The sequence below is a fragment of the Oryzias latipes genome, chromosome 6, assembly GCF_002234675.1.
Source record: "Oryzias latipes chromosome 6, ASM223467v1".
Taxonomy (NCBI): Eukaryota; Metazoa; Chordata; class Actinopteri; order Beloniformes; family Adrianichthyidae; genus Oryzias; species Oryzias latipes.
Window position 1 is genome coordinate 3,368,291 of NC_019864.2, and position 123,303 is coordinate 3,491,593.

A 123,303-nucleotide genomic window follows, 5' to 3' on the forward strand; every position below is an offset into this window, starting at 1 on the left:
CGCACACACACAACTTGTGAGTGTCTGAGAGCCAGGAAATTTGTATGGAACACATACTATACTATTAACTATACTTTATTATTAAATGTTTTCCGTACAAAATATACTTATAAACTCTCATTCAAATAAAATACGTAAATAAAAAAATAAGTAAATAAATCAGTAATACATTTCTGTTTAATTAGTCTTCTATATCTGCTGTTTTCTGATTTAAACGTCCTTATTAACACAGTTTAGTTAACACTGTTGAATTATAAGTATAAAACCCAAAAGAAGACTCCAATTCTACAGTTCTGTAACCTCCATCAATGGGTTCTTCTAACAACACGGCTTCTCTTGTCTTCTTCTTACTGATGGACACTTGGCAGCACTTCCTCCCAAACAGCTGAGACCCTCAGTGTGGATGAAGATGATTGTCAGTAAATCTGGGCTGTACTTGGACTTATTGACATTTAAGGTGGAGAAGTCAGAGAGGATGTGTTCCCAATTTTGAGTCTGTGTTGAAACACAAATCAGTAAAGGAGAAACAAAATTCAGTAACCATTTTTGGATTTTCTTTCTTATGACTTTTTGCACATTTAAACCCTGGTCACAAGTTACTGTAGAGCAGCCGGTCAGCTACTCCTATATTTTTATACTGAATTCAAACAGCTGTTCCTAAAAGAACGGGCGATGTTCACTGGAGATCAGAAAAATCGTTACAGATACCCGAGATAAGAGAAAGGCTCCAACACGGATGGAAATTCATGTTGGTGACACCAAATATGTGCAGCCAAGATGCACAATAAGCGTGTTAGAGATCACCCAAGTGGACGCAACACTGCACAGATCACCTGGTGTGTGATGTATGTTTTTTCTCCAACATCACCTGTCAATCACAAAAATATCACCAGAAAGGGGTGGGAGCAAGGCCCCAACCTGAGTGGAAATTTAGTACTGCACTGACTGCAAGCCGCCCACTTACTACGAAACAATGCGTTATGGGAAACGTTTCCGTTGGTTTTTGTAGTTGATTAATCAATTAAAATAATTTAAAATACCTATTGATTAAAACAAAGGCTATATACATTACAAAACATTAAAATAAATAAATCGATTATACTAAGGGGGAGAGGCACATTAAAACTAAATTGAATGTTAAGGTCAACTCCAACTTCCTGTTCTCCTTCAGTCTCGCTGCAGATTCGCCTTCATCTCAGCCCCCCCCCCCCCTGCATATTTTTAGTGTTTCTAAGACTACATGTTGTTTCTCGCACGTGTTTAATGTTAAAGCCCCGTTAGCTGTCACGCATTTAGGTGTGGGACATTTATTCTCCTCAGCTGGCCCACCTCCTGGGGGAGCGGTGGGCTACAGTAACAGCTGCACACGAGAACCGTTTGATTGGGGTTGATACGCCACCACGCGTAACCGTAAACATAACCATAATCTCAACCTTCCTCCGGGTCTGTGCGACCCAGAAACAAGTTCAGCATGGACTGCATGTCTTTAGAAAACTAAGTTCTAAAAAGGAAAGTAAGAAAGTAATAAGTGTGGTCCGGTAAGGGGGCTGTCAGGTGTCCCTAAATGTTCTCCTGCTTTCAAGCCCGGTCAATGTCACGCCCCCAAAAGTCATGTAGTCCACTGTGATTGGTTGGTTTGTCAGCTCTGTGCACGACAATGAAGAAGTGTCATTTACACAAACTGGCGGGACGCATTAACATTAAACTTTCATAATAACGCGGGGGCTGCAAAATATCATCTTGGGGGCCGCAAATTGCCCACAGGCTGCGAGTTGGAGACCCATGCACTAGATAGTGTGTTCCCTTCGTGGCGCTGTACTCAAACAGGAGCGGCCCTACGGTCAATAGTACCGGGTCACACATAGCAGTCATACTTGTAAGTCTGAATATGGAATGCCTCCGAAACACACTTCATCTGATTAAACACACATAATACTGATCTTAACATTCACTTTCTCTTCAAACTCTTCATGATCTCCTTTTTGGTTTTGGGGGGTAGTTTAATTCCCAAAGTTTTCTATGGAGATCTTTGTTGTATGTATCTGAACGGAGCTTTACGCCATGCTAAAAGAAATATGGAATAAATCTTCTTTACTGCAAGAGTTGTCTGACTGAAATAGTATTTGTGACAGAATAAAAAGCTTTACATGTTTTGGTTTGTGTGCATAAGTGTGTGCATGTGAACTTTAGTTGTTTTGTGTACACGTTGACATGTTTTTGTATGAAAACCTTTGGAGCCAACAGGTATGTTGGTAACATTTGAGAGTGTGTGCGGACAGGCCCCGCCCCTTTTAAACCAAGATTTAAACCCGACAGTAATGATGATAAACTTGCAACTTATTGCTTTGTGATTCTACTCCTCCGACTTCTGTGATCATCCTACAACTTCTGTGAACCCCCTTTTTTAGTATCTTTACCCCCATCTCTAACATCCCTTTTTCCTTTTCTTTCTTTTCTTCCATTCAGTTCAATAAAAAACAAGTATCCAGACATAATTAATGTAAATAAAATTTAGCCTAAATTACAAAAGGGGTTTATTCAAGTACAGTGATCCCTCGCTATAACGCGGTTTACTTTTCACGGTTTCGCTACTTCACGGATTTGCATCGTGCATTGTCTTCTGCATTCTGATTGGCTAAAAAAATACCCCGCTTCTTCTCTACCTGTGCGTCAATAACGTTGCAGTTTAAAATGTACAGGTACGTAAAACAGCTTGCCAAATTTACATTACGCATGTGCAAATTCTCTTGCAATTTCGAGTTTCTCTAAAACCCATAGAAAAAAGAGCGACAACAACTGCCTATCACCATGTTCTTCTCCTGAACAAACACAGCTGCACCGCGGCTTCAAAAGAAGAAAACACTGCAGAGCGGAGTCAGGATGCAGAGGCTCAGTCTGAAGAGCAGTGAAATACACCTGAGTCACTATTTGTCCAACTGTACTTTGTATTTTTTGATAATCATTTAAAATTTTCTCCCGTTTAATCCTATTACTCGGGTCGCGGTGGGCGGGGCTAATCTCTGCAATTTGAAGCCTTCTGTTCACATCGATGATTAAAATTATTATTTGACAGAACAGTACAGAAGTTATTTGTTGAAAAAAACGTTTCTAAAGTACCTTTATTTGTGAAACAAATGCTTGAGCCTGTAAAATGGTCTGTTCTTTCTTTTCAATGTATAATAGAGTATTTAATTGTATAATAATTGTAAAAAAAATAAAGGTTTCTACTTCACGGATTTTGCCTATCACAGGTTCTTTTTGGAACGTAACCCCCGCGAAAAACAAGGGTTTACTGTATACAGATTGTGTGTCAGAAGATTTATAACCCCTATTGTAACAGTAAAATCTGTCCAACACAAGAGGCCTTCCACTCTCATCTGTCTGCTCGGCTGTTTGACAGGACAAGTTAAAAAAAGAAAAAAAGAACCCCAACATCTACTGGCTGAGTAAGAAAAGCCTTTTTTAGAATGGTGACTTTACATTTAGAAACAAAAACCTGTGTGGTGCTGTTGACTAATCAGATGTAATTTGTTTGCTGATCATTGTGGGTCTTTTTTTATTATCATTTTCATTTAACCCTTGTGCTATCTTAGATGACCCCCCCCTTACATTGTCGTGTTCTCCCTACCATGACAAAGGTGGATAAAGGTGGAAAGATTTCATGTAATCCATGGACACCAGTGAAGATCACAAATCATTGAAGAAAAAAGGTTCAGAGCACTGTCTAGTGGGTCTAGATGACCCAACTCCCAATGGTAAAGTGCCTAGGATAGCACAAGGGTTGCAGGAAACTCCTTTGGGTTCTGTCATGTCCCATTTTTCTTGTTTCGCTGAAACTCAAATAGCTTGTTATGTTTATGGTTTCAGTAAAAACCCTAACTGATGAGAACTGTAACATTTAGGAGTATTCACTCACATTAAGTCTTTAACCTAATCATAACAAAAATACACTTTCTTACATGTTTGTTCATTTTTTCAGTCAACCGAACTTTTAGAAAAAAAAACTAATTTGGGGAATTTGAGTGTGGTACAGATGTCTTTTTTTGTTAGACAAACACTCCTTTTGTTACTTTTATTTTTCTAGAAACCCGCACTAATCCACATTTAGCACCACTAAGGATAGAGCTATAGAACAATGGATTGAAAATCTTCTCACTGCTTAAGAAGCTGAAAACAACCCAAAGAAAAGTTACACAAACACATAAAAAAGGAAGTAGAATTTATTCATTTTGATGAAAGAAAACCCTCAGCCACAGATCTCAGTCTAACGCGACGCAGTGGAGCCCCCTGCTGGCTTTACGGTTAAATACACTCTTTTTTATGTGTATTAACTACAACAAATTAAGAAACAAAATAACTAATTTAAAAACAAGAAAAAAAACACAAAAGGCCCATCTATGTTTCCTTCTAATGTTTACAAATCAAAAGCAGAGGTTGATTTGATTAAACCTCTCCTGTAAGGGCCTTTTCATTGTGTATGAAGTGTGATCTAAACTAAAAACATGAATTTTAGGCATCGACTGTAGGAGAACTGGACCGAGTGAGTGGGACATCACCAAGAACATATTTGTTCTGATTCTAAAGTCAATTCAGTCACCATTGGTCCGAGTGGGTCTGAGTCATCGCCTCTGTTGCAACCCTTCTAACCAATCAGGAGTGAGCTAGTTGGAAGGCCACACCCCCTACCGCTTGAAACGCTGGAAAAAGATTTGACATGAAAGCACGTACTTTTATTGAGGCAGCTGATTGGTCAGTTTATAACTTGAATAAATGGAACTACAGAAAAAATATAAATAAAAAATGAGGATTAACAAGAATATTTTATGAAAAATAGTATCAGATCAAGAATGTTTATTCTGACCAATAGAATGACTGAGTAACAACTGTTTATTTCTCAATAAAGGTCTATGGGATTTTGACTTCTTGGAACCAGCAGGTCCTTCCTGTTTGGACACCAGGGGGGAGGGCCACTCAGTCCAGTTTTCAAGATACAGTCAATGGTTTTAGGCAGAAAGACAGAAAGAAACCATGAAGGACTAAAATGGGGGGACTGTAGGAAGCGTGAGTTGGGGGGGGGGGGGCAGAGGGGCATTTCAGTGTTTTCTTATGGCTTCCAGCTGTCAGATGATACCCGGTGTGATTACACTTCTACTGATTATTGCCACATCCCGTTCACTTTGAAACAAGTGGAGGGTTATAAGCAGACGCCTTTTACAAACACTATATACAAGCTTTGTCTTTTTTTCTTTCTTTTTTTTGGAACTTTTGCTTCCAGGTTTCATTACTGTACAAGTGTCACGCCACATACAACAATCTATAGTGTTTAGCGACTCTTATTTACAATTAGATTTGGTAGAACCCTGATTTGTTTCATCAATATCTGAACCCACCTTGTAACAATTTGCTAAAAAACACTTGAATATTTTAAAATACTTAACAGCAAATAACAAAATAAAACAACCAGTTTTTATCGCGTTTGATCTAAAAACAATATTTAGCGACCCCTATACTCATAGGACAAGAACACGATTTCACTTTAACTGAACAAAATACTGTGCTAGGAGTGTTTTCAAGCAGTTTCCACCAACGTTAAAACTTTAGAAGCCATCTCTAACTCCAGAGAGTTCTAGGACGATACCAGAATACTGTCTAATAGAAATACAGGTTGAAAAACTGCAGTTAAGGCAACAGTAAAAATCAAAAGAAAGAAAAAGCTGCTGCTTTGTCTCTGTTGCCCTTGCCCCGCCCACATTACAGTGTTTTCACCTCAGAATAAATCACATTATTCAAATACTGTAATAGAAGTAAACTATGGTCCCCAAGTACACAACTGCAGTACAGTTTAGCAAGTACAGGTAACAAAGTACAAATACTAAGAGTCAAAGGTCATCAGGTACCTAGTCTTTACATCATGAATGGTGGCTCACACAGGGATCGTGTGATCAAGGAGAATGGGTGGGTGGGGGTCACTGGTTGTTGCTGTGGGGTGGGTCTCTGTGGAGGATCCAGATGTCTTGGTGAGCCTGCTCGTGGTTCAAATTGCTGCTGTAATAGTTGTTGTTGTCGGGTTGACCGTGCTCTGCTCTGCTGCTGCCGTGGCTGCTGCGGCGCCCGGGGGGCCTCCGGGTTTGGTCGCCGGCGCTGCTGCTGCTGGAAGCAGCGAAGGCTCGCGCCTGCTGCCCCCTGCTGCTCGGGACAGGAAGTTGCGACCGGACACGACGCCCGGTTTGCTGGATGGAGCCGGGCTGGACGGCGGTTGTCTGGAGATGAGGTGGACAAACGGATTCAAACAAAACTCATTTATTTCTATGGGACTAAAAGAGAGATTTGAATCATGTTGTGACATATTCCTGGATCCTTCATAACTTATGAAGGATCCAGACAGAAGTGGAGAATAAACCTGTTGTACTGACAGCACAGCAGCAACAGAAGGTTTAATAAAAAGTTTATTCCCCCCCCCTGAGGTCACTGCATTTTTACTGTCAGAGACATTATAGTAAGAATCCATAGAAAAATGAATCATCTGGAGGTAGAATGAGGAAAAAATGACAATAAAAACGTGTTCATAATTACTTTTAAGTAACTTTATTTGCCTTAACAAACGTCATTCTCCTCAGCTGGATTAGACTACACAGTTTTCCTGGTGGGGGCACACAGAGGGGCTTTTTCAGCAGTGTTGTGCTGAAGAAAACAGAAACAACTCATTTGTGATTGAAAATAAAAATATCTGCCTAGCTGGTTGATTTTTTCCCCATAGTGGCCAGTAATTCAAAAGTGACATTTCGGTCAGTGTCTACAGTTAATGGTGCTTTCTTCTTTGTAGTCGGTATTGATGTGATGATCGCAGAAATCTTAGTGAGGTTTTTGCAGCTTTTTGTTGTATTTCTGTATAAATAACAACACTTTATTGAACCATAAAACTGTAAATTGCTGAATAATGTGCATTCAGTTAGAAAAAATTAAGATTTTTGATCTCTTCTGATAAACTAAAGAGCAGGGTTGTAACTTATTGGTTATATAGTGTGGTGTTGAAGAAACAGACATGTGGTACGTCACCTTTGAGAGGTTTATTACAACTCGGAAAGTTTAGAACTCGATGGGGAGAGAGCTTGTGTTTGTAAAGTACTACATAAATCTACTTCAGTGTTACGTAAGGGTTAATGGCCGACGAAGTGTGCATTATTACTTTTTAATGCACGCTGTGGAAGTGCGTTAAAAAGTATGAACGCACACTTCGTCGGCCATTAACCCGCTTATACCATGTTCACTTACAAAAGCAATACATATTAAAGCTACAAGTAGCATTTAGCGGGCCTGAGCACGTGCGACCGCCCCCCAAGCAATGCCCTGCTTGAGCCGTTTGGCAGAGTTATTTCTTCTCCATTCTGGAGCTGCAATTTACTGTAAACATGACAGCAGCATGGCACTGGGGGGTGGGGGTCTCAATCTGTTGGCTTTAAGGACAGAGACTTAACCAGTTTTTAGTCCTTAATTCTTGTTTTTTTTCAGATTTGGATCGCTTTTCTCACAAAAAGCGGACTACTTCTTACGTGCGTCGCGCCGCACCACCGCTGCAGTCAAGATTCGCCGATATATATAAGCTGATCTTTCTGATGGGTTGACTAAAGCATCAGTTCAGAGAGAAAGTTCACCTCTTACCGCTTGTTTTTGTCAAAATGATGAAGCAAAAGGTTGTTTTAAAGAAACCGGCGCAGTGGTACAAAACATTTAAGCTAGCTGACCGGAACTTCTTTTTTCACTGTGCGGTTATCAGGTTTTAATGCACACCCAGCAGCCAATCAAAATCGAGTATTCACCTGGACCATGGTATAAAAGTACTGTTACTTTCCAAACAATAGTCCTTCAGGGCCTCAAAAGTTTTGGAAGTTGAGTTGTAGATCAGCAGTCACAGGAAAAATCACAATTGTCAATAGTGATAGAGTAGATGTTCAGTACTGAATCCCCTTTTCTACTGCTTTCAATTTAGCTGAAATAATAATGCCTGGGAAAAACACGTGGGCTTACGAGAAGCTCTGTGCTCTAGAATCCTGGAGGATGTGCCGTGACACGGAATCCCAAATAAACTCGTGGACAACAATGTTCCTGATAGACCTTGACAAATCTCATGAATTCAGGAGCATCAGTCTGGGATCAGTTGCTGTTTGAGGCAAAGTGATCTTCATAGCAGATCAACAGAAAGAACAAAACTTTTGGAGGCAAAGCCAGACTGGACTTTCCCATTAACCCAAAAATAGAAGAAGCCCCTCCCTGTTTGTTCAGTGTGAACGCTAAAAGCACATTCCTGAACGTGTGTCACATGTCTGGTGTGTGTGGGTGTGTGTGCACGCCATGCAGCTTGAGACAGTTGCTGCAGAGGGGGGGGCACCTGCACCTGTAGACAGGTGCAGGTGCCCCCCTTGTGGTGATCTGACCGCTGAGATGACCTCATACGGTTCAGCAATAAAGGGACTTGATCAAACCTATTGTCTGTGGAGAGGCGGCACTTCCGTTTGTCTTCCTAACAGGAAGGTTTTGTCCATTTACCATTAATTCAACAATCACTGGGAAGTTTTCTTTCAATTACAGAAAAGTTCAAACATTTTTTCTGCCTGTGTGAGCCAACATTCTCCAGAAAGGTCCCCTGCTGAGACTGCAGCCTTTGGCGGCTTTTGTCTCACCGTCTGCTCTTGCTGCCGCACGGCCAGCGGGTTCAGATCCGCCGGCTGAGGATGCTGCTGCTCGTCTTTGGCCCGACAGATCTGTGGAGCAGGAATGAGAGCAACGGTGGAGTCGAACCTTTTTCCGCTCACCTTTCATTGAAAAACAAAGTCTACTAAACTTCCCGCTGATTGCATTCTTTCAGATATGTTATCAGGACTCTAACAGTCTGCCTGAAGCTGTTGAGCAATGCTTTTCAATTCCTCTGCATGAACTGGGATGAATGGCTCTGTGTTTCTACGTCTGGACTCTCCGAGGTTCAATGAGTTTGTTTAGTCCTGCAGCTGCAATGTGAGAAGCAATCAGAGGAAAACATTCAGTAGCATCAAAGTGTTGGTGCTGGTGGGAGTTTTTCCAAAAGCTGTCGTCATGTCAGAGGGGAAGGTAACACACTTTTAACCTGAAGAGTTTCTCGTTCAGGTGAAGATGAGGATGAAGAGCTAAACCCGCCTGTGTACCTTGCTGATGTCCGGCTCCGACCTGCTGGAGCACATGGTCTGCAGCTCTCTGATCAGATCTGTCTCGATGTCACAGAAAGCTGGCAGAGCCGCTGGTTCTCTGCAAAGACGGCAGGAGGGAAGGTTTCAGAAATGTCAGTCTGACTCGGCCCAGTCAGATGGTTTCAATGCCAAGTCTCACCAACCTGAGGCCATTCGGGTGGAAGAGGACTGACGGCGAACCTGCAAGAAGAGCCTTTATCAATAATGGAGGTGAAATTGAAAATAGTCCATATCTAATGAACAGATCTTTACACCGAATCTTTATTGATCTTCTGTGCTTTCTTTCCAGCACAGCAGCAGCTACCTCTTCACACGTCTATGAAGGGGTGACGTACTTTGACCAATCCGCTCTTTTACAGAGTAAACAGTGTCACCTTGTGGACAAAAGATGAACTGTATAGCTGCAGATCCACGTCTATTAGGGCTAGGGCCAGGGGTGGGGGTTAGGTTTAGGATAAGTGACAGTTGGGCGTCTAATTAAGGTTAGGGCAGGGGGGGGGGGGGGGGGGAGTTAGGTTTAGGAGGTGACTGCTTTTCTGCTATTTCAGAGTTCCTGGATCAGATGTAATCAGATCTGATAGCGTCTTACAGACGGATCACAGGATCTATCATCACCATTTATGGGAATCACAAAAGTTTCACCTGATCAGGTGTTGTTTAGATCAGTGTTTTTTTTTACTTTTTTTGAGCCACGGCACACTTTAAGCTTGACCAAAATCCAGCAGCACACCAGCATCCAAAAATGTATATAAGAAAAAGAAAAGCTCCTAGTCTGTATTGATCTACGGCCCCTCCACAATCTCACATGCATTTTTGTGATAATTGTGGCAGAAAAAGCTGGAAGTTGGAGCTGTTTTTTTCTAAAAGATGTAATAAAAGTTAAGTTAGAATATTTAAAAACTGTTTGATGTGTGTTTGTTGTGGTTTCAAGACATTTAGCAACGAAGACTCATTGTGCGCTGAGATGCCCTCACTTTAACCCAATGCATCATGGGAGATGTAGTGCTAACTTCCACAGATGGCAGACAGACTCTCTTCTCTGAGCTTCATTGTTTTGTTCACTTGTTCCACGGTCTGACACCGGATTCTGTGGAAAGCTCCACCGCTAAAGACGAGCTTTAGCTGGTATTTATGTTAGAACTGAGAGACTTTATCAGCAGAATCGGAACAAGGAAGTGAATACTTTAACCACTTCTGATTGGTCAGACTGATGACATGTGATTAAGCCTCCGAGAATGATTGGTGGAGACAGTTAAAGGGGCGGGACTTTTCCAGAAACAGAGCTGAAGCTACGGTTAAAACGCTGTACCGTCATTCTTATCAAAATGTCTTTAATAGAATCAAATAAACACAAATAAAAAAGTATTTTATGATCTTTCATATTCCAATATGAAAGATCATATATCAATTTCCCACGGCACACTGAAAAACACTCATCTAGACAGACCAGGCTGTAAAAACCTGTGGCAGAGTTTCAATGAAACATGAACGTATAGAAGACATAGAAACCTCTTTCCTAACAGTTCAGAGGAGTTTCTTCTATGGGTTCTGGGTGGTTTTACATGGTGAGTTAATTATCAGAGTAAAAAGGACTTCTGGACCCAAAACAGACTCACTTAGCCTCCACTGCTATGTCTCGTTACTCTTTCACAGGCTCGCTGTTTAGTCGATTTTTTTACTGCCATTTTGCACGTTTGTTTGTTTGTTTCTTTCTTTGTATTTTACAGCGCACTGTACTCTGCATCCTGATTGGTTGTAGATCATTGTGTCAATCAATCTGCTCCATGCTGTGTCTCACGTAAAGAATCCCTTCAGCTTGTCAAATCAGTCACGATGAGGTCTTTCCCTTCATTCTGGCTTTATTTCTGGTTTGAACTTTAAGATGGGCTGCACTGTGGTGCAGTGGTTAGCGCTCTTGCCCCACAGCAAGAAGGCCTCTGGTTCAAGTCCCGTCTGGGGGACCTGAACCAGAACACCAATGGGGGAGCTTTCTGTGTGGAGTTTGCATGTTCTCCCCGTGTTTGCATGGGTTTTCTCCTCCCACTGTCCAAAAACATGCTTAATAGGTTAATTGGTAACTCCAAATTGCTCTTAGGTGTGAATGTTAGAGTACATGGGTGTGTGATTGTGGCCCTGCGACAGACTTGCGACCTGTCCAGGATGCCCCCTTCCTTGGCCCACAAGTGGCTGGGATAGGCTCCAGCAGCCCCGTGACCCCAAAAGGAACAAAACGGATTAGAAAATGAATGAACTTTAAGAGTTTAAACAATAGAGAAAAGTGTCAGAATGTTCATGTTTGACTGAGAAAAGTGGAAAAGCAAAACATCTACTACTATATGGATTTCACCCAATGAGGTAGATCGCTAGAGGAGACAATTCAGGGCAGGCTCTCCAACCCTGTTGCTAACGCTAACGCCCACGAGGAACAGGGTTGGAGAGCCCTGATTTAGAACTTCCAGTTAAAACGGTAAAGATGTTTTCCCAGAGAAAACTTAGAAAGGCACGGGGTGAACACAGAAAGAACCCAGTTGGGATCTGAACCAGGGCTTTCTCACTGTGAGGTAACAGTGCTAACCTCCACGCTGCTGTCCAACGGAAAGTTTTGTTGTTTAATTACAATAAAACAAAACAAATGCTAGGAAGGGACTTCTGATAATGCAGCTGGAGGGGGACGACACACAAAGGAAGAAAATGAAGCAGACCACCAAGTGTGCTATCAGGACTTTCATGTGGACTGACCGACACCCTGAGAGGAGATGTGATAACTTTAGGTAAACTGCAGAGAGCATTTAAATGTCAAACTTCTGTCTGGGTGACATTATTCCAGGAGGCCGTAAATGTTCAACACTTAAGGACGGTCCTACTCTCTCTGAAGGATCCACCGCCGCTCCACTTTAGGGAGGGGCCCTGCTTCTTCCTGGGGCTGGTATTGGACCTCCTCAGCTTTCCGGTGTCTCGCCCTCGTCTTTTTCCTCCTCCACCTTCCTCATATGAGCCCAGAGCGGACAGAGGAAAGGCGCTGCCCTGGAACTCCAGCATGTACCTGCTGATCTCTGTGGACCAAGATGATTCATTACAATGGTTTGTCATCAACCCCCCCTGTGATTCATCCTCTGAGATGCCTACACACCATGTGGAGGGAGGGAGCAGCCCGGCATCACAGCCTTGTTGACCAGGATGCTGAGGGTGGCTTTCACCACGGCCTGCTGTCCAGCACTCAGCTCCTGCTTGCCAGGAGAAAGGCGCTGCGCTGAAGGAGGGCAAGGAAAGGAGGAGGAGGAGGAGCGCCTGCCAGTTAACTGGGAGATGACCGCCTCCTCTAAGCGGGGGACGACCAAGGCGTTCCAGAGACGAGCCAGCCACCTGTGAACGCAGCGTCGCACCGGTGATCCTACCTGTCACGTTTCAGCTGGAAGCATCCATCAACTGTAAAAATACCAGCTAGCTGAACGTGAAACGAGAAAGTCTCACAATCAGATCTGCTATAAAGCTAAACCAGCAACTCAAACAGTCTGAAGCAAACTAAAACCATTTTAAAGATAAAAATAACAGGCTGCAGATGGAGGTTTTCTTGTTGAAAACAGTTCTGTCGTCTTCCTCCAACCCTAAAACTGACCATCTATGAGGAATTAGAGAAGCAGCGAGGCTAGAATGTAGAGAAGGTGGCTGTTCCATCTTTACACAGTGAGGGATTTTTGGAAATAGGTGCAACAATGATTCATTCCCAAGGGTTTCCCTTAGAAAAAGGCTCATTTCTGATTAAACGTTTATCAATTACTACTTTACTCTAGTGACCATTTGCAGTGAAAGGTCTATGTAATCACGTAAACGTGCATTTCAGACATCCGTGGTTAAAACTCTCGCGTTCATGCATCGCTACGCAATTCTTTTAGTCTGTTTTCAGGCTCTTGGTACAAAAAACGCGGCAACTGTGTGCATTTCAAAAGTTAAACCAGTTGACCTTTGACCAATCAGGGACTCGGATTTGGAAGTGACGTATGGGTAGTGTCCGTGTCAAAACACACAAGTAGCAACTGTTAGAAAATTGATAATGAAGGAGAAATGAATCACTGTGTTCGGCTGGAATTCTATGACACCAAGTCTTTCATAGAATCATAATAGAGCTGTGAAAGAAAAAGCCTGGAGCAAGATCAACCAGATCTGCACCGCTTCAGGATTTTACACCAGGACTCTTCCAACAGCAGGTACAGGTGCTGGTATCCGGTAGCAACCGTCCAGTGTGAACACCGTCTGCCTAAAGTGCGTTTAAGAACCTGTTCTTGAACGGTAGACACATGCCTGATATGAACAGAGCTTCATATTTACATTAAGTTTTCACCCATTACTATTGATCCATAATCTTAATTAAAAGACCACTTCTAAAATAAATCAAAAGATGATCAAAGTGGGACTTTGATGCTAGAAGACTTGTAAACTTAATTCTGCTACATCCCTTTTTAAGAAGTAGATAGACACGCATGTTTTCCTGACGTGGACACACCTGACGACGGTCTCTGAGCTGCTGTGGACCACAGGGCAGGACAGGAAAAGTTGTGGACCCAGCAAAGCCTCATGGGTCCCCAAACGGGACAGACAGGCATTAAGACGCTGCCAAACCTGGCTGACCCACATCACTGTCTGCTCCATGGTGCCGTCCGGTGTCCAACCGTCTGTCCCTGTCTGAGGGAAAGAAGGAGAAACAGGTCAGTTCACTTCAATGTCTCCCATTTTTGTCGTTTCCTGGACAATAAAAGCCGTTTCTACACCTGTGCCTGACAGCAGCACGGCGGGTTTGTGACTCAAACAAAGCAACTTTCCCGGGTTTGGATTCAAGGATCCCAGCGCGTCCGGTTCTAACGTACCTCATGAAGGAGCTTCCTGCGGAGATGCCTTCCCAGCAGGCCGTGCAGCGGCTCCTGATCCCAGCGGAGGCTGACCCAGCGGAAGTGCTGCTGGAGGCGGAGCTCTGAACCCTGCAGACACGCCTTTGACAGGGTCGCAATCAAGAAGCTGTTGGCACTGAAGTGATGGGGACCTACAGATAATAGTCACAACAGAATATTTACCGGAAGATATTTTCAGGTTATTCCATATGTGCTCTACAATACATCCACTTGGATAACTATGCATTCAAAACACTGCAGAGCCAATCGTTTTGGATTTTCAAAATCAAACCTGTATGTGAGGCAAATGTTTTGTACCTGAGCTTAGGACCAGAGGTGAGGTGGATCCTCTGTTCTCCAGGTTGTGGCAAAGGTCTCCCAGCAAGCCTGTCATGGATGGCGTTTTCTCCAGACCCTCCAGGAGGACCACCACACTGCGAGATGTCACTCTGAGCCCCGACTCCACGGCTGGAACCAGGAAGCCTGACAACGATGCAAAGTCATGTCATCCCAAGAGAAGTCTGTCTGCTGCACGGGAAAACACGCCTCCCTGTTCGTCTGTTGTGGGGAGCATGATCACATCTGCAGCATCCTGGGGGGCAGCAGCATCACACATTGCAAAGGAAAAGACTTGTGTTTCAAGAAAAAATGTATTTTAACCTTATCAATATAGTTTTTCGATATCAAAATCATCTTAGTTTGAGAAAACATGTCTTAGAAGAACTTATTTCTTAAAACAAGACCCATTTTTCTGTCGTCAGTGGCCGGTTTTTGGCTCACTTAGAAAATCTGCCTACGGGGAAGAATGTTTTTTTATCGGCATTTCAAAAGGTCGTTTTTTCCTCAGTAAAGGCTGAGTGAAGAAGGCGGTTCTGCTCTGGGAACTGAAAAGAATTTGACACCACATTGTCTCTCAGAGAACTGCTAGCAGAAGCTAAGAGCTTCTACTTTCCAAATATTTCTGATAATCCTGTCCACCAGGTAGGATTATTTCAGGGATTTATTTTGAAACAACCAGCAGAATTTGTGGAATTGCCAGATTTTTTCCTCTTAGCTTAACACAATTGGGCTGCATGGTGGTGTAGTGGTTAGCGCTCTTGCCTCAGAGGGAGAAGGCCCTGGTTCAATGGTCCAAATCCCAGAAGGGTGGAGTTAGCATGTTCCCCTTGTGCATGTGTGGGCTTTTTCCGAACCCTCCAGGTTCCTCCCACAGTCCAAAAACATGCTTCATAGGTTAATTAATGATCCTAAAAATGTCCCCAGGTGTGAGTGCGAGTGTGTGAGAAAAAACCCGATATATATCCGGAACAAAGCGCTGGATTTTATTACTCAATTGATCAATTTAAGTCAAATCTCTGGCTGACCAAACTTGATTTCTAGTGACAGCTGCCTGTAGGTGTTTAGAATATGCAAACTGTCATTTCTGGTGTTTGTAAGATTCTATAGTTCATGCATTATGAAGGTGTTCGCTGAAAAAGACATGCTAGGAGTTTTCCAGGCAGTGGACCGGTCTGCTGCCTGGAAAACTCCTAACATACACTAACTTACATTATTTCCGTTTTGTTCACTGTCTGATTCTACAGAAGTTTTATTTTTGAAAAACTACCAGATTGTCAACATCACATTCGTTTGTGATTCACTCTTGACGCATCTCAAGACCTTCTTCTCGAAAGCCCCACGCTAACAAAGTTAACAAAAATAAATCAAACGTATTTGAAAAGAGACAGCGGGGAGACCAAAGATGAGCCTTCTAGTACAAAGAGGCCCTTTAAATACGGATTATTTGTGACATTTATTCCCACACACCAAACCTGCTCTGCGCCACATGCATCAGTCGACTCTCTAATAAAGTTGCATTTGTTGTGGATTCTATTGTCTTTGAAGACTCCCATTCATGCAGGTTGATTCCATCATAGTAGTAGAGCCCAGGAGGTGCCCACAAGCTCTGACAGAAAGAAGAAAGAAGAGCAACATATCCGTCAAGCCCTCCGAACCTGTGGATATCCCAACTGGGCTTTCACCAGATCACAACATATAAGAAAACCAGACAAGAAGGAACAAGAGCCTAAAGGGAACAGTATTTCAATTCCCGATATCTCAGGCCTGTCTAAAAAACTAAAAAGGATTTTCAGACAACATAACATCCCAGTTCATCTCAAACCAGTTAATACTCTCAGATAAAAACTGGTTCATCCAAAGGACAAAATTACCAGCTACAAACAGAGTAATGTTATGTACTTTATCCACTGCAAAGAGAACTGCAATGAACAGTATATAGCAGAAACTAAACAACCTCTACACAAGCGGCTTTACCAACATCGCAAAGCCAACCCAAGTGGACCTGAGTCTGCAGTGCATCTCCACCTGAAGGCCACAAACCACTTGTTCGAAGACAGTGAAGTCAGAATTCTAGCCAGAGAGAAAGGATGGTTTGAGCGAAGAGTGAAATAAGCCATCTTTGTCAAGAAGGATGAACCTTCTCTTAATAAAAATGGTGGTCTCAGGTTTATTCTTCCATCCATCTGCGGCAGTGTTCTGAAACCTAAACAAACCAAACCAGTTCCACCTGAGTCGTTAACAGCTGAAAGAGATGACCAGGATGGGAAGGGAGTCACTGGCTCCCCAACCCCCAGCTGAGGACAAAGGACTCTTAAAGACCCGAAACCATGTAGGCTAAATTGACAAAACCATTCAGTTTCAGGTCTGACTCCTCCCCCATGAGCGCATATATGCCAGCTCTTCAACCAGCTAATTCAGAATTGACAAAGCCTCTTGGATAAGAGGTGAAACGTCTTCTAAATTTAGAACCAAGTACAGATGACAACCCTAAACCTACTAGTATGTGGATTCTATTAAATAAAAGTTTGTGCTCTGTGGAAACTAATACAATGCTGCAGTATATGTGTGTGTGTGTGTGTATGGGTGTGTGTGTGTGTGTTTTTAGGTCGAAACCCAGCAAGAATCCTGTTTGCATGCTGCTTACCACAGCTGATGAAGGTCTGTAACAACTGCTCTTTGGTCAAGTCCTCCTTCACCTCCACCTTCACCACATCACAGCTGACTCCCGCAGCTTCCTGTTTGGACTGGAACCAGAGAAACAGACAGAGAAAGAAAGGAGGGGGGGTTGTTAAAAGATGCAGTACGCAGTAAGATGAGAGTGTGTTGTCATGGAAACTAAGAAGATGTACTACAACTGTGTGCTGAGAGGGGCGGAGCGGGAGGACGATTTCAGTGAACACAAAGGGCTCGCTGCACTGTCATTGTTGTCTGACAGCTGCTCTGTGGGACATCTCACTAATGCCTTTAAGCATGCAGGTGTAACACAACGCAACACGCACAACTAATATGCGTAACAGCTATAGTGGAGGAAACCATCTGACTGGGTTTACTGCTATTTCCCTTTCTTGCATCATCAAGTGAAACAATGAGGACACTGTTTCCCCCAAAAAGGTCTTAATATTCAAATGTGGTAGACGATTATTTTCAGTTTAGCCTGGATAAGATGTCACTTTAATGGCTTATTTTGTTCAATTAAACACCCACTCTGATGAAAATGGTCTTTCTGGTGTTTTCAACATGTTCTTGTAGAAATGTTTTGATAATGGAGGATATGTATGAAGAAGATGATGATCCAAACGGCATGTCTCAGTATTTCTGCAAATCGTTGTGAATCAGAAGCAGACAAAGGCATTTATGTTCGTATTTGTGACAATAGGCTGGGTGGGCCTCAAGCTCTCTGCTCCACGTCATTCTGATTCATCCTCTGTCAGACCAATAGATCCATGAACATCTCTGTTTTCCTCGTCTGAGCTGGAATCTGGATCTAAACTGTACGGCTGGACAGATCTGATATTGCTCACCAGTTTTCTTTAACCAGTAATATTAGGTTGAGGTTGTGAGGGGCAGTAAGCTAGCGGGAGAGATTGTAAACAGGTGGATGACAGAAAGTTGGGGCAGGCTTACTCCATGCAAATGCTCCTGCCCACAATTCAGAGGTCAAGTTCTAATGAACACCTGCCACTCTCCAGATTTTTTGATCAGCACCATCAGAATTAAAAGGCTACTTTCAAATTAGATCAAAAGATGATCAGAGTGGATCTTTAACTTTGACAAGATTCCTTCAGATTAGGCCTTAAGGACCATTCTGTTTCAGATTAACCCTTGTGCTAACCTAGGCACTTTAACATTGGGAGTTGGGTCATCTAGACCCACTAGACAGTGCTCTGAACCTTTTTTCTTCAAGGATTTGTGATCTTCACTGGTGTCCATGGATTACATGAAATCTTTCCACCTTTATCCACCTTTGTCATGGTAGGGAGAACACCTCAATGTAAGGGTGGGGGGGGGAGTCATCTAAGATAGCACAAGGGTTAAAGTATTTTCAGAGCCTGAATGCTCACATATGTACCTTCATGCAGCAAGCAACCAGACTGGCAAAGTAGTCCTGACAGCTGCCCTCCAGCCCATGAAAAATTAAGTTACCGTACTGCTCCACCTGGAAAGAAACACGAGACGAGGACAGAGCAGATGACACAAACCGCTGGGCTGCACTTCATACCAGACATTTCAAATATTCTTCACCATCACAAAGAAAACTGCAATCAAGTTCAACAACCAGTTATAAATCTCTTGACTGATGATGACAGACTCCTAATAGACAAGAACAGCTTAAGCTGCAGAGAACAGTGCGGCCTTCAGAAACAGTATTTTGACTTCCTTCATCTCAGTCTCCTTTCATCTCCATCATGTTGCTTTTGCTTACCAGGCGGACAAAGTTTTGCAGCAGAGGCAGGGAGAGGAGAGATTCCAGAGCCAACTCATCAAAAGATGACTCAGAGAGACCTGCCAAAGCAAACCATGATGACAGATTACTTTATGCTCCGTGTCAAACCTCACATTTGTCTGCAATCACTGCTCTTTAAGCTTTTTCAAATGTTTAATGTAAGATCATTTCCTAACTTTTGAGGGTAAAGTTGATCTTCATCCTCTGTAAAATATCTGCAGCTGCTTTAAACTTTATTTGTTCACTAGATTTAATGAAGGAAGCTTTGAAATGGGATCTAGATTTTCTCTAAACCTACAACTGTCAAAGTGGAAGACGAAAACTTCCGCCACGTTTGGCTTTTAAGGTGCAACAGAATAAAAATGTTCAGAAAAAATGAGGAAAGACTGAATGAATGAATAACTATGCAGCATCCTCAGAACATTAGACAGCCAGTTATGGAATATTCTGAATTATTATTTTTGTGTGTGGTAACAGTTGACACAATAAATCCATTTTTAGAGTTAAAACTCCTGGTTTTCATCTTTTAGATCCAGATTTCTTTTACTTTGAAGTCAAAGACTTTTCTGTTTCGTCTCTGGATCTTTTCTGTAAAAAGACATTTTCCAAATATGTTTGTTTCTGTTAACTTTGCCAGCTTTTTTGTAGCGGTCGCTATAAAAAAGTCATGGATTGGTTTTCGGCATGTTACCAGGCGATGCTGTGGAGGATCCAGAACATTTCCAAAATAGAACTCCTCTCTGAATTATAAATTAAACTGGCAGTCATGTTTTCTTCTCTGCGGCCCGGTACCAACCGTCCCACGGACCGATACCGGTACTGACCCTTAAAGAGGACAGAAAAACGGCAAACCGTGCATGCTACATTTTAGCACTTCAGGAGTAAAAGTAACACAAAATCCAACAATGCTGTCGTTTGTGAAATAACCAGGAGCAGCTGAGCCGCCTGAAGGAGGAGGACGGCAGGTTGAAAATAACTGGTGTTTTTCCTAATCCTAGCTAAATGTCTTCTACACCTTTTCTTGACCAAACCTGCATATTAGGTTTAGAACCATTTCAATTTAATCAGTGTTAAGTTTTATTTAGTGCTGTTCTTTGAGTAGAATTTCCCATCATGACATTTTTGCCTTTAAAGGAAATGTTTTTGACTCGACAAGCGTTTGATCTGACTCCCAACTTAAAACTCACGACTGTGTGTTGATCTAAACATTTTACTATGATGGACCTCATAAATCGGTCCCTTTACTGCTCCTATACCCAAAACAGGTTCCACTCAATGTAGATTAAAGTTCTCCAGTTAGCTGAGCTTGGCCATGTTTGTACCTTTGAGGCAGATGCTGATGCGCTGGCTGAGAGGCTTTCTGACCAGGTCCCATGGAGATAAAGGAGGTTCTTGACTGGGCAGCCATTCAGTGTCACCTAGAAGATAGCAGAGGAAGGAAAAGAAGAGGAAAAGACAGTCGTCACAAAGAACCAAGGATCAACAAACACAAAACTCTGGTTCCACAAAAAACCAAAGATGAAGAGCTGCAGATATCTGTCTTTTTGCTGTTTTCCTACCAACTCCAGCAGACTTCTGTCCACCAATTCAGAACTCCAAAGGTTTTATAAAAGTAAAAGCATAAAACAGCAATGCTGTTCCATCATGCTGCCAGGTTTGGATGACACACAGCTTTAATAAAAACATGTTATGTAACGAACAGTATTATTTTTTTTATTCACCCAACAAATATGTATGAATAAAGGGAGGGGTTTGAAAACCACAGTCAAATCCATCTACACACACAAAAAGGCTCAATTACTCCATCAAATCAAAGGATTTTAAATCTGTTTTGTCCTTTCTACAACTTTTAATGTAATTCTTGCATTAAAAGTGTTTAATTCAAGCCACTAGTATGTAAATAAAATGTCATTCTAGACTCTAGACTAAATGTTTCACTTTTGACAGGAAATTTGACCAAAGGAACTAACATGTTTTGGCATTGTAATAAAACAAAAAGCACATGGTTGAACTTGTGAATCTAATTCAAACTGATTGAGTAGTTTGACAGACATTCATGTATGTAGAAGGAAGTTAGAAGTGCTCAGAATAGCTTCTGGTAGAAGCGGCAGCAAAAAGTAGAAATGGAAGATGGAAGAACCATCGTGGAAGGATGGAGGACATCCAGACATGTCAGCTCTGACGGTCTGAACATGACTTCCAAATACTTGTGGGATCATAAAATGTAGGAGATTATGTTCAAGAATCAAACCTGTCTATGGTTGAACAGAGTATTGGCTGTTTTTACTGTCAGCCTTTTAAATAAAATCTATATATTTATAAATGTACATTTCTTTTTCTCTTCAAAGGTCGCCACATCTTTATGTTTGCAGCCTGACATGTGGCAAAAAGTTAAACAAGTTCAAGGGGGCTGAATACTTTCGCGAGGCACTGTATGTGTTGAGTGCTACACACGATAAGACTGATTCATATCAAAGTAAGAAAGTGAAGTTTTATTTTGAAATGGTGTTCACAGGAAGTGCAGATGGATTACAAATCTACTCCTGTAAACCTGGAATCAGAGAAGAGGGTCAGAATTCTGCCAAGATGGTTATTGTGCATACGTACATGCCACAATGGACCACAAAGCAGATATTGTCATGATAAACAATGACATTTTAAGAAAAAGGAAGTGAAATCAGGAAAGCAGGAGGAATAAAAGACACAGGTCATCATGAAAAAAAAGATATTCTGGGAAGGGAAATGGGTGCATTGAAGGGGAATTTTGGCTTTTTCTCACCAATAAGGACGGAAGCAAAACTGTGGAAACCAAGTCCCAACGGGGCATGCTGCTCCAACTCTCCTGCAGTCAGAGATTCTCCACAGATGATCTGGAGGTAGGAGGAGAAGATCCGGCTCAGAGCGGCTCTCAGGTCGTCCCATTGCATCCCCCGGTGGACAGTCATTCTTCCTAGAACAACATGGCCGCTGGATTCCTCCAGGACTTCAGAAGGACATAGGGAGCCACTGCCTCCTCTGGGACTCTGAAGAAGCACCAGGACTCGATATGAATCTGCATGAGGGAAAAGGAAGAGACAAAGTGTTGGTACAACACTTGCTGTGTTTTTTCCCCCCCTTGTGCTATCTTAGATGACCCCCCCCTTGCATTGACGTGTTCTCCCTTCCATGACAAAGGTGGACAAAGGTGGAAAGATTTCATGTAATCCATGGACACCAGTGAAGATCACAAATCATTGAAGAAAAAAGGTTCAGAGCACTGTCTAGTGGGTCTAGATGACCCAACCCCCAATGTTAAAGTGCCTAGGTTACGCCTTGTGCTATCCTAGGCACTTTAACATTGGGAGGTCATCTAGTCCAGTGTTTTTCAACCTTTTTTTTAGCCACGGCACACTAACCTTGACCAAAATCCCGCGGCACACCAGCATCAAAAATGTAAAAAAAGGAGAAGCTCATAGTCTGTATTGATCTACAGCCCCTCCACAATCTCACATGCATTTTTGTGATAATTGTGGCAGAAAAAGCTGGAAGTTGGAGCTGTTTTTTCTAAAAGATGTAATAAAAGTTAAGTTAGAAGATTTAGGATTCTGTGGAAAGCTACACCGCTAAAGACGAGCTTTAGCTGGTATTTTTGTTGGAACTGAGAGACTTTATGAGCTAAATCAGAACAAGGAAGTGAAGACTTTATCCACTTCTGATTGGTCAGACTGATAACGTGTGATTAAGCCTCCAAGAATGATTGGTGGAGACAGTTAAAGGGGCGGGACTTTTCAGAAAACACAGCTGAAGCTACGGCTAAATCGCGGTACCGTCATTCTAATCAAAATGTCTTTAATAGAATCAAATAAACACAAATAAAAAAGTGTTTTATGATCTTTCATATTCCTAACTACTCAGTGTTTTATCAGGACCTGTTTGGATGAACAAAGAGCTGATATCCTGGAGATGGAAAATGTTTTTTGATCAGTTAATGAGGGTCATTTCCCACGGCACACTGGTTGAAAAACACTAGACAGTGCTCTGAACCTTTTTTCTTCAATGATTTGTGATCTTCACTGGTGTCCATGGATTACATGAAATCTTTCCACCTTTATCCACCTTTGTCATGGTAGGGAGAACACGTCAATGCAAGGGGGGGTCATCTAAGATAGCACAAGGGTTAACAAATAAACCAAAAGAGTTATTCTGGTTTCCATATTAAAAAGCAGTTTGAAAGTTAGACCTGAGTGTGTTTCGAAAGCTTTGATTCAGAAAAGCAACACAGCAACCGACTCCTAACCTGCTTTACCTGCGTTCCTCACAGGCATCATGATTGCATGCAAGTTTCCTGCACAGGGAGAGATTTCAGACATCACTGCTTGCTTTAAAAAGGTTTTAGTCATCGTGAAACACTTAGTGATGTCGTATTCAGTTTTATGATGGTCTGTCAGCGTTTTCATCTTTGTGCGACAAAATTCACAATTCAGGAAAAAACGAAATAACACACAACGTGTCTGTCATCCGTGTGAATGTGACTTACGCAGATTTTCAAGCAGATCTTTGCAGTCGTCAGTTGCCACATCATGAATTGTGCGGTTGCACATATCCTTTCTCTCAATGTCTTGATCACTGTGGCTACACAGCACCTCCAGACAGTCCTGGACACATTACCACACAAGGTCAGAACAACTCAAGGAGAAAAATACAGCAGGTAAAAGACGAGAAACAGTGTGAAGAATAACCATCGACTGTAGATGGATATGGACTGAGTGACCCCTACCCCTGGGTTTCCAAACAGGAAGTACCTGCTGGCTTCAGGAAGCTAAAATCCCATAGACTTCTACAGAGAAATAAACAGCTGTTCCTAATTGTGTTGGTCAGACAAAACATTCTTGATCTGATACCTTTCTTAACATGTTCTTGGAAATCCTCTTTTTTTTCATGATTTTTATCTTTCATTGTAGGTTATTAAAGTTATAAAGTGACCAATCAGATGCCTAAGATGTCTCATTTAAAGTAATGTTTATGCCGTCACAATGAGAACAAAAGTCACACTTTTTAAATCAAATTTCCTAAATTTTAAACAAAATGTTCAGCTTTAAAATCAAAATTTTGTAAGAAAATTGAAATATTAAAAGTTGACTTTCAAAATAGTTCTATTTGTTTTGAAAATGCATTTGTGACACAGCTGTTGTCAGACGCCTTATGTCGAATCTCGCTCTCTCTCCATCTTTACTTTGCTTTCTCAACTCTGCATCATAAGTGTGATGTTTGTGCCACCAAACAGACAATCACAGACAAGAGGGTTCATGCTGATCGGTTTAGATTCAATCCATTCAAGTGTCTTTGCCTCGCATTAACGGTGCTTGGAGGCAGACACGGACTTTGCATCGGTTCTGTTAGCGCAGCATCTGCAGTCCTCAACCGTTCTGGCCTGTTTTTCTCTGAGTAGAACCCAGAAGGAGCAGCAAAGCCAAAGAAGTAAAAGCAAACATCCAAAACATTGCAAATCATAATAGTAAGATAACGTAATGTCCGGTCAGAAGCGACAAGAGTCAGCGACGGCCTTTCCTGGCTCGGAACTTCTGATGAAGATTTGAACGGTTGCTGTAGCCCTCAACCATGTCAGATACCACAGGGACAACTTCTCAACACACTGGTCGCTACACTAACATAAATACAGAGCAGTGCTGGATTTTTTTGGCTTTGCTGCTCCTTTTGGGTACGACTAAGACAGAAACGGGCCAGAACAGCTGAAGACCACAGAATCCTGGTGGAGAAGAACTGATACAAAGTTCTCTTTGTGCTGGAACAAATATTACTTCATGATCTCACGTCGGTGGTTCGAAAAGGAGAGATTTTGTGTAGCTTGCTTCCAGTGGTAGGACTGTGAACTTCCAACAAGCTTACTCCTGATTGGTGAGAGCGGTTGCCATAGAAGCATTGACTTCGTATCGGGTAAAAATGGCAACTGAATGGAGCATTTTCTATGGGGGACTCAGTCCAGCTCTCTTATGCAGTCAATGACAATAACAGTTACTTGTGCATCATTATAAACTTATTTTGATTGGATTTCAAATGGTTAATTTCAAGCAATCAAAGCAAGAATAATGCACAAAACAATACAATCAGCAGTTATACATTCATACAAAGACGTATCAAACGTAGGATAATTAGACATTACATCAAAGATTGCTTGAAAGGGAGTGGAAGAAAGCAAATTTATATAATCCCAACCCGTTCTACTGTAACCATTTTCATTACACGATTTATTATGATCTGGTTCATAACATTTTATCAGACATCTATGCCTTACCAATACAGTTTTAGGTCATCACGAATACTTCAGTTTCAATAAATCACATGACAAAGAGGAAGTACCATATAATTCTGTAAAATAGACAAAACTCCATTTTGGAAATCAACATAGAACATGCAGATCAGATATCTCAAATATATTCAGATTATTTTCATTAGAAAAGTCATAAATATGATTAAAAATGACATTATATCAGATAAAAATAACACTGTTTCAGAAATCTTTATAGCAAATGCAGATCAAGTATCAAAAGTTTAAAATATTTGCAGATTATCTTTTTATCAGAAAAATCATGAATCACTGTTTGGGGGAACATAGATGTACACATGTGTTTAGGTATGTTTATGCATGCAAGGCCTTCAGTTGCTTTCTTGTCATATTTTCTGAAATGTGACAAATCTTGCATTTTACCAGAAAAAAACATCTGTGAGAAGTCAGAATTCTTCAAGTGTAATATAAATAAGAGGAACCAGAATTATCTCCACAAAGGGCTTAGAAACTCTGCATCAGCGAGGGAACAGCATGCTAAATGTTTTTCTATTTTTACCTTCAGGCCCAGCACAGCAGCCATGTGTGCAGCGGTCCAGCCGTCCCTGTTGGCCTGGTTCAGCAGCGAAGCAGGAAGAGCCAGGAAATGGGGCGAGGCAGAAGGGTCGCTTGGATCTCTGTGGCAGAGGAGGAGACGCAGCACTTCTACGTGTCCGGAGCGCACGGCAGCGTGCAGGGGCGTGCAGCCATCCTTCAAACGCAAGCGACGTCAGGATTACAAGTCACTTCTTTTGAATCCAATTTAAACTAATATGTCTTCATGTTTAAACTTCTGCCTATGAGAAGCAAGAAAAAACATGTTTTTAGTTTACAATAAAGAATTATAGTGTGAAGGCTCTAAAGCCCTCACACAACTGACATCCCGTTCTTACTCCCCTACACTTGTTTGGCAGATTAACTTCTTCATTCTTTGATCTATTTAAGCCAGATTTGTACTGAAACATTCAAGCACATTCTGGAGATTTTGGAGAGTTTACACTAAGTGGATGCTCAAACTAGTTTTACACATAAAACATAGAATGCACTACCAACAAATTGTATCGAAAAGAATAAACTTTTGGAAATATTTGCCTCTGATTACTACATGTTGGCGAAATAAAAGTGTTACGATTTTTAATAAAATGTAAAAATATGCCAAAAAAAAATCTCAAACCGTTTAAAGACTTTTTCATTGATTGATTGATTGAATGAATGAGAAGTTTTAGATACTGTTAAAAAAAAACAAAGAGGAGAAAAGCTGATGACCACAGGAAGTGACATGTTTTTGATTGTCTGGATAAATAACATTTAGCAGTTGTGCTCTTAACACTGCAGTAACGTCAGAGTCAGCCTTACCGTGGTAGTCAATGAGCGGTCAGCTCCGGCGTCCAGCAAGGCTCGGGCGCAATCAAGCCATCCTGCCTCACAGGCCACAAAGAGGGAGGTCTGTCCGTCAGCAGCAACGGAGTCCACGGCAGCTCCTGCAGCCAGCAGCTCCTCCACACAGCTGGAGGGAGGGAGGGAGGAACGCCACAGGGAGGACAGCTCACTAAACCTCTCCTTTCTGGGTTTTGTGTATCTGACTGGGCTACTGTACTGCCCACATGTAACACAGAGAGAAGCAGCATGTATGCTTTGCATTTTGTGGTTGACTGCATCACGCCAGAGTGGGAAAGGACTAGCATGAACGTAAATCAAAGGTTGTATTTACTTGTTTTTGGTAAAAGGAGTCAGTTTCTTGATTGCAGTATTGGGTAAATTACTTTAAAAAAAAGTAATTGATTACTTTACTTTGGTTACTGGATGAAATTAAAATGACTTTACTCATTACTTATTTGAAAAGTAATTCACTACTCTTATTTCCACTCATATTCAAATTCTCAAGGGAAAAACAGCACAAACAAGATCTTCTCGTCTTTCATTTAACTTTATTTTTAAAGCAATGACGTCATACAAAGTATGAAAAATGTCACAAAAATAAATGACATCACTTGTGGTCTATGCCACCGCTTAAAGTGAGATGTTACGCCGAATATCTATGACGTTAGATTCCTTCTATCAGATCTGAAACTAAGTCAGGCAAACGCCTCCAGCAGTTTCCTTCTCCTCAAATGTAAAAAGTCATTCAGACTGGAGGGGGCACGGTGCTAGAAGCAGATGAAATGTTAACAGGAAAGGCTCAAATCTGAAAAACAACTACTTACAAATCAACTTAGCTTTTTCCCTTTAAACAAATTTAAAATGTAGCAACACAAAACACAACACAAAATAGAAATTAAAATGTACAAAACAAAAAGAAAAAGCTAACAAAAGGTTTCAATGAATTATAGTAAAGGTTTAAAAGGGTTTCTGCTTTCAGTCCGTAATGATCCTGTTTTGGAGAAGGTTCTCTCAGTCCCAGGTTGGTTCTGGAGCTAATTCTAGATACAATAATCTCTGTTTTCTCTAGAAAAGTAAAAACGCTTCTTTTCCTGCTGTCACTCATTTCTTTCACCTTTCTGTGTGGATGTTGATGTTGCATCTGTCCCTGTCCTTCCTGTGCTGGTGCAAGCGTTGCAAACTATGCCCCCCAATCATTATGTTACTCTGGTACTGTCAAAAGTAATTAGATTACAGTAATTCATTACTTTATAATCCATTACCCCAACACTGCTTGATTGTACTTATTTGATTATTAATGCTAAGCATCTCAGTCTATCTTGATTAAATATTAAAAACTATCAACCACACACACAGACCTTTAACATGAACACATAGAACTGAATCACAACAAGAACAAAAAGAAGACATCTTTATAGTAAGGTCCAAGCTACATGGCTGCTCAGGCATAGACATTTGATCTGACTGAACCATAAAACTTCCCAGTTATATCAGCCTCTGTTGGTGTTATAAGGCGGATTACCAGGAGGCAGCGTCATGAGCCTTGTCCACTCAGAAAACAACCACACAGGGACCAACTGCTATCACACAGTGAGCTGCATGTGGGATTGTTTGGGCATAGCTCCTGGTGATGTTAGTGGGGGTTATTTCCAGGGGTCTTGTGGATTTCCCGTCCTAAATATAACCCAGATGTTACGAAACCGCACATTCACCAGCAGCAACTGGCTGTCAGTCCTTCTGGTGAGTGTGCTAACAACTGAGGCTGACCTGCTGTGGACTTCTGCAGAACGATCAATATGGGAGGTCAGCTGTGTCACAGGCTGCAGTCCAGCTGCAAATGTTTTACACTGCAGTCCAGCTGCAAATGTTTTACACTTACTAAATGATTCTATGAAAGTCTTAACAAGTTAGAAAAGTTTGGTTTACTCAGCTTTATCAACTTATGAAACAAAGGTGGCAGACTGTCAACTTCATGTGCTTCCTATAGCACTTTAAGACCATAGACCTATATAAGATAGACAGGTTACTATTTCAATTTCACATAGTGAGTATGAAGCCATCATTGGGACTGGCATGGAGACTACTGTAGAGTTTACTAAAGACAACTCAATCGCTTCCCAGAAATGACAACTGGGTGGCAGACAGCAAAGTCTAAATCTTTGTTGGTCCACTCATATAAGCCATTTTCTTTTGCTCATTCGGGACCGGGTCACGGGGGCAGCAGTCTAAGCTAAGATGCCCAGACTTCCCTCGCCCCGGCCACTTCCTCCAGCTCCTCTGGGGGGATCCCGAGGCGTTCCCAGGCCAGCCATGCCTGGACCACCTCCCCATGGAGGCGTCCAGGAGGCATCCGGACCAGATGCCTGAGCCACCTCAACTGGCTCCTTTCAATGTGGAGAAGTGGTTCTACTCCCATCTCTGTCCGGGTGACCAAGGTCCTCACCCTATCTCTAATGGATAAGAGGTCCCCTTATATACCAATCAAAAACCCACAATGCTACATAAGAGCAGATTTGAGATATAACCCCCCCCCCCCCCAAGCTTTCCTAAACTACAAAAAAATCAAAAGCTTTAGAAAACAGAATGTTTTTTTTAAGGGTTAGACATTTGAATTTGGGAGTTTATGGAGCATTGGTCTCTTCTGACTCCTATTACCTTTGTAGGAACTGCGACATTAGATTCTCCGCAGTTTGCAGCATAATCAGGAACGGAACGAAAGAACGTGTTGAAGACACAACAGCAGTATTTAACAACAGAGTGGTCGCCTCAACAGAACTTTCCTTAATGAGTTCCTTCAACTAAATCTGCTAAAGGAATTTCATCTGCAATGATCTGGAACAAAGACTGGTGGTATCGGCACCACAGAGCCAAAGGTCACATGCTTAAGCCTTGGTTATATGTACCCCCCACGGGTGCTGCAGGTTTTTGGGTCATCCAGGCCTGTAGAGGGTAGTAGAGAGGATTGGTTGTTTCATAAGCTGAGCGCAAGTGTGTCTTGCAGTTACGTTACCTCAGGGGACGCCATGAGCATGAAACGTACCATTGTTATGTGTGTGGTAAATGTATCGTGAAGTACTTGCAAGGAAAATGTGAGCAGGGCTTGGATATCTGGAAATCGTGCAGGCACTCCAGCCCTCGAGGCCTGGAGTTGCAAATCCCTGCTATAGCTCTGAGCTCTGGCCCCATGCCGACTGTACATGCTGTACCAACAGGGTGTAGAGGTGATAGGCCTGCACAATATACCGCAAATTTATCGTTATCGCAATATCCAGCTCTGCAATATGCATATCGCGAAAGACGGCGAATATCGCAATAAATCGCAAACCCAAAATGTGTTAAAACAATCTTCTAGCAGCTTGAAGCATTTAAAGAATCAAATAAATCCCTTTATGCTTTGACCAATCAGATGGACGCCTTCCCATTGTTGACCAATCAGATGGAGGCCTGTTATGTTAACCCTGGTCCTGAAGAGCCTCAACCCTGCCTGTTTTCCAGCTCTCCTTAACCAGCTTGCTGTTGATTGGCTGACTCAAGTGATTTCACATCCTGATTGACTGAACACACCTGATTTTGGTTATCATTATCGAGCAGTCTAGGGAGAATTGGAAAACAGACAGGGTTGAGGCTCTTGAGGACCAGGGTTAGCCACCCTGACGTTTGTCCCCCATGTCGATGAGGGTCATTTGGAGTATAATTTTTAAACTGTTGCAATGAAATGGGAATGATGTTTTTGTTTATTTTTCTATTTGTTTATTAACCGCAAATTTATCGTTATCGCAATATGGATCACTAATATCGCATATCGCAAGTTTTCCTCATATCGTGCAGCCCTAAGAGGTGATATGTAAGTGTTCACAGGACATCAGCAGGATGTCCACACAACATACACTCTGATTGTCTAATTTCCTAATTTCTAACAGTCAAGCTACACTTGAACGGCATAAACAGGCGCCTTGCACAGCGCAGGGTTCATCTGCATGACGTGTCCACATCTCACCTGCTTCCCCCTTACTATAGTGTCCTCAACGACCGGTCGCCCACATAATGCCCATAGAAAAATGCGTACGAACATTTTCACTCTACGGGTTCACCAAGCGCTCTACGACCTTGATGTTTTGTGCGGGCCACCTGCGTGCCCCGTACAGGTTTGCCTATTTTTCACCTGCAAGGACAGTTTTACCATAGGCATTTGACTATTGACTTTGCTTGTTCTGTACCTCATCTCTAAGTTTCTGCTGGATGTGTTCATGCTAACAACACCTGCAATCATTAAATTCCATTAAAAACGGTTCTATCATTTTAAGAGAACATTTTAGTTGGCAAAAAACAAACAAAGCCAACTGAAAAATGTCTTTTAAAAATAAACTTAAAACTTAGAATGAAATCGTCAGTGAGCTCACCATGCGTGTCCGTTGGCAGCAGCAAAGTGTAAAGGTGTAAATCCATTTTCATGTGAAATATCAGGAGAAAATCCTGACGACAGCAGCAGCTTCACACACTCTGAAGGAGAAACAAACAGAGACAGATGAAGGAGAGCGAGTCTACTGCAGCCGTTCTGCTCAGTCCCTGGACTCTACATGCAGAGAGGATGAGAATCAGGTAAGTAATGCAGCTCAAACCATCTCATAAACAAACCACTGCAAATCCTGCTGAGAATTTACACAACTGCTTAAAAACATGAAGATATTTGCAGAATGCAACATTTATAAAATGGTGTCTGATTTGGATTGGAACATAGACCCATAATATTTAATTGAACCAGCAGCAGCAACAATGGAAGGAACAGTGGTACAAACACTTTCCTAAAATTCCTTCATCTCTTTCCGTCTCCATTTTCACTCTTGCACTCTCTTGCTGCAGATTAAAAGTGAGTCATCGGGTTATAGGAAATGTCAGAAAATGAACAGCCATCTAAAACCAGCTCTGAGACAACTATGGACCAAAAGTCAACCCTGTTAAAGAGGAACAACTTCTGCAGAAAAAGAGAAATGGATATAAGAGGCATAAATGTGAAGCCATACATAGATGATAGCCGTCTTTCATGATGTGAAAGTGTCTTTCAGATGTGATCACATAAATCACATCCTCTTCAGTTCCAATAGTTTATTAAGCAAACTAAGAGACCATCATTGGTTAGCTTTGTTTTTCATTTGTATTGATATTCATTTAGATATTTGTTCACTCTATGCCTCAGCTTCAAAAACATACACGACCAAAAGCATTCAAAGATAAGAAGCAGTTTTTAGGCTTTCATGAATAAAACATCAGTCAGGGTAAAAACAGCTCACTGGGTTCCTCCAACTGTGAATCGCTCTCACACCAAATGTGACACAATCTTAAAGACCCACCCCCATAAACAGTGTTTTTAACATGTTCTTGTGGCTTTTTTCTGGTGATGGAGGATGCATTTGAACAATATTAAGCTAAAAATTGCATTTCTGAGTATTTTAGGAGCAGAGGTAAAAATAAGAGAGCATATTTTTAACAGAAAATATGCTGAGCTGGCCACAAGTTCCCTCCTTCAAGATCTCAGCAATGAAGAGGGGAAGAGGGGGCGGGGCCTAAACCAGCCCACACGATCCTGCCCACAACGCAGAGGCTATTTTCTAATGAACTACTGCCGATCTGCAGAAACTATGTTCTAGAAAACAATTCCAGCGGTGTGATTTAGTCAAAAACAGCAGAATCCTAAATAAAAGAAAAGATGTACGGAGTGGGGCAGCTTAAAAAAATTGACTTTAAAAATGTCTTTAAAATAAATGACATGGAATAAAACTTACCCTTCTGTCCATTACAGGCAGCAACACACAAAGCAGAGTTTTGGTTCATGTTGAAGTGGTCTTCAAGGGTAAGATGATCTGGCTTGTTGTCCATACCAGCGCTAGAGGTGATGATGGTGGATGAGGTGGTGGTGGTGGTGGTCGAGTCTGGTTGGTTAAGCAGCATTGACAATAAAGTGACATTTCCCTGGGAAGCAGCTTGGAGAAGCAGAGAAAGCCCGCTGTCCAGGGCAGCAGGCCCACTGCCACTAAGAGGGGGGACTACGGAGGGCCACCAGCCTGCAGGGGGAAGGAGGAGCAGCAGCAGCAAAGGTTACACTCTGAGGTGGAAGACTAGCAGTGAGAGGATGCATGGAAAGCAAGTTTTTCTAGATGGAGAAAGAGACACAGAACGAATCTTTATTCCACACGTGCAGTTGGGACAGTTTTGGTCTTACACACAAGCAGAGCATAGTTAGCTGGAAAGCTGACCGTAGTATTTGTCAAAAAGACAAAGTACATAAACTCCAGCAAACTGTGTGGAAAGACAAAACTATCCAGTCAAACTTTATTTCATGCATCGCAAATTGGCCAATTACTTTGAACACAAACTCTACAAAAAGCCTTTAATTTAGAACAACTATAAGAATGGAGCTTAAAGACAGGAATGGAAAAAAGTATCTCAGTATCTCTATTGTGTTTGAGTGAGAAGAAATTAAGGTGGAGAGAAAACTCCAGAGTAAGATACAGATTCAGATTAGCTGCTGTTACCAATTATTAGGGATGCTCCAAATATTAGGCCGAATATTGCAAACGTCACATTTGGTCTTCAGGGGGAGCGAGTTTAAGTAAGGCCAAATAATGACATATGACCCAATGATGCAAGTTTGGTTAATCATCATGCATCGATGATCTAGCACCTTCTTCAAAATGTCAGCAGGTATTGTGGATTCATCCTTCATCCTACTTTAATGAGGATTGCATAATCCTCTCCTCTGGATCCAACTTTCCTTTCCTTCTGTCACCATCTTCAGTAGCAAGATGGAGTGAGCAGTTCCTGCTTCACTAGTATACTTACCTTACAAAGTTACTCTACTGTCAGCCTTAGATTCCCTGTATCACGTCCACATGAAGCTTTGGTGCAATTTCAATATGGAAGATCTACCTGACTTCCAGGTGAGCTGGGTTTCTTATTAATAGCCAAATTCCCTTTTCTTCAAAGTCAATCACACTCCTATTCCTGCTTTTAGTTTCATGAACGTTCATCTCTTACATTCCACTCCATCTTCCACCTGGACCAATGCTTAGACTAGCCTTCAACCATCGTCAGCGTCTAGGTTCTGTGGTTTATCCATCTATGGTCCCACCAGCATGCAGGACGTCATCCGCCCAGAGCCTATCCACCAAAGACTATGGACTTATTTCAGGCAAATTTTTGTATCACAAATATATCTTTATTTTTCACATTCCTTAGATCTCTTCTAATTTAAATGTTTTATTGAGAATCACCAAGAACTGATTCATCTTTTTTGGTCCACCTATGGAAATACTTTGTTGTTTCCTGTTCCTCTGAAGGAGCGAGAAGTTGTCTAATCCCTGGTACAGTCCTACTTACCGCCATCATCATTACAAGAAAATACCTACTTCTTGCTCACCTGTATCAGAATTGTTCCTGGTTTGTCTGTTCATCACTACTGTTCTGTAGCTACAGTTTCTACAGCTTTCCTTGTGTTATTAATGTAAGATATTAAGTCATGAGCTCAGACAGTTTAGTCAAGCACACCAACTATGGTTAATGGAGCCATGGAATTGTGTTGAATGAACCGAACATCGGCCCACCCACCACAGTTGGAGTGGTCCCCCCAAAAAACCTTTCAGAGGCAAACATCTTTATTCTTAGTTGCTGCAACTCGGCTTATTAAATCTCGAGCTGGTAGGAAATTGACACAACGGTCCTGCCCATTTTCAAAATAAAATACCTGGCTCTCACTCAAATCAATGAAATGATCACAACTTCATCCAAAAGAGAAGGTTACAGGAAAAGCAGTTAGTGGTTTCAAATTAGTTTAACAATAAAAAACAAGAGTTGTACTTGATTCTTTGAAAAACTGGTCCGAACAGGTCAGGAAAACCATTTTGGTCATGGTTTTCATTTATCTTACAAATCACTGCATTTGTCTTTGTGTCGATGTTTCTTTCCTTAAATCGTTTGGTTCTGTAGGCAGAACTGAGAGTGTGTCTGAGCAAAGCTGTGGTTTCCAGAAGGTTGTGGTGCAACCACTGACCATGGTTTTGTGGTAGAGTGTCTGCCCCGAGACTAGAGTTCAAGTCCACAGTTGAATAATACCAAAGACTTTAAAAATAGGACCCAATGCCGCCCTGCTTGACACTCAGTATTAAGAAGTTGGATTGGAGGATTAAACCACAGTGCAGCTTTGTCTGCAGCACACCACTACACCAGGTTTTTAGTTAAAGTTAGTTATCACACACCTGGTTGTGTGATAACTAACTTTAACTACAACTTTAATGGAACCTGGCTATCACACTAACAAGTTGGTTTCAATTGAAATATAATTCAGTTTGTTAAAGGAAAAAAAATGTAATTATGTTTCATTTTTTTCAGGGTTTTACCTCCACAAATGAGTTGTATTGTATTTGTATACATAACATTCTGAATATTACTGCATTTCTAACTTGGCAAAAAAGTTCATTGTTTAAAATCTCTGCTGGATGATATTAGAATGAACTGGAATCATCATTAGAGAGTAAAAGTTCATTTGAGCAAGTAAACACAAAAACTATGATATTTCCACATCAACAAAACAATTGTAATGAATTTAAAGTGCTGCCAAGAACAAATGGTTAATAGTACAAGGTAATGAAAGGTGATGCGGGAAGGAGTGCAGGAAAAGGAAGGGAATTTATGACATGCTGCATGGTATGGAAGAGGGAGGAAAGTGAGGAAGCAACCTCTGGCATCAGCTTCAGAAAGGACAGCAGATCCTGGCAGTAGGACCGTAGAAGCACTGCAGCTCTTTTCTCTGTCTCAGTTTAACAGGACCATTAGCTGACCCCAATTTTCTCCTTGATGTTTGCGACATGTCAGTAAAAAAAAAAGGTCTGACTTGACAACATGGAACATGAGGCCCAAAAGATGGGCTTATTAGGAGGAAAAAAAGAAAAAGAAGTTGAGACAGAATGCAGGGAGCAACATCACATCTCATTTGGAGCAATTTGGAGTGGAAGAATAGAATCAGTGATGGAGAATTATTTGACCTTGTGCTTTCTGCTTTGTAGTCATTTGGTAAAACCCTGTTTTGCTGCCAACTTAAATTTGCTTTTGTAAGCTAGGCTTAGCTCAAAAAGAAAAGGCAAAGAAAAGTGGGAAAGTCAAGAATCAGACGTAGAGAGCAAGAGGAAGCCCAATTACCTGATGCTGTTGCCAGGAGGCTGCCTGCTGAGGAACAAGGACTATGGGTGGATGGAGCACTAATGGAGGAGAAGGTGGGGGGAGGGTTTATGGACAAGGGGCAACTAACTACGGTGGTAGGACTGATGACTGGCGGACACTGTGCACATGCTGCTGATGGCTGCGGCGGGCCGCAATCGGGCCCAAGAGAATGGGAAGCAGGGCAGGCACCCACCTGAGAAGCTGTCAGGGCTGGTACCAGGTCCAGGGCAGGTTTGGGTGGTAGCTGGGGTGTGGCTGGTTTTAGCACAGCCCCAGGGGAACGGCTGCTGTCCCCCACCACCTTGATGGGTGGATGAGGAGGTGAGGGGGTCTGGCTAAGCCCTGGCTTTTTGGGAGGTATAGGGGGAGGGTTTCCTCTGTCGATCCTGGTAACTGTGGGCGACTTCAGGCCAATTGGATGGTTCAAGCGCCCAGGAAAAGATCCTCCCTCTGAGGCAGAGTGGGGCAGCCCTGGACGCAGTGGGACAGGCCCTGCTGCAGGGGGGCTTGTGAAGCGTGACAGGACCTGTGTGACAGTGTGGCGGGCTTGCTGCCTAGCGGCAAAGTTGTCGCGGTTAGTGGGAGAGAGGTCACGAGCTGGAGGACTCTGGGATGAGGTACCATTCTGATCCTGATCCTGAAACTTGTATCGGGCGGCCTGAACACGGGGGCTGACCCCAGAGGGTAAACCATGGGAGGCTTGTCCCTCAGTGCCGTTTTCTGTCTGTGCTTGTCCTGCCGCGCTACTATGGACGATTCCCCGGCCAGTCGTCTTTGGCAAGCTCAGCCCCACGTAGTTGGCGGGTGTTGGCTTGACAGGTATGGCCAGTGGGGTCTTTTTAGGACCCTCAATCTCAATAGGGGGCTGATCTGTTTGGCAAGACGCTGTCTGAGAGCTAATAGGCTCCGTGGCAACAGAGACAGATGTCAGAACTTTAGGTTTCGGTGGACTACTGGTGGCAGCAGTTTCCACTTCAGTTGGAGCTGGACTGGCATCCTTTCCATTGCCCCATTCAGTTCTGAGCTGCTCCACCTGCTGCCGGAGGCTCTGGCTCTCAACCTCCTCTCGACTCAGCCTTGCACGCAACTGCTCACGCTCTGTGTCAAACTCGGACAACTGCTTTTCCATTTTAGCCTCCATCTGTTGGCTCTTCTGGCGCTCATTGTTCAGCTCCTCCTGCAGTTTGCCCGAGGCGCGACTCTCCTCATCCAGGCGAGCCTGGAGCTCATCGAAGCGCTGTGACTCCTCTACCACTCGTGTGGCAAGCTGCTTGCACTCACGCACCAACATCATGACTATGTTCTTGTTTTTCTCACGCTCATCCTTCAGCTGTGCTGTCAGCTTGCGGTGCTCCTGTTCTAGACTCTGAAGCTGCAGCTTCTCCATCTCCAGCTAGAAACACAGACAAAGGCATTGTTGGTAAATGTAGTACTGGATAAATACACAAAAGCCAGATCTTAAGCTGAAACGTAGACATTATTGGTGAAATATAGTGCAACCCAGTATGTGCAAACATCGTATTACAGATTTTTGAGATTCCTTGACACTACAAATTGACAAAAATGTATTTTCTGTAAAAGCTTTTGGTCGCGTGTTTTGGGCAGCTGTAGCACAAGAGGTTGAGTTTGCCAATCCATTAGCTGGTGGTTCAATCTCAGACCGGGACAGTTGATGGGTCCTTGGGCAAGACACAGCTTCATTAGTATGTATGCAAATGGCAAACTGTGAAAGTTTAAGACAAACATCTGATGAATAACAAAGCATCAATGATATAATGGACTGATGCACCAAAGTTATTAGGCTTCTGTGATCAGTGTGACAAAGAGGCTCAGGTTGCACTCATTCATCTCCAGTCCAATAAAAATCAGTTTATGGTTGTTTGATATATTTCACTGTTTTTCTTGAACTATAAATAGCACTGGACTTTAAGTCGCAGCATCCAAAAAATTCATAATAAAGACAAAATCATATAGAAAGAAGCGCTTCTGGGAGACATTTATTTAACAAAATACAGGACCAGGAACAGAGTTAATCCTCTTGAAAGGGAAAATCATAATAACGGAGTAGATAACAAAAATAGACTGAATATATGCACGCCTCACCACTGTAACACAGCTGTGTTATTTTCATGAAACATGGGAGGAATCTAGTAAATCAGTACAACATATTCAGATTACCATAGCATAAAGAAGCTGCCAGCAAGTCAACTAAAGTCTTTATATCACTTTTTATCATGAAATCCATTGAATTCTTCATCCTCTGTGTCGCTTTGAAACAATTCGGCCACGCTCTGTGTAAGACTGAGCAGCGCTGATTCTACTGCGTTGCTGTCAGTAACGAATACTGCTACACACACCTACAGTGCGCTCTAGCATTTGTTTTTAGGGGGGGTTCTAAATCACATATAAGTCGCACCCACGGCCAAACTGCGAAAAAATGCTACTTATTCTCAGATAAATGTGGTATTCAAGTAAATGTATACGTCTGTTTTTGTATACATAATAATATCAATTATTATAATTGAAATCCAAAGTCTTACATCCCAGATGCCATAAATACCTGGAAAGACAAAAGGTCATTTAAAAGGTATAATTGTTTTTTTAATTATTTTATTATAGTGCCATGAATGGTTTTCGAATGTCACTTCTAAAGCACAAAATCCTACACCTGTTTTAATAACAGGCAAATACGCAAGTAATTTGAGAAAGCCTTTTATTTATTTTTACACAGTGACATGTGTTGATAATACACATGGCTTTGTAAAATAGTGGCTTAGGGGAAGAGTCCAGCTCATGAGCTCAGTGAGACGGTCTCTGCATACGATAAAATTTCCATGACTCGTCACAGCTCTGACTCCTATATTTGGGGCATCAAGTATTTTTAGCTGGGAGCTGGTTAAACAGAGGGTAACAGGGCTTAACTGTGGCTCTTCACCCAATTGAGAAGACTCTGCTGCTCTGACAAGCACCAGAAAAAAGAGAGAGGACATCCTGCTGTCCCATCTCAAAGTGCAACAACCTGTGATGTTTCATTCCACTCCCCTACTCGCACTCTTCCAAACTAAAAGGGAGCACACATCATCACCAGCTGATTGTGACGAGGAGTGTGAGGATTTAATCAAAGGCAGCACACCAAGGGAACAGCAGTTGTTACTTTAAAGAAGCTGCTACTACTCGCTCCTAATTGGGTGAGGATTTCTGTTCCCCTTGGTGCAAATTTAGAGAGACTGTGAAAGTGTTGACACAGTGAGCCACGGCTCACTGTGTCAACACTTTCCCATGGTGCATTGAGAAACCAGGCAAGATTGGCACAAATTTAAAACAAGGTTACCTGGGCCTCCTTTCTTATGTAAACCACTGTCATGATGTCATCTGTCACTGGCGGTGTGTTCAGCAGAGTGTGCTCATAAAAAGCTGTCCTGCAGCACCAAGGTGTCCCAAAGCTACATGTGAATTCTTTTGTTAAAAGGCCCACTCACATAGAAATGGTGTTTTGGATGTTTTTAACATGTGGCATTTTCTCATTATGGAGACATGTAGGAAGAAAATTTAGCTCAAATATGAAAGAACAAACAGCAAAACAATTAAATTATATATATAATTTCCATGTAACTGCAAAAGTTTAATTGAAATAAGAGTCAACATAATTTAAATTATTCTCCAAATGACCCTCATCTACGTAGGAGAAGAGCATCGATAATAAAGGGGCTCCATCCGATTGGTCAGCAACATGAAGGGGTGTATCCGATTGGTCAGACCCATAAAGGGATTTATTTGATTCATTAAATACTTCAAGCTGCCATTAGATTGTTTTGTCACATTTAAGGTCACCATTTATCGCACTTTTCACAACATGCGAATAGCACTGCTAGATATCGCAATAACGACAACTTTGCAATTTATTGTGCAGCCCTACTTTCTAAGTATTTCTTTATTAAAATCACTGTGAATCAGAAGGAAATGTAAAAATGATGTTAGAAAAAAAATCTTATTTGTGACATAAAAAACTTCACTGGGAGGGCTACAGTCTCCCTGCTCTGCTCCATTCCGATGCATCCACTGCCAGACCAATAGATCCATGAACGTCTTTGTTCTCCTGGTCTGAGCTGGAATCTGGATCTAAACTGGACGGTGCATAGATCTGATATCGCTCATTGTGTCCTTGATTCACAATCCTGAAGCAGATTTACAAAAAGGACTGTGGCAAACCTTCTGAGGCACTGAAGACCTTTATGAGTTGACATTAGCAGAGAGGACGACGGTGTGTTACGCCAGCACTCACATTCAAAATGTGCTGCTGCACACTTGACCTCATGGAAAATTCAATAGCTTACATAAAAGACAGTGGTGGAGGTAAAGAAAGCTCAGACGGTCTGGTTAAAATAATCTTTATCCAGAAATGAGGATCCCAACAGAGCAAGATTTAGTTCTTTTAAGTGGGTTTTTCTTTCATTCATAATCCCAAAACTTAAAAGAGCATTTATCCTTTGCTAGTAAAAATGTGTTGAATCATGCTGTGGACTAAACCAACACATTTCTTTCTGTATTTAATTGTTATTTAATTAAAATTAGGTTTTTACATAAAAAAAAGTTATCTTATCTTATCTTTCTGTTTATTTAAACTTTTCTTTTCTTTCTTTTTTTACCAGAGATTTGGGCCTCATATGGGCTCATTTCCTAAATTCCTGGTTTGGTTATTACACCATCATATTTTATGTGTTAAATGATGACAATCATGAAATGAAATGTCTAAGATGAGCATAAATGGGACTACTTTGAGAGCCACATCTCCCTAAAGATACAAATGTAATTTTTGAGCATTTAGGTTGATGTGGAAAACCGCTTTTCTTTGCATTAGAATCAGCTGATTTACATTGATTGCATTTTAACTTTACTAGGCCTGCAAAATATATCGTTATCGCAATATCAAGCTGTGCAATATGCATTTAGCAAAAAACTGCGAAAATCGCGATATAGGGTTACCTTAAATGAGCTAAAACAGTGTTATGGCATCTTGAAGTATTTAATGAAATCAAATAAATCCGTTTATGCATTTGACCAATCGGATAAACTCTTATGGTAGATGTTCCAACTCGTCATAGTTGAGGGAGGGACATTTGGAGTATAATTTAAGTTATGTTTTGACTATTATTTAAATTAAATTGCTGCAGTGAAATGGACATTATGTATTTAGTTGTTTTGCTATTTTTTTATTTATCGCAAGATGTATTGTCATCGCAATATTGATCACTAATATCGCAAATCGCAAGTTTTCCTCATTTTGCGCAGCTTAAACTTTACTAATGTATATTGTTGCATATCAGTGCAAAAGCTGCATTTGTGTAACCACTTCTGTGGTGGTAACCTTCCACCAGAGGTAAGGTGGGGTTCAGTGTCTTGCCCAAGAGCACTTTGACAAGATCTTCCGATCAGGGGTCAACCGCCCTACCACTGCACCACTGCACCCCCATACATAAAAAACCTTTTACAGGACAGTGCAACTTTAGGAGTCAATGATTACATGACTGGTTTGTTTTCAACAAAGGCTTAAGGGGAATTTGGAATGTTTGTAAGGCGGGACGTTCTGAGTGGAAGCTCTGATCCAAGGACTGCTGTCAGCTCTTAAGAAAGTCAGACATAGGGGGGGGGCAAGTCCATGTAGCATCTTGTTCATCATACGTCCATATTTAAAAAGTTTAAAATTCTCAAAACTCAACAAATTTTTCTATGAAGATCACAGAGTTATTTGTTGTTTTTTTTAACTACACAAATAGTGTTGTTTATTTTATTAAAGGATTATGAATGAATGAATGAAACTTTATTCATTTAGCACTTTACGACTACTTCAGGGGAAGCAAAGTGCTTTACAATAAAAGAAAGTGATGCAAAATGCTTTTGAGAGAATATATATATATATATATATATGTATAAATATACATACACAACTTATCCAACTTAAATGAATTAATTTAACTCAATTGGTAGCAAGCAGTTGAGTTAAATTTATTCAACCTAATTTCTTATGTCTATCAAACTCAATAATTGTTTATAGAACTCAAATGTACATATTTATCTAACTAAATGTAATATTTCTCAAATTCAATTAAATGTTTTTCCATCTTAATCTATTGTACTTCTTGAACTCTCATCTCTAAGTTAAGGCCCTCTGATATTTTCATTAAAATGACATGAATGATACAGTGAGGATTTGCATTAAATGCAGCCTGCATTTAGTTATCATGACTCTGACTTTAATTGCTGTTCTTGCTTCATTATTTGCACTAGTGACGCTAAATAAACTCATCATCCTCCTCTTCCTTCCTCTCCTTCATGATACAGAAAGAAGTAAACATAACTGGACAAATAACTACACAAAACACAGTAAAACAGCTAAACAACTAAACACATTTGGTCAAAAAGCCACACTTAAACCCAAATCCGTCCAGACAGGCAAAGAGAATGGTATCCCACAATTCCTTGCGGTGCTGATCTAACAGCAGCACCAAAGTTACACCTACTTAATTGAATTGAATGAAAGTAAAATAAATGTCTGAAAACTACGTGTTGTTTTTAAACTGACTTAACTAAAAAGAAAGATTTGTCTTAACTGAAGCAAATAATTAAGTTAGATCAATGTAAAAAGTTTATCTTTCCAACATCCATATGTGATCTTATCACCCTCTCATGGTGGAAAAAGTATTATCTGAGCTTCTTCATCCACTAAATCATCTTCAAATGGACACACCATGCTGCTTCACCTCTCTGAAAACAAACTAACCTTCAACTAAACCTGCTCCAGACCAGGTTATGTTCAGAGCATGAGTTACTATGGCAACTTGACATACCATTAAACATACCTACATTTCTGGAACCTAAAGCGGTGGTTGTACACTTCTTTAGTCTCAAACTTACCGTGGTAACTAGCATAACCTGCTTTTTGGAATACCCCCCTGGCCTTGTTTCAAACATGCATCCAAACCCTTCCATTCCAGAGGAGGAAGAGGAACAGCTTGAGAGGAAAATAGGACAGAGTCTCAGCCAACATCTGGCTACCCAGATTATCAGGGCCACCATAATCCTAAAGAGATCTGTGACAAATCCACACCAGAAAATATCCAACACAAACAAAGCTGACATACAACTTCATACAACACAGCACCTGTGGTGTGACCAAACAACCAGACTTACTCAGTCATTCTATTGGTCAGAATAACCATTCTTGATCTGATACCTTTTTAATATGTTCTTGATAATCCTATATTTTTAATGTTTTATTCTGTAGCGCAAGTTATTTAAGTTATAAACAGATCAATCAGATGCCTCAATAAAAGTATGTGGCCCCATGTCAAACATTCGATAGACACATTCCTCGGTAGGGTGTGGACCTCCAACAAGCTCACTCCTGATTGTGAGAATGGTTGACATAGAAATGTTGGTTCAACCGTCTCGGACCAATCACTCCTTACGGACATCGTCTGGTTCCAACATGGCGACATTCTTATTGTTAAAAAAAGGGCAACTGATTTGACTTCATTTGGTTGGAGCCTGAAGTAAACCCTTTTCTTTGGTTGACGTTAGGGGTGTGACGATAACCGCATTAGCCGCGGTTATGAGTCATCACCGCACGGTTTTTTTGTTTTTGTTTGTTTTTAATGTTACAGGACTGCATATGGTGTGTGTGATTTGAACTATCAACACATTCATCTTTGCTAATAATTGTGTATTCTCGTGCAGTGACTGGACAAATGTTGGACACCCTGGGCACTATGTCAATTAGGTTTCGTTTAGGTTCTATGTGTTGGGCGGGCGCGGCTTCGCTCCCACTCGATTCCTCTGCGGAAGCGACATGCGTCGTCCCCACCGCCGTGGAGCCCTGTGGGCGCGGGCAGCACAGACACAAGGGTCCACCGGCAGCCGCGCCCGGACCCCCCCCAGTCCGGACGTCGGTAGGTGCGAACCGCTCCTGCCCGGCACCCCTCTCGCGAGGGGCGTTGGAGGAGGGAAGGTAGAGGTGAGGACCCTGCGGGGCGAGGGCGGAGTGCAGAGGCGTCCCGATGTCTGCACTTCTGTCAAAAGTGACAAGAAAATATTTGTCTGTATGCACTACAAGCACTCCATGGGAGCGTGCATCAGTGCGGCTGGAAACATTGTCACGCGTTAAGATCCTCGCTGAAACCTAACATGTTTGTTTTCCTGTCATGCAAAATGAAGACGGACAAATAAGAGCAGCAGCACGATTCACTTAAGCGGCCCGACAGACAAACACTTGGTCACTTTTTGTTGTTTTTGTTTTGTTGCACTTAAAAAGACAGTCGTTCATGGTTAGCCTTTGTTGAACCTTTCCTGCGATGACTTTTTTTTGTCTTTCTGACCGTGGTCGGAAAACGCAGGAGAGATCCTCTCCAGGGCAGTTAGCGGATCTTCCTTCAGTTGTTCATTTCCCCGTTCAGACCGTCAGAGCCTCCAGACTGAGCAGGTTGATGAAGAATCAATCACCGTTCTTCTGGGGGAAACCTTCTTTTATTACTGTTCTCCTTCACTCCGTAACATATAACATGAACACGCACCCCAACACACTTGCACTGCATGTGCTCCCTCCTCCTTCCTATACTCGCACATGCTTACACACTGGTTTCAGCACATACACATAGTCATTCTACAACAACTATTTAGTTAGTTAATAAGTTAGTTAGTAATTTGTTTATGTGTTAATAAAGAATAATACGTTCTAATTATTAATTTCCATTGTATTCATTTCCATTGCAAGCTGCATGCTTCTTGAGTGTGCGACTACGCCGCCTGGGGATTTTGTGTTTGGCGGGGGGGTTGTTTGACCACAACTCCTGCCGCTTCATCTCTGCGGTGATCAAAAATCACACACTAACTAACACTAACTCAGTCCACTTCTCAGATACAGTAAATGGTTACTTGTTGGTAAGTGGTTAAGGCAAACGTAAGGCTCCTTTCAACTGAGCGGTACCGTCCAGACCGGTACGGTTTAGAATTCAGGTAATCCTTTTCACTCAAAGGTAGACCATCACGGCACATGCAGGGTGAGGCTAGCAACCGCAACAATGGAGGTCATCCAGCAGCTCATTTTATGGCTTTAGGTCCTTTGAATATAAAAGTCATTTAATGTTGTTTGAGAGAAGATTTCAGTTCATTCAAACGTTCTATTTCGCTCACAAATTTTTAACGTCTGTACCAATGTCAGGCTTAACACTTTTTGCTTGCTTTTTTGGTCCGAGGGAGTCATGTTGCAGGGGGTGTACTGGCAAGAACACAGCTAAGAAGGTACACTGATGAGTGTTTAAGACACGTAGATGCCCGGATAACAGTGAGAAGCCATTTCTATCAGTTGTTTGGATGAGTCTGAATTCATCCAACCACAATACAATGAGTTGCTGTCTCGTTGTGGTGTTAAGGCATTGTTTTGAGAGAATTCTGTTGAGGGACAGAATGGAAGCTTTTACGATAATGTCATAACGACACACACAACAGCATGTGAGAAGTGCTTTCACCTTCTTGAATTGAATTGAATTTTTTCTGTTTGATAACATCATATTTGTTGCTTTATGTTGGTCCGCAGTTCATCCGTTTATTCAATCCTATTCTGATTACATCAGCTACGGTGGCTGTTTTGGTCCAGCTGTTACGCTCCAAGGACAGATTATATTCAGATTGAGGAATCTCAGAGCGAACCGAAGCTCAGTCTGATTGGAAACGAACCGAGACCACCTCCAAAGATGGGTCAGAGAGGGTTTTCCTGGTCCCAGACCAGGGTCCGCTTGAGTGTACTCAGACTGAAAATCAGTTCCGGATTATCAAGGGAGATGAACTCTGGTTCACTTTAAGGGGACCAAATGTGTGGGGTGTGAATACAGCCTTAAAGTCAACACAATGGCTTGTTCTCTTACCTTCTTCTGGCGGCTCTCAGCAGCAGCGAGTTGGGCTGACATGCGCTCCTGCATTTTCCTGCAGTGACCCATGACAGCTTCCAATACTGAAATGGGACTGGACCCCAAGGACCTTCGCTCATTTTCTCCTCCAGGGACCCTACACTCAAAGTCCCTCTGAAGTGCAAGGAAGGGGTCGGTTATGCTGTAGTGTCCATAGCGTTCTTGGAGAAACACCTCCTTTCTTTGGGCCTGTTGAAACAAAAGACAACAAGAGCTTATTTTTGCTTTTACATAAGTTCTGTTGAAATAACTTGACTTTATTATTAACGCCAGGTGTCCATAGTGTAATCAGTGTGAAGTTTTCAATACATTTATTTGAACAAACAACAGCAGATATCTGTTGGTGTGGAAAAGAGATGAACTGAAAAAAGATGTTTTCACAACAAAGCATGAAGGTCCAGTCCTGTCCAATGTGGTTCAAATCCAAGCTGGTTACTTCCTGTGTTCCTGCTATGCATGTGTGGGTTTTCTCTGGCTTCCTTCCACAGTCCCTTTACAGGTATGTTGATAGTCTCTTTAAAGGTAAAAGTGTGTGCAGTTTGTTAGTGCGTCCCTGGGAGTGTGACCCATCTTTAAACTGCTGGGATTGAGCAACCCCCCACAACTGCTAAGGATTAAGTAAGAACAGATAATGGATGAATGGAAGAATCCTCAAATCCATTCTCCCTTCTTCTGTCATGACTGTAATGTACAGGTTTCATCTTACAAAAGTACAAAAGATGCACCATTCAAAGCAGTGCTTCTCAATTATTTTTTGCAAGCCCCCCCCCCAGGAAAAAGAAAAAAACACCATTTTTTCCCCAAGTAATGCTGCTTGAGGAGTTAGGAGGCGAAAGATCGAAATCCCTAAGAGGAGTTTGAAATTGTAGAAAGTACTAAAGGTGATTTTTTTGGTGTTGTTGAAAATTCATGATGGAGACTTCTTCTCGAGGTCAACAAAGTTTCGAATGTGGTTGAAGACCTAACCTGGTTGCATTTGTGTAAATGTGTAAATGTTTACGGAGACCATTTGCTCAAACAGAAGCGTTCTTCTGTAAGAGCATTTCAAACTTTTTTTGACCCCAAAAAGACATTTTGCTCCCATTCTTTTTTCAATAGTTTCTTACACTGTGATGTTTTTCACCGGGAGCTCGGTATATGTAACTTCTGTTGAGTCCTTTATTCCGTCCTGCAGCAGTATTTCACTAAAGTAAGTTTCTTTTTCTACTATTGGTCTGCTTTTACTGTGAACCTGTCCTTTAAGGTTCTACTTTAAATCTCCTTACACTAATTTGAAATGCTGTGAAAAGCTCAGCTCTCAGAAAGGGAAAAGTGAAAACGGAATCAAATTGAAGTGCAAATCCGTGGAAGGGCTGGTTTCAGATCCAGGAAGAAAACACTCCAAAGCAGCTTCCGGGGGTTCATACCTAACGGAGCTCCTCAGCAGTCTAAGTTAAACTAAGTTACAATAAAATAGTGATCTACTGATGCAGAGAGAAGTGGAGGCGATTACACATTTGTAACTTTAGAGCACTTTCCAAGAGCAACAGAAGACTGAGAGTGAGCCGTCAGTATTATTAGTATCGACCGTTCAGGCATGCAGGGTGAAGGGGTTCATGACACTCTACGAGAGGAAGAGAAATGATGTTTCAGTGAGGGGAAAATGGAGAAAGTAGAAGCAAATGACTGACAGAAAGCTGAGCCAGAGAAACAGGAGGATGCAGCCCAGCTGGAAAAAGACCATTTCTCAGCTCCTGAGTGTAGAATAAACCAGTGAACCCACATGCCTAACATGGGAGCCGCAGAGGCAGGAATGTGCTTAAAGGTCATTTTCAAGTCTGACAGCAGGGATGCTTCTCAGCTAAGTAACACGGCAGCAGACTATCTGAAAAGAACTGGACAATGTGGTAACCTCACAGGAGGGAACGAAGGCAGAAAGAATAAAACTCCACAGATTCAGCTGCTCCCCGAGGAACATTTCAGCCACAATGATGGGAGGTTTTACCCCAACGTGCAGCACATTTCACTCTTAGTGTAATTCAAACGTGAAAGAAAGTGAGCCTGTTTGCCTTTGGTCCATACAGTGCAGCGGATTATTACTGCTGGTGTCTGCATGACTCCCTGTAGGAGAAGGAGAGAGGTCAAATCCAAGCGTGGGGAGGGGAATCAATGACTACATTCTGATCCACAAATGATTCTCATGGTTTTGTGAATTTGAAATAAGCGAGAATCCAAAAATATGTGGGATTTAATGTAAAACCTGAATGAGCAGTGTGTGTTTACATCAAACATTTTTGAAGAGCACACAAACATGGCTGACACTTCTGACTGTGTGAACCGAGACCGCTTAAAGTCCCACTCCCATCATCTTCTGATCTATGCTAAAAGTGTTATTGATTATGCCATTTTTTTTAGCAAGATTAAAAAAAAAAGAATTATAAAAACTGTGTTTTCTAGGACATAGTTTCTGCAGAGCAGAAGTTCATCAGAAATTAATCTCCAGAGTTGGGGGCAGGATAGTAGGTGCAGAAGTAAGCCAGTGCTCATTTCCCATCATCCCTTTGTTTACACTCTCACGCTAACTTGCCCTAGGGCTTGTTGAATATTCGATTTAATCGATTAGTTTGAATTTGTTGTTTTAGACGATTTATTTTGGGAAAAATCAGGATTTTATTTTCCCAGCTCTCTGTTCGCTTGTTCAGAGTAAAGTCCGTCCGCCGGTCTCTCACAAAGCGCAGATGTGAAAACAGCAGCAAGCAAAGAGGAGCTACATCCATGAGGCTGAGAGAATAAAAGCCCCACTAGAAAACCCGCCGCTTTTTGTTTAAGCTGATGAAGCAGCGGAAAATGTGAGGATTTTTAACAGATCCAGTAAGAACTGGAGGATAAACCTGTTGGACTTACAGCACCAACACCAAGTTACATAAAAAGTGTTGACTTGGAGACAGTGGTGTCGTTACACACTGATGCTAACATGCTATGATGCTAACGAGCTGTTCCATGTGTCGCCTACATGTGATCACGGACCTGTTTAAAGTCAGACTATATTTCCCTTTATCCCTTTGTTTACGCTCCCTCCCACTAGCTTACAGCCCCTAACACCTCCAACCTAACATTAGCGGTGCCACAAAAATGGAGTTATCCAGCCGTTTAGATCCACATTCCAGCTCAGACGAGGAAAACAGATGTTTGTGGATCTATTTGTCTGACAGTGGATGATCAGAATGGAGATGGTAGCCCACACACTGTAGTTTGGATGTAACATTAACAAGATCTTCCAGCAGCAATTCTCTGTCTGCTCATGAGTCAGCCTGATTTGAATAAAGAAATACTCAGAAACACAGTCATAATCTTATTTTATTTTATATTTGTCCTCCATCATTAGAAAATGCCACAAGAACATGTTAAAAAAAAAAAAACATTTGCACCAAGAAAAATCCAAAATGGCGGCCATTTGTAAATATTCAGTCTAGTTCAGTGTTTTTCAACCTTTTTTGAGCCAAGGCACTTTATCCTTGACAAAAATCCCACGGCACACCAGCATCTAATAATTAAAAAAGGAGAAACTCTATAGTCTGTATTGATGTACAGTCCCTCTGCAACGTTTTTTTTTAAAAGTTGTAATAAAAGTTAGGTTAGTTTTAAGTGATAATTTTCAACTAAATTATTTGACATTTTACCCTGGTCGTTGTTTTTTCCTTCAGTTTATTAACATGCAATTTTATGTAACCTCACAAAGAAATATGTTCTACCTGAATAGTGATTAATTTTTTTAAATATATTTTTAAATGTTGGTGTAAAGGCAGCCGTCATTTTTTAACAATTATATGATCACAATATGTTTGATAAATTTTACACAAAAAGCTAACATTATATATATGTTTTCTGTAGCTACACAAAAAGTGAACATGAAGCTGAAAGCTGTTGAAAACTTTAACAAAAAATGTTTTATTTCTTTTTAGTTAATTAAATTGTTTCAATTTAGTTTAAATGTGTCTGTTGGCCACTTCACCTTAATCCTGTTTCTTAAAATGTTGTTATTACTTCTTCTAAAGTTTAACATATAAAATAATCCAGACGTTATTAGAAAAGTGTTTCAGTTGTAAAGATGACTTGGACCAAACTCTGGGATGTTAATAAACACAAACCTTGAAGGAGAACTAAACTGTTGACCTCTGATTTCATCAAGAAGATTTAAAACTTGTCACTTTAACCCTATGCATCATGGGAGATCCAGTGCAAAAACTGCAGCCATTGGCAGACAGACTCTCTTCTCTGAGCTTCATTGTTTTGTTCACTTGTTCCACGGTCTCACACCGGATTCTGTGGAAAGCTACACCGCTAAAGACGAGCTTTAGCTGGTATTTATGTTAGAACTGAGAGACTTTAGGAGCTAAATCGGAACAAGGAAGTGAAGATTTTATCCACTTCTGATTGGTCAGACTGATGACATGTGAATGATTGGTGGAGACAGTTAAGGGGCGGGACTTTTCTGAAAACAGAGCTGAAGCTGCAGCTAAATCGCGGAACCGTCATTTTTATCAAAGTGTCTTTAATAGAATCAAATAAACACAAAGTATTTTATGATCTTTCATATTCCTAACTTCTCAGTGTTTTATCAGGGCCTGTTTGGATGAACACAGAGCTGATATCCTGGAGATGGGAAATGTTTTTAGATCAGTGAATGGATCATTTCCCACGGCACAGTATAGCTGATTTTATAAACCGGCTATACTAAAAATCTTTTCCCCACAACAAAAATAAAATTGGCTTGTGCAAAATAAGATTTTACTCATTAAACTGAGAAGAAAACAATAGAAGTGATTAAAGTGTAAGGAAAGCTTTAGTACACTTGATCATAGTGGGGGGAGCATTGAAAGTTGTCTAAGCTGTCATGTTCAGCAGTCTGGATGCTTTGAAGGGGCCAGAAAGATTTGACTCAACAGAGCAAAACACATAAACGCTTAATGCACATCAAGCTCTTCGGACAGGAGAGGTCAAGTCAGGCGAGCCAAAGGCAGAGCCGACTACATTTGATTAAAAGGAAGAATGAGCATTTAGAGCAAGAAAGATGAGTAAACCGGTCTTCTTGTTTGGCACTGTCAGGAAAAGGAACAGAGATGGAGGAATTCAAAGAGAAGGACGAAAGGGCAAGATAAGAGCGAGCGGTGTGAAAAGTGCAACAAATAAAACTTCAAAAGTCAAGAATGTAAGAAAAAAATCAGCTATTTTGAAGTATATTTAAGAGTTTATTAGTATAGCATCATTCCTTACCTGTAAGGGGAGAGAAACACTGTGTTCCTGCCTAAAACTTTGTCGTTATTGATGGTACACTGGCAGCATGACAGTTGGGCCATGCCAAAGTGCTACAGAGGTTTCACTGCTCGCCATAGCATCACTCATAAGGTTGGGGGCGCCATTTGCGCCTACTGTTTGCTGCAAGATGCATCCCAATTTTTGTATGTCACCAAAAAACGACAGTACTGTATATGTTGACAGTAAACCCATGGCAGTTTTACTTAGTTTGCTTCCACTTCCATCGGTACCATGGGACCTTCCGATTCTTTGCTTCTCCTTTCTTTGGTATGGTTTTAACCAGGGGTGGGGGCAATTCCAGGCCTCGAGGGCCGGTGTGTCTGCATGATTTCCAGATATTCCTTCCCTACCCCTGACTGATTACCTGGTTCAGGTGTGTCCAGCCAATTAGAACATGCCAGAGCAGGGTATGTTGGAAAACATGCAGGAATGCGGCCCTCAGTGCCCACCTCTGGTTTAAACGGACAGTACATCCCATCTACATATAGGCATAACTTAACCACTATGCAGTGAAGTTGATCTGTCACACTGTCACAGTGTTCTCGTCCATCGTGCTTGTGCTCACCGCTACTCTATCCGTTTTCAAACTCCAGGGGGCGGAGCCGTGGCACATCACTGAGAGGTGGGTCAGGGACCAAGCATGGGGGTCGCAACAGAGCAATCACAGCTAGCAAAAGAGGCTAACATGTCTACAGACTGGACCCTAAGAGACTGCGACTCAGGCTGTGCTAAGGTTAACACTATATAACAATTTTTCCCCATAATGGTGATGAAAGTATAGAAACATTCTGAAACCACAGTCAGGCAGACCCATTGACTGTTTGAGAACTCAACTGAGTGATCCCCTCCCCCTGGAGTTCCAAACAGGAAGTACCTGCTGGCTCCAAGAAGCCAAAATCCCATAGACTTCTATAATGAAATAAAGAGCTGTCACTCAGTCGTTCAATTGGTCAGAATAAACATTCTTAATCTGATACCTTTTTTCAAAGATGTTCTTGATAATCCTCCTTTTTTTCATGATATTTTTTTCTTTATTGTGAGTTATTTAAATTATAAACTGCCGATCAAATGCCTCAATTAAATGATGTGGTCTAACGTTCAATGTTTGAAACATTTGATTGACAGGTTCTCCGGAGCCAGCATTCAATTAGTAGGGGTGTGGACTTCCAGGAACACTAATAATTGGTGAGAGTGCTTGTTTTAGAAACGTTGACTCAAACCCACTCGGACCAATCACTTACTGACATCATGTACTGTAGCTCCAACATGACACCGTCCAAATCGCAAAACAACGGCGACTGAATTGACTTCATTTTGTTGGAGCCAGAAGTGTGATGTCGCTGTTTTCTATGGTGACATCACACTCACTCAGTCCAGTTCTAACATTCAGTCAATAGGCAGATCGTTCGATTTTGCCTTTGGAATCAAATCTGTGCATTTCTTAACTAAACTGCAATCAAAAAGAATAATTCCAAAATCAATCACTAATTGGCTGTTTCTCCTGTGGTGAAGGTTGGGGTCAGCTAGCTATGCCCCGTCCCTGGAGGCATTGTTGCAGTCAGCAGAGGCAGTTTGTTTTCTTCACTGACAGCAGTGAGGAACTAGGCCGTTCTTATATAAGCAGCCCTGCAGGGGAGAAAGGGCACCAAAAACAAAGCTGGGATGACTGATTCCTGCTTCCCCCGCGTTTGTGGAGGTCATCTGCACATGTGACGAACAAGGTTATGTTCTGGAATAGTCAGATGAAGCAGGATAACAGCAGCATTGTTTTGAAAGAAAAACATCTTGAAAATGTCAGTTCTTTTTTAATAGTGTGAAAGGGAAAATACAATCTACCATATATTTGTTTACCAGTACAAATACACAGATGGTAGTCATCTCTGTCTTTCAGACAGGAGGCTTGAGGAGTTTTCCCACTTAGTGACAGCTTTCCTCACTCATGTTTAATGAGTTCAGCTCAATCCCACAATTAAACTTTAATGAAGCCCCAGATACCCTAAGCATACCCCCACACAGACACAAACACACATTGTACATCTTACTAACACAATGGACAATGTAGTGTGCTTACTATAAACCTATGACATCTAGCTTGCATCCAAGGTACCTGCTCTGCTAAAGCAATGCAGCACCATCTAAAAATAGGTAATCCTCATGTGAATGAAAACAGAAACCTACTTTGTACAGTTACGTGATGCTTCGTCACAACATACTACTGAGCTTTTTATGCATACACTCAGTTGGAGAGTCAAATCAGTTTTGTTTTGCTTTTTGCATAAACCATGATAAAGTACAGACATTGCCAACCCAACCAAACAGCAATAATCTCTGCTAGAAAATGGTAAGTTAGGCTAGTAATAACCTAAAACACAATTATGTCCCTAACATCTAAAGAGAAAAATGCAAAAAATAATAATAATAATAATTTAACAGCTCATAAAATATGCGCGCAACTAATTGGCCGATACGTTGTTCAACCAAAGGTTTAATGTGGACTTATAAGAACAAAAACAATTCTGTAATGTATTTACTGTACATTTTGTGATTAACTTTGGTCCATCAGTTTTAGGTCCTGTCATCTTCAGATCTCCTGACCGGAGGTTACAATTCCCAGCCTGTGATCCGAGTTAGTCCACTGTTCGTCTCTCCTAAGCTCAAGCCATCGTGCAGCTTCAGTCGCTGAATGCCTTTCTATTTGTATGGCCCTGTGATTCCTAGGAGACTACAGGCTCTATATAGTGTCTTTCATGCAAAGCTCTTTTTCCCAACTTCAATCGGCACACACACTACCTCCATCTCCAGCACTGCTCCACCAACTTGACATATTTCTCCCTCTTGCTTCCACTTAAGGCACCATTAGCTCCAGCAAGATGGCCTGCTTAGATAATTCTGTGAAAAATGTCAATTCCAAGACTGGTATCTATGATGTCTTGGGGGAATTTTAATTTTAATTTTCTCCCTAAGTCTGCCTTTAGCTGACAGTTTTCACTTTTCCCAGCAAGCCTGGCTGAGCTCGTCGTCTGGGAAGTTTGTTTTCTCCTGCTCTGAAAGGTGCAGCTATCCTTCTGCTTAACCTCTGACCAACAACTGCACTGAACGAGTGTGATGTCACCCATGGAAAAAAGCTTACTTCTGGCTTCAACAAAATGAAGTCAATTCAGTCGCCATTTTCTTTTTTCCATGTTGGAGCCAGGTGTCAGTAAACGGTGATTGGTCCGAGTCAGTCTGAAGGCCCGTTCACACCGGGACGAATTTCGCCGGCGACTTTCGCCTACGTTTAACGCCTCGTGACTAAACAAAGGGCACCAATAAGAGTGTGCACACCGACGTGAAAAAACGCCACGCGTCAAAGCGTCAAAAAAAAAAACAACCCTCGGGTTTGTTTTTTTTTTTTGACGCCTCGTGTCGAAATCTATTCGACCAATGAGAATGGCGCTTTTGCACACGTGTCTGGAGCTTCTGAAGTTACAGTAAAACACAACTTGGGGGCGCTCAAACACAAAACTGCCTTGCTGAGCACACATACCAGCGAAGAAGATAGACGCCGAGTAGCGTCTGCACTGCCGCGAAGAAATAATGACGGACATTCTAAAATATCCCCGAACCAAGCACCAGTTGGAGCTACTGGTGCTTGAAATCTTCATGTTTTCTTTGTATTATTCTGACAAGCGCGTAAATACTTGCACTCTTCTTCTGAGTGAAAAGCGACTTTAAGAAGCGTAAAGTTGCGCAGCGCCACCTTGTGTACAGGAGTATTTCTGTTTACATTAAGCGCCATCTAATGTCAGGGAATGAAATTGCATGTTCGCTCGGCTCATCGTCAGCGAAAATCGCCTGGGTGTGAACACAAAAAACGTGGCGAAAAACGCTGGCGAATAACGCCTGGCGAATATTCGTCCCGGTGTGTACGGGCCTTGAGTCAGCGTTTCTACGGCAACCACTCCCACCAATCAAGTGTGAGCTTGATGGAAGTCCACGCCCCTGCCACTTGAAAACAGGCTATACTAAATTTGTCAATAAAACGGTTTGAACTTTTGAATGCGTTTACTGAGTCATCTGAAAAATATCATGACAAAAAATGAATATGATTAAGAACATGTTCAAAAAGGTATCAGAGTAAGAATGGCTATTCTGACCAATAGAATGACTGAGTAACAGCTGGTTTTTGCTCTATAGAACTATATGGGATTTTGGCTTCCTGGAGCCAGCGGTACTTCTTGTTTGTAAAGCTGGGGGGAGGGGTCACTCAGTCCAGTTCTCACAAGCTGCGTTTACATGGGCAAAAGTAATCGGAATGAACGCCTGATCGGAAGAAAAATGTGTCATGTAAACACGCCGTTCGGAATAGTCTGCCCCGATCAGACTCATTCGGATCTAAATCTCTTTCTGATGGAGATAGGTGGGTTATACCGATTGTTGATCCGATCGTTGTTCATGTAAATGGTTCATTCCGATCGTGTGTCACTACTGCTCTGGTTTACGTCATGTATAGATGGTGTTTGGCTCCAGAGAAAGCTTTGGAGCCCATACAAGACCACCAGCTGCTCTGCGGACGCCCTGTGAAAAGCGCCGCTCCGCTCTCAACCCGCTGGCTCTTCGGATCTCCCCTCTCTTACACCCTCATGAGGGGGATGTGGGGGAGGAGCAATTCCTGCCCCGTGACCCAGCACCCGAGCTCTGCGTCCGGGTTTGGGTGCTGGTGGACCGAGTGAACCGTGTCTCAGAGTCTGAGCAGAGCAGCGGGGTTTATTAATGTGTGTTTGGTGGGAGGGGAGGATGCTTTGTTACGTGTGTGTTTTGTTGTTTTGTTATGTGTGGGAGAACTTGGATGGACTGTGATCCATCCCGCCGCTCTGGGTTAGCGGCTGCCGGCTTCAGGAGAACTGCGTCCGAGCAGAGCTCGGGCCGCCAGCTCACACAGCGGCTTTGGGGCAGTGTGTGAGCTTTTCAAACCAGAAATGTCGCTCAGTCCTTAGAAACTTTTCAAACAATCAACTGGATTTGTGTTTCCAGTGGTTTCCCGACAAAATAAAGGCTGATGTTATTCCCACATATTTACGTGCAGCCAAGATGCAGATTGCAGCGTTTCCCACATGGTCCTGGATTTTGTGTCCATGATCAAACAAGGCTAAATGTTGTTAGCGCGTGTTAGCCTCTCCTAACACCGGCTTCTTCCAGCTCGGTTCTTCCACAAAAAAAAGCACTGACCACACGGATCAAAAATAAAACGATGAGCAAACAGGCGCTTCATAATATTCATAACATTAATTAAAGCACGTTTGGAAGATAGTCTCGTATATTACCGAGCTGCTGTATTAATGTATGTGGCAGCTGTTAGTTTACAACGGGACTCATTTCCGCTTGCGGTATTGTGATGGTATGATTTATTCCGACTGAAAGTGTGACCATGTGAACGTTCGTTCTAATCGGAAAAAGGTTTTCTGATCCCATGTGCACGGTTGAATTTTAACCCGACCATTGATCCGATCGAGATATTTTGCCCATGTAACCGCGGCTACACACAGTCAATGTTCTTAATCCACAGTCTCCTGTGCCAATCTCCTACCTCCAGATTTGATCTCAATACTTTTGATGTTGAGATACTCTTATGTCTTTGCATATTTCGTTCTAAAGCCCCTCCTGTAAGGGTTCTGGTGTTTTGGTTCGTTTTTTAGGTTGTTTTTGGTCATGTCCTGTGTTGCCCTTTGTCAGTCACACCAGTTTCAGGTTCATCAACAAGTCAGCATACCGCAAGGGTAGCTGGGTTGTAAACCCCAACCCTTTGGATGGAATACGACTGCTTTACCTCTGCGCTACGACCAAATGACTCACAAATTGGTATAAAAGGCAAAATGTTAGTTTGGAGTGATTAAGAAAACGTTAAGACTGGACAGGAAGTTTAGACAAGAGATCTTAATGGATACTGTTTGAATGCTCAGAGAAAACACAAAAAACACAAGATTTATCCAGTGCAGGAAAACATTTGAACACACTGAGATGTCCAATCTCAACCCATTTATAGACCGTACTCAGGCAAGAAAAAAAAACATGTTGAGGCAAAATACTGGAATTGAGCGAACAAACAAACATTTTGTGAATGTGCAAGCACACACACAGAGCATGACTTGCAGCTGTGAGCAGGACCTTTGTTGCCCGGTGGAGTCAGCTTCTTGCAGACTATTTTTATCTCGAATGTCACAGCAAACCAACACAAGCCTGCTGCTTGATTGAACCTCACAGAAACTGTGGGCAGACAAACACAAAAAGCCCCAAATACCTAACAGGCATGCACAAATGTCTATTATTTAACCGTGTGCATGTGCGCGTTCGTCAGTTAATAGGACAATAATAGACGCATCATGCACATGGATACAATTAGTCTTTTTTTTGTCTAAAGAAATCAGTGTCACTTTTGTACTTTCTGCTTATGCTTTCCATCCTCAAACTCCTGTTTCCACAAAAATGAATGGTCACAATTACCTAGTACACACAGACACAGGGGACACATAAATAGTAGCAATACACACTCAGTCACTACACATCATCAGTCAAACTTTAAGAGACAAGTGTGTCCAAAGGTTGGACTGGTGGTGTATAAACACACAGGACCGGGCTGATGGGGGGGGTATTTTTAGCTTTGGCAGCAGAGGCAAAAGTTGGGCAAAAGCTTTGGGGCTCGTATCCAACAGCCTCTCTGATATCACACTTTCAGTTGCTATCAGATAACAGTTGGGAATCACAGAGACTAGCAACCCTGGCCACCTTAGACACATGCGCCCACACAACCACGCTGCTCTATCACAGACAAAGACCAGTGTAAATAACACTGGGATGCTAAAAGAATGACCAAACTGTTAGAAGACAACATTCTACATCTGTGTTCAGTGCAACTCTTCTGTGAAATTACTTCAACCAGAGTTCCAAAGGACAACAACAGTTCGTCACAAGTTCATCACACAAAATAAGTCCAAAGTATGGGAATACTGTCACACAAACATCTGGAATGTCAGATTCTTGTTCTAAATGGTCCCACTTCAGCTTTATAGAAGGACATTGTCACCGATTTCTCCATCTTCTATGTACAGTAAGTAAAATGAGAAATCCAAAATCCATTCCAAATTTTCTGTTAATTTCAATAACACCACGCTTTCTTCGCCACCAGTCATCCGTAACCTTGGGTTTCTCTTTGACACTAATCTATCACTCGAACAACATGTTAACCAAATCACTGGGCCTGCCTGTTTCCACCTGAAAAACATTGCCCGCCTCCGTTCATCCCTCTCCTTTGCTGCTGCTGAAACCCTCATTCATGCCTTTATTACCGCCCGGTTAGATTATTGCAACAGCATCCTTTATGGTACACCCTCCAAAATAATAAATAAGCTGCAATCCATTCAGAACTATGCTGCCCGTCTGCTTACACACACTCGTGAACACATCACCCCCGTCCTCCAGAACCTTCACTGGCTCCCCATCGCTCAGCGTATCAAATTCAAAGTTCTCCTCATCACTGTCAAAGCCCTTCATAACCTGGCCCCACCCTACCTCACCCATCTCCTCCAGCGTCACACCCCTTCCCCGCTCTCTGCGCTCGTCCGATGCTAACCTTTTGTCCCTCCCCTGTTGGACCAAGCATCGAAATTGGGGAGACAGAGCCTTCTCCAACCCTATGGAACACTCTGCCCCAACATCTCAGAGACTGCACTGACCTCCCAATTTTGAAAAAAAAAAAATCACTTAAAACCCATCTTTTTAAAATATCTTTTAATGTTTAATCTGTCCTTTTATGTTTTTATTCTTATTGTATTAGCTCTTGTTCTTATTTACTGTTTTTGCTCACATGTTGTAAAGTGTCTTTGTGTGCCATTTAAAGCACTATACAAATAAAATGTAATATTATTATTAAAGATCCAGATGGGTTTGACACCTGCTGTAGTTGTTCACCTTTCAGCATTTCCCTTCGGGGGTCAACACAGGTGGTTTGGCAGAGATTTTTATGCCAGATGCCCTTCCTGACACAACCTTGCATTTTATCCGGGATGGGAACCAGCCCAGGAGGGTCCACTGGGGGCCCCCCCTTTTGGCTACATAGTTAGGCAGTAGCAGAAGCGTCTTGCTCAAGGACCCACACTGGATGAAGTTCACTACGCCCCCTGATTTCCAATGTGCCAGACTTACATTTGACCAACTGGGCTATCCAGCCGCCATAATTTGACACCTGCGACACCTTCAAATCTTTTAGGGTCCAGTTTTCCTTTTTTGGGCTCCTTCTTTCCCACCATTTTGGCACAGATCCACCATTAGGGTAACCTACGTTTGGGCCAAGGGGCATTCACATCAGACATCAAAACTGTAGTCTCTTGCCTAATGAGTCTTTGCAAATCACTCGCAAACCCTAATAAGACAGCATGCATATACATTTTTTTGAACTAGCCATATTCAAAACATGGTACATTTTAAGATCATTTTAGCCATAGTCTTGATTTGAATGAGCTCCTTGTTTTGTTTTCTTTGTATTTTTTTTCCTAGTTGCTTTTTTCTGCTGCCATATTAACTAATGTTTCAAAGACTGCCAATGACTTTTTAAAAACTATTTTGAAGAACAAGAATCAAAACTGTGAATGAGTTTTCAAAAAGTGTCCTTCGCCTGATTTCCCAGAACCCCCTGGAGGTCTAAATTCTGTCTTGTTGTGAAAAATTAGGACGTTAGTGATGTAAAGAGCAACTAAATATTTTTCCAACTCAGATTTTACACAAAAATTCTATGTATGGCTTCAGAATCTTTGTGCATTTTGATCAGCTTCTCATTTTTGAATGTTCCAGCTTTCTGACTATGTGTGATATAAACTCGTGGCTTGGCACTTCAGGCAGGAGAAAAGCCTCATAAAAAGTAGAACGTGTCAATCTGTCCACTACACTAAGTTGTGAAAGAATGAAAAAAAAAAATCATGTGAATGTGAGAGGACACAAGATTGATTTCACAGTGATTACAGGAAGGACAGGCTTCTGCTTCAGCTCCAAACGGAACCAAACACCATCTTCACACTGAGTGAGGCTGCCTGCACCCAGATTTCCTGAGAACTGAAGGGATCATCCACCAACGGGTTTGTGTGAAACACCAGAAAGAAGGTAGATTTCATTACCAGCTTATTTACATGTGGATTCTCACTTCAAAGAAGAAAGAAGACAAGAATTGACTGAAGGAACTTCCATCACTGATTCTGTTTATATGACTATTGTTGTATAATTAAAGGTTAAAGATATCTCATGATTTTCTTAAGCCTTTCAGAGTAAACTATGTCTGTATATACAATACTATATAACCTTTGGGACACTAAAGAACATGTTTTTTTATGATAGGCATTTTTGCAGCATAGTCTCTTCCTGGAAGGGGCTGTTCTCACTGGTCTACATCACAATGTGAGAACCCACTGGTGTTCGTGGAATGGGTGGGGCTGGTGCTCAGACAGCAGGTGTTTGGAGGAATACTCAGAGGTGAACAGATCCAAATACCACCACCAAGGATTTTAGGATTTTACAAAAACGTTTATAATTCGCTGTTGAGTATGGTCAAGATGACTTTGTAAATGGACAAATAATAACACAGAATACAGAGATCCTTCTACACTCCCACCATCATGTTGCTTTTGGAAAGCCTCTATCATATTCATGGCTGGGCTCGGATCAGTCTGTTACAGTAACCACATTTGCTTGCAGAAATTAAAGCAACCTCTTAATGCACAAGGAGCCGCATCGATACGAGGACGCAATCTGACCTTAATCTCTGTAGGATGGCGCCTTATTCTCTGAAAACATGAATAATGGTTTCTCTGCCAATACCTGGCCAGACAAAAAGACTGTGGTGGGTATTTTCACAGGCCTGTCTGGCACAGTGGAGGACGAGCCTGGTGTGAAGCAGAAGGTCACATGCAGGCCACCGTAGGATGGCTGCCACCGTCTAAAACTGTTTCTTAACACATGTACACACAAACTCTGTCTGTAGTTGTTCCAGAAAAACCATAATAAATGTTTTTTTCTTTTACTTTTAGGTGGAAATGGAAATAATTTGTGAAACGAGCTAGTTGAATAACATATGCATAACATCATGCTTCATGGAAGAAAACACAACAGCACTTTAAGAAAACAATGTCCTTGAACTTCTGAAAGAATGCAAAATATGCTGATTCAGCGTTGAATGTTCCTGCTGCCACATTTACTGATCAATAAAAAAGTGAATAAAGCATTTGGGAACATTATCATATTCATTTTGGAGTAGATTTTTTTTTTATCTCACCAAGCCAGCAATAAAAATAGTTACATCCACTATAAAGTTTACTATGCCTGGATACATATGAATATTTATAACTTCAAAACAAAAAAACTGTGAAAAAAGGAGGGAGTAATTCCATCATTACTTCATCCAGGAAAATAAAAACACTTTGGAACACTTTTGACAAATGTTTTACAAGTCAAAAATGATGAAATAGCTAGAGAATATGCCTTTCCTCAAGTTCAACCAATGAGCTGCTATCTCAGGTTCCTACAGCCTGTTCAGGGGCAAACACACACCAATAAAGTTCAACTTTTAACAACTCATAATGGTAACAGAGCAGCCGTGTGGATCAGCCTCTAAACATAGAAGCTGCTGTGCCAAAGCGGAACTCACAGCCCGCTAACCCTCAGCCAGCAAGCAGATAGTAAGCTTATTGTGAGCACACAACCCAGAAATGACACTTTAAAACATGACGGACAGGGTCATGCTCCTTGCTCTGGCCACTGGCGTCCTGTGCAGCAGATGCAGCTCTGGAACAGCCACCGAATGCTCGGAAACTCGTTTCTGTTTGCCACGTTGCATTATTAGGAAGTGACGGTGTCATCTGAAACTGCAGTGATGCACAATCTACTAATGGCTGAAATGGAGGAGCAGCTAAAGGTCCTTCATGTCATCCTGACACACCAAAAACCTTTAAATCCACCAAACACAAACAGGGTGAATGCTCAAACACCAGGGAACCTTTGACAATAAGAGGTTTGGTCTTTTTATATTAAATTAACATTTTAACCACAATCAACAGTTTTGTGTCGTAAATTCTTATGATGGTCAAAGGTTTAAACCTTTGATGGATGAGGGTTTTTTCAAAAACAATATTAAAGAATAAAGAAATGTAAAAAAAGACTGGGTTAACCGCTTTTACTGCTGTCTCAATGTGCTTTGATGCATGAGAAGCAATACCAAAGAAATTCTGTCACAGCACCGAGCACCTTAGCTAATAAAAAGCAGAACCAACCGTTTTTAATGCGTTTAAGCCAATTCAAGGGGAAATGATTATTCAACCCTTTTTTAAAGACCCACTTCAAAGAACATTTATTTTGGGTTTTTACCATGTTCTTTTATCTTTTCTCATGATGGAAGATATATATAAAGAAAATTAAGATTAGGGCTGCACAATATGAGGAAAACTCGCGATATGCGATATCGGTAATTAATATTGCGATAACGATATAAATTGTGGTATATAAACAAATAGCAAAAAAAACAAAAACATCATTTCCATTTCACTGCAACAGTTTAAAAATTATACTCCAAATGACCCTCGTCGACGTAGGACGCAAACATCAAACATAAAAGGGCTCATCTGATTGATCTACAACGTAAACGGGTCCTTCCGATTGGTTAAATGCATAAGGGATTTATTTCATTTGTTCAATATTTCAAGCTGCCATGAGTTTGTTTTAGCACAATTAAGGTAATCATTTATTGCGATTTTTGCCGTCTTTTGCGGTGTGCATATTGCACAGCTTGATTTCGCGATAACGATAAATTTGCGGTATATTGTGCAGGCCTAATTAAGATTAAAATTGCGTTTCTGAGTATTTCTTCAGTCATATTCTTGTGAATCTGGAGCAGATGATAAAATACAGATTGAATAGATTGGGGTTATGACCAGTTGTAAGCTAGTGGGAGAGCATGTAAATAGATGAGTGACAGGAAGTGGGGGCGGGCTTGCTCCACGCCAATGGACCTACTCAGAGGTGACTTTCTAATGAACTCCTGCTGCTCTACAGAAACTATGTCCTAGAAGACGACACAGTTGTTTAAATTTTAGCTAAGAAAAATAAAAATAATAAATAAAAGACCACTGGGAACACTTTGACAATAGATCAAAGGATGATTGGAGAGGACCTTCAAGGTGTCCTCGTCATTGGGTTCTGATGCAGGGACGCCCTTAGTTTGTCTCCGTGAAGTCAACACAGTTCTGACTGACTATTTTGTGTTTATGAGGCACACAGTATGTGCTAAAATTCCAGATAGAAGAAACGAGGTCCGAGTGTTTAAAAACCAAACTCACAACTTCATTAAAGATGACTGCAGCAAGTTGCTACAATGTTCAGTTTGGTGGAAAAACCCTTAACGAAGAAGAACTCTGAAGGTTTCTTTTAGAAGATGCATCTTAAATCAATGACTGGAATAGCAAAGACACTTTTATTGTTGGTAGCTTTTCTTAACTTACAGAAGCAGTTCTCCTTACACAGCAGTCACACCTTTTTCTCTTCATTTCCCTCCTGCTGAGGCCTGGCTGCCATCGTTCGTATTAGCATCCATGGAAAAAAATGAAGGGATCTGTTCCTGCGACACTTCTACAGTACATTCAGCAGAGGTGCAAGACAGAAGCGCTTTGAGTGAACGCTCAGCTCACCCTGCCCAGGGAGGCTGCTTCAGCTCATAAAACACAGACTGACAGTTTTTTTTTCAAAGGTCTCTACCTTCATAATAAGAACTGCATGATTCAATTAACTCGTCAGACCACAAAGAACAAAGAGGAGGTAAACATGGAAGAGCTTAGAAACCAGGGTCCAATAAAGCACCAACAAGCGTTCAAAACTGAAGCAGAGCTTAAAGTCTCTGAATACTTTCGGCAGAAACTGCTCGCTCATGTTGTAACTGATGTGTGTGTTATACTTTAGTCACATGCCATGTACAGGTACTACAGGTTTTTGGGTTGTCTGGTCCATAGAAGGCCGTAGATAGAAGCAGCCTCATCTTAAATGGAGTGCAGGTTTGTTGTTCAATTCCCTTGAGGATTGTGCGGCCACCTTAAGGGACAACATGAAAATGGAACTGTCGGGCTTGTGGTAAGGGTAACGTGGAGTATTTGTAAGGATAATAGAAGTTACACCAATTAAGATAATTTATTTACGGTGTTTTTTTAACATTTTTTTAAAGTGATTTTCTTGTGCTTTACTTTGGAATCTCTACAGTGTCCTTGAGGTTTTGAAAGGCGCTTTTAAATAACATGCGTTATTATTATGAATATTATCTGTGTGACCCGTACAGGTTTGCCCTTTCTTTACCTGCAGCCTCTATCCATCCGTATCCATCCGTAAGGGCAGCTGTGACTAAGGCTTTCAGTCTCTCATCCCATTGGCTGGTGCATTTTGACAGAATGCTCTCTGCTAAAAAACAACTTTCTTGACTTTGATGTTTTTGAAAGATGATCTCAAACGTTGCCTTAGAGAGAGATCCCATTTAATTCAAAAGAAACAAATGTACATTTAAGTAGATCTGTCAACCATTCCTGGCATCTATAAAAAAATCAAAGAAACCAGCTAGAAAAAAAAAAAAATCAGACCCTAACTTCAGCCTCACCAGACTTTTAGGGTGCGATGTATATAATTCCATAGAAATGTAAATCAAAATGTTTTGGCTAAATAAATAAATCTGTCAAATGTATCTACATGTCACAAGAACAGGCAGATGGCTGGATCCAAATGCAGCAGGTTTATTAGCTCAGCTAAAAGTCCACAAAGCTAAATCAGGGTCAGGCAGGCAGGAGTCAACAACAGTCATGAAAGCATCAGAGGAGAGACAGGGTAGTCAGGATCCAGGCGAGGGTCGGGGCAGGCAGCAGGCAAACAGTCAGAGACAGGGGGCATGTCCAAATACCCACCCTAACCCCTATATAGTGCACTACATGGTGCGTTCACCATTTTGTAGAGCTGTCCGAATCTACAATTCCAAAATCGAGTGCCCAGGGAATTTCACAGAAGTCTCTGCGACAAACCAGTTTGCATTGATGCATACTAGATCGGCGAATATAGACCACAATGCATTTAAATGTATTTTTTTGATAAACCATCAACATTTTTAACTTCAGAAGACAGTGGACTCGTAAATAATCATGAGTCAGTAATTAATAATAATCATAATTCTTTTTCATACACTAAGCACTTGATATTTTTTCTTCTGTGTTTTTGTTTAGCTTCTCGTAGCTTACAGTTGGAAAATTCCTTCTCTCGTGTTTGCTGCTTCTGTCAGCTGCAGAACAAAACAAGCCCGTCAGACCAAACAACCAAAAAGGGCAGCACTCAATCTCCATCAAAAACTCTCTGTCCCTTATTCTATATCCTGAAAGTGACGTCCACTTTGCTCCAGGTGAACACCCACTCTCTTTTTCCCGTCATAAGAGGGACACACAAACGTGCACACGTATGTGCGTGGGTGAGTCTGTGTGAGGCAAAGACAGAGCAGAATGACTGTTTGGGAATGTTTCAGAGGCATTAACAGTAGAAAGGTTGACACAGCATGTAATAGCCATGGATACAGTGGACTACAGGGTACTGTCTGCCAACATCTGACCTTTCCCATTTAGATCAAGGCCAGAAATTTCCAAGATCTGAACCGAAAACTGAGAATACAAATAAACAATACTCTTATGGCTGTCCAAGAAAATCTGAACGGAGGAAAGACTCAGGTCAGATGAGCATCGCTGGGTTTGATTTGATCCAGCACTCTTGAAAGGCGCTCAAACTGCCTACAGACATCCTGCATTTACAACACATTTTTGGGTTAAACATTACCTGAAGCAACGATGAAAAATTAAATACGATGTAGTAAAGCTAAGATAGTCTCATTAATTAGGCCTTTTTGTCATTATGATGTGTATGATTTGTTGAATTGTATGACTTCATGTTCTTTATGATTTCATGTTTATTAGAAAGCCCATTGAGACGACTATTGTTGTAATATTGGGCTATATAAATAAAACTGAATAGAATTACATTCGAAAAACCCTTACTGTAGAAGAAGAAACGTTCATCTACGCAGAGACTCCAGCTGGGTTTCACCAATAAGTTGCAGCATTAATTCAATTCGATTCACCAGATTCTGGATCAATTAGATTCAATTTTTCTGATCCGTTCGATTTGATCCAGTTTTCAATTAACATGGTTTACACACTTAGACATGTTTGTATAGAAAAACAACAATAATATATGTTTTGAAGATATTCATATTAATCCCATACAGTTCACATACTGTCAAATTGTAAATAGGAGAAGCTCTAACAAAAATGTGATGATCATTAACATTGTAAAGGCTCTAAATTAATTCAGATTACAAAAATAAATATTCTGCCTCCCCTGAAGAGCGTTTCAGATGCTATAGCATTACACTTTATTCCAGAAGATTCAAGCAAAAAATGGTGCTTTAGACCACAATGGTTACTTTAAAAATATGTTTCCTTAAAAGAGTTTGGAAAATTCATGCCTGTGAGCATACAAAGCTGTTTGTTTAGTCAGCAATGTATGTTTAGGTCAAACAAGCGTTAGCATTAGCCGTCCAATGGGAAATTCCATTATACAATAGCATCAAGCTGGTGGACGTTGGCTTTGCTGCTGTTATGCATTAGGTCACCGGAAAAGGAAAGACATAAAAGATCAATCTCTACTTTTATGGATCGATTATTGATTTATTAAGCTTGGATCCATTCAGATTCATTAATCGATTTTATCTACCCAGCCCTAGCAGAGACAAGCCTTTACTCATATTTTCTAATTAAGCACCAACAGTTACTGCTCAGTGGAAGCTAAAATATAGGTCCATGTTCTATGAGTACAAATGCTATAGAGAGGAATAAGAGTGTAGGATAATGAGGGGAACGGTTGCTATGACCTACTTCCTAATCACTTCACCAATCACAGTGGTTCACAGTAAAGGATTTTCCAGAATCCCACAGCAGAGACATCAAAACAGACAGAGCAGCAAGCAAAGAGTAAGGACGGGGAGGTTCTTCACCAGCTGCTTATTTCAATCTAGTTAACATACCCTGTTAAGACGAGCTTCAAGGAAGCACAGAGAAGCAAAACGATCTTGATAATAATCAGCGCTGAAACCCAACCCACGACAACAATACCCTGCTGACGGATTGAAATGGTGTGCATCTGCTAAACTTGGGTCACATCTCCAATGTTGAAACATTTGTGGAATCGTAGCTCACCTGGCTGAGAATGTAAAACCTGTAAAAAGACTTCCGTCCAGCTGCCCCCACTGGATTCTCAGCCAGGAACTTTTTCAACATTCACGTTGACAAAACTGGCAGTGAGATGACAACACATAGAAACTATTACTACTTTTACAGTCTTTAATCGACCAAAAAAAGAAAACTAAAGACACAAAAAAAACAAAAAACATGAAGCACACATCCTGACAAAAAAGAGGTTAAATTACATTTATGACACAGAATTTTAAAAAGTCCACTACTGATAGTTAACAGTAAAAGTGATGTTTTGTTACTTTTATCAATGTTTTTAGTTGACTAACACATTAGAGCTTTGGCACCATTGTTCATATTCTTTTGACTACCATAACCCTTCAAATCAATGACATTCCAGTGGATTTTGAAGCAGGGAGAAGTAGCTCTGGGCTAATATGCAACACATAGTGTAGTACTGACGCAATTAAAACAATAGTGTAGTACTGACGCAATTAATACAATAGTGTAGTACTGACACAATTACTACAATGGGGTAGTACTGACACAACTACTACAATAGGGTAGTACTGACACAATCACTGCAATAGGGTAGTATTGACACAATTACTGCAATAGTATAGTACTGACACAATCACTGCAATAGTGTAGTACTGACACAATTACTGCAATAGGGTAGTATTGACACAATTACTGTAATGGTGTAGTACTGACACAATCACAGTAGATCAGCTGATTCTGTCACAGTGAAAAGTGGCTGTGGGCCGTTATGCAAGACTTGACTTTACTTTTACATTTATGCAACGCCAACATGAACAAACCCGTTTCTCCGTATCAGAATGGTCGAATAGCTACTGTATGTCAAAGATTGTGTGTTATTAACATGTGATCAACGCCGGGATATCTATGATGTTAAAGGGTTAAAATACACAAATCAGAGTTTTCTGTTTGTTGAACCAAACAGTGGTTTGGGACATAGTTTAAAATTATTTATAAGACCTTCCCCAATTAAAATTGTGTTTTTGGTGTTTTTAACATGTTCTTGTGGCATTTTTCTGATGATGAAAGACATAAATAAATAAAATTAGGCTTGAAATTGCATTTATGAGTATGTCTTCATTCAAAAAATATAATTAAAAATCTACTAGTTGTTTAGTAGAAAATATGCCAGGCGGCCCACAAGCTTCCTGCTCTGCTCCATTCTGATGCTTCCACTTACAGAAAAATAGATCCATCAACATCTTTGTTTTCCTGGTCTGGGCTGGAATCCGGATCTAAACTGTACAGATGGATAGCTCCGATACTGCTCGCCGTTTTTGTTTCACCGCTAATGTTAGGTTGGGGGTGTAAGGAGCTGAAAAGGTGGGTGGGTTACACAACACCAACAGTCCCACTCACTGCTCAGAGGCTAGTCTCTAACGAACTCCTACTGCTCTGCAGAAACTATGTTCTAGAAAACGACACAGGTTTTTGGATTTTGTCTAAAAACGGCATAATCATATTTAAAAGACCACTGGGGACAGTTCGAAAATGGATCAAAAGATGACCGGAGTGAAACTTTAAAAATGTAACAAACAGAAAAAAAAAGGGGGGTTCAACCACCCAGCAAAAAAATGATTCTGGTTGTTACGTTGCTGTTATTTTTGTGCCACATAAATGTAACATGTCAATTCTGTAATGGGGCATCTACTTCAGTCTTAGCATTTTTTTACTTTTTCTGCAAAGCAGTTTTTGCATAAGCTTAAATCCAAACACACACACTCGGACATGCTCTTCCACTTTGAGGCTGCCCGCCCCCGGTCCAACCCCATACTCAGCACTGACTGACAGCACTACAAAAACTGTCCCAAGGAACTGCTTCAGCCAATGGACAGTACCACTCTCATAAGCTGGGGGGGATGGTGGAGGGTCTGTCCAGAAGAGAGGCTTTTCAGCCTTTTTCCAAAGAGGTATATAAGTGGATGATGATAAATCACAAGCCTGGGATCCAAGAGGGGGGCGGTTGCTAGGAACCCAACAGATCATAGTAACATGATGATTGGAGAGTGAGCTGAACAGTAAAAAGAACAGACTAGACTCTTGATGCATTACAGCTGTATTTGCAACATTTGGTTTGGATGTACAAAGGGTTTTAATGAACTGTTGGAATCGAATCAAAGGAAAAAGAACAGCAGTGCTCCTACCTCTACATCGTTGTGCCAACACATGCTAATGGAAAAACAACATTTTCTATGAAGACCAATAATAATATCTAAATGGAATAATGCCTCTATATGATTGGTCATAAATTAAGAAACACAAGACTGAAGTAAATGAGGTTCCAAAAAAGGCTGTCCTCCTTCAAATCAAGATATAGAAAATGTTTAAGATAACTGAGAGCACACTGGGATCCCAGCCCATTACATTTTGAAATATTCATATACTGGAATAAAAGATTCAGTAAAAGTAAAGCGATTTTGGACTGATTGGAAGTCCTGTCAGAGCATTTTTGAAAAAAGAGCTGCTACAGGGGAATAAGATGGAATAAAACAGATAAACACTGATGAAAGAGTGAGTGAAGAGGAGGAGGAGGAGGGGAAAGCTGGAAAAGCCCAGCAACAGGGCATGCTTTAAATAGCTAGATGGTCAGAGATAACGAGACACAGGAGAGGGTCCGATACTCGGGGCATGTGGTGTCTGCAGTCAACACGTATGAACCCAGCGCTGACAGCAGCTCTATTGGATTTACTAGTCATATGTTCAGTCACATGACCCAATAAAGCGTGCTGCGTGAGGTCAGATGGCGGTGGCACTTGATGGTTCTGCAACCATCATGGTCTAATACTTAAGACTTATACCATGGTCCGGGTGAATACTCAATTCTGATTTGCTGCAGGATGTCCATTGAGAAGGGAAAATAGACACTTAAAATAAGTTCTGGTCATATAACCTGAATGTTCTATATTATTGCGCTGGTTTAAAAACTAGCTGGTAACCGGAACCACAGAAACTTGGAACATAGGTGGACAGACGTCTACAGTTTATCACAACGGCAAGATCTCTGTCCTTCAACTGTCTCTTTGATGGACATGACAGGATCTCTGTCACATTTTACCATCAACAGCAATGTTGACTTTAATTTGAAATATTTTGGTGTTTGTCTTCCTTTTCTTCCTGCTTGACTAGATAAATATTTATGGATAATTCTATATTAATTGAAGCAAATATGAGTTTTTATGCTTGATCCACATTTATACTGAGAGTCAATGGTGGTTATTTCTTCAATCAAAGTGATATGGGAAACTACTTTGTTTCTGTGAAACAAGCTTTTGCTTCATAAACTGGTCAAACCCAAGTGGTAAGACGCTAACCTTCTCTCTAAAATGATGCTTTGGACACTTAACAGCATTTATACCACCTTCAACCGCTGGTTATTCTTCATACACCTGCTGCAGCAGAGTAAGGAGCAGGCTCGGTAGCCGTTACCATGACAATACACGCCACATCGTATTAAATAGACAGCTACTTTAGACAGCTACTTGTCAAAAACAATTTAAACATAGAAAATTACAAAATCAAAGCACTAATAAATGATTTACTGTGTATTTCTTTCGTAAGTGACCGTGGTATGAGCGGGATAATGCCCGACGAGGTGTCCATTATCAGAAATGAATGGACGATGCAATGGACACAACAACTTATACATACAAACACTGTGAACCTGAAATTACATATGAATGTATAACTACAGCAGAGGGAAGAACATGAAGATCAATGGTAGAGGGTACTGTGCAGTTTTTTGATGAAGTATTACTAAAGTGCAAAATGAATGGCGTCTGGAACAAACTACTATTGCTGCTATTTTAACTTTTAGCTGTAGGAAATTAAACACTGGATTCCAGCTGTGTATGCTCTGATTCACTTCAGGTTACATCTATGTGGGAATGAAGAGTAAACCTGATGCTTGTTTCACAGAAAAACCATCCCACCAAGGGAATCTGACCATAGGACAGGCATCCATTCTAGAAGGCTTTGTCTGTACAATCATCGTTGCCCACAGACCCTCTATAAATAAATACTGATTGAAGTATAGAGCGGATGACTGCATAATAGCTCATTTCTCTGAAAAAAAGGCACAAATACTAAAATGCATTAAACTAAAGAGAAGTTCAGATTTGCTTCTAAAGCCAAACTAAAGGTAAAGCCATCTCTGGGAATCTTTTAAAAGTGTGTTTTTTTATATAACCGTTTCATGTGAGCAGCAGCGAAGCCCGTGGCCATCAGCCCAAGGCATGATCTGGGTTTGTGATTCACAGATGTACCCACTGTGACTCATTGAGCTAATCTGCCAAAATCTGCCTTTTATGAAAACCATAGAAGTCGCTCCATCACACTGAAAATGGACCACCTCCATGTTTCCTGATCTGAGAACCGAGTAAAAAAAAAAAATCTGTTCTCCATAAAGCATTTGGCGCAGAAGACTGTGAGCCCTGTGTTGGTCAGTCATGGTTAATCAAGTGATGTCTTTTTTTCCCTTTAGGACAAATATGATGACGAAGATCGGCCAGCTTTAGCAACACGCTGTTACCAAAAGCCTTTTTATATCAAAAAACACAAATGGTCTGCCAAATGCAAGGAATTCTACACCAAGAAAGTACTTGCAGAGTAGAAAGGTGGTTCTGGGGGGGGGTACTGGTAATATGTAATGGACTGCCAACAAACCGGTAACCCGTGATATTAAAGCTCGTTAGCTAACTTTTCAAGTTGATCAAAGAAAACAAGTGAAAGTTTGAGCAACAGAAAGAACCTAGCAGCTGGTGTCCAGACGACTGTTGGCTATTGTGAAAATAAGATATGGGATGGGGGGGGGATAAGGGGGTCCATTAAAAAAAAGCAAGCAAAATGATGGTGTGAGACTTAACCATTTAGTCACACTGCCCCCATTGGTTAAAGAAGAAACCCATGTCATGCCGTGGCCGCGCTATAGAGGCACAATGTCTTTGTTCAGGCTCCGCTCCCCAGTTGCCAATTAATGCAAATCCTCTGGGGCCATAAAAATCCTGCTTTAGTGTGCCGATTCCTACAGGACTGCACTGTAGCAAAAAGAGTGCAACTCAAAGTGCTCAAACCGTGTGAAATGTCAGAGGTGAGGCTCAAAACATGGCTCCGTTCAATAGAAGTACTATTGTCTACTTAATAACTGTAAACAAGCACTTCCATAGAGAAGATAGGGACAGGTTTGGAGCTACCCGAGTGTCAGAGACATCAAGGGAAGCTTGCATCTACTATTACAACAATTGACTGTATATAAAGAACTGGAACTGAGCGAGTGTGACGTCACCCATAAAAAAATGCCTTACTTCCTAATTAGGAAAAATAAAAGTCAATTCAATCACCATTTTTATGCCATATCGCCATGGTGGAGCCAGACGATGTAAGTAAACTGTGATTGGTCCCAGTTGGTCTCAGTCAACTTTACATTGGCAACTACTGTGGCCAATCAGCAGTGAGCTTCAAAGGCCACACCTTTTCTACTGAAAGTGGGCTCAGAAGAATCTGCAATCAAATGTTCAAGGTGGGCACCAGTGGGCACCACATGCTTTTACTGAAGCAGCTGATTGGCCAGTTTATAACTTGTATAATTTTTAAATAAATATTAAAAATATCATGAAATAATATTAGGATTAGCAAGAAGATGTTAAAAATATATCAGATCAAGAATAGTTCTTCTTACCAATAGAATGGCTGAGTAACAGCTGTTTATTTCTCTATAGAAGTCTATGGGATTTTAGCTTTTTGGAACCAGCAGGAACTTCCTGTTTGGAACGTGAAGAGGGAGAAATTGCTCAATCTAGTTCTCTTACACGGTCAGTGGTTACTAAAGATGTTACACCTCTCCATCTTACTTTCCACTCGGATTCACCTCTGAGGCGTCCTCTAGAGGCAGATCAGAGACAGAACAAAAATTGCAACGCTGCAAAACAGGACGTTTTGAGAGCGAGACGCAATAAAGACTTCTCAGAGACCAAACGGCTGCACGAAAGGGCTTTCAGACAACTCGTCTTATTCTGACTCTTTAGTAGTTTGTATAACTGTTATTTTAGTGCAACTTTCACCATTTCCCCCATTCTTTCTCCTGTACACATGTCCCTGTGTTTGCCTGCACCTTCTTTCAATGGGCTCGTCTGCAGTAGAACAAAGAAGCTCTTTGTCTTTAGCAGAGTACCGAGACCAGCAAAGACAGGAAGCCTACTCAAATGAAAACTGGGCAGGACATCTATCAACAGGTGAGACGGGGCCCTTCAAGACATCCAATTATGTGAATGTACTAGTATTCAGAGGGAGAACCATCAAAAAACCTTTAAAAGTATTCACATACCCACTGAAATAGAAGGGACAGCAATACTGAACCAGAGGAGTAGAAAGGTTCCCATTACTGTCTGAAGTCAATGCTGTCTTGCTGACCAAGACATTTTGTTTAATTTTAGCAAAATCGATAGGATACCTGCCCCTTTAGCCTCAAGAAGAGGAAAACTGAGGTGAACATCTAAGAGATGTAGTGCTTGTTCCCAGCAAAAAACAAAAAAGAAAACAATCTCTCTGCTACATTGTACATTAAGGGCCTATTTTACAACAGCTTGAAAATACAGATAACCTTAATATCAAGTGTGAAGAGGGACATTTGTTCAGGAATAACATTCCTGCCCCTGCAGGAACCTCCAGCACAAAAACAAGACATTAACCACAGATCAATATGTCATCCATTAAAAGTGCTGCCACTGGCCATCCCTGTGCTTTTATGCTCATCAGCAACAATGAAATGACCATTAACAGAACAGTCCAGAAGCTGAGCAGGAACATAGCGTTACAAACCTTCAGATTTATGTTGCACCTTTTAACACAGCTCACAAAAACAGGTTAGCATGACGGCAAGGAGTCTACACCAACACCAACTCAGCAACTTCAACTAAATAGGAGTCTTACCAATTTTTTATTCAACTTCTTCCAACACTGACTGAAACAAACCTCGTGGGAATCGTGAATCATATGTTTATTCACCAGCACTTGAGGTATAAAGTTTATAAACCAATAAAAGTCAAGATCAGAATGAAAGATTTTTGTCTCAAGGGATGGCACAAAACCCTTCTTCTTTTAAGTTTTTGACTGCACTACCACAGAGAAGGTTGGACAGAACATTAGAGTTTAGTTTGGACTCACTTTCAAGGCCTCTATGACCAGGTCTCGGGCCTCCAGCTCCCCTTCCATGATGCTCAGCAGGGTGAGCAGCTCCGGCTTACTCAAGTTATCCATGTTGAACTCGCATTTCTGGAACAAAGACCAGAAAACAAAGCATCAGTTAGATGAGTGGACATTGTCAAACATTAGTGTGTGAGACAGCAGTTAAAAAGTTCACATTTCTAATCCAAGCTGAGTAAGCTGAAACTCTTCGGCTGCATACAGTAAGTGACAAGATGTCTAGGCGTTCCAAAAATGGAGAACAGAAATATAAATGACTTAAATCAGACTTCACTGACACTATTTAATGATATATAATCTAGGGTTGTGCCGATGGACGATACCATCGTCCATCGTGATGGGTGACTGACATCCCGATGGAGAGACACCATCGTGATGCCACGCCCCCGCCACGCTGCGAGTCGACACCATAAGCCGCAGTTACATGTGAAAAATATCTTGACCTGATCAATGGTCGGATTAGAATTCAACTGTGTACATGGTTCCAGAAAAATGTTTTCAGAATATAACAAACGTTCACATGGGTCACACTTTTGGTCGGAATAAATCATTCGCACATGCGCAGTAGGGTTTGAAAACCGGAAGCGGATATCAGTTCCGCCAAGCGGCTATTTTTTTCTCAAACTTTATTGAATGTAACAATTCAATACAAAACAATGTTAAACAGCGCCGAGCGGCTATATACATTGACATGTCAGCTCGGTAATATACAAGACGATCTTCTAAACGTGCTTTTAATAATGTTACGATTATTAACCCAACGGGTTAACAGCATTAGCTTTGGTGGCGCTGCAATCTGCATCTTGGCTGCATGTAAACATGTGGGAATAACTTCAGCCTTTTTTTAGTCGGGACACGACTCGAAACACAAATCCACATGATTGTTTGAATGTTTTCTAAGGACTGAGCGGCGTTTCTGCTTTGAAGCTTACACCGCCCCAAAGCGCTGTGTGGGTGCTCACGATCTTCTGCTCAGACACACACTTTTAGACCCGGTTCTGAGTTCGGTAGCTCGTTCCCCTAGAGCTGCTGGACGGATCGCAGTTCTAAACCTCCCACATACCGCTCATGTAACAAAGCACCCCCCCCCCCCCTCCACTCAAACACAAAGCTGTAAGTCCGCGCTCTGCCGGTCCACTTGACTAGTTAAGTGCGGGAGCGGACTACTTTTTTTCTAGTTTGTTTGTTACTTTTTTTGTTAAAGTCACTTCCCTCAGTTTATACTGGATAATCGCGGATGAGTCATTAGTTGGGAAATAAAATAAATAAAGTAATAAAGTAAAATAACGAATAGCATTTATATAAGACCGAAATATTAAAAATAGCCCCCCCACGACGATATCATCGTCCATCCCGATGGTTGACAGCAAACATCGTCACCGGCCAATTTAAGGGACATCGCCCAACCCTAATATAATCCAAGAGGTGGTGAATAAAATATCATTTTTGAAACAGCTGCAGGTACTGATTGGGGCATTGGTTATAATGAAGATCAACCCAGTCTACTGTAATTATTGAGAGAAAAAGCCATGATAGAAAAACGCAAAGTCCTTGTCTACATGACTCAAGCTACGCTCGAACTTTGATCAATCAGGAGCCTATATATGGTAGTAACGTATGGATGATCCTCTTTAATTCACAGAAGTGCCAAGCTTTTTGCCAAGCAGTTTGTGCCTGGCTGGAATTTTAGGGGTGCCCAGATCCAGGCCTTGAGGGCCAGTGTCCTACATGTTTTCAACCAAGCTGCCAGTGAAGCTCCTTATTAAAAAAGAAAAAGAAACTCATTTTTGGCAAAACACACCTGATCCAGTTAATCAGCAGCACATAAGGCAGGATTTCTAGAAAACTACCAGGAGGTCGGCCCTTGAGGCCTAGATTTGGACACCCCTGCTTTAGAGGCATGGTTCTCTTCTGCTTCTTTTTAAACAAGGTCATTGCAGCTTCTTAGTACCTGATCCAGGTACTTAGCAGTAGTACCTGGATCAGAATGGTGGCCCTTGAGGCTTGGAGCCATTGTCAGCCCTGCTCTACAGTCTATCAGACATTCAAAATAGGCTGTTAATTCTAAAGGCACTCACTTGTCAGTCCCATATATAGACATGATTTACCATATATTTCAAACAAAGGTGTACTGGATTATAAAGCAAAATAATCAGAACAGTATCATTCCACGAGGCTCCTGCTGATGGTGCCCATAATGCTTCGACAATCCATCAAGCAGTGTGGCTTTGTGGTTTGCCAAAGTGGAACAAAAACATTTAGGCGGATTTTGTTCTACAGAACACTCGTTCCAAATCAGTAAACACAACCAAATAATTGCATAAAGCGCCGTGATGTTTGAGAAAATTAAAGGATTTTAAGTGTAATCTGAAAATAGTGCGCACTTTTTGGAGAGGTATCCACCAACCATTGACAGATTAGACATTACCAAGGAAGTACAGCAATCAAAGCATCCAGGAAACATGCAGGTAGGGGCACCAGTTATACAGTGGGTGCAGATGACAACATTGTTGTAGTTAGCAATATTTTTAGTGTTGAACAAAACAAGACTCTTTTGTTTTAATTGTAAAGTCCCTCAACAAATCCCAGGTAACAAGTAGGAACATTTGTAGACATTTTGCAAGGATGTTGCTATGGAAACAGAGTAAACTGCCTATTTTATAGTTTTGCTGACAGAGGATGTTGACAAACATCAAATATGAAGGTAGCATCAAATAAAAGAAAACAATTGAAGAAAATAATTGTACTATTACACTGACCATCAGTGTTCCAGTAATGATACAATTTACCCACGGGCCTTTTTTCTAGAAACTGTATGAACGGTATGTTCATAAGTTTTCAAAGTGGGCCCCTTGGTTCTAGTCTGAAGGATACCTGTAAGTGGCTGTTCTGCATTCGTTGAGTTGTACATTTATTCCTGGTGAATTTTGTAAACGCTGCCAATAACACTGCCGTTCTACCTGCTTCTCCAGTTTTTGGGGAGTCACTCCAGCCTCTTTTTTTCTGCTCATGAAATAAACTACAGAGCTGTTCTATCAACCCCTGGAGCATCACTTCTTCTTTATGCTATCCGTTCACTTTCCACACAGGACGTGTAACAGGTGACATCCTTTTGATCCATGTTTAGCTATGTACAGGACAGTACAGTAGCTAAATGACAGGCAAAATATGTATTTGAAGTGTGAAGGCTCCTGTGATCTGTCTGCAACAGTAATTCAGTGTGATTCTAAATGAAAAGTACACTGGGTTGCTTTTTTCTGCTACTATTTTTTTTTTTTTTTTTTTTTTTTTACAACAATTATGCACATTTAATGTACAATAGAATTCTGAATACAGAACAAACATGTTGCATTCTTTAAAAAATACTAATTATTAATAATAAACACAAAAGGGAATAAGAAATAAAAAGAAACAAAAAAAATAAAGAGAAAAGAGAAAATGCGAGAGTAAATCTATGTTTTTTCTGCTACTATGATGATGCCACGATTCTTTTTTTTTTTGCCACGATTCTTAAAAGTCTTCCTGTAGAGCAGGAGTGGGCAAACTACGGCCCGCGGGCGGGATCAGGCCCGCCTCCATGTTTGGTCCAGCCCACTGAACAGCATCGGAGACCCATGTTTATTATTTTTATCTGCCCACACGATCAAGACCTGCATAGAATGTGACATTTTCTTCCCCCCTTCTGCAGTCTGTGCTCCAACCTGAAACCCTCTAAAATCTCTGTCAAATAGAACAGAAGACAGTTTTTCCTTTCTACGTCGCAATTCATCTTTCCCGGTTTAGCTCGTTCTGTTAAAGCGAATATGCTGCTTTTTTTAAAACACCCTGTTTGTTCTGTGTCCTGATTGGCTGGAGACCTTGTCAATCAATCTCCATGCCGTGTCTCCTGTACAGAAACGCAGAGCTCTTCAGATCAGAAATCTGTGATCGATCAGATCTTTGTTTTCATTCTAAGATCCTGGACCTAATTTCTATGAAGTTTTGAGAATTTAAACAAGAGCAAAGTGGGAAAATATTCATGTCTGTCTGGGAAAAGTGTTTTTAGGCAGTGAGGAGTTTTACTGCCATAAACGTCTGTAATCGTTCTCTGTGGATTTCACCGATCACCGTTATTTCTAGAACATAACTCCTGCAATAAACGAGGGAACTCTGTACTGGTGAAAAGGTAACGCAGATATATGCTTAGCTGCAGCAGGAGACATAGAAATTGTGCTTTTTCATTATTACTGGATGAGAAACAGACGTGCAGGACACAGATGCTCAGTTTTAGCACAAACTGTGAGACGTGTGAGGAGCTGCAGCTTCAAAGTCTCAGCGGGACGAAGACGGCAGAGGATCCACTATTTATTGGCTTTTCTTTTTAATATTTCAGTATATTTTTTCCTGACTTTTTGTCTTTGAAAACCACAGTTATTTGGTCATTTATTATTTCATAAATAGTGTTATTTATTTTATTAAAAGGATCATGATTTAATCAAACTTAATTATAGGCCTTTACAATGAAAGAAAGATCAAAGAAGTTTAAAGAAAAGGAGTTATTGTGGCCTCACAAGAAAAAGTTGGGGGACTCTGCTCTAGCATCCATGTGGTGTTGGAAGATTTGTTGTTTTTCATTCTTTCCATCATTCAAACACCACATGAGTTTGACATGAGGTACATCAAGCTGTTGGTGCAATTGGCTCTGAAATGAGAACAAAAGTTTTAACCTAAAAACTCTAAAATGCTCTGTTTTAAAATATAATTTTCAATCCAAATGTTTTTACCGACCCTTCTATCTAATTTTAGAACCCTATGCGGCCCGCGAGACAAAATAATTGCCCACCCCAGCTGTAGAGGAACCAACTGTAAACATTCACCCTGTTTGACCTATTATCACCGGAGATGTCACTGGCAACACTTTAATAACACACACACTTTTGACATACTGCATCTCTTTGACCACTTGCACGATCCTCATCAATCAACTGGCTTACATTGATTGCATAAACACTTCCCTTCTAGAAAGTGCTCCATATCAGCAAAAGGCTTCAAAATCCGCTGGAATGACATTAACTGTGTAAACGATTGAAGAGTTACAATAGTCGAAAGAATGTAAAGACTGAAGCTGCAACTTTGGTATGAAAGGGTTAATTGGCTACTTATTTACTGGAGGATTTTAAACTAAGATAGCAAAATAAGTATTAAAAAATAAATATCTGGGAATTACAGTCCCCATGGCAGCAAAACCTTAGATGGAAATCCAAATCAATGGTTAAAGATTGAGATAAATCCAATAAAAGGACGACAAATTTAGACTGATCGCACAAGCTCTGAACACACGTTTAAAATGTATAACTTAGTTTTACAGTTTCCCAGAAGCTACACTGTAGAAAAGTGATATAAACCAACCTGAAGCAGAACGTCTTTAAGTTTTGAGATCACGGAAGGAGGTAAAGTGACGGACTGGCTTTCACTGACCTTAGACCTCTCTGTGGACTGTGGATACCTTGGAGTGCTAACTTGAGAAACCTGTCCCACTCTAGGCCAACAACAGCGAGTCTGACGGGGGAGCAAAGAGCGCAGAGCTTTATTTAACCATGAGAAGCTTAGTGGTGGTGGGGTGGGAGTCCGTGAGGCGGAAGACGGACGTTGGCTGGAACCCGAAGACGAAAGACTATGCTGGCAGAGCAATGTGTGAGCTGAAAAGTCTCCGGAGCACCTGTTCACCTGACAGTGCTATATGTAAATAAACTCTAAAGCAGTCAATAGGGTGGTGGCAATGTGCTGTGGGTGTTTGACATGGTACTCCAATAATGCCAGCAGAGTCACTGAAATTATGACCAATTTAGAGGGATGTTTGGTGGGCGGCCCCCTTCACCGCCCTGTGCTCGCCCCCACAGGCCTCATTCCACCACTTTCTCAGCTCACACATCTCCCCCTGCTACCATCCACCTACCTGGGAGATTGTTGCTACCCTCTATAGAAGGCTTGAACCTCACATCACCGGCCGGAGGTTACCCAGCCACTGCCATATTGAATGGAAACATGAGCTGAACTAAACTGATGGGAACTAAAGTTACTTCCTGTTAAGCTGCAAGATGTCATCATGTAGATTAAAATGGACCGAGTATGGTTCTACCACAGCCCTGCAGCCGACTGTTGACTTGTTCAGGGTGTAACCCGCCTTTGCCCAACAGTAGCTGGGTAGGCTCCAGCAACCCTGGTAGCCCAGAAATGCCATTCCATCCCTCAACATCAACATTACACGCGTGTATACAGCGGGGGCGGAGTTATGGAAGGGAAGCTTGAGTAAAGCTACGCCCTTTTAACAGCATGACTCACTACTTTGGCCTTTGGCACATTATGAGCAAAAGGAATCAAAACACTATGTTGCAGTCATGGCCCAGACTCTTGGTTAGCCTTCAGAACCTTGGCTGTGTAAATATCAGAGACTGATCAGGTAGAGTACTCTGAGTACCCACATATTAGTAAAGCTATGGCGCAGTTTCAACAAGGAAGATCTACCTCACTTCCAGGTGTGCTAGCTTGTTACATCACTTTACACATCAATTAGGCCTTCACCTTAAACCAGGGGTGTCAAACTCATTTTGATTCGGGGGCCACATTCTGATCTCAAGTGGGCAGGACCAGTAACATGAAAGCAAAGTAACAGCTTTGTTTTTGTTTTGTTTTTACTCTGTTGGAAAGAGTACCTCAATCAACATAATAGCCTAATCACTTGGGGGCAATGGATCTCAAAAAAATTAATTTTACTTAAAAAATTTGTTATATTCAATTTTATACAGACTGAATATTTGACATCTGACAGTGAAGCAATCCCGATAATAAACTCAAGAAGGGCTACCGAAAAGAACAAAACACCGTTCCTAAAATGTACATTTCCAAACCACTAAAAATGAATTTAAATGAAACCTGCTAACATTTGTGAACATAAGAATTTAACCTCCTTACTCTCCTTAAACTTCACCCGACCGCCAATATCAGGATTCAGATCCTGTGCAGAAACACATTTACTGACATTCAAGTGTGCAAAACACAATAAAATGTCTGCCTGAATTCTGTGGCAACACCTGCCTACTTCCTGATCTTTGATGGGGCGCCATGAGTGACCAGACTGACATCACGTGACCAGTTCACTTCAACATCGTCTGGCGCAGTAAAGGCCCGTACACACCGGGACGAATATTTGCCAGGCGTTATTCGCCAGCGTTTTTCGCCACGTTTTTTGTGTTCACACCCAGGCGATTTTCGCTGACGATGAGCCGAGCGAACATGCAATTTCATTCCCTGACATTAGATGGCGCTTAATGTAAACAGAAATACTCCTGTACACAAGGTGGCGCTGCGCAACTTTAGGCTTCTTAAAGTCGCTTTTCACTCAGAAGAAGAGAGCAAGTACTTACGCGCTTGTCAGAATCAAACAAAGAAAACATGAATATTTCAAGCATCAGTAGCTCCAACTGGTGCTTGGTTCGGGGATGTTTTAGAATGTCCGTCATTATTTCTTCGCGGCAGTGTAGACGCTACTTGACGTCTATCTTCTTCGCCGGTATGTGTGCTCAGCAAGGCAGTTTTGTGTTTGAGCGTCGAAAAAAAAAAAACGAACCCGAGGCAGGTTTTTTTTTTGACGCTTTGACGCGTGGCGTTTTTTCGCGTCGGTGTGCACACTCTCATTGGTGCCCTTTGTTTAGTCACGAGGCGTTAAACGTCGGCGAAAATCGCCGGTGAAATTCGTCCCGGTGTGAACGGGCCTTAACTAGAGAGCTCACTATGTCATCAGCTTTTGTTGTGTCCATCAACTCAAGAAGCTCAGCTGTGACAGTCTCTTTGACATCTATAATAAATATGCACAGCTGTATATATCTGTGATGTTGGTGTTTTCATAAATAGCGACTGAAAATGCAATAAATGACTGGATTCCTTCAGAGATGTTGTATCTGTAACCATAATCCTTGACAGACTTACGCTAGCGAAGGTCGACTGCTTTTTGGGGCACAAGTTCACCTCTGAAAAGGGTTTAGATGTTTACAATAAGGTAGCTGTCACTGCTCCATCACTGATGTCAATGCTGCAGTTTTTTAGTCCAGCTAACAGTTGGTAATTCTTTTTTTTTCTAATCTGCAAATGGTGAAACTTTTCTTTATGGCGAGTCTCATGGTGGTGCTGAACGTTGTATTCTTTGAACACTGTGACCTGTTGATGACATACCAACCATGCAGGTTTTGCATTCAGCTTTGTGAAAAAGTGAAAAAGAAAAAAAACGTTTTCCCCGGAAGGCTCTTCACTCCACTTCACTTTTTGACAACATTTTGGTCTTTAGGGTGTCACTACTTATCATCCTTATAGCAAGATAACAGCGGTAAGGCTCATAGGGAACCAAAGTGTATCTTACCCAGACACAGAGCTGTTAGGTTTCGATTTTAGCACGTGCACAGATATGCTGTTTCACCTGCTTTGTTTTTCCTTTGCTCCCCCTAGTGGCGGAATTGCACATTTCGATTATTTCTTTAAAAAATCATAACTCGCCACAGGAATGAACTAGAAACTTGCTTTCTTTTTTAAACATCCTTATGATTTTTACTCTTCATGTGTGGGCCGGACTTAACCACCTCGGGCCGGATGCGGCCCGCATGTTTGACACCCCTGCCTCAAACCATTAGTTAAATTGCCTGCCTTTCTTCTCAACCAATCACAATCCTATTTTTGCTTTTAAATTCATGAATGGTCGTCTCTCTGCATTCTAGACGGTCCGCTGGCCCTCCACCTAAACAATGCTTTGTAATGGACTGGCCCCCAACCACCAGCAGTGTCTCTGGGGTTTATTAAGCTCTGGTACAATTCATTCTAAAAACACAAGACATCAATGGCCCAAAGATTATGAACTTCTTTCCATGAACATTTTTCTGTGGCACAAAAAAATGTTTACTCGCCATCCTAAAATATCTCTGTATTGAAATACAGGTGCATCAGGTTCTCCAGGGGCTTTTTTAAAGTCATTAGGACAGTCTTGGAACATTCAATTAGATTGGGATGAAAAGTGATCCACCTTCATAATGTTTGGTCTGTTTTCATACTGCACTCTCTGGAGCTAAACAAGGACTACAGAAAAGTGTAAAAGACGGTCACATCTACTGCTCAGTAGGGGGCAGTATTACCTGAGACACACAAGCAGAAGAAAAGCACAGAGAAGACTATGGACTGCTTTCTTTGATCTTGCCCCTACACTTCTGTCCGACACTGACTAATGCCCTAGTCATAACTGCCCTTACAGTCTGTCTGCGGGTGAGAAATGGGCTAACCTGTACAGAGCACGGAGATAACCCAAACGAAATAGCAACATCTGAGCAAAAATATTCATCCACGTTTCTTTCTGCAACGATGCTACGGGCGACAGGTCATAGTAAACACTTAGACAACACACAAGGGAAAGGAAGGGTGAAGTAGGTAAGATGCAGGTGTCTCAGAAGGATTTTTCATTTTTTCAAACCCTGAGCACTGCGGCATTTGCGCACGGTTAGTATAAGGTCCAGTGCGCACCTTACAAATGACTACTTAACAAACACGACCATAGTATGTAACATTTTCATGATACCACCTGGAAGTGGCCACACAACTGAACTGAAAGGAACATCTGCATTCTGCTTAATAATAATAATAATGGATTAGATTTTTCTGCGCTTTTCCAGACGCTCAAAGCGCTTAAGATGCGGCCAGTTTTCTGTACGACCCTCCAAAGGCCCGAACATCCCAAAAACCCACAAAACCCTGTACATGTGACAAAGGCCTTACATAGACCTTCTTTGATTGATTACTGCTCTTTGGGTCTGCTGTAACTGTCTTCTGCACTGAACCACACCGGCGTTTAGAAGCAGGAGAACAGAGATCACCCGTTTCAGCTAACAGGAGTAAACTTGCTTGGTCTGTACCAGAGTTCAGAAGAGCTTTAACGCATCCAAGAACTATCAGGATACAAAGTATGGTGTGAAAGTACCATCAAAATATTGCTTTTATAATTCCATCACGGATTTTAAAAATGGTAAGGCTTATTTCAGGCAGGTGGCTGTGTAGCAGCGGTAGAGCAGCTGACTTCTGATTGGAATACTGCAGGTTCGATTCCAGCCTTGCCATCTATGTGTGAATGGGACTGTGACTGTAAAGCCCTTTGGGCCTTTGAAGAAGTTTGTAAAGGGCTATACAAGTATACGCCAATTACCATTTATTTCTCACAATAAAAAAAAAATCAAACTGGAAATCAGTTGATTATTTTTCCTTCAGGACTACTAAATAAACAAAATGAAAGTATAAGCAGTTCTGAACAATGCTTAGCAATAAAGATAACTATTACCAAGTGGAATATATGCTATTTATGTCTGGTATTACTGGTAAAGATATAAACTTTTAAAGAATCCCAGTTTGTGTTACACTAAAGATGGATGCTTATGGATCGACCATGAACACATCTGATGGAGTGACTCATTGGTTTTTGAGCTGCTAAAGCAGAAGGCTGCAGGACTCCTCACTAAGGCAACAGTTTGTACTCAAAGGCGTGAAGCCTCAGCCAAGACCACCAAAGCAAACCTGAGAAATGATCCTCCCCAAACGATGAAGATCAACCACAACTAAACCCTCGCCTCAGGTCAGACCAAACTCCACCTCTAGAAGCCAGGCTGCCTGCAGGACGTTCAGATAATGGATGGAGTCTTTCCACCTCGTGGACTGCCTCCCTTTCGGCGTGTTTCTTTGAACCCTCCTGAACTCCTCCTCATCCTCGCGCTCTGCTCCGCGCGGCGTTCCTGCGCGTCCCGCCGCTGCACGAGAGCGAAAACAGCGGATGAAAGGACCCGACGGCGGCGGCATCGAACCCTCTCCGGCCTGGCTGGGATCTCTGGATCCAGTCAGCAGCGCGGCGCTGGTTGTTTCTGCAGAAAAAAACGCTCCCACACCGAACCGAACCGAACCAAACATGCCCGCCGCTCGGGTCGTGTCTTACCGCGTCCAGGCTTCCCGGCACGGCGGCTGCCAGTGTTTGCACCGGGGGAGGCTGCTCTCCACCGACTCCCTCCGACGCCATCTTCGTGCTGAAGCGCTGTGCCGGAGTGACGGCGCATTCGACACTCATGGACGGCTGCGCCACCGACAGCAGAGCCCGTCCAGGACGGACGGCCGACAGAAAGACACGACGCGGGGCCTGATGGGAGCAGATCTCCGGGAAAGGAGCAGCAGCTGCGGGGGAGGGGGGGAGCCGCTGTGGGCGTGAACCGGAGGAACATCCAGATGTGAGAGCCTGGAGCCCACTCACGCGCAGGGATGTGCCTCAGCGCCCTCCTCCCTCCGGATGATTGACAGGAGCATCTGCCTGTCTGAGGAGCCGTGGGGGCGGGGAAGTGGGGGGGGGGGGGGGGGGGGGCTGGTCAACGGCGGCGTCTGCGCCCCCCCCTCCCGCGCGTAAAGAGATGACCTTAAATGAAAACAAACATTGTTTTCAGCAGCTTCACATTTACAGCCAATGATCTGGGGAAAGTTTGGAGTTTCACTGCACCAGCTCTGATTTCAATAGAATAGAATAGAATAGAATTAGAATAGAATAGAATAGAATAGAATTCTTATTATAGACTCTAGGTCCAAATGTCAACAACATTAAAACCTAAAAACATATAGAAAGCATCATAAAACTAAATAAAAGGAATACACAAATCATAAATCCGTGTTTAATTCTACATTACATACTCAGAACAACAGACATGCCAAAAGAACATTGAGTTAAAAAGACTTCCACATTCTTTATACCATGGTCCAGGTCACATGTGTCCAACTCAGGCCCGAGGGTCAAATTTGGCCCGCAGTGTAATTATAATTGGCCCGTGAGATCATATCAAACGTACATTGGAGCTGGCACGCGGTATATTCTGTACCGTTAATACTACACATCCCACAATGCTTTGCTAGTATGTTGGCATGACTGTTGACAGTCATTGACAGCCGCGCTCCAGTCACATCAGACAAATTAATTTCACCCTCCACAAAAATGGCCAAACAAAAGATGGACAACAGGAGCTTTCAAGACATTGCTGCTAAAATACGAAGGTTTTCCTCGGCTCAGAGTCTAACCCCAGACATTAATTAACTTGCATCTAAGAAAAGATGCCAGGCATCTGGCTTAGACCAATGTGCAGAGAAAATCATAGTGTAGCAAACTGAGCTTGATTATATCTGTTTCTTATGCCCTTTTTCTACTGAAAGGCATGGTGGTCTGTTAATACGGTAGTTGAAATGCTGGATTTTACTGGATGACATTATTTTTGGTTCTTTTGTTGTTGACATTGCAAAAGGTTTACTTTAAAAAAGAACTTGAAAGGATACGGGGAGAGACATGCCTTATTTATTTATTATATTATATATTATATATTATAGTATTTAAAGAATACCACCGATGTGTCTTTTATTTCAAATTATTTTTTTTCATGTGTTTGTAATATCAAGATTTGGTTTTTACAGAATCTGCGTTTAAGCATAACTTAAGTTTGTTACCATACAAAAAGGCTAAACATTACATCTCAGTTTCAGTTCATTTTTCAATGAATATTTAGATTGGCCCGTGAATTTACTTCACTGCTTAATTTTGGCCCACTGTGAATTTGAGTTTGACACCTCTGGTCCATGTGAATCCTCAAACCTGATTGGCTGCTGGGTGTGGAAGGCTTCCACTTGACTTTGCTTTTTATTTATGCTACAGAATCGCTTCCATATCCACAGCGTGTGTTAATTTCTGATAATGCAAACTTTGAAGGCCAGTTACCCTCACATCTTCAACAGAAATTCTACCTCACTTCCAGCATTGTAGTTAAATTCAGGGAAATAGATACACAATAAATATTGATCCAATACTTAAACTTCAAAAAAGAGCAATTAAGAGTCATAAATAAAGTTGGTTGTCATGAATCTACAAATGCGCTATTTACTAAATCAAATGTGTTAAATATTTACTCCAATGAAAATTGTGTTTTTGGTGTTTAAACTTGTTCTTGCAGCGTTTTCATCATTATGGTGTCAGGCCTTGACCGTTCCTGTCCATTCGCTGCCCTCTACTGTTCCTGTTTGGTGTATTTTCCTTATTGGTTCTTTGCTTGCCCTCTCCCTATCTCTCCTCCACAGATGTCCAGAATGAGGCAGGGCGTCCTGCCAGTCTGTCTGCTTACCTCAAGAGGTATCGAACCCACATCTGAGTTTGCTTCCTTGCCTTTTACTCTAATCAGATCATTTTGTTGCTGTGTAGTCTGCTCTGAGCTGGAACCATTCAGCCTGTTCTGACGTCTGGACTCCTTCTGCACTCCCTGCGGCCTCCCACCCCCCCAGGGGTGTCCAGGCAGGGGCAGGGGTGTCAATAAATCTTTAGTTTTCAATCACCCATCACCTCTCCTTATCTGTCCATGACGACTACGTGTATCAAATCGTTTAAGCTTAAAACTGCCTTTCCTTTATTCAAGTCGGGTGTGACGCAGCAACTGAAATGCGCAGGCCAGTCTCCCTGCTTCACTTCATTCTGATGCATCCACCTGCAGACAAATAGATCCATTAACTGCAGTTATCTTTAAAACAATAAAGAAACATAATTTGATAGGTATTTTTATGTTTGAATCATGCAGAGTAAGAATTATTATCCTATGGTCCAGGTGAATACTCGATTCTGATTGGCTGCTAGGTGTGCTTTAAAAAGTGATATACCACAGGATGGGCTGCACGGTGACGCAGTGGTTAGCGCTCTTGCCTCACAGCAAGAAGGCCCCTGGTTCAAGTCCCAGCTGGGGGACATGAAAAACACAACATCAATGGGGGACCTTTCTGTGTGGAGTTTGCATGTTCTCCCTGTGCAGGCGTGGGTTTTCTCCGGGATCTCCAGCTTCCTCCCACCGTCCAAAAACATGCTACGTAGGTTGATTGGCAACTCTAAATTGTCCATAGGTGTGTGAGACTGAATGGATGTGTGATTGAGGATATTCCACCCTGCGACAGACTGGCGACCAGTCCAGGGCATCCCTTGCCTACGCCCAAGTGGCCGGGATAGGCTCCGGCAACCCCGTGACCCCGAAAGGGAATAAACAGTTAAGAAGATGAATGAATGAATTAATACCACAGGATAATTGCACGGAAAAAAGAAGTTCCGGTCACCTAGCTGAAATGTTTCGTATCACTGCGCCGGCTTCTTTAAAACAATCATCATTTGGACAAAAACAACCTGTAGGAGATGAACTTTCTCTCTGAACTGATGCTTTATTCAACACATTGTGATGATCAGTTTATATATATATATATCGCTTTCCTTTGCTGCTATAGTTGCAGTTGCTGCCGGCTCAGCTCCTTTGTCATGTTACCGTGACAACGCTTTTGTGTGACGCGCCTCAGCACATCACACAAAAGCAATCTAAACCAAAGAAATAACAAGAATAATGTACTATAAACTGATTGAATATTTATTTCTTTTTTTTTGTGACCATGGTATGAGCACGATAATGGCCTTCGAAATCTGCATTATCTGAAATTTACAGACTTTACGGAAGCAACCGTCCTTTGCGAAGTTCAGTCTTCCACAGCGTGTGTAAATTTCTGTTATACCATGGTCCGGGTGAATACTCGATTCTGATTGGTGCTGGGTGTACATTAAAAAGTGATAACGCACAGTGATAACCGCACGCCCCAAAAAGAAGATCCGATCACCTAGCTTAAATGTTTTGTATCACTGCGCCGGCTTCTTTAAAACAACCTTTTGCTTAATCATTTCGACAAAAACAAGCGGTAAGAGGTGAACTTTCTCACTGAACTGATGCTTTATTTATACCATTGTGACGATCAGCATATATTTCGCTCTTCTTTGCTGCTACAGTCGCAGATGGTGACGGCTCAGCTCCATGTCATGTTACCGTGACAACGCTTTTGTGTGACGCACTTCAGCACATCACACAAAAGCAATCTAAACCAAAGAAATAACAAGAATAAAGTACTATAAACTGATTGAATATTTATTTATTTTGTTTGCTTGTGGTATAAGTGCGATAATGCCATTGGAAGTGTCAATTATCAGAAATTAACAGACTTTACGTAAGCAACCGCCCGATGCGAAGTTCAGTCCTCCACAGCGTGCGTAAATTTCTGTTAGACCATGGTCCGGGTGAATAATCGATTCTGAGTGGCTGCTGGGTGTGCATTAACAAGTGAGAATGCACAGTGATAACTCTACGCCCCAGAAAGAAGATCCAGTCACCTATCTTAAATATTCTGTATCACTGCGCCGGGCTCTTTAAAACAACCTTTCGCTTCTTCATCCGGACAAAAAAAGCGGCAAGAGGTGAACGTTCACTCTGAACTGATGCTTTATTCAACCCATCAGATAGATCAACATATATATATATCGCGGAACCTTGACTGCTGCAGTGATGTGGCGCCATATCACGTTACCATGACAAGCCGCTGCACCACATAACACACAGTCCGCTTTTCGTGAAAAAAGCGATCCAAATCGGCGGGAAAAAAACAAGAATTAAGTACTAAAAACTGGTTAATATTTATTTCTTTTGGAAGTGACCATGGAATAAGCGGGTTAATGGCCTTAGAAGTGTGCATTTTCACTTTTTAACGCACTTCACGGAAGTGCGCTTCGCGTCGGACGGTTCAGGCTTTAACGGTGTTCGTTAAAAAGTGATAATGCACACTTCTAAGGCCATTAACCCTTACTTATTGTTTAAAAGTATGTTTGACAAACCAAATAAACTTCAAACATTCAGAGAGAAGCTTTATGAAGCCGTCCCACATGTAAACACAGCACAGGCCCTAAGACAGATCTGAAGGAGGGATGAGGACATGAAAAATAAAAATATAACAGCTGTGGTGTTTACAAATAACATGTAAAAGAATATGATGCAATGTAGCATAGATAGAATATAAAATCAAATAAAATGTCTAATTATAATTACTATATACTCAGCAAAACGTTTGTATCATTTGTTTCAGGGATGCAGAGTAATTTCTTCTCAAATCTGTATTAGAATGGGACAGTATGAAGATTTCAAAGAGTAAATCTCACCACTATCCTTTACTTTTGACTTTACAACAAACCCAAAGCTATTCTTTGTTTATATTTAACTTGTCCAGCAGCAAAACAAGCAGATCAGAGCTGAAGGCCTCTGGTGTTGGACAGATGTTACTGTTACAATAGGGGGTGATGAATCTTCAGATACAAGAGAAGTATATTTATATAAACCCCTTTAGAATTTTCAGGCTAAACTTTATTTAAATTCATTATGTTTGCATATTGTATTTCTTGTTGGACGGGAAAGAAAATAAAAGAAGAGAGAAGGAGCGAGTGGGATGTTAGAAATGGGGATAAGGGTCCAAAAGAAAGGGGGAAGAATGGGGGGTTAAGGAAGTTGCTGGACGAGTTGTTTGAGGTTTATCATCAATGCTGTCAGGTGTGGATGTCAGTCAAAAGGGTGAGGCCTGTCCACAGACACTCAATTATCGCAAACACACCTGTTTGCTACAAAAACCTTCACACACATACACAAAACAACAGCTCACAGGTACACTTTTTGGCTTCTCCCATCAGGGGTCGCCACAGTGAGACAACCCTCCCTTGAGGATGAGTTGCATGGTTAACTTGGCAATGTTTTATGCCGGATGCCCTTCCTGACGCAACCCTCTCAACCCAACTGGGCTAGGGACTGGCACAGCAGCAGAGAAGGGAATAGGGAGCAGCCCGGATTTGAACCCTGATTTCACGGACGGAAGGGGCCGCAAACCAGCACGAGCTAAACCAGCCCCCTAGTTCTACTGAGGTGGATGATGTAGGAGGAGTTCCCCTTTCACCACCACACCAAGAGCCCCATCGATGGCGAGGCAGCAGTGGCCACCAGGGCCTCCCAGACATCCACGTTGGATAACAAATCAAGGGATGCAACATTTCCAAGTTTCGTCACAAAGACATGATTTCTGTAGCATTCCTCCACAGAAAGCGCCAAAGACAGATGTGAAGATGGAGGAACAAGTCCTGAGCTGAAATAGTTCCCGGCGTGGGAGATGTGGATGGAGCAAAGCAAGGCACAGGTTGATGCAACTGACAGGAAGGAGTGATGGCCAGAGTCTTGGAGGTCAACCAAACTCTAATGAACCCGATCACTGTTGGAGCACACAGCAACACAGTAACTTCCTTTCTGCAACAGACTGAGAGGGTAGCCGGGCAACTGACACTCGGCCCTGTGTGCTGGTGGAGCTCTGGCATTTAGCTCAGCTGCTGCGCAGACAGGAAATGAAGCAGAAAAAATGTGGCAATGAACCCTCAGATCCTGTATCCTAGCCACCGCTTCCTATAGGGCAACAAGGGGGCAATAGATACTCTGCTAATGGAGAAGAAAGACATGAAGGGAAAAAAGAGGAGAAAGGCTCATATCTGGGACACATCCCTGTTTGATATCCCCCTGAGGGCGGCCAAGCTGAACCAGGTCTCTGTTTAGTCATCGTCCCAGCTGATCTGAAGCCTGATCTCCTTTGCTTATCTATTTCAGGCTGTCTCTGCTCTTCTTCTCTTTTATTTTCTAGGTTTGTTCTCACATTCTGTCTCTGTCTGACCACAAGTGCATGTCTGATGACTGGATAGAGCAGGCGCTTGAAGTAAAGGCTTCACTGAATGTTCCTTTCACACTGAAATCAAGTTTTTGTGTTCACTAACGAAAAAGACTGTTGTCATCACATTCTCAAACACTCTTACCAGTCATAGAGCTATGTCTATTTTTCCTCGATAATTAAGTAATTCATCTTTGTCGTGTGATTCATTGATACTGAAGGATTCTTAATTCTGTCTGATAAAAAGTTATTAGCCGGATAATGATAATTCGTGAAATGAAAATGGTACGGTAGAACAGTGGTGGGATTATAGAAATCTACTTCCTTCCACTCCCTTTCAAGCAATCTTTAATTTAAGGTCTAATTATCCTAAGTTTGATACGTATTTGTATGAATGTAAAACTGCTGATTGTATTGTTTTGTGCATTATTCTTGCTTTTATTGCTTGAAATAAACCATTTCAAATCAATTAGTATTGTGTCGTGTTTATCAAAAAGAGCAAGTATTTTTCAGTGAAAATGACGCAGGAGCATCAGTAACAGATGTGTGGCAGATAAAAAAACAATTTCAGAAAAATGTCTCACTTTACCTCAAGTATAATTTACCTTTATGAGGAATTCCTACTAAAATATTTAAAAATTCATGTTTTTTCAGTGTTTAAGTAAGTATTCTGATGGAACATAATCCCTCATTTGTATCCCATTTTCCTCAAACAGCCAAAGTCTTTTAGTGTTTTAGAAGCAGTGCTGATGAGTTGAAAATCTCTGGAATTCTCTCCCCCCAGACCTTCGTAACAGTGACTTCTTTTCAATTTTTTATTCCAGACTCAAAACCTGTTATAATTTGCTTTTACAGATCACAATTTTTTATTCTGATATCTGATTTTATCATTGATTTCAACTTATTTATTGTTTTTAACATGTTTTGATTTTATTGTGTTTTACTTTTGAACCTGTACAGCAGGGGTGTCAAACTCATTTTGGTTCGGGGGCCACATTCAGCCCGTCTGATCTCAAGTGGGCCGGACCAGTAACGTAAAGGCAAAATAATAGTTTTGTTTTAGTTTTTTACTCTTTTGGAAAAAATGCCTCAACCACAATACTAGCCTAATCACTTGGGCCCAATGGATCTCAAATAAAATTAATTTCACTTCAAAAAAAGTTGGTTTATTCAATTTTATACTGACTGAATATTTGACATCTGACACTGAAGCAATCCTGATAATAAACTCAAGAGGGGCTAAAGAAAAAAACGAAACACCTGTCTAAAATGCAAATGTTCAAACCATTAAAAATGAAACTAAATGAAACTTGCAAACATTTGTGAACATAAGAATTTGGAGTTAACCTCCTTTCTCTCCTGAAACTTCACCAGACTATCACTATCAGGATTCAGATTCTGTGCAGCAACACATTTACTGTCATTCCAGTGCGCAAAACACAAAGAAACGTCCAAGAATCTTTTCCTGGTTTGATGCTTGAATTTTGAGGCAACGCCTGGCTGCCTTCTTCCTGACCTTTGATGGAGTGCCATCGGTGACCAGACTGACATCACGTGACCAGACTGACATCACGTGACCAGACTGACATCACGTGACCAGTTCACTTCAACATCGTCTGGCGCAGTAACTAGAGAGCTGACTGTGTCATCAGCTGTTGTTGTGTCCATCAACTCAAGAAACTCCACTGTGACGGTCTCTTCAACATCTCTAATAAATATGCACAGCTGTGTTTATCTGTGATGTCGGTCCTTTCATCAACAGTGACCGAAAATGCAATAAATGACTGGATCCCTTCATTTGGCGTCCAAGTCTCCTCAGAGACATTGTTTCTGTAATCGTAATCCATGACAGACTCATGTTGGCAAAGGTCGACTGCTTTTTGGGGCACAAGTTCACCTCAGAAAAGGTTTTGGATGTTTGCACCAACATGTTTACAATTAGGTGTCTGTCACTGCTCCATCACTGATGTCAATACTGCAGTAAATGCAAACGGTTTTTTTTTCTCCAGTCCAGCTAATTGTTGGTAATTCTTCTTTTTTCTTAACTGCAAATGGTAAAACTTTTCTTTATGGTGAGTCTCACAGTGGTGCTGAATGTTATTTTCTTTGAGCACTCAGATGTGTTGATGACATACCAAGCATTGGGGTTTTGTAAAAGCTTTGTAAAAGCTTTTGGAAAAAAACTCAATTTTTCTTGGAAGGCTCTTCACTCCACTTCACTTTTTGGCAACATTTTGGTCTTTAGGGTGTCACTACTGATCATCCTTATAGCAAATTAACAGCGGTAAGGTTCATAGGGAACCAAAGTGAATCTTACCCAGACGCAGAGCTGTTAGGTTTCGCTTTTGGCACGTGCAGAGATAAGCTGTTTCACCTGTTTTGCTTTTCCTTTGCTCCCCCTAGTGGCGGAATTGCGCATTTCTGTTATTTTTAAAAAAAAAATCATAACTCAACACAGGAATGGACTATAAATGTGCTTTTTTTTTTTAAACATCCTTATAATTTTTACTCTTCATGTGTGGGCCAGACTTAACCACCTGGCGGGCCGGATACGGCTGTACAGTGTCCTTGAGTGTTTTGAAAGGTGCTTTTAAATAAAATGTACTATTATTGTTATTATTATTATTATTATTATTATTATTAAAAGTAACAAACTGTTCATACAGCAATGTATAGGAAATAAAAGCAATTATTTTTGTGTATGTTTGTTTGCCAGTGTGATGCATGCAGTGCCAAACCCAAAATGGTGGTGAGGTGATGAGGTGAGGACGGAGTTTGAAAACAAGCAGCTCCACACATAATCTGGGGGTCAGCAGGACATCAGATCATTTTGGCTCAAAAATTCATTGGTTTATTGTTAGTGAGAGTAGGTTGAATCAAAAATGTTCAATGGGCTCAACAAAGAATGCCTGGAGCCATCCATCACCTGTTGATAAAAGGAGAGACATTAGACTAAGAATATTTTAAGTGTATTTGGTAACAGAATTTAAAGATCAACCTAAGAGAAGGCAACAAACCTAAGGCACATTTGATCAAACTTACGTAAAGTATATGTTAGAATGTGTAAAGACAATCAAAAGCGTTCACTGAAGGCAAAAATAACTGTTTCAAGTTCTCAGGATTCAGCTGGCAAAGACGTATCCAAGAACATTTAATAGATGATTCAAATCGGACATAATCTACAAATTATTTGTGTCATAAGATCAACACAACAAATAATTTCTTCCAATTCATTTCATTTCCAAAAAGACTTGCTTCTGTGGATGATAGTATATTCAGCTTTCTTAAATTCTATGTTTAAATTTTGATCAACATCATATCAAGCAAAGGTTCTCATTAAACCAAATGAGGTTGTCTTGAAGTTGAGTCATGGCAACCAGACTTGAAATCTTCCTTGAAAGAATATGACTCAACATCAAGACATCACATCAAACATCTTTTATCCAGAATTATCTAAATAAGACTGAAAATAGACAAGAGGATGGTAGAATTATAATCAAGTCTTCTAAACCAATTTGTAATTACTGTATTTTCCAGAGTATAAGTCACACCTGAGTATAGGTCGGAGGAGCAAAAAATGCATAATAAACAAGAAAACAACATATTACATAACATTAAGTCGCACGGGATACAAGTTGCACCTTTGGGAGAAGAGTGCAATGCTTCTGAACAAATCGGCAGAGCTCCTCGTAATGTTGCGTTCACACCGAACGGCATTCACCAGCGTAATTTGCGTCCACTGTCTCTTTCTCAATGCTCAATGCTCGTCCAAAAATGTGTTCATGAACTAGACACTAGCATCGTATGTGGGTGAAACTACCATCAAGTTTTTAGCTTGGAAGCATTGACCGTATCTCTCCTTTACAATGCATGGAAGACACGAATGATGTTTAGAAATCAGGTTTATTTGTTTTAAAAGGCTCTACAAAAGCATCAGTAATCACATCTCCATGTTTGGGTCCATGAGATCATTCAGAGACTCTCCCAGTACGGTGAGGTTCACCATCTACTGCAGGAGCTGCGTCTGAATGTAAACCAATATTAATGTTGAGATGCAAATAAGAAAAGTATCATAAAGTTCAGGAGGAGAAAGATCCGATTCTTCTCCATGTTTTGGACAGCGCTTCTTCTCCATTGCTGTCAACAGCAAATACTGATACACACACCTACAACACCCTCTGGCGGTTGTTAGTAGGAAAATAACAGCACTTCCCTGCAAAAGAGGTCTGTAATCTGAATAAGAATATCTTGGGAAAACATAGGGTAATACTAATAAAACAAACATCTGAATGTATGTATGTAAAAAAAAACATACAAGTCGCTCCTGAGTATTGGTAGCACCCCTGGAAAAAAAAATTCAACTCATGCTCCAAAAAAAACCAGAAGGTCAAATTCCAATCAGAGCTTTGTATTGGATTCCTCTAGTCATGATACGGGTAAAGTCTGTGGTCTATAACCATAAGTTTATTTTCCTATATTGATTTCTTTTTTTAACCTTTCCACAGTACTGCTATTTTAAGATCTGGGTATTGCTGTTAGTACAAACTTGTACTTACAGTTCAACATTTGTACAGCCTGTTCAGTCTGGTGATATCATTGTTGCTCATCTGAGTGGCTGTGCCAAAAGGAACATTAGGATCAGGATAGGGCTCCATGGTGGGCCTGTTGTTTGCAGAGAAGGCATATCTGGAACCAAGTAGATTTGTTAAATTGTTAGAAAAAAAAACTGACAATCAAAATGACCCTTTGTAAGTAAAACAGTAGGAATATGTTCCAAATGTCCACACTGAGTGGCTCAAATGTGTTTAGTCTGCTTAACAGATGAAGGTGAAAATGAAAGTCCAGACCTGTGGTACTGCATGACAGAGTTGTAGTCGTAGGGAGTGTCCAGGTTCAAAGTGTTGAGTTTATCAAAGGCGTACTCCAGACCTGGTGGAGAAAATTCAAAATATGTCTCAGATCAAAGCATAGGAACTGCGCTCTATGCAGAATTCACAGTGAGAACATCACAGGGGCCTTGCAGGGGACCTGTGTCCCTGTGTTTCACCAATCCCATTCCCATGTTTGAAAATGGTATAAAATGAGTGTTTGTTTTATAAGTGTATGACATTTTTCTACTTCAAGAATGAACCTCCCGTTAATGGAGCAGAATTTGCTGGAGTTTTTTATGCGATATCTCAGACAAATTATAGCCAGTGTTTGATCATTGGCAAGATCTCTCCACACATCAGCATGAGTTCCAAAACAAAAACAAATGAAGAATTAACTGACAGTATGCTGACCTGTTATTATTAATTGGTATTCCATCTAATTAGCAAACAGATTGTTGCAAACATCATTCAGAGTTTCATAGATCAGAAAGAACGAGGCATGGTCACTGTGGTTTGTTTAGAAGTAAGAATCAAAGACAGTGCGGTCATGGTTACATTTGATCATTTTGTCCTATTCTCTGTCAGTTGCCTTTACTCAAACCTTTGGGTTTTCCCTGAGGTTTGGGTCAGAATAAGAAGATTTGATGGCCCATAGCTTTACCAATGAGGATCCCAGTCAAACAGAGAGTTTGTTGTCTTAACGTATTCAGTGGTAATCATAAAAGATAGGCAGCATTGGGTCTGGTTTCTACATGCATAGGAGACCAAAAAAGATTTACAGGAATGGTAAACTTTTTCTTTTTTTTTTTAAATAGTAGATGATGATTGATCATTGAATGATTGCCCGTTGGTGTTTTGCATTTGAGGCCCACATTTGACCAAATGAGCAAATGCTCTCCCACAATGTTATGAAGATTATTTTATTAAATATCTAGCTGGCATCTACCAGTCACACATGTGCTGTCTGGGCAGGTTACACCACTGCCACATTTTTAGAAAACGTTATTTTTTAAAGTGTACTGGAAGTTTATTTTGACATTTTTAACAGGATTTCTGTGTTTTTCCAGCTGTAGCTCTGCAGATTAACATGCTGTAAAAATTAGAACTTCATTTGCAACATGTTGACTTGTGCATAAGATGAGTGTGTTTGATGTGATCAAATTTAAATCAAAGGAATTTCAAAGCTCTGGTTCTGACCGGACTGGATGTTCTCCCACAGAACTCGGATGTGTTGGTCCCTGTCAGAACGACATTGTTCGTGGTTGAAGCCAAGGGCGTGAAGCAATTCATGTTGAACTGTGCTGTGGTAGATGCAGCCCTGGCGGTCCAATGACAGCGTCTGGCCATAACCGATGCGTCCAACGTAGGAGTAACAGCTGTAAAAAATCATGAAAATAAAGAAAAAATGTTAAAGAGAAAAGTTCTGATCAGAAAACAAAGAATATTAAGAATTTAATCAACCATGCAAATTGGTTCACCAGATTTTCTTCAAGACAACCCCACAATATCCTGATGACACATCCTACCAGGGATGCCCTGATGCCATCTGCACTGATGGACACCCTTGTGCGCAAAAATGCTTTGTGACTGGCACAGAGGTCCAATCATGATGCACTGATTGGGTTCAGATCAGGTAGGTTGTTCCTCTTAATCACTGATTTCCAGATATTCATGTCATTGCCCTCATGGGCACTGAAATCTACCAGTATGACAATGGAGTCCCCAATCACTTTCTATTACTCTTCCTGGAGACTCAAGAAGGTCAAGTACTCTACACTACTGTATGAGACCTGTCCCTGTCCCTGTCCCTGTCCCTCCGGGTTGGGTACGTAACCTCTCCAATTCACTGGAATAACCCTAACCTATGATGGTCTAGCTGCTCACACCCAGCCAATCACCTCACAATATGAATAACTCTATAGTGCAAGAGAGCCCAACCCCTCTTGAGGAGTTGTTGTCAGACCTCATACCCTGCATTGAGGCAAGCCAAGCTATCTCTAGCTGGTATTGTTCAGCCTCCCTTACAAGTTCAGGTTTTCGCATTTAGTGAGGTGATATCCGATGTCCCAGTGGTTAGAGCCCATTTTCAAGCCACATGGTTTTGACAACCACCCAAATCCCATGGCACTGCCAACTTGAGGTATTTCTTGTGCCCCAAACAGAACAGCCCCTAGGATCACTCTTGACATCACTACCCCACCCCCACCACATCAAGGTAGAGGTTTGTATACTCTATGTAGTCATTCTTCGTGTAGAAGGATTTAACCTTAGCAATGTTCGACCCAACACAAGGTGATCAGCTCCATAACACGGAATACTAATTCATGGAAAGGAAGCCCCAGGCACATGTTGAGTGCATAGAAGAGAACCTAACTTTCAAAAACATCTTATTTTAGTCTGATTTTACATTTTTAAAACACTTCAATTTCACTTTTCACGATCCATCTTCAGAACCCTCTGAATCCCTTTTAGGGTCACAGGGCTGCTAAAGCCTATCTCAGCTAATACCATTGAATAAAGATTTGGTTACACGGAGAGAAGGGCTTGAAATATTTTGGTTTTTAGTGTAATGATTACATTTCAAACACGTTATGTTTTTTTGTAATAACTAAAAACAATTATCGTCATGCTATTTTCGTCATATTTTACTCATGGTAAAATGTTGATACCAACTTACCCATTTTGTGACTGAATGTGAACATAGTCTCTCTGGCCAGAATAAGGGATAAATCGGATGCAGGAAACCTCAGAAAAAGACTGCAGGCCCCGCTCAATGACTTGGAGTTCACTAGAAGCTGCAGAAACAGACAGGAAAATCCGCTTCAGAATATGAGACTTTGAAAGAATCTGTTACTTCAATTGCACAGACATTTTGTTGCAGTCTTAACACACAAGTCCACTGAAACATGAAGAAGCAGCAGCTTGTTTAGAAAATATCTAAATGAGTACATTTGTAATACACAGCAGTACATTTTGTCCTTTTGTTAATTTTATAGTTTTGTCTCAAAAATTCCACTTGAAGGATCAAACATGTTTTTCTGGTACTTACAAAAATGATTAGCAATCACATAGGGTATGTACACCCTTCCATCAGCAGATTTGGGCCATAAGCAGCTGCTGGATGTGCACTGGTCAGCGTTCCTGTCAGATTTACTGACATAGGCAATGTCATCCACCACAAATGGCTCGTCTTCTGTATGAACTACAAGAAATAATCTTCACTTCAGTTATGGCTTCATTCCAACACTAAATAATGCTACAGGTCGGTCATAGTACTTCATTTTTTATGACTTCATACCATCTCATTGTCACTATTGTATAAAAACCTAACTCTTTAAACCTAACCTTTTTTTTAGTCAAAGATATTAAACATTTAAGTTATGCATTTGGCAAGCATTATGGAGTTTTCTATCTTTAGTTTGTCTGAAGGGTTGTGCTTAAAATGGAAAAAATATATACCAGTGATTTCTTTTTAAATTAATTTGCAAAATTCAATGTCATGATGTTGTTTTTGGAATACAAAAAGAAAGTAATTTAACAGGAAAACACTGCAGTGTTATCCACTTTATTCTGATGAGGACAAATAAGAAAAACACGGTCATTGTTCTTTTGTTGTAAAAAAAACCTCTATGTAATACAGGGGTGGAGCAGGGGGGGGGGGGGGGCTTCTTTGCAAAATGATTTGCCCCTCATAACACCCCCCAATGAGTCTGTTTAAGTATTAAGACAAAATTTTTAAATTAAATCTTCAAATGATTTCCCTCAAATTATTTGCTACGCCCCTGTGAAGTGTATGCTGGCTCGTCTGGGCCGTCAGCACCTCGTCTTAGCCGAAATCTGCACTCTTTCCATGCTGTGACAGGAGAAAATTCTTATTTTTGGAAAACTCGTGAATGATAACTCATCAATAAACTATCTGAGACATTTGTAATAGCCTTTCACTCTGCTGTTCTTATTTGCCACCCTTCCAAAGTACCCTCCCCCTGTAAAATGTTCTGGCTCTGCCATGATGTGATTTTGATCAATCATTAAAAACGTTTTCAGGCGATCAGCTGAAGGAAGTACAACCACTGGTTAACTGTTAACCGTCGAGAAAACAGTCTTACCGACATCCTTGTTGGCCTTCCACAGGAGCTCAGAGACGGACAGTTCCTGCATTAGAGCAACAACACAACACAAAACCTTTAAGCCCACAACACAAACAATCCTGGGCAAATATGAAATCAATGAAATGCTTGTCACAGTCCTGTTAAAAAACAAACAAACACCCAAAGTTGTTTATAAATGTTTAAATTGGGAGTCTTTTCATCTACATTTTTATCACTCTCAACATTTTAATCACATGAAAGTACATTATAAGATGCAGATAAATCAAAAACTGGATGTCTGTGATGCATCGTGTTTCTGATTGAGCATCAAGTATAAAGTCACAATAGAGGTCAATTTAAACACACACAAACACAAAAATGCTCAGTTTCTGGCCGTCCAAAACAAAAACTCCTCACTGATAAACCTAAAGCAGAAGAGAGAAAATGTGAGTGTGCCCGGTTTTATGATGCCAGATAACAGTCTGTTGCTTTTCCCACCATTTTTTTTTTCCTGATCTTTGTGTTTGACCTCCAGAAAATATAAAAATTGGTTTGAAGATTTGTAATTTGTAATCTGTGGTTTGTGTAATACATTGTCAGAAATGCAAAAACTCGGAAAGTAAGATGAGGAGGTTAAGTCAGATGCTGTGGCAAGAACTTCATCCAAACCTCGTCAAAGAGAAAGTGAAGATTATTGTGAAGTACTCTGGGATTTTCCAGCACTGCATGAAAAATATTTGTTTTTTTGGTTTTTTTACATTGTTTTCCTTTGATCATATGGAATAAACATAAAGACAATGGTCCTCCTGCTGACAGCAGGTATGTCAAGTCACTGATTTTCATTGTATTTCTGTTGTTTTATGAAATCATAAAATGACACAAAACGATGCCAAGAAGAAAAGTATAACTGAAAATAATCAGATTTAGTGGCATTTATAAATGTTTAAAACACATTTATAGAGATTTGGAGAAAATCTAAAAGGTAAACAAACAAGTCCCCCATTCTGACTTTATGCATAATTTTGATTTTCACACGTCCTCACCTTCTCTGTGGCCCAGGAGCAGGTGGAAACAGCCAGGAGGATGGCAACACTTAGCTTTAGGGAAGCCATGTGGTCAAACATAGCTTGAAACGCACCAAACTCATGCTTTTATTCTGCTCTGGATCCGCTCACTGTACAGAAATGTTTGCTTGATGATAGCAATCCCAGGAAAACATGTGGTTTATTCTCACCTTAACTAGAAAAAACACTTGAAATGTCCCTGAAAACCATGAGAGAGCAGAACCTGAAAACACCTGTGCTATGATCCTCCTGCATTTCTGCAAGAAATTCCTTTTCCTTAAATACGCCTGTTTTATAAATAATCATAAAATTAATCCACGGAAAGACATAATAAAACTTTAAGATGGGGGTAAAATTTTTTAGTCAGCCACTAATTGTGCAAGTTCTCCCACTTAAAAAGTAATTTTCATCACAGGTAAACTTCAACTATGAGAGACAAAATGAGAAAAAATAATCCAGAAATTACATTGTCTGATTTTTGAAGAATTTAATTATAAATTATGGAGGAAAATAAGTATTTGGTCATTAACAAAAAATAAATTCAATCCTTTGTTATATACCCTTTGTTGGCAATGACAGCTGTCAAACGTTTTCTATAACTCTTCAAGAGGTTTTCACAAACTGTTGCTGATATTTTGGCCCATTCCTCCAGGCAGATCTCCTCTAGAGCGGTGATGTTTTGGCCCATTCCTCCATGCAGATCTCCTCTAGAGCGGTGATGTTTTGGCCCATTCCTCCATGCAGATCTCCTCTAGAGCGGTGATGTTTTGGCCCATTCCTCCATGCAGATCTCCTCTAGAGCAGTGATGTTAAGGGCTGTTGCTGGGTAACACAGAATTTCAACTCCCTCCAAAGATTTTCTACGGGCTGAGATCTGGAGACTGGCTAGGCCTCTCCAGGATCTGCAAATGCTTCTTAGGAAGCCTGTCCTTCATTACGTGTTTGGGATGGTTGTCATGCTGAAAGACCCAGCCACGTTTCATCTTCAATGCCCTAGCTGATGGAAAGAGGTTTTTTACTCAAAATCTAACGATGCACTGCCCCATTCATTCCTTCCTTTACACGGATCAGTTGTCCTGGTTGCGTTGCATGATGTTTCCACCATGCTTTACAGTAGGTTTGGTGTTCTTTGGATGCAGCTCAGAATTCTGTCTCCTCCAAACACGACGAGTAGATTTCTTTCCAAAAAGTTCTGTTCTGGTTTCATCTGACCATAGGACATTCTCCCAACCCTCTTCTGGATCCTCCAAATGCTCTCTAGCAGACTGTGGACGGTTCTACTCATGTACTGGCTTTAGCAGGGGGACACGTCTGGCCATGCAGGGTTTGAGTCCCTGGTGGTGTAGTGAAGTGGTTTTCAAACTTTTTTCTTGTTCCCCACTTAGGAGGAGGAACAATGTTCATCCCCTTTTAATACCATATAAAAATCTTGAACATTCCTGTTGCTAGAGACTACAAAAAAATGAAATAAATATCTTTGATTTCTTCACACAAAGCTACTTACCTGTTGCAGATTCAGTCTTCCAGCCTGGTGCAGGTCAACAGTTTGGTTTCTGGTGTCCTTAGACAGCTCTTTGGTCTCCATAGTGGAGTGTGGAGTGTGACTGTTTGAGGTTGTGGACAGGTGTCTTTTATATAGATAACCAGTATAAACAGGAGCCATTAATACAGGTAAACAGTGGAGGACAGAAGATCCTCTACAGAGGAAGTTACAGGTCTGTGAGAGACAGAAATCTTGCTTGTTTGTGTATATATATATATATATATATATATATATATATATATATATATATATATATATATATATATATATATATATTTGGTGTAACAGGGTCCCTGGAGTCAACCCAGCTACTGTTGGGTGAAGGCAGAGTACACCCTGAAGAACAGGTCACATTCACACCCAAAGGTCAATTTAGAATCATCCATGAAGAATGTTTTAGACTGTGAGGAAGAGAGCATACAGAGAACATACAAACTCCTCACAGAAAAGGACATGTCAGGATTTGAACCAGGACTTTTTTTGCTGTGAGGTGAGTGCTAACCACTACACCACTGTGCTTCCTGCAGGGGTTTATTGCTTTAAAATGTTTTATGAGCTCGTTTGAGCTTTTTTTTGCATCAGAAATGCTCTTAAAACAAAATATAATCTCTTTATCTTTTAGTTATATGAAGTCAGATTTGAACGTTATTCTTCAAATTTCACATTTATATCCAAACCTTTCTTTTTTTCATGCGTTAAGTGTACTAATCTTTTTGCACAATATATATATTTTTAATTGTCCATAGCTGAGAGCTGAAGGCTTCTTGTGTTGGACATATGTACCTGTTTCAACAGGGGTTATGAGTCTTCTGATTCAAGAAGTGTATATCTGTATAAACCCCTTTTGTAATTCAGGCTAAACTTTTATTTTTATATTGATTATATTTGTAACAGTTTTTTGTTGGACCGGATGGAAAAGAAAAGGAGGAAGAAGAGAGAGGAGTGTTGGGGCTGTAAGAGCACAAAATGTTAGTCTAAAAGGGGCGGAACCTATTTACCTTCATACCTGTTCACACACACAATCACACGCGCACACACACACACGTACAAACATACCTGTTTGCTCCAAAAATGTTCACACACAAACAAGTAAACATGTCCACAATACAACCAACGTTCACACACACATTTATGCACACAGACCAACACATGTTCTGTTCTTCTGAGGTGGATGAGGGAATGTAAAAAGAGGGAGAGTGCCTTGTCATCCTCACACCAAGACCCCCGCCACAGCTGCAGCGGTAGCCAGGACAGGCACCACAGGGACACAGACACCACCAGGCTCAGATGTCCGTGATGTGATCCCCAGCTCTTGGTCTTTCCAGAGAACTCAGGGATCCCTCTCCCTGTGTGGAGAGAGGGCCACCGGGCCCAGGAAGCCAGCGCCCCAGGGACACGGCGTTGCCGAGGGCCTGGTTCCCCCCGCCAGGGATGGGGTAGGGGACATATGGTCTAAGGTCCCATCTACCTTGTGTAATATTTGTGTTTGTGTGCGGTGGGGGAAAGCGTGTGTGTACTAAAAAAGAAATGCAGGTAAAATTGGCGAGTAGGGCACTGAGAGGACATCTTATACTTGCTAGCAGTGATGTCCAACCCCCTCCCCCCCTTACCAAGGGTCCGACATGGCTAAAACTGAGAGGGGAGGGGCCTATATTCAAAGGGCAACCATGGGAGGGGAACCCACCCCCCATGCAGAAATCCTTCCACGTTAAACGGAACTGTCAAGTGAAGTAGACGTCTGCTTTGTTATGACAAATGTCAGATGAAGATGTTTATCATAAACAACTATTCCATCAGAAAATTCCAACCTAAAGAAAATTGACCAGATTAATGCTGCTGAAAAACTACACAAAAAAAACGATGTTTAAAGAGAAAATTTTGAATTTATTAGGTCATAAATAAAATTTCTCACATGAATTATAAAACTCAAATGATTTCACATTGATATCATCAAACATATGGAGTCAATATGTTGGATCAGCAACACATGAGCACCAATAGGAGATTGACTAAACAACCATTTATTCATACAATAAAAGCAGCAACATGAACACTGTTCCATCTGGGTTCAGAGAACCAAAGCATTCTGGGAATTTTTAGATCATTTTTAACTAGATGCTTCGGGTTAGTCAAGACTAATGTCATTTAAAGTTCTGTTTCAGAAGACGGACGGCTCCAGGAGTTCAGAAGGACAGATTGATTAGAGGCGCGTTGTTCTCATGCTTGCTGTCTGGACTCCACTTGATGAGTGGAGAACTCAAATCAATCAGCTGGGGAAAAAGCACACACAAAATGAAAATGTAAGTCTTTTCAGTTTTGTTCTCTCCAAATATCAGAAACTTCACACAGCCAGTCAGTTCCAGTCAAAATGAAGTCTACCATCTTCTGAAACTGAATGTTTTATCATCGTTCCTCCATGACTCATGTGAGGTTCTGGTATATTTCCTGTAGCTCACTGGACCTGTGATACCTGAGTTTCAGTGCAGCTCTTGGTGCTTTTGCGGATCAGGTCTGGGGTGTTAGTGAGGTCAATAAGCAGCTTCTCTGTAGGATTCGGCGCTGGAGCTGGAAGGTCAAGGAGGAGGACCTGAGGAGAGAGCACGCCAACCATTCAGTTCCATGATCTTTCCTCATCTATGACATGGATTCAAACTGGTGGTGTGACACACACAGCTTCTGCTTCAGAGTTTCCCAAGTGTGCAGAACTTCTGCATCTATCTACACTAGAAAGATGTTTTGGACTGAAGGATTCTCATTCAGCGGACATAAACACCAAACAGAGGCAGAGGCTTTTGATTGTGATGTAATACTACTACGTAGACACGAAACATGTGAACATTCTGGAAAACCATCCCTCCATCTTCATTCACCCATCCGGTTGGGGGGGGCAGCAGTCTAACCAAAGATGCCCAGACCAAGAATTCAAAGTGCTTTTATTTTGGTGACTTAAAATATATAAACATTATACAACATTGTCTGATTTCCACAACAAAATATTTTTCAGTATAAGAAAAAAAATGTAACCACTAAGGTTGTAAAAGTATGATTGAGGAAGTAGAATGTGGTTTATTTTCAACATTGCTTATTGTAGCTTCTCCAGTACTTTAAAGGGTTCAGGAGCCTGAATGGTGCTTCAATAATGAAGGAAAGAAACACTGATTCTCTCCAGGAACAATAAAGTGATGATGATGAGGCAGCCTGACAGGATGAAGAGCTTTGATGTGGCTAAGATGCTCTGTTTACATCAGTCTGCTCTGCAGACGTGGAGGGAAACACGGATCTCCCCGCTCATCGCCACCATGTTGACCTTTTTCAGAGCGGTGGACACATCCCTCTGATCCATCAGGTCACCAAACTAGAATCTGTTGCTGGGAGGTTCTGCAGAACTTTGACCCGCTTTGCAGACAGCATTTGTCCTGGTGCTCCGTGCATGAGCTGCTGAGCTGCTGCACTGCATCATTCATTCTCATCTGAGCTACAAAGGTGTTTTTATGTGATGCTGGCAGCAACACGGCACAGAGTTTGGGTTCATCGTCCCAAGTAAAAACTAGTTCATGTCTCATGACAGCAAATCAAGCAGCTTTTTGCTGAGATCTTGTTGTTTTGTGTGGTGTAGAGCTGCTCAAAGAGGCTCTGTGTTCTCTGCTGCTAACTAGTCGGGCTTAAGTGGAAAACAAGAGTCAGACGCTGAAGGACGCCCAGAAATATTTAAACAAATATCATAAAAGCATTTTGAATCGATACATATACATATCGCAGAATCGATTTTTGGGCCACCAGTCTTCCTGCTCTGCTCCATTCTGATGCATCCACTGACAGACGAGTAGATCTATGAACGTCTTTGGGCTGAAATCTGGATCTAAACTGTGCGGCGGGATTGCTCTAAAATTGCTCGTCAGTTTTGTTGACCCACTATTGTTAGGTTGGGGGTGTGTAGGGTTGTAAGCTAGAGCTCTCAGTAAAGAGAAGGGGGGAAGGGGGCACAATTGCTCTGCGCCAACAGTCCCACCCACCACTCAGAGCTGAATTTTTAATGAACTACAGCCGCTCTGCAGAAGCTTTATCCAAGAAAATGAACAAAGGAAAGCATAATCGTGATTGAAAGACCACTGGGAACACATACAATAGATCAAGAAGATGATGGGCGTGGGACTAAAGACTGCTGCAAACATGCACACAATTTGGTGAATGACTGACTTTAAATGTTGATCTAATGGTGGGAGACAAAAAGTTCAAATGAAAATGAGTATGGTGCTCCTGACCTCCTGGGTCTTGCCGGTGTTTTCCTCTGCAGTCTCCATCTCGATCAGGTTCTTGGGCAGCGTGGGGGTTGTTGGCTCCACATCCTCCTTGTTCTCTGGGGGGTGAGGCTCAGAGCTCTCGCATGATGTGGTGACAGGGGCCTCCTCTTCCTCCAGACGGAAAGGTGGGATGTCAGGGGGGTCAACATGCTCCTCCAGCGGAGCATCTCTAGGAAGGCGGCTTTAGACACCAGAAAAATGAATCAAAGCGTGTTGGTGTCAGTCCTGCAGCTGGACGTCAGTGGATGTGCTGCACTAAATGAGCACTAAGAAAGCGTTTCACCTGGAGCTGAGGTGTTTGAGGGCTGAACTGGGAGTGGGAGCTGTGCAGGAGTCTGTGACCACCGATGGCTTCACTCTGGGGGTTAGGCTGTTGGAGAAGGCAAAAGACCTGCTCCTCACTGGGGTAGGAAGGCCAGATGGGCGGCGGGCCTTTCCCTGCACCGACTTGGGGACGCTTTCAGATGGCATCAGATGAGCAGCGGATGGCTTTATCGGAACACTGGGGGGGGTGAAGGTTTATTAGTGATCGTGTTAAACAGGACTCTGCTTCTGAAAGAAATCTGTGTGCAGCCTTATCTAGATGGCACTTCAAAGAGGAGAACTTGGAACATGTCAAATGATTAAAAACAAGCAATATTCAACCTGAAATCCTCATTGAATTTTGCATTCACTGGATGAGGTTAAGGGTTTATTCTGAAAGCCAGGACTGTAGAAACTCTGGAATGACCACAAAGGCGGGTACGCCTTATCCAGTCTGTTGCAGGGCTTCAGGAGCTGGAGCGATCCGGATCACTACGCTGGCTCCCGGCAGAGAGCCGTGCGGGATGGTGAGCCAGCCTGACTGGGCCTAAAGAACTTTATATATTTTTCCTTTTTTCATCGAGACAATGATAAAAAATGTCCCCTGATTTTATTCTTTGGGACTTTAACTTTCAACTTAATTTGAAATACTTGAGGCCAACAACCTTGGACGCACTTAACGGCGGGTAACGCAGCAATGAGCCAACTTCTCTTCTGCCACACCGAGCTCGTGCACGCTGGACGGGGCAGAGCGGGGAGCTTGTGCATCACAGCGGGCCGTTGTGACGTCACAACAGCTCATGAATTCAAACCGAGCGTCTTTGCTGCAGTTTGACCGACAGCGATTTAAAAGGAGAAATACTCAGAAATGCAAAAATGAAATGATTTCTTACTACATTTGTTCTCTTCCAGAAGAAAAATGCCACACATACATGTCAAAAAAGAGGATTTTCATTGGAGGGGGACTTTATGGGGAGCACAATTGACCATATGTAGAGAACTGGACTGAGTGGCTGTGACATGGCCCATAGAAACGGCCTTACTTCCAGCTACTTCTATGGCTTCACCAAATGCTCTACGACTTTGATACTTCCTGCGGGCCGCATGCGTGCCCCCGTACAGGTTTGTCCATTTTTGCCCGCATCTTCTTCCGTTTTGAAGAGGGGCAGTTGGGACCAAGACTTAACACGGCACTCACCTGTTCATGCTGCCAAATGACACCAGCCTTTTTGGCTTGAGCCCCTTTGAAATGTCTGATGACGCTGATGGATGAGAAGAAAGACAGTCAGATCCACCTGCAGCACAGCTGGAGCTAACATGAGGGCATGATTCCAGTCCGTTACCATCCGTGTGCCGGACTCCTGGCGTGGGAAACACCAGGGCTTCCGGCTTGGACTTCAATCTTCCTGGCAGCAGGCTGGATACCGAGGAGGGCATGGACGCAGTCTTCTCTAAAAGCCTCTTGGAGGGTGTTGGTTGAAAGGTCACACTCTCAGCTCTCTTCAGCGGCGTGGACTTCTTGGGGCATTCAGAGATCTTCCTGGCTTGGTGCAGAGTCTTCGTGGACTGCTGCTCGGTGGCGGCGTAAACGGTGGAACGGCGAGGTCTACGGTCGTTGGTTGATCGGTTTACTCCACTGGGGGCATTTCGAGCCGAGCTGCTGAAACTCTGGTTCACAGAGGAGTTCAGTTTACCTACAGGGACAAGATGAGCAGTGATGGAGGTTCTGGCATGTTCATGTGAACTCAAAGGCCAAACATGTTAGACTAATTAGCAGTAGTCATCTGTTTAGTTCTTCTACAGAGTGAAGAAAGCGTGGCAGCACAAATGCAAAACCAAACACAAATCACCTCCAGACCAAAGGGGTCTGGAGGTGAGTAATCAGATTAGTGAGTAATCAGATTACCTTTGGCGGGGGACAAGGACAGGCTGGAGTTGAAGCTGGACACAGACGATGAAGATGAGGAGGTGTTCTTCCTGTCTGTCACCTTCCGGCCTGGAATGGTTGGAGCTTTACCTCCAGAGTGGTTCTTCCCCACGACCCTCTGTGTGAGAAAAACATCTTATGACGTCTGGAATAGATTACTGTAGAGCTCCTTTCTCCGACATTAAGAAAAATACAAGCAATCGGCTGCAGCTTCTTCAAAAACTCGGCTGCACGTCTCTTAACCAGGACTAAGACGGAGCACATTACTCTGATTCTGAAATCTTTGCACTGGCTTTAGGATCGATTTTAAGGTTCCTTTATTAGTTTATAAAAGTTTAAATGGAATTGGACCTTTATTTTGTTTTTAATATCAGATTGACCTTTAGTCTATGACCTCCACAGAGCCCTCAGGTCCACTGGTGCTCCCAAAAGTCAGAACTAAAACCCACGGCGAGGCCACATTCCAGCGCCGTGGGCCTCACCTGGAACAGCCGGGATGAGGACTGAGGGCTTCAGCCACTGTGGAGGTTTGATTTGAAAAACCTAAAACTCATCTTTTTAGTGTAGCTTTTACATAGTTTTTACATGTCCACCGTTTCATTTTAGTTTATCAATGTCATTAATAATTCCGTGTATTTGGATTGTACTTCTGGAATGTGTGTGTATTGGATTTTTCTTTGTTTACTATTTGTACTACTACTTTTTTTAATCTTATTATTATCTGTTTTATTATGGAAAGTGAGATGCTTTGAAGCAGGAAAAGTGCTGTATAAATAAAGCTGAATTTGAATAAAGAGACATTTGAGGAAACACCAGAGAGCTTTAGAGAATGATGTTCTGATGTTTTTAACTCCAGCGTTTCCTCTTGGGGATCCATTTTTCTGGGGCACCACCAGCTTGACCTGTAGGGGGTGCTATTGCTGGAAAACCATCCCTCCTATTCAGGGTTCTACTGGGGGAACTGGGTAGGTGGGGTGTGGGTGGGTGGGTGAGGGAGGGGTCCCATCTTTGTGTGATTGTCCTTTTGCTGTTTTTAACAATTTTAGGTTTTTATGACCGTTTTATCTGCTTTTATGTGAAGCGCTTTGTGTTTTTAAATAAAATGAAAGGCACTATATAAATAAATAAAGTTTGAGTTTGAGAAGATAAGCCTTTTAATTTAATGAAAATTGCATTTTCAATGGTATTAGTAGTTAGATTATCTGATGGAAATGATTTAACAAACTAATGAGGTGATACTTTTATGATTTTTTTGTTCAAATTATAACTGAATTTTTATTTTCCCATCAGTCTGACTGCAGCATGTGGGCGAGTGCAGCACATGAAGCCATTTACAGTGATTATAAAAAGGGCCACAGACCTGTGGAGGTCCTGAGATTTTTCTGCTCATAATCATTGACTGTATATGAGAACTGGACTGAGTGAGCTTTTCTCCCCACGTTATTAACAGGAAGTAAAGCCAAAATCTCACAGACTTCTAAAGACCCAAGGCACTTTAACATTGGGAGTTGGGTCATCTAGACCCACTAGACAGAGCTCTGAACCTCTTTTCTTCAATGATTTGTGATCTTCACTGGTTTCCATGGATTACATGAAATCTTTCCACCTTTATCCACCTTTGTCATGGTAGGGAGAACACATCAATGTAAGGGTCTCAAACTCATTTTGGTTCGGGGGCCACATTCTGATTCCAAGTGGGCCGGACCAGTAACATAAAATCAAAAACGGCTTTGTTTTTGATTTTTTACTCGGTTGGAAAAATGCCTGAACCAGCATAGCAGCCTAATCACTTATTACACATCCATTCACAGAGGCCAATAGATTTCAAATAAAATGCATTTCACTTTAAGAAAAATTGTTTTTTTCAGTGATTTACAGACTGAATATTTTACAGTATTTTACAATAAGCATGAAGCAATCCCAATAATAAACTTAAGAGGGGCTACTGAAATAATGGCACACCTGCCAAAAATGTAAATGTGTAAATCAATGGAAAAAAAAGTTAAAATTATAAACATTTGTGAACATAAGAATTTGGATTTAACCTCTCTTTCACTTGTTTACAATCAGGTGTCTGTCACTGCTCCATCACTGACGTTATGGCTGCAGTAAATGCAGACGGTTGTTCATCAGTCCAGCCAATAGTTGGTAAATCTTCTCTTTTCTTAACCTCCCCTGTAAATGGTGAAACTTTTTTTCTGAATGTTATATTCTTGGAGCACTGCGACCTGTTGATGACATACCAAGCATCCTTTTTTTCTTTTTGACAACATTTTGATCATTAGGGGGTCACTACTGATCATTCTCATAGCAATGGGTGGGGCTCACGCAGCGCCAAACTACATGTTACTCAGACACGAAGCTGCTAGGTTTCGCTTATGGCATGTGTCAGTGCTTCTCAACTAGATGTGATGCCGGGGGGGGGGGGGGGGGGGGGGGGGGGGGGGGGGGGGGGGGGGGGGCTGTAGTAACGGTTTTAGGCACAAGTAATACGGGCAATTGCCCAGGGCGCAGTTTTTACGGGGGGGGGGGGGGGGGGGGGGGGGGGGGCAGTGGTGAAATCTGTGTGGTTTCCTATTATCTGTTATAGGACAGAGTTGGTAACAGCCTGAAACTGTTGCTGCTCCTGTCTCCTGTCACACGCGTGTGTGTGTGCGTGAGAAGGAAAGGGGAGGGGTAGTGGGCTCAGGCTGTAAACAGCACATGCGGAGTGCTGCAAGCAGCTGCCTCTATTGCGCAACACCAGGATCATCTCGTGCCTTTAGATGACTCAGCTCATGCTAATAATGTCATGCTTTATGAGCTATTGTAGACATTTTGATGACGTCTTTATTTTCCATCAGTTTTCTTTGTCTGCCTGTCGTTTAGTTGGTGTCAGTATTTGACATAAAGACAGCAGATAATGCAGGAAAACAGCTGCACTTTATGAGAACATAAACAATCCATCATTTAGAAAAAAAAATGTGCCACAGCAGACTAAAAACGTTAAATATATTGGTGCAGCTGTGTTAATGTTTCAGATGAATTTACATTTAATATTTTTTATTGATTGAATTATTTTTCTCAGCATCAAATGGTTCAGTTGGTCAAAATGTTTCTAGTTTAAATAATGAATGACAGATTTTTATATTTCAGGCACTTTAAGCTTCTTTTTTTGTTTTAGACTATAACAGGGGTTCTGTGTGGCAAAAAATACAAAATAATAAATATAAAATAAAACATTTGATGAAAGTGGATTTATATTGATTTTTTTCTTTTGTTAATGTTAGAAAATACAATTTCAGGTATACTTAAGGGTGTGACGATAACTGCGTCACCGCACTTTTTTTTTTTAAACTTTTTTTAAAAGTTCTGCATATGCTGCGTGATGGAACTATGATGAACACATAAAACACATTCATCTTTGCTGATAATTTACTTTTTCTGTCAGTCCTGTGTTCAGACTTGTTCTCCTCTCCCTACACCGCGTCTCTAACCTCTTGGGCTGCCCGCGCCTCTCACTGCCTCTACAGCACACCGCACACAGCGTGCTCCTTCTACACACACACACACACGCGTGCACGTTTTCAGCAGCACATACACATCCTCATTCTACGGCAGAAGTTTCCGTTCTCGCGAGTAAATACGACAAATTTACTGACAAATTATTAATTTCCATTGTATTGAGTGTGCGACACGGCCGCCCGCCGGAGGATTTTGTGTTGGGGGGGGGGGGTTTATTACTGTTCTCAGTCACTCTGTAACACCAAACATGAGCTTGCACTGTTAGATTTCGATGAATATCACTACATGTTTTTCTTGGGAACCATTTTGTGCAGCGCAGAGTCATGTGTCTTTATAAATAAAGGTGGAGCCTCCTGCCCCGCATTCTTCATGGGTGCCAGGCTCACGGCTACCGGAAAGGTGACAAAGTGTCTGCAGTCTGCTTATTACTGGGCAATATATCATATTCTGAGAAAATGTCTGTACCAGAGAGCACAGGTGAAGCCTCGCGTGCAGCTAGAGAGCGGTCCACTGCAGAGGAATCAACACACACCCCCAACACACACACACACACAGTCATTCTACAACACCTACATAGTTAGTTCATTAGTTAGATAGGTAGAAGGTAGCTGTTACTGTTATTTGTGAATAAAGAATACTGTGTTGTAATTGTTTTCATTAGCGACACGGCCGCCGGGGGATTTTGTGTTTGTGTTTTTTGCGCTGCGATTAACCGCAACACCGCGCCCCCTGCTGGTTCATCACCGCGGTGATCAAAAATCCCACACCGTCACAGCTCTAAGTATACTTACACAGTTTGTATAGATACTAACCAAATATATTTTCACCGCGCGAGTGTGTGTGTGCGAGGTGGGGGGGTATTTTCTTTTTTCTGGGGGGGAGGGGGGGGATCTTTAAAAAATCATAACTCGCTACAGGAATGGACTAGAAACGTGCTTTTTTAAAACATCCTTATAATTTTTACTCTTCATGTGTGGGGGGGAATAAACCAAGGGCCGTATGTTTGAAACCCCTGCGTCGATGTAAGGATCGGGTCATCTGGACCCCATAGGATAGCACAAACAGCTGTCATTGTATTGGTCAGAATAACCAGTCTTGCTCTGATCTTCTTGATCATCGTAATTTTATTTCACGATATTTTCATTGTAGTGCAGGTTATTCAAGTTATAAACTGACGAATCAGATGCCTCAATAAAAGCTGGTGGCCTCATGTCAAACATTTAAAACACTTGACTGACAGATTCTCCTGAGCCCGTTTTCAAGTGGGAGGGGTGTGGCCTTCAAACAAGCCCACTCCTGATTGGCGAGAGCGGTTGGCAAAGAAACAATGACTCAGACCGAATTTGACCAACCACTGCTTATGGGCAATTTCTGGATCCAACATGGAGGCGTCAGTATAGTGAAAAGATGCAGACAGAATTGACTTTGGTCATTTTCTATGGGTGACGTCACACTCACTAGTTCCAGTTCTCAGATACAGTCAAATGCTCAAAACCGATGTATTAAGTATTCAAAAGGACAGAGGTTACCTTTGAGGGCGGTGCCAGAGTGCGCGTCAGTGACAGGGTGGAGTTGATGGAGGAGTCACTGATGTCAGACGCCACACTTGCTGCATCAGAGAGTAAATCTTCACATGACTCGGCTCTGTTGGCGAGGCGTGAAGACGGGCTGCGCTTTGACACGGCCTGAAACAAACAGTTTCCTGTTCAGTCTCCATAGTCAGTGCTGTGATAATGAGGCATAACTCCTCCTACTTTGATTGGTGGCTGCAGCCTTGTTCTGTCCGCTCTGCTGGTTAACCTGGAAGCCGGTGGAGCGACTGCCTTGCTCGGTAAAACCACGGCGACCCCCACCGGCGCTTTTGCCCGCAGGTTAGACCGCGGCTGAAGCTTGGCTCCACCCACAGGGCTGGAGGTGCTGCGTGCGGCAGAGAGGGGAGCGGCCGAGCTGCGCCGGCTTCCTCTGGGCAATTGGAGCTGGATGGCAGGCGGCAGCTGCTTTGTGGGCGTGTCCTGCACGCAGAAAGTCTGCCGCTTGATGGGGCTGAGAGCGCCGCTCGAACTACAAAGCACTTTCTTTTTTGCCTCAGAGTCCTGAAGAAACTGTTCTCCAGCGATGTTGGCGTCCTCCACGCCGCACGCTTTTCCATCCTGCAGTTGATTAACCAGGGAGTGGGCTTCCTGACACACAGCATCCAGCCGCTCACCTGTGAGTGGGCTCCAGTTTGAAAACACGTGATCTCCTTCCAGAAGCTCAGAGGCTTTGCTCACAGAAACACGAGACTCTTCACCCTCCACTGGACCCTCAAAAACCTCGTCTTCATCATCTTTAGAGCTGCAGAAAACAGAGAGGCCCAGAAAAGGTTCACAGCTTTACTGCTGCTATTGGGATTTTTTGTTTCTTTGTGACATCATTCAAAAAACTTGGCACACAAAGTGTGAAAATCTTAAGTAATCGTGGTTGAACCAAACAGTTATACGAACGAGCAAAAGTTAGAACGTATGAAAACTATTATAGTTCAAATACTTAAAAAAAAATTAAAAAGTACAGAAAAAAGAAATCTTTGACCCCCCTTCTGACTGTTTGATAAAAACCTAAATTAACAACAAAACTATGCTTTTTTATTTTTGTTATGTCCTGCACTGCAACGACAATACTGCTTTCACAATTCTTTCTTAACGCGAGTGAGGGAAAATTTCACCCCCACTACAAACTAAAAGAGGCTACATTTGCACACACCAGTTAGCATAGTTAGCATCTTTAGTGATACGTTTTCTGAGAGTTGATGATGCTGAACACAATGCTAGCACTAATTTTCCTATCTGTGCTAAAAGTGCTAGCCACGTTAGCACAGTTAGCATTTTTAATTGTTCTTTAAGTCGTGTGATGTTAAAGGCTGTAAGCCACAAACTCCCTGCTTCAAGCCCTCAGCAACGGGGAAGGGAAGGGGGGTGGGCTTTACTCTGTGCCAACAGTCCCGCCCACAACTCCGAGGTGAAATTCTAATGAACTCCTGCCGCTCAGCAGAAACTATGTTCTAGAAAACCACTTTTTTCCTTTAAATTTGTGGCTAAAAACAGCTTCATCTTATCTAAAAGACCACTTGGCAACACTTTGAAAATCTATTAAAATATGATCAGAATGGGACTTTAAAAAGGTAAACGTTTTGTTTCTCTGGACATTTACCTATTTTGTAATACATAAATCCTTTTGGAAAATATGATTTAACAACATTTTACAAACACTGAAGGATTTTTTTTTAGGAAATGAAGAAAAGCAGGGAGACCCGTCTCTGAACATCTTGGATCAAGAGACGGTGAGCATCAGGCGTCACGCCGTCTTTCAACAGCCCTGCAGGAAATGATTCAAGTCTGTAAAACAAACCCCTTGTATTGAAATGATCTGGACTATTGAACAAGGTAAAGACGTTTTTGTTCATATGAAACCAATGTTTATGATAATATCACAGCACAAACATTTGAGATAAAAAGACAGAAAAACTCAAGAGTAAGCACAGAGGCAAAGCCAAAACCTTAAGTTTCTGAGCCTGGCTGAATAAATCACTGTATTTTTAGAATTAAAAAAAAGAAAAAATCTAATATTGTAAATGTTTCACACATACATTTCTATGTTGTCCTCTATAAAAGACGTTTTTTGTGGGTTTATCATGACCCATTAATTCTTAATTTTGATATTTTTACTTTTTTTTGGTGATGTGACACTAACTTTAGAAAAAAGTGCAAGACTGAGGAGATTGTGTTTCCCAAAGCTGATCAATATTATGGATCATCTTCTGTCTAACTAATGAATCCAGTGAATGTTTGTCTCTCCTGCAGATTAATGCTTAGTTTAATGGAAATATTATCTGTGTGAGACCCATTTATATGAAGAAAATTACCACAAATTTAAATGTTTAAATGGTTCATATGATTGATCAAAAATGTATTATAAAAATCATGTTTCAAATCATGTGAGCTCCAGGGCTTTTACGTTGCCCCTAAATCCACTGGTAGAATTTAGCATTAGGAGCTAAACTACAGTAGAAGTTGAGAGCAGATCTGATCCAGAATGCAGTTCCTTAAGAAACGTTAGAAAAGTGGGAAAATTAACAGAAACATGAGAACTCAGCTGCTTTTTAGACTCGAGCGTTTAGGTGTTCACTGACAGAAAACGGACGTCATTCATTCACCCGCGCCCGAGAGCCGCAGATCTCGCGAGATTCTTACCTGGCAGGGGAAAGAGAAACGTCGAAATCAAACTTCTCGTCTTGCAGGAAAAGCACATCTGCTTTCGAAACTAGAACCATATGAGACAGATATGCAAAGAATAAACAAAACAGCAATAGGGACACACAAACTGACAGCAGTTTTGTAGGCGTTGACTCACCGCTCTTGGCTTCAAAGGCCATCGTTGTTTGATCTCCTTTATTTATGGGAATCATATTCACAAACATTTATTAAACATTGCTGTTTTATACGTTATAACTGTTTGACATTTGGTATCATTTGTAACTGAAACCAGACTTTGTTTTATTATATTGATATGTATCCTCAAAGTTGCATTTCAACGTTACGCTAAGCTAACTAGCTAGCAAGTTTTCTAAATGAATTCAATAACCGCGAACAAATCTGAGTTCTAAACTCTACAATGTTACAACAAGTACGGAACAACTTAAATCATCTGTGTAAAAAAAAAAAAAACACCTTACCTCTGAAGTTCTTTTTCTTGTATGTTCCCGTTCTGTCCCACATTCAAGCTGCAACACAAAAATACTTCAACAAAAATTTAAATTTGCTGCCTGTAGGTAACGTGACCGAGATGCGCTCTGCTATTGGCTGAAAGGACACGTGGTCCCACAACGTTGAATTGTGGGGCTTGTAGTACTTTTTTTTCGGTTTTCAGAAACACACTTTTATTTCAGACTCAGATGTAGTCCATAGAAAAAAGATACAAATATACATAATAAAAAGTAAAAAGATATAAATTAAAAAGAGTATAATCGCTGTATCCAGTGTTTCCTCAGGGCAGAAGTGTAGCGGCATGAGATTCTTTTGGGATCAGTCAGAGACATGATAATTGAGTTCTTAGATTTGTCCAGGCTTTCCTTAAGGCCATATGTAGGCTTACGCAGTAGTGCTTCACAGGTGGGGATGTGAGCATCCACAAATAGCTGACTGGCTCTGTACCACCGGGGCACCTGTAGCAGAAGCCTAAAAGCATCATTATAGGCCACTAAGAATTTGTGGAATGTCCCACGTCCATAGTTCCACCAAAGAGGGGCCGTATACACAGGAGTGCAGTAAGCTCTGAACAGCGAACACTTCACTTGAAGAGAACATGCACTGAATTTTCTCATCAGCATGTTTGCCTGAGCATAGAGTTTACAGTACTGTCTCTGAATGTCTCTATCATCCCTCCAATCATCAGTAATGAAATGTCCAAGGTATTTGATAGATGAGGTTTGTTCCAGAGGCGTTCCACAAAGCTTAAAAACAGGAAAGTTTACATTTCTGTTGTCTTTGGTCCTTACAATCATTACTTTGCTTTTGGAGGGATTGTAGTTTATATCAAAGTCTCTGCCATAGTCAGAACAAACTTTTAAAAGTGTTTGTAACCCAGCACTGTAGGGGCTAAAAATGACAAGGTCATCAGCATACATAAGATGATTAAAGGTTTGACATCCAACAACACACCAAGTTTTGCACAGATTCAGATTAGTGGATAGGTCATGAATATACACATCAAATAGAAATGGAGAGAGGATCCCCCCCTGTTGAACACCATTGCTTACATAAAAAGGATCTGATAAGACATTGCCCCATTTGACTACCATTGTTTGATTAGCATACCAGAAAGCCAGGAATCGTACAAGGTATTTGGGCACTCCTCGATTAATTAGCTTCTGAAAAAGCTTGAGGTGGTTGACCCTGTCAAAGGCCTTAGTGGCATCAATAAAACACAAAAATACAGATGTATTCAAATGCAGGTATTTCCCAACTATTTCCTGGTACGCGTAGATACACATATCAGTGCCGAGGCTTTTTTTAAAACCAAAATGATTCTCACTTGTTAAAAGATGCACTTCGAGTCTAGTCAATAAAACATATTCTAAAATTTTTGAAATGTTGCTGGAAAGGGCAATCAGTCGGTAATTCAACAGACTATTTAAACTGGCAGTCTTGTCTTTGATGACGGGAATCAATACAACTGAGAGAATTGAATCAGGCAGGACTCCATGGGTTAAAAAGCCAGTGAAACACATGGCCAGCAGGGGCAGTAATTTAAAACTTGAATATTTTAAATGCTCGACTGTGATGTCATCTAGATCAGTGTTTTTCAACCTTTTTTGAGCCATGGCACACTTTAACCTTGACAAAAATCCCGCGGCACACCAGCATCCCAAAAAAAAAAAAAAGCACAAACTCATAGTCTGTTTTGATCTACAGCCCCCCCCCCCCCCCCCCCCCGGCAATCTGACGTGCATTTTTGTGATAATTGTGGCAGAAAAAGCAGGAAGTTGCAGATGTTTTTTCTAAAAGATGTAATAAAAGTTAAGTTACATACAAACTATATGTTCGTTGTGGTTTCAATCCGTGTAACAAGGACGACTCATTGTACGCTGAGGCGCTGTCCCTTTAAGCCAATGCATCATGGGAGATGTAGTGTGAATACGGCGACATAACGGCAGAAACACTTGCATCTCTGAGTTTCATGGTTTTGTTCACTTGTTCCACGGTCTGATACCGGATTCTGTGGAAAGCTACACCGCTAAAGACGAGCTTTAGCTGGTGTTTTTGTTGGAAATGACTGAGTTATGAGCTAAATTGGAACAAGGAAGTTTAGACTTTTAACACTTCTGATTGGTCAGACTGATGACATGTGATTAAGCCTTCAAGAATGATTGGTGGAGTCGTGGAGACACTAAAAGCTGCGGGACTTTTCAGAAAACAGTTATAGCTGCAGGTAAATCGCGGTGCCGTCATTCTTATCAAAATGTCTTTAATAGAATCAGTTAAACACAAAGAAAAAAGTATTTTATGATCTTGCATATTCCTAACTACTCAGTGTTTTATCAGGACCTGTTTGGATGAACAAAGAGCTGATTTCCTGGAGATGGTTAATGTTTTTAGATCAGTTAATGAGGGCAATTTTCCATGGCACACTTGACCATCTCCCACGGCACACTAGTGTGCCGCGGCACACTGGTTGAAAAACACTGATCTAGACCATATGCTTTGCCTTCTTTTATCTTTGAAATTGCATCTTGAATCTCACTTGCACAAATAACCATAGTGTCAGTAAGATCTACGTTGTCAATAGAAACTGCATGACTTTTTACCGAATTGAGCAGGTCAGAATAATGCTTACGCCATAAATCAGCAATGTTATCAGCACCACATACACCTTCAATGTTGGATGGCAATGAAAAAAACAATTGAGAAACATTGTGAGTTTTTTTTTCTTGGCTTTTTCGAAAAAGTATCCCCTTAAAATTGTTCCAAATAGGACAACAAAGCTGAATATTTGTCAAATTATTTAAAACCTAATAGAAAAAAGGAAGAAAAACTTGCTTGTTTTACTTTTTTGTTCTTGTTGTTGTGTTCGATGACGACCACAACATTTTTAATAAAGGTCTGCCAAAATTTTCGCCAGAAAGACCTTAAGCTTTTCTGTTTTTTATAAGTGCACATTCTTAACCACTGGAGGGCACTATTTCCTTGGTAGGCGGGTTAGTCATGAGGTTGTTGTACTAAGAGGGCCACTGGAGTGGCTACCATATGGAATGTGCTCATTGATTTTCATTTTTATTTGAAATGTATTTATATATCCATGAATGTCATCAAAAGCCAAATCAGCCATTTCTCATTTGTTTTTGTTTTTTTGTTCAAATCTTCAGACAAGACATATAAGCACAAACTACAATTTTAATTAAAGCGTCCATTATTAAGAGAGAAAATATCAACTTCTACTTGACTCTGAGTGAAAAAACAAGATTTCGTTGATTAATAGTGATTTGACATGTTTTATTATTCATGGGATTTCATGGTGAGTGGTAACATTTACCTTAAATCACATGTTTGGGAAAATTGTATAATTTCTCATCCCACGTTTGTCTGTGAGTAGGTTAGCCTACTGTTATATATCGACCTGGCTGACAAAGTGAGGTTGAATCAAGACACTCATCATGTCTGCTTTAGACATGATGTTTGATCCAAAAATGGATTTGTTGCTGCTGAGTGTCCCAAACATTCAGGTCACACTACAGGTGTAGTTCTGTTTCACCTTCGTGAAAGTTCTGCTGTGCTGCTGAAATCGCGCCGCCACCAGACCTTTGCGCTGCACCTGCTGCTCAAATTGCGCCGCTGGACTTCAGATTGGGTCTGTAACCATTGAGTTAACACTGAAACTGGTTGCCTTGGTGTGAACGCAGCTTAACCCTAGCCAGTAATCTTAAACATACCCCTTTCTCTGGGTCTGTGCGGCCAAGAAAAAAATTCAGCACTTGCCACACATATCTAGAAAATAACGTGTGAATATCACTTTCTTTCTTGCATTTCATTTTATTTGCTGTGAAAGGTAATTCAACAATCTGCTTGTGCTAGCATCAAATCAGTTCTGAGCCACAGCCAGTGCTGCTTGATGCTGCAATGTAGCCTAAATTATAATGTAATTCAAAGCATTTTTCATGATCTTATCAAACTTCTGGTTGTTGTGTCATTTTATTAAACAGCAGAGGCTGGTACACACATTTGTTTTGTCATCCCATTGTTCAAAAAGTGTGGATTTGGACCCAAAAATATGCCACCTTTCACCGTTTCTTTATCGCTTAAAAGAAACTTTCGAGAATTGAGACTGTCAGTCGGTGTCGTTGGTGCCCCCCCCCCGCCGTGACAAGCTCTTCACCAGGGGTGTCAAACTCAAATTCGCAGGGGTAAAAAGACAGTGAAGTAAAGTCACAGGCCAAACTTGATATTTATTGAAAAAATAAATGCAACTAATATTTACTGTTTAACCTTTTCATATATCGTCGTCTTATGTTACATTCTTTCATTACAGCCACGTTAGCTCGGCACACAAGACAAACAGGTCTGTCCTTAATATTCGCAAACAGATCGTCTGCCTTCCACCTGTCTTAAAAGCTCCTGATGTCCATCTTTCGTTTGACCATTTTTGTGGAGGGTGAAAGTTATTTGTTTAATGTGACAGGAGCGCGGCTGTCAACGACTGTCAACAGAAAAAAGGAGCGCTTGCTGGTTTTGACTGTGTGCCAACATACCAGCAAAGCATTGTGGGATGTGTAGTATTAACGGTACATAATATACCGCGGGCCAGCTCTAATGCACATTTGATATGATCTCATGGGCCAATTATAATTACACTGCGGGTCAAATTTGACCCCCGGACCTGAGTTGGACACATGTTCTCCACACTCATGCAAAACACAGCTTGAAGGAAGGGGGGATCAAGGGCGGGGCTACTCAGCTCAGCTCCAATGGCCACGCCCATGTAGAGGAGACATTGGAAACAGAGGCTT

The 123,303-nt window shown here is 41.5% G+C and overlaps 3 protein-coding genes across 6 annotated transcripts; all 3 read right to left on the reverse strand.

The window, feature by feature from the left end:
• Positions 1-4,202: 4,202 nt before the first annotated feature.
• cttnbp2 (cortactin binding protein 2) lies at positions 4,203-85,882 on the reverse strand. 2 transcript variants are annotated; one of them, XM_023955475.1, is made up of 23 exons: positions 85,548-85,881; positions 74,519-74,626; positions 45,714-45,944; positions 35,776-37,189; positions 32,367-32,645; positions 30,987-31,086; positions 26,563-26,713; positions 25,727-25,918; positions 23,401-23,518; positions 21,664-21,936; positions 20,207-20,302; positions 18,864-18,943; positions 18,510-18,596; positions 17,085-17,184; positions 14,420-14,584; positions 14,081-14,253; positions 13,720-13,898; positions 12,349-12,581; positions 12,083-12,271; positions 9,362-9,398; positions 9,177-9,276; positions 8,679-8,759; positions 4,203-6,260 (listed from the first exon to the last, which is right to left on the reverse strand). In XM_023955475.1, exons 1-23 carry the CDS (start codon positions 85,674-85,676, stop codon positions 5,967-5,969), a joined length of 4,809 nt encoding a protein of 1,602 aa, XP_023811243.1. In that variant the 5' UTR covers positions 85,677-85,881; the 3' UTR covers positions 4,203-5,966. The 2 variants fall into 2 exon arrangements, with proteins under 2 accessions (XP_023811243.1, XP_023811244.1); XM_023955476.1 differs by lacking the exon at positions 8,679-8,759 and having other exon boundaries at positions 85,548-85,882.
• Positions 85,883-94,995: 9,113 nt separating this feature from the next.
• Positions 94,996-102,290, reverse strand: mc6ast3 (astacin like metallo-protease). 2 transcript variants are annotated; one of them, XM_011472817.3, is made up of 8 exons: positions 102,170-102,290; positions 101,145-101,190; positions 100,088-100,240; positions 99,716-99,833; positions 98,236-98,414; positions 97,015-97,096; positions 96,724-96,853; positions 94,996-95,093 (listed from the first exon to the last, which is right to left on the reverse strand). In XM_011472817.3, the coding sequence occupies exons 1-7, from the start codon at positions 102,248-102,250 to the stop codon at positions 96,727-96,729; spliced, it is 786 nt and encodes a 261-aa protein (XP_011471119.1). In that variant the 5' UTR covers positions 102,251-102,290; the 3' UTR covers positions 94,996-95,093; positions 96,724-96,726.
• A 3,309-nt stretch (positions 102,291-105,599) lies between these two features.
• On the reverse strand, positions 105,600-118,580 carry LOC101173844 (G2 and S phase-expressed protein 1). Of its 2 annotated transcripts, none has more exons than XM_011472871.3 (12): positions 118,477-118,580; positions 118,155-118,190; positions 117,995-118,052; positions 115,523-116,102; positions 115,298-115,453; positions 110,244-110,382; positions 109,681-110,031; positions 109,536-109,599; positions 108,318-108,536; positions 107,996-108,215; positions 106,204-106,320; positions 105,600-106,003 (listed from the first exon to the last, which is right to left on the reverse strand). In XM_011472871.3, the coding sequence occupies exons 1-12, from the start codon at positions 118,517-118,519 to the stop codon at positions 105,917-105,919; spliced, it is 2,070 nt and encodes a 689-aa protein (XP_011471173.1). In that variant the 5' UTR covers positions 118,520-118,580; the 3' UTR covers positions 105,600-105,916. The 2 variants fall into 2 exon arrangements, with proteins under 2 accessions (XP_011471173.1, XP_004086315.1); XM_004086267.4 differs by having other exon boundaries at positions 117,995-118,064.
• Positions 118,581-123,303: the final 4,723 nt, after the last annotated feature.

What these genes read in the sequence shown, in the direction of transcription:
- mc6ast3 (XM_011472817.3), bottom strand. Translation starts at nt 102,250, where the DNA reads ATGTTTGACCACATGGCTTCCCTAAAGCTAAGTGTTGCCATCCTCCTG. An exon ending in GAAGGCCAACAAGGATGTCG is followed by an intron (nt 100,241 to 101,144) that starts GTAAGACTGTTT and finishes TATTTCTTGTAG; the next exon opens with TTCATACAGAAGACGAGCCA. An exon ending in TGTGATTGCTAATCATTTTT is followed by an intron (nt 99,834 to 100,087) that starts GTAAGTACCAGA and finishes CTGTTTCTGCAG; the next exon opens with CTTCTAGTGAACTCCAAGTC.
- cttnbp2 (XM_023955475.1), bottom strand. Translation starts at nt 85,676, where the DNA reads ATGAGTGTCGAATGCGCCGTCACTCCGGCACAGCGCTTCAGCACGAAG. An exon ending in CCTCCTGGCAACAGCATCAG is followed by an intron (nt 32,646 to 35,775) that starts GTAATTGGGCTT and finishes TTCCCCCTGCAG; the next exon opens with GCTGGTGGCCCTCCGTAGTC. An exon ending in TGCGGCAGCAAGAGCAGACG is followed by an intron (nt 6,261 to 8,678) that starts GTGAGACAAAAG and finishes CCTCATCTCCAG; the next exon opens with ACAACCGCCGTCCAGCCCGG.
- LOC101173844 (XM_004086267.4), bottom strand. Translation starts at nt 118,519, where the DNA reads ATGTGGGACAGAACGGGAACATACAAGAAAAAGAACTTCAGAG. An exon ending in CTCTGGCACCGCCCTCAAAG is followed by an intron (nt 110,383 to 115,297) that starts GTAACCTCTGTC and finishes TTTCTCACACAG; the next exon opens with AGGGTCGTGGGGAAGAACCA. An exon ending in ACACCGGCAAGACCCAGGAG is followed by an intron (nt 106,321 to 107,995) that starts GTCAGGAGCACC and finishes CTCTCTCCTCAG; the next exon opens with GTCCTCCTCCTTGACCTTCC.